This window comes from Poeciliopsis prolifica, unplaced genomic scaffold (assembly GCF_027474105.1).
Source record: "Poeciliopsis prolifica strain line A6 unplaced genomic scaffold, Auburn_PproV2 SCAFFOLD247, whole genome shotgun sequence".
In the NCBI taxonomy this organism is placed as follows: domain Eukaryota; kingdom Metazoa; phylum Chordata; class Actinopteri; order Cyprinodontiformes; family Poeciliidae; genus Poeciliopsis; species Poeciliopsis prolifica.
The window spans coordinates 1-105,386 of record NW_026562622.1 but is presented as its reverse complement, the minus strand read 5'-3'; the positions used below and the strand labels follow the sequence as shown (position 1 = coordinate 105,386).

General features: G+C 39.4%; 4 protein-coding genes and 2 non-coding genes across 9 annotated transcripts; 1 reads left to right on the top strand and 5 right to left on the bottom strand.

Moving 5' to 3' along the window:
* Nucleotides 1-13,398: 13,398 nt before the first annotated feature.
* Nucleotides 13,399-24,987, bottom strand: uimc1 (ubiquitin interaction motif containing 1). Its single transcript, XM_055026658.1, is given in 24 exon segments — nucleotides 13,399-13,855; nucleotides 14,509-14,542; nucleotides 14,753-14,801; nucleotides 14,900-14,996; nucleotides 15,162-15,243; nucleotides 15,414-15,716; nucleotides 15,827-15,926; nucleotides 16,051-16,112; nucleotides 16,207-16,382; nucleotides 16,580-16,635; nucleotides 17,629-17,733; nucleotides 17,913-18,093; nucleotides 18,825-18,949; nucleotides 19,054-19,154; nucleotides 19,239-19,296; nucleotides 19,944-20,047; nucleotides 20,050-20,518; nucleotides 20,626-20,792; nucleotides 20,871-21,009; nucleotides 21,825-21,943; nucleotides 22,170-22,254; nucleotides 22,375-22,493; nucleotides 24,534-24,620; nucleotides 24,926-24,987. Coding segments are annotated over 23 exon segments (2,934 nt in total). The 5' UTR covers nucleotides 24,574-24,620; nucleotides 24,926-24,987; the 3' UTR covers nucleotides 13,399-13,692.
* Nucleotides 24,988-28,628: 3,641 nt separating this feature from the next.
* Nucleotides 28,629-38,154, bottom strand: gjb7 (gap junction protein beta 7). The gene is made up of 3 exons (XM_055026657.1): nucleotides 35,992-38,154; nucleotides 35,713-35,896; nucleotides 28,629-33,185 (listed from the first exon to the last, which is right to left on the bottom strand). Exon 3 carries the CDS (start codon nucleotides 33,169-33,171, stop codon nucleotides 32,371-32,373), a length of 801 nt encoding a protein of 266 aa, XP_054882632.1. The 5' UTR covers nucleotides 33,172-33,185; nucleotides 35,713-35,896; nucleotides 35,992-38,154; the 3' UTR covers nucleotides 28,629-32,370.
* Nucleotides 38,155-38,279: 125 nt separating this feature from the next.
* Nucleotides 38,280-73,568, bottom strand: st6gal1 (ST6 beta-galactosamide alpha-2,6-sialyltranferase 1). 4 transcript variants are annotated; one of them, XM_055026655.1, is made up of 9 exons: nucleotides 73,305-73,568; nucleotides 68,819-68,904; nucleotides 56,682-56,888; nucleotides 56,136-56,504; nucleotides 55,786-56,053; nucleotides 54,006-54,103; nucleotides 44,272-44,373; nucleotides 43,839-44,013; nucleotides 38,280-43,419 (listed from the first exon to the last, which is right to left on the bottom strand). In XM_055026655.1, the coding sequence occupies exons 2-9, from the start codon at nucleotides 68,828-68,830 to the stop codon at nucleotides 43,172-43,174; spliced, it is 1,479 nt and encodes a 492-aa protein (XP_054882630.1). In that variant the 5' UTR covers nucleotides 68,831-68,904; nucleotides 73,305-73,568; the 3' UTR covers nucleotides 38,280-43,171. The 4 variants fall into 4 exon arrangements, with proteins under 4 accessions (XP_054882630.1, XP_054882629.1, XP_054882631.1 ...); XM_055026654.1 differs by lacking the exons at nucleotides 68,819-68,904; nucleotides 73,305-73,568 and adding exons at nucleotides 58,124-58,259; nucleotides 59,446-60,093; XM_055026656.1 differs by lacking the exons at nucleotides 68,819-68,904; nucleotides 73,305-73,568 and adding an exon at nucleotides 59,446-60,093.
* Nucleotides 73,569-75,489: 1,921 nt separating this feature from the next.
* Nucleotides 75,490-75,561, bottom strand: trnae-cuc (transfer RNA glutamic acid (anticodon CUC)). Its single transcript has one exon. It is a non-coding gene; the product is annotated as a tRNA-Glu (tRNA).
* A 478-nt stretch (nucleotides 75,562-76,039) lies between these two features.
* On the top strand, nucleotides 76,040-76,111 carry trnaw-cca (transfer RNA tryptophan (anticodon CCA)). The gene has a single exon. It is a non-coding gene; the product is annotated as a tRNA-Trp (tRNA).
* A 4,554-nt stretch (nucleotides 76,112-80,665) lies between these two features.
* Nucleotides 80,666-89,637, bottom strand: ncf1 (neutrophil cytosolic factor 1). The gene is made up of 11 exons (XM_055026659.1): nucleotides 89,562-89,637; nucleotides 89,352-89,432; nucleotides 89,187-89,262; nucleotides 85,468-85,633; nucleotides 85,313-85,371; nucleotides 84,855-84,977; nucleotides 83,210-83,317; nucleotides 83,009-83,126; nucleotides 82,523-82,630; nucleotides 81,380-81,540; nucleotides 80,666-81,295 (listed from the first exon to the last, which is right to left on the bottom strand). The coding sequence occupies exons 1-11, from the start codon at nucleotides 89,631-89,633 to the stop codon at nucleotides 81,132-81,134; spliced, it is 1,236 nt and encodes a 411-aa protein (XP_054882634.1). The 5' UTR covers nucleotides 89,634-89,637; the 3' UTR covers nucleotides 80,666-81,131.
* Between the last annotated feature and the right edge of the window lie 15,749 nt (nucleotides 89,638-105,386).

Genomic DNA, 105,386 nt, shown 5'->3' with positions numbered 1-105,386 from the left:
TTTTTTTTCTTTTTCTCGGGCAATTTCTGGCTAAATGTCCTTCCTGCCCGCAACACCAGCACCCTGAGTAGCTTTGCCTGTAGTTTACTCTCCCCCTTCTACCTTTTGAACCTCTAAGGTACTGACCTCTGCTCCTAAAGCTTTCTATTCCTCTCCTCTCCTGAAAGAACACTTGTTCCTCATTCTGTAAAAAGACTCCTTTATGATGTTTCTCCTCATATTCTTTAGGTGAGGGCAACTCAGGGTATAATCTAGCACTCTGTCCTCCTTGATTTTCCCTTTTTTTGTTGTTATTAGTAGTCCCACACTCATCAGTTCCTCCCTCACCCCCTCTCACTGCTTGCTGCTGCACTGCCTGCCTTCTCACACTCCCAGGCCCTATCTCATCATCCTCATCACCACAAAAATCATGTCCCCCTTCATTCTTTTTAGATTTTTTTTCTCCAATCTCACGTTTTTGTGCTACTTCTAACCAAAATTTTACATCATCATACCCTTCTTTGAACATTTTCTTTGAATTTGACTTTGTTTTTTGTTTTATTTTATCTTGCAGTAGAATTGATTTCTGTATGTTCAGACTGCCATCAAAATTATACTTTGTTGTCCATTTATCTAAGTGTTTTATTTTACACCGATCCTGATCTTTAATAAACTTCCAGTCATTTGATTTTAGACTGTCTATTGGCTTAGTTTTACTCATCCCTTTCCCCATTTTTTTTAAATTAAAATTTGGACCAGTTTTTGTCGACTCCTAGGGAGTCCTAGAAACTGGGAATCTGATTCAGTAGGCCAGCAATTGAAAGAACCTGTTGTGGTAACCCTCGCTTCAACTCTTTCGAGTGGAGAGTTCTTGCCTGTGCATCCACAAGAGGTTTGCTGCTCGCAATCCTACTGTTTTACATGAGATAAAATGTCATCACCCTGAACACCGGCACCCCTCAGGGCTTTGTCCTGAGTCCCCTGCTGTTCACCCTGATGACCCACGACTGCCGTCCACACTTCAGATCCAACCACATTCTGAAGTACGCGGACGACACCACAGTGGTGGACCTCATCTGGGACAACAACGAGACGGCCTATAGGGAGGAGGTGCGGCATCTGGTGGACTGGTGCAGAGGAAACAACCTGATCCTGAATGTCAACAAGACCAAGGAGATCATCGTAGACTTCAGGAAATCCAGACCCACCCACACACACTCCTCATCAACGACTCAGCAGTGGAGGTCGTCAGCAGCACCAAGTTCCTGGGGGTGCACATCAACGAAAACCTCAGCTGGTCTCCCCACATCTCCTCACTGGTGAAGAAGGACCAGCAGCGCATGCACTTCCTGCGTCGGATGAAGAGAGCATCCCTCCCGCCCCCCATCCTTCAGACCTTCTACAGAGGGACCATCGAGAGCCAACTGACCAGCTACATCTCCATCTGGTCTGGGAGCTGCAGGGCCTCTGACTGGAAGTCTCTACAGAGGGTGGTGAGGACAGGGGAGAAGATCACGGGGGCTCTGCTCCCCTGCATCAAGGACATCGCAGAGAGGCGCTGCCTATCTCGCGCTCACCAGATCCTCTCCGACCCCACCCACCCCAACCATGGACTGTTTCCCCTCCTGGCGTCTGGAAGAAGGTTCCGCAGCATCTTGTGCAGAACAACCAGACTACTGAACAGTTTCTTCCCCGGGCCATCAGACTGCTTAACGCCACATAACACCCCTCCACACACTCACAAACCAAATCACCCCCCTATGGACATGGTCAATACATGCACTTTAGTTTAGTTTTGTTCACAACACTGAACCTGTATTGTATGGCACTTCTATTGTATTTATTTATTTATTGTGTAGTATAAGGTTTTAGCTCTGCTACACTGGTAGCCAAGTAACGACATTTCATTGTCAAGATTCACCTTGTGTTTTTTTGGTACAATGACAATAAAGGAAGTCTAAGTCTAAAAAAAAAGTCTAAAACCAAGTGGTATTTATACCTCCAATCACACACACATACACACACACACTGTTTTTTGTCACGGAATTTAAGCGCCTGTTTCGCTGGACTCCGCCGTCCATTTAAACACGGGTATTAGTCGGGCCCCGTTCCCACAACAGGTGGGGTTCGTAAAATCTCAAACCACGTGAAGTTGCAATATACTGAAGCAGGTGAAGTTTGCAAGTCTTCATCCCAGTCAGGTTTTACAAGACCTCCAGCTAGGTAAGGTTCACAAACCCTTATTTTCTAGTTTTTTATTGTTATTTATTTATATATATTTTTGTCTTTTCTTTTTATTTTTATCACTCATACTATTATGGAACTTAAGCGCCTGTTTTCGCCGTCCGTTTAGCCTGCAGGTACTAGTTGAGCTACTGTTACTGCTCACAATAGTACAATTAGTAGTTGAGCTGCTGTTACTTCCTAAATACAGTGCAGGTATTTAGGTGAGCCACATTGCCCACAACAGGACAAGGCCTCCAGCCTTGCAGCACCAGGCTCCGGCAGCCTATCCACGGATTTTGTGCATTACTTTTACCTGTTACAGTCTAGAATTGACAGGGTTTTCACTTGTGCGCGCAACGACCCTCAGTCATTCGCCACTTTTAAAGAAGAATCACTCACCCTCTCTTGTCTTTCCCTAGAGTGTCGTCAACCTTCAGATCCCAGCAGGCAGGCCGAGTCCAGCCCTTTAACAGGTTCTCTTGCCGTGCGCACGGTCTTTACTGGGGTCCGCCATACCTGCCGGAATCCGTCCGGTATGTTGACATCCGGCTCGAGGAACCAAAATGTTAAGGTTAGGGTTAACACCTGTTGAACATACTTAATAAAGACAGAAAAGACAAACAGAGTCGGTATTCTTGCTACTCGCGAGGAGAACGGACAGAGATGTGCTTCAGTCACAATCTCCTACCGCTCTGAAGCACATTTGTCCGCTCCTCACTTTTATTGTTTCAGGATCCCTAATCACAAAGACGCTGCAGTTCCAAAGGGAGGGGAAACCAACTCATCACACAGCTACTGCGCCAGTTGTCATTTACTAACTAATACACAAATGATCTTGCACTAGATAATCTCGTTCCTGACACAAAGTCTAGCAGAATATGTAGTGATTCTTCACAGTGACAGTTTTATAACATTCCAGCAACTCAGCGAACCAAAGCTCTTCACCAAAAGATAACCTTTCAGGAAAACACTGTCTGCTTTCCATCAGTGAGGCTTTCTGAGAAAGGAATCAGAGCAAATCAACAATACAAGAAACATTCTTAATTCTATGATGAGATTAACTTAAAGGAAAGCATAAAATAAAGATACATTATAAAGATCAATGAGAATAGCAAACATTTGATTAATTATATCACAATTTCTCCAACACTGTTTGTGGCTTTGTCCAGCAGGGGGGCTTCATGTCCTTCTTAAGGAGATAATCAGTCATTTTCTGAATCCAAATAGGCAGATGAAACTGGAAGTTCCTTTCATCCACACCACTACATTTGAAGCAAAATTTTTATGTTTCAATCTATTAGTGGAAGGCTGAAAGAAAGGAGGGTCATATCTGATTTTCACAGGATCTGAAGGATCATCTCGTTCATGCAGATATGTTGCTGAAAGGTGCTACAAAAATAAAATTGGATTTGGTTTAAATAGCTTAAATAGGTCAATTTTTATGAATAATTTTCATTACAGTCTATAATGTGATATCAAGTTAGGCTGAAGCAGCAATACGGAAGATTGCTGGTGATAAAAATTATCACCGGCAGGTGATATTTTTTATTTTATTTCAGATCGAGAATTTATACAATTGTTAGAGATTAATTTAAAAAGAAACTTCATATTTAATGTCCAATTTTTCCTCCAGGTGAAGGGAACAGCCATGGGGAAAAAGTTTGCACCGGCCTATGCAAATATTTTCATGGCCTCGTGGGAGGTCGGGGCCCTTAATATGTGCAGAAAAGCACCTCTGCATTACTACCGGTACCTGGATGACATCTGGGGGGTCTGGACACATTCTGAAGCCGCATTTCAGGAATTCCTCCAGCACCTGAACACATACAATCCATCTATCACAGTAAAGTCCACTACCAGCGTTAAAGCGGTCAACTTCCTGGACACCACCACATATAAAGGAGAAAACTTTGACACAACTCATAAATTAGAGATTAAGAATAGAATAGCATTTATTGTCATTGAACAGGATTCAACGAAATTTTTCAACGAAAGTTTTCTTCAAACCCACAGACACACATGCTCTGCTATTTAAAACCAGCTATCATCCAAGGCACACCTATGCTGGCCTAATCAAATCACAGCTCCTCAGATTTCACAGAATTTGTTCACAGAAAACAGACTTTGAGGAGGCAACTAGGATTCTGTTTTCTGCTTTAAGTAAGAGAGGATATTCCAGATCTTTCCTGAGAGCATGCAGGAAGAACTTCCTTGAGTCCAGACCCCCGATTCATCACCTATGATTCCTCTGATCACGACATTCTCCTCCTCAGCAGGACAGTTTGTGCATAACATCAAGCAGAATTTCACCAAATTCCAATCAGACACCTCTTTGCTGCAAAATTACAGAATAATCGCGGCCTACAAAAGAAACAAAAACCTGAGGGATTTCCTCGTCCGTGCTGAGGTCCGACCTTTGAATGCACCAAAGGTCAAAGGTCAGAGTGAATTCTTTAAACAGCTGCACTGGGTACAAAACAGACTCAAAAACACAATTTTCAAATTAGACCCATCAGGAAACCCCAAATCAAAAAATTGTGTTTATTTAATAACATGTCAAATCTGTAAGATCCAGTATGTGGGTGAAACGGGCAACAGCCTCCTTACCCGTTTCACCCAGCATAGATATAATATTCAAAAAGAAAAAAGGACTCATGTATCCTTAGTGCAGCACTTTATACGCCATGGCTGGGATGCACTTTCGGCCTGCGTGCTGGAATGCAACCCAGCCTGGTCCTCAGCCCAGAGGAGAAGGGCTGAAAGACTGTGGATCCACAGGCTGGACAAACAGATCCCCAAGAGTCTGAACGAGAGGTAGGCTGGACGTGAGGGCTCCTGGCGGGATGTGCCTGTGCACACGGGGGGAGGGGAGGAGGGGGAGGGGTTGAAGGAAGGGGACCTGGAACCTTCTGGGTCTCTGACCTTTGACCCTGAACCCAAACCCCAACCCCAACCCTTTCCAGCCAGTGCCTCCAGCCTGGGATGTCCCTCGTTGTCCTGTCCTCTCGATGATGACTGCAGGAGTGTCCTGTCCATGTTGAACACCACAAAACGGCACCAGATTATTAACTGGTCCTAATGCCCCTACCCACCAATTTGCACTAAACCTAACCTCCCAGGGGCTCACGCCTAACCCCTGATTGGAGCCCTATTCCCCCCCATCTAAACACTGTGCATCACTGAGTGGCTTGTATATATATAAAAATCTGTAAATATGTAATTTTTTCAATGTCATTTTGCACAGTTTGTAAGGGCCACCTAGCCAATTTTATTAAAAAATGTCTGTAAATATTGTAAATATTATAATAATGTTGAACTTTGTAAATAATATTACCCGTTTGTCTTCGTTTTCTTGTAAATATTATTAATTGTTCAATTCTTGTAAATATATTTGTTGGATTGAAGCTGCACTTTGTGTAATATAATGATCGGCCAGCAGAGGGAGGCAGAGCATGTAAACAAAGATCAGCTGTCTTCTGTCACTCCCTCAGCTGGTCACCGATGACGTGCAGCTTCCTGCCAACGGGCCAATCAGAGCCCGCTGACTATAAATACTGTATTTTTCGTTCGAATTTTGAAAATATTGTCTATATATTGTTGTTTTGTCCTGTTGGACAGTTTGACAGCAAACAGCCTGATGAAGGTTCATCGTGACCGAAACGTTGCTGTGTTTGCTGTCAGTTTCGATTAAAAAAGTGCCTCACGGCAAACAACAGAGCTTTCGTTTTTGCTCTTTATTTTTATTTATTTTTTACAGTCAGTCTTTTAGTTTAAATAGTTTTTAATTTTTCTTAAAAAATAAAAAAACTTTTTTTCTTACCTGGATCTCCATGGCGTGGGACTTTGATCCGGAGGACGACGAAGGCTGGACCAGGGTCCAGTACAGCCGGGGCCAACGGAGAACCTGGCAACCCACCGACCGACAACGTCGGGCGCACCGTGGCGCACCGTACGGCCGGGATCCCCCCCGACAGCACTGGGGAGAAGGGCCACCGCAGCACGGCTGGGGCGCACCGCGCTACAGAGCTCCTCCACAGGAGCACCAGGGCCGGAGCTACGCCTCGGTGACCCGGAACCGCCGCCCCCGGAGCGACAACAGGGGTCCCCGTCCTCCACCGGTCCATCACCACCAGAACCGCCAACCACACCCCCGCGGCTGGAACCAGGGCGCAGCACCACGCCGAGGACGCGGCCAGCAGCTGCGGCAGCGCGGCCAGCAGCAGCTGCGCCTGGAGCGCAGCGAGGAGGACAGGAACGCAGCGGCTACCAGCAGTCTGAGGACCCGCTCTTCACCACCAAGGTCAGAGCGCTACACAGGCTGCTCAAAGCCCTACACCACCTCCACAACATCGCCCCCAACGACCGCTATCCGTCCGCGATCCAGCGTTTGGCGGACAACCTGGCTGCCGAGATCAAGCCGGCTAATCCTAGCCAGATTATGCTGGACTTGATCGACGGGAACGCGCGGCACTGGGCTTGGAGCACCATAATGATCCTCCGGGGGCACTATGAGGGGATCCTCCGGGAGGATAGGAAGCTGCTCCTGCGCCTTGGTGGGGACTTCCTGGCCCCTCCGTGGCGCTCAGATGGGCCCAGCGCAACCTGGGGAGAAGGTTCAAGCTGGAGACGGCTGAGGATGTGCAGCTGCTCCTCACCATGACGGATGAGGAGCTGACCTCCTCTAGCTCCATCATCATCGCGCCGCTCCCCCTCCCCCACCACCCCCCAGTCCCCCCACCTCTCCCCATACACTCCTCACATCCTCGCTCCCACCCTCCTTGGGGACGATCCGGTGCAGCAGGAGCAAAATGGGGACTCAGAAGAAGAGTCGGAGACAGCTGTCCCTCCCTGTCCACCCAACTCGCTCCAAAGTTCCCCACCTGAGCCGTCTCCATCTCCACGGCCGGTGATGACCACGACGGCCACCATGACCGACCCCCCTGCATGGCGGCTGGACACCACCGGACCCGAACGGCGACGAGGAGACAGCAGAGGCTCCCCCACCTCCAGCCGAGGACGTCACGCCGCTTCCTCAACGCTTGGGGAGCCAGCGCCGCCACGCTCCTCCCCCTCCTCAACCTGAGACGGCATCAACCTCTGCCGCGGAGGAGGAACTCCTCTTCAGCCTCATCCAGGAGGAGGTGGAGAGGTCGAGAGCTGCAGCTGCAGCTACCCCGGTGCCTTGTGCGTCCTCCAGCCCTGCGGAGCTGGACCAGGGAACAACCCTGCGACCCAGAACGGCGACACTGCGCAGCCGGCTGCAGGGCAGCATGCAGCGGCGGCTCTTCTTCAGGAGCCTCCTCCAGGATCCTATTCCTCCGGAAGACATCACATAGGAGTAGCTGAATGACCCGAGAGAGCTGGAACAGCATCCAGAGCCTGACAGACTGGAAAGATTCGTTCCAGCCTCTTAGTCTGGAGGTCATTTCGCGTCCAGTGGTGAAGGGGGGACGGGACATCGCCGGCACTTCCAGCTGTGTGTGGAGCCAAGCCGATGAAGCCTCGGTGTGGGTGAGGCTTTTGGGGTTCACCGTGTTGGTCCCCAGGCTCACACTCAGCTGGAAGTCCGACGTGGCCAGAGGATGTCCGTAAAACAGCTCCTCCAACACCAACTCGAGTTGAAATGACCTCCAGCTCGGGTCATATCTGGCCACTCCTATGTTGTCTTCCAGGATGCTGTGCAGCTCCTTGACAAACTGGCACAGCACCCTTTGGAGGGTTGACGACAGCCCATTGTCGAGACCCGTGTCCTTGAAAGGGGCCACCAGGGCGTTCTCAGTGAAGAGCATGTGGAGAGCATTTATATAAAATGACTCCACTGGCTCAATTTCTGATGGTATCTCCCCAGTTTCAAATCTCCTCACGTGCTCTATCCGCAGACCCAGCTGCATGTCCATCTTTTTGGTAAGATCCTCCATGTGCCCCACGTACTGCCATGCACGTGAGACAAGTACACGCTGGAACTGCGGATGAGAGAGACCGCATGTGACCAGCGCACCACTGACAGGATGTCTGTATGGCATGCGGACATGCACGTGAGGAGAGTTGACGTACAGTTGAACGAAGTTCAGCTTCCCCTCAGCGCTGAAAATGTTTAGGAGCTCTGGCTTGAGGCTCATCTCCAGATGGTCCAGGTTCGTTTGAAAATTGGTGGCCTCATGGATCCCCAAGATGGAGTAAAGAGATCCACGAGGACCTACCAATTCCTGCAGCCCGAACCTGGAGAACAGCAGGTGAGTGTCAGGATCTGTGGCGTTGACATTACAGGCCGTGTGGACTGACAGGCTGGCAACACTGTCAGGACACACAATGTCGGTCAGATCCAGAGAATCCTCCTCCTTCTGCCCGAACGCCGTGAGATGGAGAGCGGGCTTCAGGAGGTGGCTCTCTCCTATGTTCTCAATCGCCTTATCCAACACAGTAAGAATGTAAAACATGTCCCTTCTGAGGACGTGATATTTGCTTGTGTTTGTTGAAATTTGTTTCAGGAGGGTGGGCCGAATTTTGTCACTGCCTTTTGCCGCCTGAAGCAGCTTCTGGAACTCATATACTATTGTGTTGAACATCTCACAAGCGTAAATGTCAAACAAGCTCTTTTTCAGGAGCCGTGTGTCTGGGTCTGACAGGGAGACCAGGGTGAAAATGATGGATAGGTGATATCCACCATCAACATGGGCTATAGTGTACCCACAGCTGTTCCTCAAAACTTTGAGGCCAACTGGGGTACACTGTGTCAGGTCCACATGCTTTTTCAGGAAGATGTAAGAATCCTGCAGCATGTGGGCCTGAGTACGTGGGAGCAGCAGGTAGTGGAAGGGCGCTACAAGCGCTGTTCCACGTTGGAGCTCCACCACGAGAGCATCAATGTCGAACGAAAATGTTAACTCACTGTCGACATTAGTCACGTAGCTCGAATGGAAAGTGAGCCTGACATCTGCAGCTAAAAACTCACTGAGCGAAGAGCACTTAGTTACTGCTTCGCTGAGCGTGGTCGAATTCAGGAGGCCAACCTCAAGTGTTTCAAAGATGGGATTTGCCATTTTGAATGAGTGAAAAATGTGGAATGACTGTGTGTGTAAATGTAGTGAGAAAGTGTGTATTTCGTTGTTAAATGTGGAATGACTGTGTGTGTAAATGTAGTGTAAATGTGGTGAGAAATTGTGGATTTAGCAGTTTAATGCACGACTGAGGAGAGCACGATGTGCACAGCTCGGCTGCCAGCTCGTGAATGAGAGAGAGGGGAAAAGCGGTAAGTACTGGACAGAGAAAAAAAAGGCGCTGTGCGCAGCACGTGCTGTTCACGTGATTAGTGATAGAACGTGCAGACCGCGTGCAGCGCAGCACGTGCTACGATATCGATATAGTTGGCAAATGATAGTGTAAAATTTTAATTTACTTATAATTGAAAACTTTGTTACATGATTACATACACTTATGTAAATTTTCCCGATTTTACAAAGTGCACCAAGCATGACATATCATACATTTTCGGACTCGGGGCTTCGCCCTGAGCACGGAGAACCCACTCCCAGCTCGATCCGACCTTCCTAGCCAGACCTCAAAATGAATGGGAGTCTATGGCAGCTATAGGAAGGGGAGGGGCTACGGCCACCAAACTCACAGGGAAGGTGGCTGGGGCCATGGAGAGTGTACACACGAAGTTTGGTCACTTGCCCACTTATGGTTTGGGAGTTATTCAACTTGCCCCTCTTTTTGAAATGAATTCAATGGGAGTCAATGGCAGCTATGTCTTAGGAATGAGCTAGAGCCACCAAATTCACAGGGTACCTGGGCATGCTCCCTGGGACTCTGTGCCAAGTTTGGTCCACATGAGACTTTTACTTTTTGAGTTATTCAACTTGCCCCTTCGAAATTTTTGACTATCATCCTATATCCCTAACGCTAACCCTAAATATCCTAAATATCAAGATTCGAGGAGGCCAGATCGCAAACTCATTCAATTATTAGATATAAACTTAAAACGAAACAACTTCATATTTAATGTCCAATTTTTCCTCCAGGTGAAGGGAACAGCCATGGGGAAAAAGTTTGCACCGGCCTATGCAAATATTTTCATGGCCTCGTGGGAGGTCGGGGCCCTTAATATGTGCAGAAAAGCACCTCTGCATTACTACCGGTACCTGGATGACATCTGGGGGGTCTGGACACATTCTGAAGCCGCATTTCAGGAATTCCTCCAGCACCTGAACACATACAATCCATCTATCACAGTAAAGTCCACTACCAGCGTTAAAGCGGTCGACTTCCTGGACACAACCACATATAAAGGAGAAAACTTTGACACAACACATAAATTGGACATTAAAGTTTTCTTCAAACCCACAGACACACATGCTCTGCTATTCAAAACCAGCTATCATCCAAGGCACACTTATGCTGGCCTAATTAAATCACAGCTCCTCAGATTTCACAGAATTTGTTCACAGAAAACAGACTTTGAGGAGGCAACTAGGATTCTGTTTTCTGCTTTAAGTAAGAGAGGATATTCCAGATCTTTCCTGAGAGCATGCAGGAAAAACTTCCTTGAGTCCAGAGCCCCCGATTCATCACCAATGATTCCTCTGATCACTACATTCTCCTCCTCAGCAGGACAGTTTGTGCATAACATCAAGCAGAATTTTACCAAATTCCAATCTGAAACGTCTTGCTTCAAAATTACAGAATAATCGCGGCCTACAAAAGAAACAAGAACCTGAGGGATTTCCTCGTCTGTGCTGAGGTTCGACCTTTGAATGCACCAAAGGTCAAAGGTCAGGGTGGATTCTTCAAGCAGCTGCACTGGGTACAAAACAGATTTAAAAACACAATTTTCAAATTAGACCCATCAGGAAACCCCAAATCAAAAAATTGTGTTTATTTGATTACCTGTCAAATTTGTAAGATCCAGTATGTGGGTGGAACGGGTAACAGCCTCCTTACCCGCTTCAATCAACATAGATATAATATTAAAAAACAAAAAAACACACATGTACCCCTAGTGCAGCACTTTATACGCCATGGGTGGGAGGCAGTTTAAGCCTCGGTGCTGGAATGCAACCCAGCCTGGGTTGCATTCACACAGATCCCCAAGGGTCTGAACGAGAGGTAGGCTGGACGTGGGTGCTCCCGGCAGGACGTGCCCGTGCACACAAGGGAAAGGGGAGAGGGTGAGGGGGATCTTTGACCCTGAACCTTGACCCTAACCGTACCCATACCCAGCTAACCATTGATGCTTTGTATATGACCTTCCCACAAGTCTTTTCACAGCTCACAGCAGAGAGCACGTCAAACTTAAGCTTTGAGATGAGCTGAATTGAGCTTCCTCTGGTTACAGCATTACTGCTTTCTTGCCACCTTGAGGATTGTAGCTTGACTTTTGTAGCTTTTTTATTATAGACTTAGACTCGTACTTTATTGATCCCTTGGGAAAACGCCCTCAGGAAATTGAAGTTACCAGCAGCTTACAGGCAGAAAAGTGGCACACAGTGAGCAAAATACAAAAGAATACAACAAATACAAATTAAATACAAAGGTACACACTAAATGTCAGTAGCCAAAACCCTAAATTAAGCAAAAAAATAAGCAAGGAATAAGAATATAAATAGAGTATAAATAAAAAATATAAATACAACATCAAAGAAAATATAGGAATTTGGCAGATAGATTGACCAGTGATATGATATTGCACTATATGGTTTGGCCTGATAAGTATGGATATTTGCAGAAAAGTACAAGGGGTCACTACTCCTTCTCCCCTCTGTCCTGTGTCACCTCCCACCCCCCAGTGAGGAGTTGTACAGTCTGAAGGCGTGGGGGACAAAGGAGTTCTTGAATCTTGGGAAGCAGCAGTCTGTCACTGAACAGGCTCCTCTGGCTGCTGATGACGGCGTGTAGAGGGTGGCTGCTATCGTCCATGATGTCCAGCAGTTTGTTCAGTGTCCTCGCCTCTGCCACCGTCACCAGAGAGTCCAGCTTCATGCCGACCACAGAGCCGGCACGCCTGATCAGTTTGTCCAGTCTGGACATGTCCTTCTTGGATGTGCTGCCTCCCCAGCATACCACGGTGTAGAAGTTCCTTTTATTTCAATTCACAATAACTTCTTTATTTAATATCTATTTAGTTTGGCCAAGAGGCTTGCCTTAGTTTTAGTCTCATTTATAACATTGATTCATTTATTTAGTTCTGTTTTGAATAATGTTAAATGAAATGGTATTATTATGAAGTTTTATACTGTTTATTTCTCTAATTATTTTCCTGTTAGGAATAAGATTAGTAAGTTTAGACGTTTTTCGGTTTTCTTTGGGTTTTAGAGGTTTTTAAGACCGTCATGGTCACACAACATCGACAGCTTTCTCATTTCCTGGGGCGTGGCCAGAGGACGGGGGAGTGGCGGACGGCGTGTGACTGCTCGTGCATTACCTTCAACTCTCCACTTTCAACTGCCCAGTTGACGGACGAGGTGGGGGGAGTTGTCAAGAAAGATTTTACCCACCTACCCTAACCCCTAAATACTCCCATATGCCCCATATTAAATCCAACCAAAGGTCTCATATTCCGTTCTTGTGGATGTCTCCATGTGAAATCCTCCCATACATTCCGTGTTGAAATGGGATGAGTTTTCATCAGCTCTGGAGCTGCAAGAAGCTCCTTACTCTGTAGGTCACCAAATACATTAAACCATAAAATATTGCTTTGTATTTTGTTTAACTTTTTTTCTGAACACCTGTCAGAATTTATTTCCTCTGTGTCGGTAAACACCCACGGATACACTGGTGGTGCTGCAATTCCTATAGCTGGATGAGGAAGTGCTGTTTGTTCTTTTGATAAAGTGAAGACACATTTTGTAGTTTATCCGTTTGTGAGTGGGAGGCAACAGAAAAATTACGTTTGTTCTCACAATGTCACACATAATTATTAACACAGAATGTTTGCTCCTGTGGTAAATTTGGTCTATAAAATTGACTGCTCTTTTTGGCTCCACCTACTTCTGTGAGTTTACGTTCTCCAACTTATGATTATTGAAATAAAATACAAATCTACCCTGATAGACGTTTGATGACCTAAACAAACCTTTACATTTTTCAAAGTGAATACTCACTTTTTACTTCATGTAGTTGAAATAGTTGGGGTCAGATTTGTTGAATTCAGGTGTGTAATATTTGATCCTGACAGTAGAAGGCACTACAGTTCAGTTAAACTGTTATTCAGAGAAAATTAATCTTTATTTTGAAGCAGATGAGTGTGCTTGATTAAAAGACATTAAATGTAAATAAAAAGCAGAACTACAGTAACATAAAGGGAATGTTTATATGAAGGAGGAGGTAGTTTGACAATAGTGGTTTCGACAGTCAAAGATAGCTTCCTCTCGAGTGCTCTGTCTGTTTGTTTGTTTGTTTGTTTTTTTAAATAAAACAACTTGAAGAAGGCTCCATCACAACCCGGGCAGCCTGGTGACGGTTAAGAGTTCTGGCTCCTTCTTCATGACGTCATTTCCGTCTTTGAATGGGCTTCTTGGGTCGCTGCTGTTTCCTGAAGTCAACAAGGCACCCGGTGGCCTCAGAGATGGGAGTGAAGGATCTGATGGGAGAGTTACTGATTCTGTACGCTGAAACCTCCTCATCATCATCGTCCCTTAGATCAATAACTGCTCTGAAAGTCAGACACACACACAGACAAAAAGCTATTAGACTCCAGGTCAGCAGTCACAAGCAGTTATGTCAAGATTTCTTTAGTAAACTCTTGATCACTTGAAGCACAGCTTCACATATTTCTAACATCAACATGTGAAAAGTGCCTTTTTCTGCTCGACTTAATGTCAAGACTATATTGATTACTTTTTGGATTAACCCATTAATAATTGGATTGCAAAAGGAGCTTAGTTGAATTAATTTACATAATTTGAACCTAGAGAAACTAAATCTGCTACTTGCTGAGTTCTGGGTAGTACATGTTTAGAGAAAAAGAAAAGATTAATCGATTGCTAAATTAGTTGACGATTATTTCAATCACAACTGAAACGATTAATCAGATTAATATTTTAAGCCCTAAAATGTAAAAATATTTTACATTTAGACCTGTGTCAGTATTTTAATAACAAATGGAACATCTGTATGTGCTCTGCAAGAACTTCAAGACCCTGCAATGCCTTATGTTAAAACAAAAGAACTTATCTTAGCTCAGCTAAAAAGCATGAGACAAAAAAGTTCATTTCAAAAAAGATCATCAAAAATTGAGACATTCGGAACCCAAACACATGTAATATGCAGAAGAACGTTTAGTAGTTCTGTAAAAAAAAGTCTTACTCAGGTTGGAGTTTGGAACCTGATGGTCCAGCACCTGAGAAAACAGTAAAACATCAAACCTGAGTTTGTTTCTGAGGAAAAAAAATTCATCATAACAGTGAAGATTGCGAGAAGACCCAAAATCATAAATAATCAGAGATGCTTCAACTCGTCTGACAGAAAGTTCTGAATATTGTTTTTTGGTTTCCCTGCAGCTAACTTAATACCAAAACCAGAGCAAGATGTAGTTTTGTTGACCACTGACCTGAGTCCCTGCTTTCTGTTTTCTCCAGAGCCGACAAGAGATTTCCCTTCTGCTGTTTACAGATAAAGGAGCAAATTAAACAGTTTTTTTTTATCACCACAGTATTTAAATGTGTAAATAAAGCCGATTTTTCTCGGTTACTCCTACCCTGCTCACTGTCCCGCGCTGAAGGCAGAGCTCTATATGTCGGCTGTAATCTCTTAGAGGAACAGATTTCTGACAGATGTAGCATTTCTCCTGGTTCCTGTGGAGCAATGAACAAAATTTACTGAGGTTTTAAAAGGCAAACTGATACTAATGAAACCAGTGTCATTAGGCATGGAACATTCAATCACAAAATGCAGAAAAAAACGACACGATGTCAGATGATGCAGTGGTGAAAAAAACTCTGATTGTAGTTTCTACAGACCTGCAAAGATCAGAGGCTTGGCTGGTTTCCTCCGACACCACCTCTGTTCTCTTCATTCTCTTCCTACGAGGTTTCAGTAAGTCTGTCAACAAGGAAAAAACGTCAGCACAACAAACCAGGAAAACTGGAAATATGTATGCTCTGTGCTGGTCAAAGTTTATGTTGTAACTGTGATCATTTCCAACTGACATTTAATCACACAAACTAATTATAAAATGAGTTAATGTTTCCGAGGAATAATCTGTGCATTACCTTGAAAACCTTGACTTTCAGCCCTCTGGTCGATCACGGCCACCTCTCCATCACAGTACGCTGCATGCATCTCAATCTCACTCACGGGAAACGATCCCTGACAGATGGGGCAGTCGACAGAGGCTTCAGGGCTGTGAGGGACGACGGCTGCTTCCAGTTCAGGACATTCTGATCTCTCCACCTCTGGATCCTCCATCTTCTCCACCTCTGGATCTTTTCTGCTCTTGACTTTCTTAACCTTTCGTGCAGTCTCTCCTCCGGCATCTTCAGCGCAACCTGAGGCGTTTCCCTCCATTCTTGAGTCTATTGTGGATCAAACGAATCACACATAAACTCACCTATGGCAGTTAGTTTACAGGATAACAATGGAACTCAGAAGGTTTAGTGTGTTTGCTTTTCTGGATTTTTTTCACTTTTCAAATTTGGCTCTGGCTCCTGAGACTCGTCTCTGATGGGAGAATCATCTCTGAGGATCATTTTGATCTCAGGCAGCTCAGGATCTTTCTGTGGAGGCTGTGAGGAGATAAAATAAATACATCGCAGGATGTTTTTCATCATTGTGCATTAAGCCATAAAAGTATTCCAGAACAGAACTTTGAAATAGAGTAATATTATTTACTTCCAGCAGGGGGCTGACCTGTGCTTCAGCATCAGCATCCAAGCTCAGGTCTTTAGTGCCGTCATCACTCAATTGAGTTTCTGTTTGTTTCAAACAGGAGAAATTTGTTCATATCAGCAGCTCAGAAATGACTGGAGACCTGGGAGCTAAAGTCATAACAGTAAACTACTTCACCTGGACAAACGTCACAGTCGTCAGTGTCCATCTGCACTTCATCACTCTCCTTGTTCCCCTCTTCCTCTTTTTCTTGCTGCTCTTCTTCTTCATCTTTTCTTTCCTCTTCCTCTTCCTCTTCTGGAAGAAAATCAGCAATTTCGCTCCTTTTGCTGCCTCTCAGTCTTAGACCTCTCCTGATAAACGGGAATCAAGCGATCAGAGTGACAAAGATCCAGATTCTCAGATGACAGTGAACAATGAAGAAACAATAAATCTTAATTAGTTTTGTTTTTTGGAGTGTGAAATTCACATAGGTTTGGTTTGAGTACATTTCATCACTCAGAGTTCAACCACAACATTTTTCGGTAAGATTTTCAAGATTTAGTTTTACCTTCGAGAAACACAAGGCTGAGGTGATCCAGCTGATGTTTCAGGGGACATGGACTTCTGATGAGAAAAAAATAAACATCACCAACATCCCAACTACATTAATAACTGCTTTGACTTTTGTTTCTACATGGCAAATCATTCACTGAAGATGTAGAAGAGTAACAGCAAACAGTCTTAACGTGCTGATGACCCATTCTGTTTACCTGAGTTGAGGAAAATGTTTAAATAACAAAACTGAGGACTTAAGTCAGGATCATTTCTTTGATGATCTGCAGTATGTACCTTTTCTAAAAATGTATTTGTTTTTTTACACATCTGTTGAAACTTTGTCAGTGACATAGTGACATAATAGGTTCAGAAAAATACGAGCTTCAGTTAATTTCTTGTGATGACATTGGGAATTTGTTCCACATTCAAGAAATCATGGCTCAGAATGATTGGAATACTTTGAAGATTTTAGTTGCCATATGCTGAAGATGAAATACCCTTAAAATGTTTTATTTCCAACAAGATGACAACACTGAACACACCACAAAGTGAGCAGTATCACCAGAGCAACAACATGGTCAAAGGGTAAAAATGCAGTTTCTGTGGCAACACTAAGAGACTCAGAGGATTTGTGAATATAGTTTTGAGCTGGATTGGCTGTTTACAGGCATCAGAAGCTGGTCAACAGGAAATACACGGTTCACCAATTCCCAGATGCAGCCGAATAATTAATGTTCCTCAACTTCTGTGGAGTGAAAACAACTTTAATCAACTTTTGATTAGAAGTAGAGCCACAGTGTTCCTAATTTCTAAAAAAACAACAGAGTTATTTTGAACAGTGCATATGAAAATAAATAACCAACTTAGACACTGTTTGGAGGAAGAGGGCATATGGGGATGTTTGATGTATATTTTATCATGTTAGGTTGTTTTAAAACACCTGCTCAGCGACTACAGATGAGAACGAGCTTAAGCTAAATCCTGTGCAAGGCATCTTTTATTAATTTTTTTTTTACATGTTTAAATAAACAAAAAAAAATAATGAAATAAAAGTTGGCTGACCTGTGGCTCTGGCTGAATGGCCTCCCCCCACTCAGCCTTCCTCAGCAGACCCCTTTGAGCTTCTTTCAGACTCTTCTCATAAACCTCAATCTGAGCCACGATCACCTTAGGAAAACAGGAGCCGTTCAGCATCTCTGACATTAAACACTTATGCTAAAATTAGAAGTTTAAATATTATTCATTTTGATCATTAACGAGTGTATTATCTAGATATAAAAAAATCAGAAATAATCAAGTAATTCAAGTTTTCCTAAAATTTCAATACTGTTAGTGATCAGATTCACCTTGGTGTATGTATCAGGGTCCAGGCCTCTTGGACAGAAGGGAACCCCCCAGTAGTAGTGGATGGTCTGTCTGTCTGAAGGCTCCCCACGCTGAGGCGACGCCCTGCGGACCTCCTCCTGTCTGCTCACAGGATGCAGGGCAGAGGTGGGAAGCGGTGACAAACATTTCTGGGGTTTCAGGCTGGAAAAAGAAGGACCAGAGATACTTCTGTTTCAGTTATAAGCAAAACGGCTCCAGATTTTGGAGATTTACAGAGAGAATCAATCAGTTATGAAGAGAAATATGATCTAAAATGGGCATTAACCCTAAACCTAAAAGCTGCTGGTTTATTTATAGGGATATTTCAGTGAACATGCTTGTTTATTTTCTTTCAAGTGACTTGAATGTTCAGGCATTAGCATGTCAGTATAATGGATATGGATAACCAATCTCTAGAACATTGTTTTCATCTAAAAGGCTTTAGGTTTGCTGTAAATAATTTTCTCTAGATTATTAGAGAAAATAAACTTGGGACAGTAACTAAAAATGATATAGCAAAAAGCTATGTTATTTTAGAAGACTGAGGAAATGCCATAAAGAAACTAATTTAGTTGAAACATTTTCAACAGTGAATGTTATTCTGGGTGAAGGCGCCCTCTGCTGGGCAGCAGGGGAGTAATCCAGGATCATTGCGGGTTTAAAACCGAATCGCAATCTGTACATTGCATATTTTTACACACAGTATGCTGTCACAGATTATGATTCAAGTTTATTAGTCATAAATTATCTATGCAAAACGATTTAATGTTTAATATTAAAACCACGGAGAACTATACATTTTTTATTTATTTTCTGATCACCTGCATGCACAAAAATAAAAATGCTTCTTACAGTTATTAGAAAACTTAAATTTACATGTAAGGTTGATGTACCTGCAGTATGACCCGGATGGTTCTTGGGAAGCCGCTAATACATGATTCGGGGATGATCCCAACTGATTGTCTGCTGGAACAGCAGTTTTCTCCACAGGGAAGACTGGACTGGGAGAACCAACAGGCTGCAGCAAACACACACATGCACAAACACACGAATGAGGAGAAAGGTTCAACGCTAAAAACACAACATAACTCGAAAACAGCATTAATCTGAATGTTTCCACACCGTAATGTCATCCTCCTCCTGTTCTGACCAGATCAGCGTCATGTCGCTTGTGAGGTCTGTCTCTGCAGAGGTCCAGCCTTCACAGTTTTCAGTCACCTCTTCTAATGGTTAATAGTTAGAGAAACACTGCCAGTCAATTGCTGATCGCACATTTAAAAAATGAAATGTGTGATCTTACGTCGTACCTGACTTTGGCAAATGTCTGTTGCACTCGGCAGTTGGAGAGCCGCCAGACTTTATGTCCTTTAGATGAAAAAGGAAGGAAACCAGAAGCACTTTAAGTGGGGTAGGTGGAAGTGAAGTAATAAGAACAAACAATAAGCAGGTGCTTTCTGAAGTCTAGTTGAAAAGAGCAGCTGCTCTAAACTTACAGAAACTAATCACATGGGGCATTGTGTTGGCCTCTTTACCCCACACCTCAGATTCATCTGATTTAACTCCTGCAGCTGTTCCATTAACAAACATGTTACATTTTCTAGAGTGATCCTAGTAATAATCGCAATTTCTTTAAAAAAAAAAAGAAAAAGGACACAGGAGAGAGTAATCAGACTATCAGGAATCTGACCAATGGCCCTTCCAGAAAAGGTTCACCCCACACAGGAAGATGAGGATTCAAATTCAATTCAAAATTACTTTATTGATCCCAAAGAGAAATGAAATGTTGCTGTAACTCAAATATCTTCCAGTAGCAATCAGATTGCAATGACTCTGAAGAGGCCTCTGACTAAAGACTTAACAGGAAACAGATTAACATCTCTTGTGTCATAATGTCATGACATGATGGTAGTTTCAATTAACAATGTTAAAAACATCGTTTTGTAAAAGCTACATACATCAAGCAACTTTTAGCAGTTTTTCTTTAACCTGGAATCATTGTAAAACCATCTGACCTTCCTGTAGTCAAAAGGTCTCTGGTCATGGTCAGAAGCTCGGAGCTGCTGGTCAGTCCTCTGCAGTTCAGCGGGGCTCGTTGACCGCTCCACCTGTCCTCGGCGGGGTCTTTACGAAATGAAGACTGTCCTGAGGGGCTTTTATGGAACACAGGGCTCTGGGGGGAGCGAGACCTCACAGTGGGATTTGAACTTTCCTGAGAGGAGCAGCTGAGCTCTGTATTTTCACAGGCAGGATGATTAGAGCAGTCAGCAGTTCTGCCAAAAACTGGACTCTTAACAAACGTGGGGCTCTGCTCCAGGTGACTTTCACGGCACATGTCATCTCCTGGGAAAACAGGACTTTTGGGACAGAATATGGGGTTACTCTGGGGAAAAACAGGGCTTCTGGGCTGAGCAGATTTTTGAGTGGAAATCAAACTGTCCTGAGAACACAAGACAAACCCCGAGCTCTTGCAGGTTTCCACTAGATCCAGGTTAAGGCGATTGACATGAACATCCGCTCTACAGCTGGTCAGCGGGAAGACTGGAGACATCTGGAGCTGGGAGTCTTCAATATCCGTTGAGTCGGAACTCTGCTTCCCGAACAGGAGAAAGTATGTAAATTGTCACTTTTCTTTGGACTCTTTACTGATTGTAAAGTATGAATGGAAAGAAAAAAGATGGTGAAATTGTAATGGACCTGTGGAGAATCCAGATGAGCGGAGAACGATTCTGTGATACTGGGAGAATTCTGAGAGGAAACTTTTGGAATCTGTGAAAAAGCTGGCATTTCCATAAGAGGACTGCCAGCTTGTTTTCTCCGCTTTTTTCTCCTGGTGATAATTTCATCTCCTGGTCCAACAGCTCCTGGAACACAATCGACCAATCAGCAGGTTTCTTCACATAGAAAAATTTACTACGGGAGGAAGAAATCCTCATACTAACCTGAGTTCATGCCACCCTCCTCTGGCATCCTCTCCCCGTTAGAGAATGAGAGTTTTTGTCGAGAGCCGGTGCCCTGGGGGACACCATCAAGCAGATGTTCATTTGGGGACTTCAGACCAGGTTGTGTCTGGTTGACCATCTATGAGGGAGACAAGCTTCTTTGATGAAAAGTGCAAATGTTAGGGTCTACTCTCCTGGTGATTCCTCTCATTGGGATCATTTTTGGTTTTCTGTGCAGGTTTTGGTCTAAGTTCATGACTTTTCCAGCTTCACCTCTTAACAGGGAGATATGTAAATGTGAGCTGGAACATGTGAGATCCAAAGTGATGGAACTATTTCGACAAGAGAGAACAAATGTCTCCCTGTATTTAAATATAAAAACACTGTCATTTACACAAAGAAAAGGTGGGTTTGTAAAAATCATGGATTATTTCCACTATTTGTTCAGGTATCAGAGTTTCACCAACTCAAACTTAAGACTTTCAAATACAATTATGAATGCTTTACAGCAATTTATGAACTTTGCCCATATACATGATGATAAATTTGTACTTACCCATGATATATGCAAAAACACTAGCTAGCAGGCAACAGTATATCAACCCACCTGTCTCAAGTCACAGAACTTAATCTAAGTCTAATTACACTTAGACTTAGATGTCTAATTGTAATTCACTTTCCTTCAATAGAAACATTTCAGGAGAAAAAAATAAATACATTGAATACACAACATGAAATACACAAAATTAAAGGCCAACTTATTTTTTTAAATGAAGTTAAGACATTTCAAAACCTTATTTTAGATCAATTAATTTAAGGCTTTTTAAGGAAGTGTGGATACCCTGGATGTGCTAACTTTATTCTTATCTTGTCTTACCTGAATTACAGCATAGATTACCCAGAATTATGTTTCAACAGGATTTCTGCAGAAGGTAATGTCAAATCTGAACTCACGCTCTCCTGAATGGCCTTCATCACATTCTCATCCTCCTGCTGCTGTCTCAGTGCTGTGTTGCTGGCTTCCTGTTTGCTGAGTTGGAGCGCCAGGTCCATCTCCTCCTCCTCAGTCATCTCTGAGCAGCAAACAGAGAAAACCAACAGAATTTGCCTCAACAAATCTGAAGCACTGGGCCAGAGTGTTTGAGTACCAAGAGTACACAAAAATGTTCTGTATTTTCCTGCTAGAAAATACAGAAGCAGGAATGCATTTGAAAGAGCAACCTTTTGAAAGAACAAGTTCCAACGTTTTAAAACTTTCTCCAGTGATTAACAGGAAACAATGATTATTCGTTTATCCACCTTTTCTTCTGGAGTGGTTCTTCCTCTCCCTTTGGCGTTTCTCTCGTGCTAATGATGTTGATCGAAGCAAAGACGAGAGCTCATCCTGAAAAACAGATTCCAAACCACAGATGGAATTTACTTTTCTGCAGCTTAATCAGAGAACATGATTAAGCTGCAGAATACATACATTAAAACTAGAAGTTTTGATTTGAAACATCTCTACCTTGCTTTCTGTGTCGGTAGAAGCTTTGTCCTCCTGGGTGTTTTCATCCTGTTGGCTTTCAGAGGAAACGTTCTGGGCCAGCTTCTTCCTCAGAGCCATCCTGCTCTGCTGCTGAGTCGCTGTGACAGGAAGAAAATGATACTTGAGAATTTCTACAAACTGAATATAAAAAGTATTCACCATCTTGAAAGTTGCTTTTACAAATCAATCAGAAGCAAAAAACCCCAATGAAAATAGATAAAAACAACTCTTAAATGTCAAACTGAAAACTGATTTCAACTAAATAATATTAAATATATTTAACATGGGTGTTGTGGTGACACAGGGGTTAGGCACAACCCACAAATGAAGGCTTTAGTCTCCAGCCTGATGACCTTTACTACCTGCCCCCCTCTCTCATGACCCACTTTTCTTTGTTTAACCACCAAATAAAGGCCACTGAAACTAATAAAAACTTTCAAAAATAAATTACATAAAACAAGTGATAATAAAATATAAATAAAAAATGAAACTCCTTTTCTAGTCAAAATTAAGAAAACAAGACTTTTGTTTAAGCAATTAATCAGATGATTCATTAAAATTAACTCAATAGTTTCCATTCTGATGAATAATATTTTAGAGTGCATATAAAATCTCTAAAAAGAGGCAAATGTAGCATGATTGCTGACTCCTTACAATCTACAGGAGCAACATCTCTACTGGATAAATGCTCCAAATTTTCCTTCAGGCAAGAGACAACCACAATATAGAGCAGCAACCTCTTCAATTCAAAAAGCCCTTTTGTTTTTGCCTGAAATTAAAGATGTTTTTAGCTTTCCCTTCTTCTGCATTGCTGTGAAAATAACTAGTTTGATTTTTTTCAGGACATAGAAAACACATGAAGTCTTTATAAGTTTAAAAATATACATCTCTCAGTAGAAATAGGCCAACTGAAGCTCTTCTCTCTTTAGACAACGTGACAAATCACATATTGTAGCAGGCTATTGAAATCAAAGTACTAAAAAGCAAACATCTATTATGTACCATCAGTGATACTTTGTTGTTGAACTTCGAAGCAGATGTTTAGAGATGCTAAAAAAATATATTTCCTACTGACTTAATATATAAAATCTTTGCTCATTTTTTTTGATCAAAGGTACTAAAAACTACTTGATCACAAAAGAGCCTTATGTATCCATTATCTCTGTATTTGGGTCATGATCCATTACTATGTGTAAGGATATACAGGTCAGTTAAACTGCAATCAAATGAAATCAGGAGATACTTGCAGGGTGATGTTAAATTTATTTTCATACTTGGAAAATCATTGAAAATTAATTAATTCAAGCAATTTGCTTCAACAACTGCAACTCATTTTATGTAAATTCATCACACTCACACATATCATGATATCTTTTAAGTGTTTTGATTTGTCATACATTTTTATGATTAAGACTTTCAGCCAATTCAAACTCAAAATGTTGATTCTCAGTATTAAATGAGACAAGTAAAAATCATTGTAATTCAGAAATACTTTCATTATTGACTCATAAGAAGGGAACCCATTTTTCAGGTGTCCCCATTGTTCTAAAACAGCTGATTTAAATGAGTGGCTGATTTAAAAAGCATCTGCAACACTTGAAATAGAGCCACTGCTGAAATGGTCCTTTAAATCAGTTGTGCTTGGTTGGGACCAGGAATGAAACACTGGGCAAAAGGAAGATGACAGACTTCACAAAAGCAAAAGCACATGATGTGGATTACCAATGCTTGCATTATCCAAAACATGTTCCTGTGAAGTTTCATCTCTATTGTCCAGAAAGTGAGCTGTTAGTATGTCATGAAAGTCATGAGATTGTCATGCAGTCTTCAGTCAGAAGCCTGTTTAGATTTCCTACAAGACTGACTGCTACTGGATAACTTTCTTTCTCACAGCAGGACCATCTCTCAATGCACTTGGATGATATGAGTTGCATTTTCTTCCCCTTATTAAAGTATTTTGAATTGAATTGAATCACTTTCTCCACAACAAATCTGCATATCAGTTTTCATATTTTCAACTGAAATTTAACTTTTCCCTAATGTTCAGATGTGTTGCAATGCGCAGATTGAAAGAGTGAGTGAATCCAGACCAACCGCTTCTTTCCCTCGATTTTCACGGAAGTGACAGCAGCGGTTACCTGACGACGGTGATGAAGAGTGTCTTCCTCTTCCTCTCATCTGCGTGTGGGATCATCCAACCATGGGCGCCGATTGACAGGAAAGGCCTAAAGTAACCAAACAAAGTGAATAAATGAATGTTTGAAAAGCACAGTCCCGTTAGACAGAAATAAATAAGGAAGCTGAATGTTAAATGACAGCGCGCGAGGACGGCGGTTGGTATGGAAACAAACTGAACACACCAAAAAGCCTCAAATAAAGTTCGTTGGCTCAGTTTCCTGATCAGTTTCCTGAACTATCAAGTTACAGCAACAATTAACCTTCAGTTTGTGCTGGTGTGTGTTTTTATTTTAATCTAAAATCTACCAAAGACAACAGCAAAGTACGACAATTTCAGTTTTAAAACACTCACAGGAGGGTTTTTTCCTCACTTTCGCGGCGCCATGTTTGTTTCTGTTCACGCGACCACGTGATGTCTACGTCAGACGTATGTCACGCTCCAATCCAAAGTCCAATTTCGTCAAATCACTGCTGCACACAGCGAAAGACACAGTTCTTTAATGAACTTCTTTTGAATTGCATTAAGTTATTTTATGTATGAATACCTTTCTGACGACTTTTTCCTTTTAAGTTTTTAGTCATCTTTTAAACTCATCTTTGGCCAAAAAAGTATTTTTTAAAATCCTCTCCTAAAAGAGTGTTTATGATTTTACCCTAAAAGGGAATTCCCTTTTACAGTAAAGTAATAAGATTTATAAATAACTCGAATTCGAGTCCTACATTACCTCAGTGATTTATAAATCTAATTACAATCAAGTTACAGTACTAAAGAACACTATCACATTTAAACACTGAATGGTATTGTTTTTGAACTTCAGATATTAGAAAATGTTTTTTGCTTGTTTGGTTAATTTTGTTGCTTGGCCACTGGTGGTTTTTGATGCAAACTGTGTGGCTCAAGGCCCAGAGCACAATTTTATTTCGGGTAGCACAAATACAAACTTTGAAAATATAAAAATAAATGCATGGATGTACGTTGTGCCCCTTTTGAGTTTTATTTTGCTTACTGTAATGTATTAACACTTAGATTGACCAGGGCTGAAGATGATCATTCTGAACACAGATTCTCAAAAAGTTTGGGAATTATTTCGAGAACAAAAAACGGATCCACATTCAGAATGAGAGGCTCACCCTCAAGAACCACCAATGATGGTAACTTTGTATGATGGCAAATTTTCAGCTTGCTCAGCATTTTAGCTGGAGTAGCTTCAGAGCAGATAAGCAATTTCTCCCGATTGATTACACATATTCTATTCTACTCTACTCTATTCTATTCTATCTTCAGCTATTTCCACTCCACTCTCACTAAATCTTGAATCCAGTTCTTCTTTTTTATCACTAGCTTCATACCCATTTGGCATGGATAATAGCTATGCTTCCATCTTTATCTACCTTATGTTTGGCGTGTTCAACTTTTCAGACAAAAAACTACATACTGTTCAAGAATGGTGTCAGTATGGTTGAAACTGTCTGTTAAAAGTCAAGCATGATGCCCACTTTAATAAGGAGATGATTAATTACGAAATCCTCCTAGCATCTAATCAATGGAACAAAGCTATAATAGTCCTTAGATGTTATCTGATGTTGCCAATATTTCCTTATTTCCAAGGGCTCTGCATTTATGGCTGACTATTGGTCAAGCCAATTTCAGCATATTTTTCTGTATTTACATTGGACGGGCAGCAGGTGGCAGTATATGACGTGACGCCATTGATTCCATTTCTCAAATCATTTATCACCCTTTTTAAAATCATTGTTTCTCTGCAGGCACGTGCAGAGGGGGGTTAGGGAGGTGAAGGGAGCTTGAGCCTCTTTTATCCTTGATGCCTTTTTTATATGTTTTTTACATTTCTTTTTCAATTATTTATTTATTTTTGTATGTGTGTATCAGGAGGCCTGCTTTTGCCCCTTATCAATAATATTTAGCTAAATATGATAATTTAGCGAAATAAACTAATAATCTAATAATGTCTAATAGTCTAATAATGACTCTCAGTTTCTGCCTCCAATTTCTGCCCCCATGTTGTTCAGACACCGGGTCCACGGTGAGGAGGGGGGGGAGGGGGCTGATCTGTGTTTCTAAATACAATCTCCAAATACAATCTGAATGTCCAATATCCCAAATTATGGGCAAGGATATTTTTTTCATACACTGGTTTGTAAATAAAAACGTAGGCCTGATGTTGACGTTACAAAAACTGTTTCTATTTATATTTTAATAATTGTCCTCACAATAGTGGAAAAAACCCTCCTTGACCCTACACATATAAATGCTTCGATTGCAGAGAAACTTCTGACTTTAACTTAATCATTCTGGTAAAGGCCTGGTTCTACAGGCAGACTGAGTTGGTCTCACCGACAGATAGAAAGAATGTCTGTCTTTATATCAGATCATTAAGAGGTCACATCCTGATATAAGACACAGTGCTGCGACTGTCACCGTATGGCAAGCTATTTTTTTTTCCAACAATATCTTTATTGGTTTTTTTCAACATTTTTCCATAATATACAGGACATAAATGTGCTCTTACATCAAAGAAAAAGCCCAGGGTAATTAAATTATTGTCCAACATTCAACTTGTCAAGCCAGGTCATTATGGAGCATTTAAGAGCAGTTCTTATTACATACAGAGGATAGGAACAAAAAACATAAAATTCAAACAAACAAACAAACAAAAAAAAACAAAAAAAGAGAAGAAACAGTGTCCCCAACCCCAAACCCCCAAGAAGAAACAACAATTACAATAAAAACAGTTTCTCTATTTTCCAGGAATTAGCCCATATTATTTAGTATTGTAAGTGATTCAGAAAATACCAACTCGAATATATAATTCCAAGTAGTCCAGTATACAAATGAAGATTATCTTAGGACACTGCAGGGGACCAACTACAACTGTAACTCACCCCTGACACCCCCCATATCCATTTTTCCTATATATTCCAAAAAAGGATCCCAAATATTTTGAAATAGTGATAGTTTCTCTTTTATAATAAAAGTAATCTTTTCCATTGGTAATGTTGAGGATATTTCATTAATCCAATTAATGAATTTTGGTTTACTAATATTCTTCCATGAGAGTACTATGACTCTTTTTGCAAGTATTAAACATAGGTCCATGGCAGTAATAATCTTTCTGGACATATGATGTCTGTCAGGATATAGACCTAAAATAAACAATTTGGGGTCAAAGGCTAGTTTTATACCTAGTATAATCTCTAGAGCTTGTTTAATCTCCCTCCAGAATTGTTGAACTTTCTTGCATTTCCAGATACAATGGAAGAATGTCCCCTTCTCCTTACCACATCTAATACAGGTCTGGGATGGCGCCGTTGTACTTATGAAGCTTTTCTGGCGTCACATATATTCTCATTAACCAATTATATTGCAGTATTTTGAGGCGTGTATTGGTAGTTCGTGTTTGTGCTAAAGCACATGCTTTCTCCCAGTCCTCTGAAGGCAAGTTCTCCTGTAGATCCTCCTTCCAGGCATCGAGCTTCCATAAAGAAGATTCAGAGGATCCCTCCATTAACATGCTATATAATTTGGAGATAATTCCTTTTCTAGAGCAATCGTTCTTCATTTCGATTTCCAAGGTGGACAGCGGAGGAATGGATACACGTTGGGTTTGAAATGATCTAATGAAATTTCTCACCTGCAAATATTTAAAATGATGTTTACTTGGTATATCATACATGGCTTTCAGCTCTTCAAATGACACCATAACTCCATCCTCTGATTTCATCAGATCTCCTATTGTCTTTAGACATTTTTCAGCCAATTTTCTAAAACCAGAATCTACCCTGCCTGGGGGAAAAAACTGATTACCCCATATCGGACTAAGGCGTGACAAGGAGGAGGAGTCACCTAAATACTTCTTAACCTGATACCAAACCAAGATCATATTTCTGACTATAGGGTTTTTGTCTTCTTTTTCAGCATTCTGATTTTTGCTGAGTAAATATACTGGGGTAGAGGGAGAGGTACAGAACGAACAATTTGAATATTTAAAGCCAAGGGACATTCATCATTAAAATAATACATCATAGTCCTCAACTGAGCTGCCCAATAGTACCAAAGTGGATTGGGGCACCTGAGGCCTCCTCTATCATACGGTATATACAAGAGTGTTAGGCGAAGCCTTGGTCGTCTATTATTCCACAGAAAATATATGAAAACGTTTTTTAGGGACGAAAATAAATTGGCAGGAGGCGGCAATGGAATGTTCTGAAACAAATACAGAAGTTTGGGCATTATATTGGATTTAAGGACATTGATTCATGCTATAAGTGACAAGGGTAGACAGTTCCATCTGTCCACAGAGGCAGCAATTGAGTCTATCATGGGGTTATAGTTAACCGCAACAATGTCATTTATATGTGGTACATGGCAAGCCATTTTAACATAAATTCTGTTTCGTCTGGATATTCGTCTGGAACTTCTGATATCTGGAATTACATTCCAGATATCTCAAAATGCATTTTGACTCGACAAAACTACATTTTGACTATCCAGAATGGTAATTTAAGATATCTGCATTTCCATTCTGATTAGTGAGAATAATAATTCTAAATGTCTCCAATTACATTTTGACTAGTCAAAATTCCTTTAAAGATATCTCAAATGACGTTACTGGATCTGCAATTTGATGAAATACGTATTTGGAGTTACGAGTTAAGACATCTTGAACTTAATTATCACTAGTCAAAATTACAATTTTAGATATCTGAATTAAGCATGACATTGAAGCCCCTTTGTGCTGTCCAAACAGTTGCCTGCAGATTTTTGTTTCTTGCACAAAACTGTCAGTAAATGCCACAAAATAGAAAGAACTTGGCAATGTTGGAAATGCGGAGAAAGCAAAATTTCATAAACTATAAGACTGCTAATGATATCTGAAAAAAATCCTGTTTATTCATTTCCAACGAACCGAATGCACTTAAAAACAACTTTGAAAAGCTGAAACTGCTGTTGTCAATCCATTTTCAACATGAAAGTTGTGCATTTTCAAACATCTTTTTCATTTTTTTCTATTTTTCATTGTTTTATTAAACTTTCAAATTGCCACGTAAATCAGTGACGCTTTGACTAGACAGAATGCTAATTCAAGATATCTTAAATAGAAAAGTTGAATAATTCTAGATATCTCTAATTTAGTTTTGTTTCGTCATTATTTGCTTTTAAGATATCTATAATTTAATTTCCACTAGTCAAAACTTCATTTCTCCTATCCAAAAATACATTTAAGACATTTTGAATTATGGACTAACTAGAGATATCCTTAATATCTCTAATCAAAACTACAGTCAAGATATCTTGAATTGACTTTTTGACTAGTCATAATTTAATTGTAGATATCTGAAATGAGTATTTCAGATAGTCAGTAATTCATTGTAGATGTCTTGAATTGAAGCCTCCATTCAACTCAATGGTAAATCTGACGTCATTTTGACGAGTCAGAATGTAATTAGAGATATCTTAAATTGCTAAAACGTCTAGTCATAAAACAATTTGAGATATCTGGAACGTAAGGGCGGCAAAACCGAATTTATGTTAAAACGGCTTGCCACAGTCACCGCGAGTCGCGACGCAGCTCAAAGCCCCAGAACCACCCGGCTTCTCCTTAACGTTACTAAAGCAGCTGCTGACGGGTTCTGGGCTGGAGGTGAACGGCTTCAGCCCAGATTGCTGCCACATTTAAAACCCAGCATTTCCCCCTGAACAGTGACTTAATCTCTGGATCTCTCGCTCCGATGGATTAGGAGAAGAGCAGCTCCAGGTTTAACGATGTAGAGAGAAGATGAGACTAAAGCAGCAACTACACCAGATTTGATGTTGAACCAAACCTGCAGCGTTTCTTATTCTCGATGCCTTTTTCTCTGTGTCGCTTTGGAGACACAAAGTTTATTTATTCACAAAATAAACATCAGAGAAAATACTGGAGCAATAATTAGAACCACAGCATAAAAGCAAAACATGCCACAATTAAATGAATGTCCCCAAAGCATCGTTGGACTGACATGGGGGATTCCAGGTAGAATGCAGAAATGCGCATCACAGCGGCTCTTCTTGCAGGGCCGGCCAAAGGTAATATGGGGCCTTAGACAGATCCAACTCCCATTCATGCCCCACCAAAACCTTTCCTACTAAGAACCTCAGCATCACTAACATGTTTAAATATCAATAAGGTGAATCTGTGAAAGGGAGACCAGGTTTATTGGCCGACTTTAAATGAATCACTGATTATTGGGTACTTGCTGTGATGTATTTGTGAACAAACCCAACTCAAACACAAAGATTACACCATATTGTAGCCATGGTAACACAACAATCAAGATGATTCTTTAAACTTTTACAAAGTAAACTTCCTAATTAAATCCTAAATGTATTTTTTTTCCCTCAGCTGAATGCATTAAATACAATTTTATGACATTCTCTATAAATTAATGCAACAGATTTAGATCTATGATCTGTCTTACAATTAAACCATTTCTAGGGGCCCCTGAATCTCTAGAGGGCCCTACCAGCAGCTACTGAGTTTTCTTTACTTTGATATCCCAGGCTTTCAATTGTAAATCTCAGAGATGCTAACATCAAACAATTTTATAGAGTTAACCCCTTCTTGTTTTTTTTTTGATCTACAAATCAGTCTGCAGCTAAGTTGTTCTAGAGTTTAAGTAGATATTATTAGGGCTTAATTAGTAAAATGGCTGCAAATTTGCTTATTTCATAACTTCATAACCTTTGACCTTCTCTCCTCTGGTCTGTTTAACACCTACAGTCTCAGTTAAACTCAGTCCTCCAGAAACAGCAACTTCATACTTTGGGGAAAATATACATTTGCTTTGCATTGTCCCCACATGATGGCAACGATATAGTAGGATCCAATTAAATTCTTGATTAATATGTGTAGTTGCTATGTTGTTGTAAAGTGTTTTAAGATCTTACTCAATGTGCCCTTTTTTAACTTTGAGCCCCTGCCCCTCCAAAGGTCTCTGCACGGCCCTGGCTCTCTGTTTCTAGAATCTCACAGCTTTACGCCTCAATGTCAGAGACACACTCTAATTGGAACATGCTGCTGACCCTTTGGCCTCTAAATGTAGCAGAAAGTCAGAGAAAAATAAATTGGTTTCTGTAATATTTTTGTTTGGGGGGGTTTCATGCACTGAGCCATATCAGCTCTCATGTTCTGCTTTCTCTCTGCCAGAGAACAATTTAAAGTGGTACATAAAATTGATTTCTGAGATTGCATCATGTATCATAATTTTAGGTGTGATGGAATTGGGATAATAACTTTGAGATTGAGATATTTAAACAGCTTTAAATAAACGTTATATTTTCTCATTGTATTCATGTAGAGCTATTCAAACCTCATGCTAAATCTAAATAATACAAAGTCACTGAAAAAGGAATAAACAGTCAATGATACAAAAAGCTGCCCTGAGGTCCTGAGCAATGAAAACGTTAAGCTCTGATGTTCCCTGTTTCTGGGCTGTTTGTTTGGTGGTGCTGGAAGAACTAAGAGTTTTAAAACAAATTCTCTTGACACAATACATATTACTGAAATAGAGACAAAGAAATCTGAAAGTACAAAAGAACAAAGTTACTGAGCAGTATACCATCATACAACCAAGCTGAAACAACTGTGTAACATACTTCCATTCAGTGATTCTCTGAAGACTTTTTTCTAGAAATTTATATAGATCCAATGATATTTAAAAGTAAACGTTTATTGTCAATTATATTTCAGGCCAAAAAGAAGCTGCATTTGTCTTTGTGACCAGGGGGCCTGGTTGCTCTCAGCTCTGCAGAACTGGACTGGCGGGTTTTTCAACTGCATCAGCTGTGGGTTCTGGTGTGCAGACCTTTGAGTTTTCAAGCTGCTCAGACGATGTGAATCTTTTGTCAGCTGAAGCATGAAGCTGGCTGTTTCTCAAAATCTGCTTCTCCACAGGAACATATCGCCTGCTGAAGTGTCTCCACAGCTGCTTCCACACAATGTAAATGAGCTCTGAGAAGTTGAGGGCTATACACAGAATGGAGGTGCAGCACATGATGTAGAGGAAGATCTTCTTCTCTGTGGCTCGGGCTATGTAGCAGTCCACAGTGTTGGGGCAGGGTTCTTGTGTGCACTGCATCAGGATGGGCACCCCAAAACCACCGTCCAAGTAGTGAAAAGCCAGCAAGAACCCCACTTCAAAGCCCGTCTTAAAGATCAAGCTGATGACATAGGTGCAGAAAAGACCACCATCAATGCTCCCTTTGTCCTTGTAGAACTTTTTCTTGTGCTTGGCCTCCCGGTGCTCCCTGTAGCCCACATGAAGGGCCACCATTAGGGATGGTGTGGACACCATGATGAGCTGCAGAGCCCAAAGACGAATCTGAGATATGGGGAAGAAGTGGTCGAAGCAGGCATTCTTGCAGCCGGGCTGCAGTGTGTTGCACACAAAGTCTTTTTGCTCGTCCTTCCAGACCTGCTCAGCCGCAGCTACATATACCAGGATCCTGAACAGGAAGACCACAGAGAGCCAGATCCGGCCAATCGAAGTGGAGTACTTGTTCACTCCGCTCAGAATCTTCTCCAAAAATCCCCAGTTCATTGTTCACTTGTCTCCTGTGAGGACATAACAACCAGTTAGACTCTAAATAACACAAAGCAGCCATAAAGTATTAATATTGTTGAATCACAAATGCAATCATGATGAAAAAAAAGTACACCCTTTTCAATTTTTGGGTTTTATGAATTAGAAGATTAACCTAAAAATGAACCTGTACTGCTGGTCACATTCAATGATCAATTAATTACATATTCCGGAATAGTGGCAGCATCTTGGGGTAGATTGCAATAAGATTTTTTGGCCAAGGCATTGGATACTTCATCTGTTATTCCCTCTGGTTTGGGATGATGTCCAGTCCAAAATATGTTTTCATCTCACTTTGTTACTTTTGCACAGTTGTTATGATGCACAACCATGACAAGTGGAGGCAGCTGATTAGTAACTCAAAAATTCAAATAATAATAGCATGATGCCTTTGAAAAGGAGCCATCAGGGATTAGACCAGGACCAAAGAGTAAAGGATCAAATCCCATACTCTAACATCTCTCTAAGCATACAACCAGACAGAAATTCAAAGTGGAGCAGCAAAAGCAAACCGGGTGGATTAGCAGTGTTTGCTAACAACTGATGTTGTCATACAGGACATGTTACTGTAAAATATCGTCTCCACTGCTTGACACTGAGCTGTTAGCATCCCATGACTGTCATAAGACTGTAAGGCAGGAACAGTCTTCACTTAGATGCTTTTTCAGAATTGTTGCCAAAGTAGTATGTTTAGACAAGCTAGAAGTAAGCCAATGCCAGGCTCTCCAAACCTGAAAGAGCTTACGTTTATGAAATAAGCAGTATTTCTAAATTACTTTTTGACTGTAAACCAGTTTGTTTTGATGAAACATAGCACTAAGACCCAATTTTAGTGCTATATTTTTATATAGCACTATATTTTAGTCCTTCAACTTTTTGAGAAAAAAAATATTGTTCTATATTGTTTGGATGTTGCCTAAAATGTAACGACAGTTTAAATTCTTAAATTGCCTCAGAAAAATGATGTATAAAACCCTAACCTCCAAAAAGGTTTAGGTTCATGACATAAAATAACAAAACACCTGAACAAGTTTGGCTGTTTTGGAAGTTTATGACTTCCAACCTCCTCTGGTCTCATCTAAACTGCTGTTTAGTTGAGACCAAAGTAGAGACGTTTGACCATATCCCACAGTTCCATGTCTGAAGAATGGCTAACATAGCACATCAGTAAACCCACATCATACCAACTGCCAAACATGGTAGAGGACGAGATATGATTTAATCTCATTTTGCAGCCGAAGGAATTACATTAATTAGTCACCTTCACAAAAAACTTAATGCCAGGATTTTAGAGTTCAGATTAAAGTTCAGGTTATTTATCTGAGCTCCCATGTGAGTCTCATTTTCGACTTGTGTAGGAGGGAGCCAGCTGCTCAACACAAATTTGTGATGTAAAATATGAAAATATGGCAGGACTGGTGAAGAATAGCAAACATCATTTCATGACTTTTACCAATATGAGATGTGTTTGATTTGTAATTCACAAATGGGCAGAAGAAGAAGAAAAACTCGTCTTTCTGGTTGCAAATGTCTGCAGATCTTTAGAAATTGAAGCAGATTAGAGAGATGATACATTACTAGTAAAGAGTTTTATCTTGCTGGATGAAGGCATACATTGTTTTTACCTCATCAAAAAAAGATAAAAAAGATGCTTATCAACCATAAGCTTTAGGTGAATAAAATACCTAGACATGCCTCTTGCTATTCTCTTGGTCTTCTGTACCACACAGAAAATTATGAATGTATCTTTTAACTAACAATTTGGCGTGGACCACCTGCTGAGACTTTGAGTCCCGAAACATCCAAAGTCTGAGTCCTTGAAAAAAATCTTCAGGAATTAATAAGCAAACTGATGGCTTCCAAAATTATAGCCACCAGTGGAATCACCTGTTATTGCCATGTGTGCAGCACTGCTTTAAAGGAAATGATGTAGGTTTCCAGGATTCAAATCATTTCAAAGAACAATCAACCATTTATTTTAGCTCCCAAACACTGTCCAATGAATACAGCGCTTTCAATGTCTTTTTTGTGTTGTTGCCTTTTCAAGGGGTAAACGGCAATTTTGTGAAGGACTTTAAAAAATAAAAGGGAAATGAAAGCAACCTGACATTAGAAGAAGCAAAACACAGCATGCTGTTTAGAACTTTGCTTCCAGTCTCAAAGTGTTGGTTTTGCACATAAATATAAGTGAATTGGGGCCCTCCCTTACCTCCATTGAAAACATTAAAAACTACCTGATCTCATTGAACAGAGTAAAATCTGTGTTTATGTTATTTGGTTTTCACTCCAACTTAGTGACTACATCATACATAAGTTATGTGAGTTTGGGGAAACTGATCTCTGTGGAATGAAATTTGCAAATAATCAAATGACTTGCTGATCTGGTTATTCAGCCTGAGGCCAGATTTCCAGGTCACACAGATACAAACAGAAAACCAGCTTGCATCAATCTAAAAGTCTAAATCCATGTTCTAAAGCAGACAAGAGACTAGAACTCACCAGTCACGTAAAAAAGGGAGACCCAGATGGTTTGGTTTTCTTCTGTTAGTCACACCTGATCCAAGCAGACTCACATCAGTCTGCTTTCTGTTCTGTTTTCTTTACAGCGCTCTGCCTTTCCTGTAAAATGTGGCCAGCAGTCACCTCGAAGCGCGTCGCCTGAGTGCTTCACCTGCTGGAAACTCTGTGGGAGAGAACAAAGACTGCATCAGTAATGCAAATAAAATTCATTCATGGCCACACCAGTCCAGGTGGGTTGTGCTTTCATTCCTCCTTCACCTGCCTGCTGCTTCCTGATGACCCAGGAATCATGTTACTGTGCTGATGAGTAAATAATACATGTCACCTCCTCGGGTCAGTCGTCCTGTTGCTCATCTGTTGGACTTTGGCTGGAAGTCAATAAAAAATACAGACATCATATCTGAGGCAATAATGCACTGTCCATGGGTCCTCTATGGGCCTGCACACCTGTTTTTGGTTTTGTTTTTTGCTTCTTTTAACGGAAGTGTACTGGGTTCTGTCCTGTGAATTGTTGCGTTTTTTGTGCTTACTTGTCCTGGAACAAAGGATGACATTGAATTATTGTGCTAAGTCCTGCATATCTCCACTGCCACAAATTGTGGTTATGGTGATTAATGGGCACTGTCCTAATCAAATAAATTCATTTCAACACATATAAATAAATAATCTATCAGCAATGAAAAACCAGTCAGCGCCTAAAGAATCAAATTTCTGACTTGGTTCAGTGTTGGTTTATTTGTGACTGAATGTTGTTTTATGTCCAATTTTGTCATGGATTGATTCCTGCCACTAATGTCCTCTCTAGGTTTTGCGACATCCCACCATTTCCTCCCTCAACAAATACAGACACTGACGCCCTCCACAGCAAAAGGCCATTGCTAAAGAAGTTGGCTGTAAAAGGGGAATATAAAATTGACCTTTTTGAGCTTTACATCATCCTATAAGGTTATTCCATCTTCAAAAGATTCCACCTCAGAAAACTCTTGCCCCTGTAACTCCCTCACTCAGTTCCTTCAAACTAGCCAGCTACAATTGGAAAACAATTGGCATACTTCTTGGTGCAATGCTGGTAAAAACTTTGTTAAAGGGTTAATAGAGCAGCTATGCTGTAATGACTTCATTAGGGGTGAGTTCCAGAAAGAGCAGGAGATCTTCAACAGATAGAGGCCCAATTTCAAAGCATTCATTTACAAAGTCAAATTTTCTAAAAGTCATTTCTGATATGTATTTTTATAACAATTGGTACTGACCCTATTGTTACAATTGAATTACACTTCCTTTATTTTGCTATTCAAGTCTTTTATTTGGCAGCAGATATTGCTCCCTATCCTGAAAAAAGAAAATGTGAAATATTTTTTCTTGTTAAATGTTCAGTTTTTCAACTTTAAAACTAAATCTGATTTCTCTGTGCACCTGTATCTTTTCTAGATTCTGGTTGTATGCTTCATGAATATTTAGGACACTTTTCTATTTCAGCTAAATTTATCTTTTGCTTGCTTCCCTCTTTTTCCAGCACCTTTAGTTTGGCTTTTGTTGGCAGAAGTATACTAAATCTCCAGATGTTGGCGGAAAACCCCTATTTAGACCTAAAATATCTACATATTTCAGTTTGCTTTTAAACTCGAGAGTGTTCTCGAGATTAAAAGCAAACCTGTTCTGGCAGGTGTAAGTTCTGTTACTAACACTGTTTATACAAAAAATGGCTTCATGCTAAAAATAAATAAATTAATTAAAATAAAAAAAACAGCTCCAAGAAACGGTACTATTTGGTCTTGATGTGAACCAGTGAAGGAATCATTTACACCCTCTTGTGGCAAGTCCATATAAAATGGCCAATATGAAAATCTATTGAAAAAACACCCAAAAAGCACCAAAATATTCTTTTTAGTTTGTCATTAAGAGACTCAGACAGCATAGATTGTTCAAAAATATCTGCTGGACCATTACAGAAGTGAAAATGAACTTTGCTGAAGACGCTGCTAACACCTTCAATAATCATTGATGACCTTGTTGCCTCTTTCCCTTCCAGCTTCAGTTTTGTTGAACATCCATGTCCATGTGTCTAAGGAATTGGACAGTGGTCAGCATTTGGCTTCTTGTTTGCACACAAAGGCTTGAAGCAGCAAGAATCTCATAGAAATTCTTGATCTATGTCCGTCAGCAGGTGAGTTGAATTTATTCCTCGACTGGTTTAATAATATTCTGGCCTGCTGACCAAGAACTACGCAAATGCATTGAAGATTACCAGCTAGTAAAAATGTACACAACTGAACTCAGGCTTTGATTTCAAGCAGTCTATATTTACACTTCAGGAAAAAAAAGAACAGAATCAAGTGAAGGAGACTATTTTTGCAAATCTGTCATCAAAAACAGCAAAATGAGGTTAAAAAATGTTTGTGACAATGTTCTTCAATGCTAAACAAATCAATCGTATTTTACATTTTACCTTGCAACTGGGTAATAAGAGAACAGAGGAGGAAAAACACATAAAAACATTTAAATATGTCCAACCAAGCATCTCAGAAACTCAAAGTATGAAGTCAGAGTAGAACTGAATGTACATTGTTTATTTGAAACAACAAAATCTTCTGACACGTTAATTAGAGACATTAGTACAACTGCATAGGAAATGTTTTTAATTTTAAACAACAAACATGATCAATGTATTGGGAAAAAACAAAAATAAAACAAAAAGATAAGCCAGAATTCTCTGAGCTTACAAATGCTCTGATGGTCCATGAAAGAAAAAAAAACTACAGTTTTTTTAAAACTACGTAGCATTTATTGCTACGTAGTTTGACATTTTGTTGCAGAAATCAGTAGTTTTGTAAACCAATGCAGCATGTCAATCAAACTGCAGTAGCAGCTACATAGCTAGGCAGAGTTCACTGGGGAGGCAGCCTCTGCTACCATTAACAGTGCATTCTTTAATCATAGTTTTTTTCCACATTCCAAGTTAAAAATACAGAAAAACGATCAACTGGAGTGCTCTCTATAGTCGTACTACTAACTTGGACAGTTGGAAACTAATCACCAGTCAAGTTGACATAGTAGCATTTGCACTTTGATGATCTGCAGGTAAACATGTTTCTACATAGGTTAAATGGGAAAAACACAAGAAAATATATTGTTTAATACTTAGCAAAATCTCCCAGATCTTTCATTTGTAACTGGAGGTGACAGTTATAATTCCCAGGTCCAATTATAAATGCAAATAGAGTGCATACTGTTCTGAGGTTAACAGTATGCACTCTATTTGCATGCTGTTCTTTTGCATTTGGGAAACCATTTATAGACCAAACATTTCAGTCGTCATTTATTAAACTTATACATGCTGCAGTATAAGTTTAATAAATAGAAGAGACCCAGACTGTGGATTCAATCAACACAAGGAAGGTAAAATAAACAAGGAACCACAATCCAAATGTGATCAATAGAATTTCTGTCTAATTTAACTTTTTTTTTTTTTCATTTTAACAGATGTAGCATTAAATGAAATTAAAGCAGATTCTTAACCTAACCTGTTAGGTCCTACTGTGTGTACAGGGTCTGAATATAAAAGATGACACATCAGCAATGAGGGTCCACCCTTCATGTTTGCACAATAGCATGAAAAGTTCTAAATAAGGAGGTTAGGGCCAACTATGTAGTCTGCTACGATACTGTGAATTAGTAGCACAAAGTTAATCTGCTTAATATTATACAGGAAAGAAATGAAATATCAGCCAGACTTAACAGATCTTTACCACTACTACTTTTAATTGCCTTAGTCCAATAATAATGGACTCTTTATTAAAGGAAGACAATTTACAAAAAACAAAAACAAAAACAAAACAAAAAACAACAGCAAAAGAATCATCAATGGTGCACACTATGAGATGCTTCAAAAAATGTACCAGTCAGATATTGTTGAAAATTCTGGGGAGGTTTCCAGCACTCCAGTGAAAAACTCAGTCATTTTGTATTTCAGCATAAAACTAATCTGTACCAGAGACATGGAAAGATGTATTTTTAGGATAAAATGGTAGTTGCACAAGAAAATGGCTTCTTTCTCAGAGCAATTGTGTGCTTGCCTTGAGTTTGAGCCTCACTTTGCAGTCCCGGTAAGTAGACATGCTGTTTAAAGTTTAAGGAGCTCCGCGCAGGTTCTTACTGTCAGTTTGCATGGCAGCAAGAAAACAATGAGCTGCATTAGCTGCCATGCTGTTACATAAAGGTTTTCTTTTTTCTTTCTCTTGTAAAAAAAACAACCTCCAAGAAAAGTTTCACACGTTCCACATGCAGACACAGTAGGTGAAAGTAGAACTGGGTGGCTCTTCACAGTAAAAAAATATCCAGGCTAACAGAAGTTTTAGTTCCCAGAGAAAAGCTGCAACAGTTATTGTGATTTCTACAAACAAAAGCAGAGGTATGCTGTGGATGCTCACACATGCAGAAAAAAGTGTAAACAGCAGATTTGCTAAATGCTTAGGAATGCATCTCAGAGACAGAAAGGTAAGAATATAATGTGACCAGTTTAAACTGGTCTGAAGTTAAGGTTCAGACATTTTTAGGCCTTAGTTCCTGTGCTGTAAATGTGACACTTCACTGTTCTTTTCATGACAGGAGTGGAAACTTTCACACTTACACACATTTATCTTCACTGCAGCTTCATCTCTAGGCAGACTGATAAGCTTACAAATTAGGAAACTGTGACCTTAAAAACACAATTTGTTGAGCTTATTGGCTAAAATTATCTTGAAGAATGTATAAAATACGAATCCAATTTTTATGAAAAGTTAAACTTGCTATGGTTGTAGTAAGCTTAAAGAAAGTAAGCAGGAAGCCTGAACATCTGCAGATCCAAAAGTCTATTCATCATTAAACAAAATGTTGTGTTATTTAGAGCCATTGTTTGGCTTTTAACTTAATCTTTTATATCATCAATGTAATACACTTTGTGCATACTGAAAGTGAATCATGTATAAATGAAATTTGGGGATTTTCTATAAAACAACACTCTTTGAAACTTTGCATAGCCAAGAACCAGACATTTCCTTCCAGGTGTTCTAGCTCCATACGCTGCAAGATTACTTAATAAGAATAACGGCAAGCAGTTTGTTACAGGACTGTAAAACTGGAACATTTTAACTGTATATAAACATGCATGGTGCTGAAGTCTTCCTTCCTAACCGGTCTCACAATCTCATACTCCATGTTTAGACAACAAATGAATCCCAAGAAACAAAGAGATGGACGCCACAAGAGATTTGCGTAGTAAGGAATTTTTGGGTGTAGCTGCTATATGTTCTGGATGCTACCATGATGCAGATAAAGATGCTATTTTAGTATAACTTAAATTTGGTCTTTTACCAATCATTAGATGGTTGCACTGGAGAGAGCAGTGTGAACACTGTGCATTTACTGGAGAAAGCAGAGATCTATATGCTCTGCACTTCCCCCTGGATTAGTCCTCTAAGCTAGGCAGGAACACACACACACACACATCTGAGTTTTGCACCAAGTCCATTATGCTGGTTGAAAGTCAGAAATGAGTTTTTTTTAGCATTTGTTTTAATGCAAAACAGAAATGTCTAATTGTCCGATATAAAGTGGGTGTAATGCAGGTTGTACCATTGACAGAAGAAGAACAGAAGCCTCTTGCTGAGTCCACAGGTATTTTCCAAATGAATTTTTTTGCATGCCAACATCACTTAGGTGTGAAAACAACTTCAAGACCAGAAACATTAAGAATCCAAGAAGACTCAAACTTAGCTTTTGTTAAATTAGTTTAAATTGTTTACCAATTTTTTAAAATTAAGTATTTTTAATACTTAGTTATTTTATGTTTTCCAATTAAACAATGATTCACCACATCCCCTAAAATATGTATTTTACATTGGTTATTCAGATTTTTGTTGCTGAATGTATCTGCAAAACGGCATGTGGCAATTTTTCTACATGCTCTTAAAGGGGCAGTACAGTGTTTCCTAGCCACATGATTATTTTGTAGCACATTTGAGTAATTGTTGACTTTAGTTCAGTCATTATACCAATGTGGTATACATCAAATATGATTTAAAATGAACTTGACTTTGTATTAAAAGCCTTGATATTGGCCCTCTGTCTGTCTCTTCAAACTCCTGTTCAGACACGCTGCCTTCAGGAAGAAGGAGCCCTGCTCCTCTGTCAAGCCTTTAACAGCATTTTTACAGGCATTGCACTAAGAATTAGTTTGTATTATGAGCTCAGCTGATATGCAGTTCCACCAGGTGCTTTAAAAAACTGCAGCTCCGAAGAGGAACCTCTTCCTCAGTCCACCCCTGCATTTTGCACAGCTGAATAGTTGCCAAGGGAGATTCAAGGATTTCTCAAACATGCATGGAAAAAAATGAATCAATCAAAACAACACTAACCTCTATTCTGAGGGCAATAGAATTTTTCAGTGTCAGAACTTCAGAGATAAACTTTTATTTACAGTCAGTTAACAGCCGCATTCTACATCTTTACTCTGTCACTTTGACAGTGGGGCTTCCAGAGCCTTGGCAAGAAGGGCAGCTAAACTCCCCAAACAACAATGCCCAAGAGATAAATGAGCAAGAAAGCTCAAGAAAGTTACATAGACATGTGTAAAATTAGCTGTAAACTGAGCCGTGTGATGGCACCCAGTCAGATGTTGGCAGTGAAGAACTTTGCCTTTTTTAACTTCAGAAGTGCTCAAATTATCCAGAAAACAAAAATGAGTCCTTTTAAACAAAAGCAGCTGAAACAGAAGCAATCTGACAGGTCAGATAAAACTAATGTCATTTTAAAGATATGAACAGAACCTGGAAGTTTATATTTACATGTAGTATTTTGTTTAGGAGACAAGTCATAATTCAATTTTATCCTAAATTGATCTAGTTTCCATTTAGGTTCAAGTTTGGTGGAAAATAAGCAACTTCAGAGAAAAGAGGGTCAGGTAACTACAGGAAATAAACATCTGGCTTAAAACGACAAATAGTCAAGTGAAGACTATCCTGCTAATTTCTGAGAATGTTTTAACCCAGGTTAGTCAAAAATTGGATCAAATTTAGTATCCATTTAAAAAGTAGAAACTAAACCAAGTGGAGCTTACAGGATCAAGTTTGATTTTTGTTATACATGTCCCTTTGCTTTGGAGTTAGGTTTTATGTTCTCCATAAAAATGGAGTTTCTAAGTACTATAAAGGATTCTCAAATTTTGTAAAACAGCATTAAGGAATGTGCAGAGGTTTAGATTTGGATGAAATATAATGCTTCGTTTGGAACAGCTTACTACATACAAGTGCCAGTTTTTGTAATTTCATGCCAGTGTTTCTGTGTGATCGTCATTTAATATTAACACAGGGTAGTCTTTAAAAGAGAAGCAGCAAATATGAGTTTGACATGCGTCCATCCTCACTCGTTATACACATTTCACTGAGTGCTTCTGCACCGCTTACACTGTGCAATTCATGGCACTGAAGCCAGGCAGCGTGACGCGCCCGTGGTTGTAGATGTCCCGATCGGAGCCCTGGTTCATGCGCTTGACCAGGTTCTTCTCGTACAGCAGCGGGTGGTAAGCCCCGAATGTGCAGGCGGCGTCATAGAAACGCTGATAGTAGTGGCAGAGTGCCGTCTTCCGGCGAGACGGCAGAAACTCGTAGACGTGCACCACCTCACACAGTGACATCATCAGGATGGTGCCTGCACAGACAAAAGGAGATTTCTCTTAGAACTTGAGAAAATGTACTTCAAAAGTGGCCTAAGGAAGGGTCACAGGTGACCAAGGTGTTTGTGAGGGATGAAATGCTGGTCACTGCGGTGCCGATTTGACTTCCAACTTTCCCAGATCTCAAGCCAATAGAAGTTGACCGCAAGAAATGAAACTAAATAGACTCCAGTATTCTTTGGGTGATTTAATAGTGATACAAATATCCATACGGTCATTAGCCCAGACTTGGACCATCAAAAATTATCACTTTTAGAGCTGGAGATTCTGCTCCCATGTTGAGATTTCTTACCACATTAATTTGTGGTGAGGAGGTCATTTTTATCTAACATGTCAGAATCAAAGTGGTCAGAAGATAAGCAGGAAGTGGTGAGACAGCTGGTGGTTCCCATACCAAGCAGACCAGAGGAGGGCGGGTTCTTCTGTATGGGTTCAGCCATGTTGTCCTGGATCCGCTGCCACAGCTGCCACTCAAAGCGAGGATGCAGGATGTAGAAGGGCTGCTGTGGGTGAAGCCTCCTATATCTCTGATACTGATTGAAGATGGGATAATCTGTGTGGTTGTACCACTGCAGGAGGGAGGAACAGGACATGGAGAAAGGTTTCAGATAGATTATGCCAGATTTTCTTATTCAAACCGCTCCTTCTTATTCAAAACTTTTGTTTATGTCAGCATGTGACATGTTTAATTTAAACTGTTAATCATGAAATAAACAAATAATAAAAACTTAAACTATTAGAGGGAACTTCTACAGGCAGGTTGTCAATAAGGATTAAATGAAAAGGAGAATGAAGAGGAAACTGATAAAAAAAAATAAATAAATCACCTGACTGAGGTTGGAGGAAAAGGGGGCGGGGTCCCAGGCCACCAGAACACCTGAGCTGTACAGAGAACTGGACAGGAAGCGATGGTCATCAGACGCCATCACCTGGAAGACAAAAACTTTGTTAAAATCCTCTTCACTTCCTGCTGGGGGCAGAGGATTTTTCTACCACAAAATAAGTAAACTTGACTGCACTTTGCAGAACAAACACCACCTAAATGAGTAATATCAGCAAGTTACAATACAGTATGACACTACAAACTACACTGAGACCTCCAATAGAAGAAAAGATTCATCTCTTTCCAGTTACAAAAAAAACCTATATAAAGATGTCTACATGTCTATTGTGAAATCAAATAGACATTAAAAAGTGAGGGATGAATCAGGAATTAAATGTTTGTAATAAACTGGCTTATTTATAGTGTTTTAAGATTTCATAACGTTCACCTCAACGCTTACATTGGTTATTGTTGCTACTATATAGGTAAATTACTTCATTGGCATATATTTCATAGACCAACAGAAAGAAATTAAGTATTTTTTCTCCAATTTTTCAAGGTTTATTGAATCCTTCAACAACCAAACATACAGTGAAACCAATATTGACAATATCAGTACTGTAAAGTATACAACATTAAGTAATCATACTTAGAAGGACTTGATTTTTAACATTTTCTCCCGTGAACCCCTTCCAATCCTCCCGCACTCCCCTCCTCTCAACCAGCAGAAGAAAATAAATACAAATAAAATTAAATAATATCAATAAATGGCTCACACACTGTGCCTTTCTATTTTTGGCGAATGGTATTTGGCCTTTCCTCTCTGTTTGTCAGAACGGTTCCCACATACTCTGATATGCCTCAATCTGGCCATTTATTTTGGGGATGAGTCTTTCGTAAGAGGCGGTCTCTAAGAGTGCTGCATACCGTTCTGTATAGGTATGGGTATTTTGACCTTTCCAGTGTCTTAAAATAAGTCACCTTGCTGTGATGAAGGCTATTTTTAACTATTGTTTTTTTTTTGTTTCAATTTTGACCTTGTAGTCTAAGAAATGAAGAGGGCCAAATGTAGGTGTCAAGATTAAGTTTGAATTAAGGGTGCTTTGAATTTTTCTCATAACCTCCTACCAGTAAGAAGCTAGGTTCGGGCCTATGAGGAATGTTCCTCATATGCAAGTTTCCCAGACTTTGTTTACATCACCAGCAAATATCGGAGTTACTTATCCTAGCTCTAAATAATTTAACTGGGCTCCAATATAAATGATTCAGAATTTTGAACTGTATCAATTTGGAGCGTGCGTCCCTCATGGGCTTCAACATTTGTTTGACTATTACACCCCATTGTTCCTCTTTGAACTTTTTATTTAATTCTGATTCCCATACCTTTTTAAGTCCTGTATTAATATTGCAAGTGTTCTCAATCAGGTAGTTATAAATATGACTTACTCGTCTTGGGGAGTCTTTCAATTTATTAAAAATATTGTATACTGGTGATTCCGTGGGTATGGTTACCTCAGGTTTCTTTAATTTTGTGAGGCAGTCCCTTATTTGTAGCAACTTTCAAAAATCTTTGTGGTTTAGACTGAATAGTTCTTGAAATTGTTGAAATGACAGTAAGTCACCATTTTCGAAGAGGCAGTTTATAATGTCAATCCCTTTTGTTTGCCAGCTCCTCCAAAAGATCATTTTCCCCTCTATTTTTATTTTTGGGTTATTCCACACTGAGGCTTTTCCTTGAGTGAATGGACAAGTTTTTGTTTTTTTAATGTAAATGCTGTCAAATATTTTCGGTGTGAGTCATAATTGGATTGGATTGGATTTAACTCCATCTTTTGGATATTGGGATAGATCGTCAAAAGCTTTGAATGAAGCATTTACTTCACCTTCCAACTTTTCCCAGATAGGACTACTGTGGTTTTTTAACAAAAGTGATGTTACTTGTGCACTTATAAAAGCTTCCTGATAAAGTTGTATATTGGGAAATCGTAATCCTCCGTATTTTAGTTTGGAGTGTTAGGGCAGACACTTCAGGCTTTTCCCCCTCCCAAATAAAATTGTTTATGATTTTGTCCAGGATTGTGGTATAGGTTGTGGTAGTTTGAGGGGTAATAAATTGAATAGGTAATTTAATTTTGGTGTAATAATCATTTTAATGGCCTGGACTCTACCCCACAGTGATATTTGTAGTTTGTCCAACTCCTTGAAAAGTACGCTTATCTTATTTTTCACAGGTTCAAAGTTGTCCAGAATAATGTCTTCCAGACCCGGGTTCAGCAGTATGCCTAAGTATTTAAGTTTTTTTGGTACCCACTGAAATTTCCACTTTTGCATGTGACTTTTTTAACAAAACTTTGATAGGGGCATTACATTTAGACCAGTTGATCTTGTATCCGGATAATTCAGAGAAATTGTTGATCAAATCGAGTAAAGGAGGTAATGATTCCTCAGGGTTCGACAGTAGAAGCAGTACATCATCTGCAAAAATCAGCATTTTGTTGTCTAGTCCGCCCATTGTTATACTTTTTATTGTTTCATTTTGTGTGATGCTTGGGCCAAGGGTTCGATTGCGATAATGTCGAGCAGGAGTGACAATGGGTCTCCCTGTTTGGTCCCGCGTTCGATTAAGAATTCAGATGATCTCAATCCATTGGTTGTTACTGTCGCTTTTGAATCTGAGTGTATCATTTTTTATTATTTCTAGAAGAGATTGTTGAAATCCAAATTTTGCCAGTGTGTAGTACAGATAACTCCAGCTGACCCTGTCGAACGTCTTTTCTGCGCCCAATGACAGGGCCGCTACCGGAAAGTTTTACTATTAGGCCTTCCAAATCAGATGTAGTAATCGTCTTAGACTATCCGAAGAGATTCTGCCCTTGACAAAGCCTACTTGGACTGGGTGTATAATTAATGTTATGACCTTGTTAATCCGCAATGCTAATATTTTTGTGAATAATTATGCATCACAGCATAATAGGCCTTTTGGCCTGTAGCTTGATCGATTTCAAATCGTGCTTTCCTTTTTTCGAGATGACAGTGATTAGTGATTCTTTCATTGATGTGGGGAGTCAATGTGAGTCGATAGCTGAATTAAAAGTTTTCAATATTTCTGTGCTCAGTTCGGATATAAATTTTTATAAAAATCGTTAGGAATACCATCTAGGCTTGGAGTTTTTCCATTGGGTGAGACTTTAATAGTTTTAATGAGCTGTTCCATGGTTATAGGCCTTTCTAGTTGTGTAGCATTCTCTTTGGACAGTTTCTAAAGGTTTAGTCTTCAAAAAAACTCTTCTGGTGAACTTGGATCAAATTGTCCTTGAGAATACAGGTGTTTATAGAAATCTTTGAAGGCCTTATCGATTTCTTTCTGACTGGTCATTATGTACCCAGCCTTGTTCCTTATTGCACTAATTTGACGCGCTGCTTGTTTGGCCTTTAATTGACTGGCTGACAATTTATCAGCTTTTTCGCCTAATTCATACCATTTCTGTTTAATCCTGAAAAGAGAGTACTCTACTTTTTTTTATAAAAATATTGTGTTTAGCTCATATTTACCTCTAACCAGTTTGTCAAAAGTTAATGGGTTAAGAGAGTGTGAGATAGAATAGAATTCAACTTTATTGTCATTGCACTGTCACAAGAACAAGGCAATGAAATGTAGTTTGCATCTGTCCAGAGGTGCTATACAGGATATAAATATTTATTACAAAGATAAGGTGTATAAACAGAGAGTAATTGTAACGTGCTATAAAATAAAATGTTTTGTGTAAATATAAATATGAGAGCTATGTACATATTATACAAATTACACAAATTATACAGAATATACAGGAATATTAGTAGTGGATTGTATATGTATTAGTTGTTTTATAATACAGGATAAATAATGGCAAATTAGATCTACAGATTATATAACGATTGTATACAGATCATGTATGTGTGTGAGGGAACAGTCCGGGGACGGGGCGTACAGTCATTATAGTTTGTGTCAGAAGCAGTTCAGGAGCGTGACAGCTGTGGGAAAGAAGCTGTTCCGGTGCCTGGTGGTTCTGGTCCATAGGCTTCGGTAACGCCTCCCAGAGGGCAGGCGAGAGAAGAGTGTGTGTGCAGGCTGAGTCAAGTCCTTGGTGATTTTTCCGGCCCTTTGCAGACACCGCTTTCTGTAGATGTCGTTGATGGCAGGGAGCGGTGCCCCGGCGATGTGCTGGGCAGTTTTCACCACTCTCTGCAGAGCCTTCCGGTCGGAGACAGAGCAGTTCCCGTACCAAACTGTGATGCAGTTGGTGAGGATGCTCTCAATGGTGCAGCGGTAAAAGTTAGTGAGGATCTCTGAGGACAGGTGGTTCTTCCTCAAGGTCCTCATGAAGAAGAGGCGCTGGTGCGCCTTCTTGATGAGTTTGGAGCAGTTGGTTGTCCAGGTCAGGTCCTCGGAGATGTGGACTCCCAGGAACTTAAAGCTGTTCACACGCTCCACCGCTATTCCCTTGATGTGGATGGGTGGGTGCAGGTCAGCGTTCCTCCTGAAGTCCACGATGAGCTCCTTGGTCTTCTCGGTGTTCAGCTGCAGGTAGTTCACCGTGATGTCATCTGCAAACTTGATGATGGCGTTAGAGCCATGGACAGGTCTGCAGTTGTGGGTGAAGAGGGAGTAGAGGAAGGGACTCATCACACAGCCTTGTGGCACTCCAGTGATGATGATGATGGTGGATGAGAAGCGGTTGTCCTGCGGGACGTGTTGGGGTCGACTGGTCAGGAAGTCTAGCAACCAGTTGCACATGAGTTAACTGATGTCGAGGTCTGTGAGTTTGGCAAAGAATTGTGATGGAATGACAGTGTTAAATGCTGAACTAAAGACTAAGAACAGCATTCTGGCATAAGTGTTCTTGCTGTCCAGGTGAGAAAGGACAGAGTGCAGCGCTATGGAGACCCCATCCTCTGTGCTCCTATTCTGCCTGTATGCAAATTGGTGGGGATCCAGTGTGGGGGGGAGACAGGATCTAAAGTGTGCTAGGACCAGCCGCTCCAAGCACTTGGTGATGATGGGGGTGAGGTTTACCAGACGATAGTCATTTAGTCTGGTTGGACAGGTTAAAAATGTCCATCAGCACCCCTGCCAGCTCCCCAGAGCACGCTCTGAGGACATGTCCAGGTATGCCATCAGGACCCACAGCCTTGTTGGAAATAATCCTGCTCAGAGCCGCTCCTACATCAGTGGAGAGGAGAGTTAGTGGCTGTTGATCTGGGGTGGTGGCTGTCTTAATTGCAGTTGTAGTATTCCTTCTCTCAAAACGAGCATAGAAGTTGTTAAGCTCGTTGAGGGAAGGAGACATCAGCGGAGGCAGTGGAGTTCTTGTAATCTGTGAGAATCTGAAGGCCTTACCACATGCGTTGGGGGTTGGAGTTGGATAAGTGATCCTCCAACTTCCTTTTGTAGTGGTGTTTGGCCTTCTTGATTCCCCTCTTCAGCTCAGCCCTGGCTGCGCTGTAGGTCTGTGCATCCCCTGACCTGAAGGCGATGTTACGGGCCTTCAGCAGGAGACGAACATCTCGGTTCATCCAGGGTTTCTGGTTGGGGTACATGGTGATGCGTTTGTGGATGGTGACACAGTCTATGGTGGTGGAGATGTGGTCCAGTACAGATTAGGCGTCTGTGTGGTGGAAAGTATTCCAATCTGTATTCCTGAACTGGTCTGGAGCACAGCGTCTGAGCCCTCTGGCCACACCTTTACTGTCCTCACAGTGGGTTTCACAAGGATGAGTGGTGAGTACCGAGGTGTGAGGAACAGGGAGAGATGGTCTGATTGTCCGATGTGTGGGAGGAGTGTCGCCTTGTAAGCTCCAGCCAGATTGGAGTAGACATGGTCCAGGGTCTTGTCTCCTCTGGTGTGGCAGGAGACGTGCTGGTGGAATCTGGGAAGGACTGTCTTCAAGTTGGAGTGGTTGAAGTCACCCGCAACAATAAAAGCAGCCTTGGGGTATTTAGTTTGGTGTTTGCTAATGGCCGCATAGAGTTCTTTCATGGCTAGCTTGGCATTAGCATCCAGGGGGGCGGGGGTGTACACAGCAGTGAGGATAATTGAAGTGAATTCTCTTGGGAGGTAATGAGGTCTGCATTTGATCATTAAAAACTCCACATTCTGTGAGCAGTGACTCTCAGTAATAGCAGAGTCTGTGCACCAAGCTTTGTTAATATAAATGCACAAACCTCCACCTCTGGTCTTACCGGAGTCATCTGCTTTCCTGTTGGCTCGGTGTGTATGGCATCCAGTTAACTGGATAGCATTGTCCGGGCAGCTGTTGTTTAGCCATGTTTCAGTGAAAACCATGACATTTGAGTCCATAGTCCGTCTGTCACTAGTGATAGACGTAACTCGTCCATTTTATTGGCCAGAGAATGGACATTGGCGAGGAAAATGCTGGGTAAAGGGAGCCGTTGTGGTGTTAGCTTTAGCCTAGCTCGCACCCCTCCACGCTTACCCCGCCTTTGTTTGCGTTCTCGTCTCCGCCCGGTCGGGAGAAGTGGGCGGCCTCCGGTGTTCTGGAGATCTCTGGGCTAAGTCTGAGATTGGCGATAAAAGTGTTAGGATTGTAGCTCCAAAGGTCCAAAAGTTCTTGTCTGCTATAGCAAAGCAACGCGTTGCAGTTCTTGAAAAAAAGTCCGGTGAGAAGTAGGTAAAAAACCACTAAATAGCAGGATCTGGAGAGACACTGAGCCTCGCGTTGTTCATGCGCCGCCATCTTATCTTCATACCACATTAATAAGTTAATTAGAAATAGTCCATCCTACTGTAAACCGAGTGCCTGTTTGAGAAGAAGGTATATTCTCGCGCTGAAGGGTTTAGAAGACTCCATACATCTGATAAACCAGCATGTTTGCTCAGATCTTTGATCGCTTCCTGGGTTTTGCTGGTTTTAGGACTTAATTTCCCAGATCTATCCAAAACAATGTCCAAGACTTGGTTAAAATCTCCTTCTAAAATGATTGGGAAGTTTCCAAAATCCATAAAAAATTTCTTTAGCTGTAAGAAAAAGTCTGTATCCTCTATATTAAGAACATATATATTAGCTATAATGATGTTTATTATGCAATATTGACTAGCAGAACCATTGCTCAGCCTTCTTTGTCTATATTCTGTCTCTACTTGAATTGAGAGATGTTTAGAAAACAGAATGGATACACCCCATTTTTTCTCTTGGAAAGTATTGTAGTACACTTGGCCCACCCACTTATCTTTAATTCTAACGCCTTTCTCTAACAAATCTTTCTTGTAGCATCATCACATCTACTTTTTTCTGTTTTTGATATTTAAGTACTTTGCGTCGTTTAGTATACGAGCCCAGACCATTAACATTCCAGGAGGATATTTTTACTATGGTCCCCATATTTTATGTCCATTTATAGTTATAAGGCCATCATTATATTTTGTGGTGTAACCGTTGTGTTCATACCTACAACAAAAGAAAAAAACAGAAAGTGGCTGGCTGAGATGGAGGAGCCCAAAAATAGAAATGAAAGTTAAACGCAAACAAACGTGTCCTTTGTAAAATAACTGCGCCTTATTCCTTATGACGAGCATGGAGGTCTTCAGAGTGAGCCACCTCGACCAATAATATACAATAATAAGAATCAAAAACTTCCGGCAGAAGTTTTCTTCTGGCAGAAACAAAAACCAAAAAAAACTACAGTCTGGAAAAAATTCCATCTTATTTTCCCTCCAGTGAAAGGTTCCAACCTCTCGAGCTCTTTGTTGTATTTTCTCCCTGTCCGCGAAGAGAAGGAATCTCACCAGGATGTGACCGGCTGTCGTGTTTCGTCCATCTTCTTTTAGTGTAGCAGGTATTCTGTGAGCCTCTCTACGACGATTTGATCGGTATCCTGGGCTTGTGGGAGTAAGGAGCGTAGTACATCCATTATACACTATTCCCCTTCTCCAAAAGCTCTGGGACACCCTTGATCCTCAGATTGTTTCTTCTGCTACAGTTTTCTTGATATTGAATCCGACCTTCCTCCTGTGTAACTTTGGACTTCACTTCAGCCGCTCACAGTGAGCATCGCGTTCTCATCTTCGAGTTGTGATACTCTGTTTGGGGGCCTACCCAATCCTGCCGTTGAGGCCAGCAACATCGGATTTCAGAGAGGACAGACAGTCTTTGATTGTAATCACGTCTGTCCCAACCTGCTGTATTTTATCTTGAAGATCTCGGTTCATGATGCGAATCTCGTTTATAATCGAGGAGTCTGTCTCTGTATCAACCCTTGAGGACTGGAGTTTGACACCCCTGTTTTAGAGCTTGTGGTTATTTTTGTTGTGCAATTACCATTTCTGTCCTTTCACAAATAAAAACTTGGCGAAAAACAAAAACTGCACAAATTGTGGGTCATGACTGTCAAACATTGTGCCATATAAATTCCTCAAAAAACACCTTTACGTTTGGTTGTAACTTCACAAAATGTTTACGCTGTGTGTCAAAAATAAATTGAATTTCATTTTGAGTTCCTCTTTCTTTAAATTATCAGATGGAAAATAAATCTGTTTTGGTTTACTATATTCTCTTTGTATGAAAAATTTTGATTTCCTTTGATGAAAAAATCAATATTAAAGACTTGGGGAAAATAAAATGTGTTTTGTGCTTTAGTGAACAAAACAGGAGATGCAATATTTACATGCATGCACAAGCCCATAAACCATATGTGATTATATGTGAAGTAAAACTTGCAGCTGTTTCAATGAAACCATAAACTTTTACTGGTTGAGAGGATTCATCCACCAAAGGTTGCATGAATCAGCTAAAAATGTCAGCTAAAAATACTCAAGGCAGTTAACGCCCACAACGCAAAACCTACACAAATCTCTTCAAACCCAAAAGTCCAAACTTTTGATAAAAACAACGGCAGCTCATTTCTGCACATTTTGTGCTCTTATGTTCTAAATGTTGGATCTTTTTTTTGATCAAGTAAACTGAGAAAATATCTGTATGCTCCTATAGGAACCAGTCAGATTTGTGAGTTGTGATAATACCTGAAGTCTTCTGTGACCAACATACAGAAAGACAAACAATGGGGAAATACTTTTGTTTTGCAGATAAAATTTTAGAAAAATAGGGATTTTATTACTTCTTTTTTCAGGTGTTTGTGTGGCCGTGACTTTATGTCAGAGCATTATACAAACAAATACTGCTCTTGAGAAACAACCATTCGTAATACAATTTTTAGGGCACCAGTCCTATAAAGAAATGTAATCTTTATAGGACACATTCTAACCCTAACCCTCTTAGGTCCACGCTTATACATTTGATTTTGCTTGTACATTGAAAATTGCACACATATTTTCAAATGTATTGATACTCATTGAACAAGAAGTCAATAAAATAGTAAAATTAACAATCCAGACAGTTTTAGGGTATTTTAAACGTCAATTGGAATTTATCGTGACAATGACAACTCTAAATTCTTTTAACAAATTTATCCCATTAAATTAACCAATGGATGTGTGGAGACTTTTACAGCTTCACCTTGCCTCATCACTCAATGTGGGCAACAAAAATTCTTTGCATTCAATTTGCATCTAATCTGAAATTGAAGATACAAAGGTTGAAACATGTCTGGACAAATATTTTGGCTATGACCAGTTTTTGCACTGAGTGTGGATATGTTCAGCTGCAAATGTACTATAATTAAAAGTGATGAAGTGGTAAACATGGACACATCTTCCATGTACCGGCTACCATTTGGAGGCTTACCTGTGAATTAATGAGACGCACGGTTGTTTTGGAGCCAACATCTTTCTCAAAGCCGCTGGTGGGAGCGGCGTTAAACCGGAGCACCGCGTCATGAGTGTCTGGGGTTTAATCAAAACAGACAGTTTCAGAGGAAGCAAACTTCAGGAGTTACTGATGCAACACATTCATTTTGTGTTCAGAAATAGCAAAAACAGGAACCACAATATGGTTTCATGTTACACAATGTCTTGTGATTCTTCAGAAAGAGTCAACATTTTTTGGAGCAAACATATTCATGCAGCTAGTTTGGATTTCACAGCTGCAGGTTCACGATTTCATACACTAACAATTTTTTAAATTAAATATATGCAACCTGTTAATTTTGGAGGCAGATAACATTTAGAATTCTGTTAATATTTTACCAGAATTATAAAGGCAGCTTTTAGCTTGGACCAAAATGTTTTCCCATCCACATTTACTGGAGTGAAGGTAATTAAATTAGAAGTTTTAATGATAAATTTGAATTGTTTTTCATAGGTGGAAAATTCTATATAGCTGCTTTGGGTTGGGTACACAACATAATGTATTGTGGATTAGATCTCAACACAAGGTCCAAATGTTAAAATGCAGCCAAATGTATAATATCCAATTTATATATTGAAGCAAGTTGCCCATACAAATGACCTAATAAAGTTTTCAGAATCATGTGAATCAACTAATTTAAGTCAATCTTGAACATGTCTGCTCTGGAACAGGGATTTTTTTTTTCTCTGGCAAAGTTGATTTTAATTGCCAGTATTTTCCAAACAGAGTGATGTTTTATAGCACAATCAAATATGTTACCTGCAGTTATGAAAATGATGTATACATCAAAAACAACTTCAAAGACATTTGACTTTGCATCAAAGCTGTATCTGGCCTCCTACCCTTTCAGACACTTTCAATTCAATAATAATAGAATTTAAATGTTGTTATAACTCATTAAAGATTCTTCAGAGTTATTGCAGATGAAATTCAAGGATTCCTAAAACATGCATGAAAGAATCAAAGCAACACTCCCGGTATGTTTTTGATGAGAGAATAACATATCAAAATATAAACCTTAAAGTAGATTTAGCATAACTGTCCCGTTGTAAATTCACTTAAATGAAAACTGCATCAATGGTGATCAGAATTCAGAATCAACCCTTGGTGGTATCTGAGTTGCTGGGCAACACATACTCTGTTCATCTGAGCGGAACTGTTTGGGCAGGATGATTTTAACTTTGACACAACGGTTCATCAGACAAGACAAAAACTGAAAACATGCTTCAAAAAGCCCAACAGAGACCAATTGTAAACCAATTGTCAATACATTTACTGGACTTAATGTAGACATTTTTTTCAATAGGCTTTATAGGTCTGAATATTCAAGACTTAGAAAATGCACTAGAACTCTACTGTGTAATTTTTCATATTCCTGTATATTCTGTACAATCCTGGTAATTTGTATAAAATGTACATAGCTCTCATATTTATGTTTATATTGTACAAAACATTTATAGCACGTCATTATTCTCTGTTTATATCTTGTACAAATGTTTATAAATATTTATATCCAATGTAGCACTTCTGGACAGATGCAAACTACATTTCGTTGCTTGTACATGTGACAGTGCAATAACAATAAAGTTGAATTCTATTCTATTGTAATTTTTTGATTTAATAGTTTTAAATGCACTGGGTGCTGCCTGGAAGACATGTCGATAATCCTGATTTCAGGTTAGAATTTTCATTTTGTTGTTACAATGAGACAGCTCACCAATCTCCTTGCCTAGTCCGGAGTTGCGGAGCGACCCTGCAGACGACACCACTGCACAGCTTTTGTATGGCCCAAGGTCAGAGGTCAGCTGCTGTGGGGGTAGCAGCAGGGGAGCCCAGGCCAACCCAGAGAAAGGCTGATGATCAGAAGTCAAAGTGGTGACCTCTACCTTCTCCTTGAGCTGGCAGAGCAGCTCCCTGCCGCTCAGTTTGGGCCGGTTGGAGGTGCCACCAGGTCCAGACACCTGTACACCGTATTTATTCATCGCCTGGTAGAACGTCCATGAATTATTGCAGGTAATCGCAAAGAAATAAGTTCAGCTGATAAGTGTAGAGGCAGCATTAACTCACCTGATAGTTCTGCACAACCCTCTTCAGCCTGTTTCCCAGCATGCTGCTGGACATCTCATCATTCCACACATCTCCTAAAATCCCTTTAGACCCAAAGAATTCAGAGTCGCCCGATTTGCCGCTCAGCTCTCCTTTACGGCGGCCAACAAATAGAGTCTCCAGTGCCCGTGTGAAAGGTCCTGGCAGCAGGTGAGAAAAAAAACCTGAGGACTCTTTCATTTTTGCTGCTCGTTTTGGTGGAGACTCCCAGTCCTCGTTGGTGTGGTTGGGTGAAGACAAGACAGGGATTGGGCGGTGAGGGTCACCTGCAATTATACCCGGGTGTTTCTGAGGGTCTGCGTAGATTGATTTTGCTCCGCCTCGCAGCACCTGAGCAGGTCACAGTGATGAAGACATACTTTAAGCATGTCTGTTTTGTTATTCAGAGGAAATAAAGGTATTTTAGCCAATAATATCCCATTATTTGTAAGTTTTTTCTCTCAGAGTTTTTATGCTGTACTAACATGGGGACATGGAGCTTTAATATCAGCAAGAACGGCAACAAACCTTGACGACTGAGTGTGTACGAGGCTGAGCCCTGGTATGTGCCCTCACACCAAAGATGGCGTCTGTGACAGGCACACTGTTTTCAGCACACAGGGCATAAAAAAGAGCCATGGAGATGCAGAAAAAGGTCATGCAGATGGCTCCACGGCGAGCGCGACGCCTCAGACGCCACAGTAGGCTCACCCTGTCCATCGCTGCTCCGGGAATCTAAACAACAAATATTATTTAACAGAAAGTATGCTGCATGAAGAGAAACTACTTTTTTTTAAATAGAAATTTTCATTAAAGATATGTCCATAAAAACAACAAAGAAATCTCTTTTAATCACATTTGAATAACATCAGCACCAACTGACAACATCTCTTGTTTCACAGTTTTTTTTTTCACAATTGCATTTGCTCTAGAAATTGGTATAAAGACTTTAGAGACTTAAAGAAAACAAAATTGAACCATTACAAAAATAAAATGAATCTTGCCATTTTTAATAACCATTAAAAATTTCAAACTGTGGCACAGGAGCTAGCTCAGAGGCGGGGAGAAGGCTACACAGGGAAGCAAAGAAAATATCCTGGGGAATGCAAAGTGAAGGAAACACCAAGGAGCTGAAAATACTTCTAATACTAAAGAAACACTAAGACTAAAGAAAACTTGATAAACTGCAAGAGAAAAAGAACTGAGGGAAAAAATAAATAACCCAAAACAGAAACAAGGCTGATCTAACAATAAGAGCTGAGGAATGTAGAGTTAGAGTAACTAGAAGGACTAAAAAAAAAACCTAACTAGAATCACTAAAGAAAGATGGACTTATATTCAGTCAAAGGACTAACTAAACCTAAAGTGACTAAATAAAAAAAACTAGAAACGCTAGTCCTTCTAGCTTACTTGTTAAGCCAGAGGGACTTAAGAAATAACCCAACTAGGATCCTGAAGGAAGATGGGCATGGAAACAGACATAATAGAACTCAACCTAAAGTAAGCAGATAAGAAATACTAGAACCACTATGGGAGAAGCTAGAAAGACTGACTAAGAAATAACTTAACTGGAACCATGAAAGGAAGGTATACATATATGGATAACAGAACCTAGAGTAACTTAAAAATTAAACCTAACTAGAAACATTAGTTTCTAGGAAAATGAGGAAAGACAAGACCATAATAAATCAATAACCTCAAATAATATAACTAAAATGATCAGAAAGGGCTCACCTAAAGTGAACTAAAACATAGTGCTAAAAAAGATGAAAAGCAAAACCAAACCCAAAAACAGTTCCAAATAATTTTTCGTTTTGTTTTGCTTGATGAGAAAATCCTTAACACTGAAGAAATGTCCAACAGCACATTTAACTGGGTCATTGGGGGCTAGTTTTACCCACCTTGCTGTCATCAATGGTAGAATGATCATTGGACAGTAAATATAGATAAACTGCCTTCTTTCTGCTCACTTTCAATTCAGAGGCCATCCTGATGTAATCTTTGTGGTTTTATTCACACTTGAGTAATCTTCAGCCGCTGTTGTATTGTAGTGACAAAACCCTAACCCACCGTTTCAATAGGGCTGACCACAGCAACATTTCAATGCTCCAAGGTACAAAGAAAACAGACAAAAATACACTCAACAACTTACTGACAAACAGTATGAATAGCTTAACATATAAACTCTGGTGTCTGAAATTCAAGAAAGGAATATTTTGCCAAAATAATTAACAGTAACAAAAATAATAAAGTTTTGTTTTCCACCATTGGAAATCTGATTAATCCTAACTTTACTGACTATTCACAGACTTCAACTGACTCTCTTTGTGAACAGTTTGCAAATCATTTCAGAGGAAAGACTGAGTCAATTAGAGCTAGCATTTTATCTGAGCAAAATACTGGTTTTAAATCCACTGAATAATTGTTTTTTTTTAACTCTGGAAACACTGGACAATTTAGCTGTGATTGATGCAAGAGATGCTCAGTAAAGTTTTCTCTCAAATAAAACTAACTACCTGCGCCTGGGACCCAATTCCCTCATTACTTAGTAATTCACTGTATAGATGTTTTCAGTATGAAATTTTTAAGTATTGCAAATTGCTCTCTTCAGAGGGTTGTCTTCCCAACTGTTGGAGAAAATGTGATATTATTAGTCAAATATTTGTTATTCTCATATAATCTTATAGTATTATCTTCTTTTATTGTTTAAGCTCCTTATAGGATTAAGAATGTTTCTATTTTGTTGATTTGCTCTGATTCCTTTCTTAGAAGGCCTCACTGATGGAAAGCAGAGACAATGTTTTCCTGAAGGGTTATCTCTTGACCAGGAGCTCTGCTTCGTTGAGTTGCTGGATTGCAATAAAACTGTCACTGTGAAGATTCACTACATATTCTGCTAGACTTTGTGTCTGGAACGAGATTATCTAGTGCAAGATCATTTGTGTATTAGTTAGTAAATGACAACTCGCGCTGTAGCTATGTGATGAGTTGGTTTCCGCTCCCTTTAGAGCTACATGGTCCTTGTGATTAGGGATCCTGAAAACAATAAAAGGAGAGGAGCCGACAAATATGCTTCAGAGCAGTAGGAGATTGTAACTGAAGCACATCTCTGTCCGTTCTCCTCGCGAATAAAATAGAATCTAACTCTTTTGTCTTTTCTGTCTTTGTTAATGTATGTTCAACAAGTGTTAACCCTAACACCAACACTCTTGAAAATGTCAGTGGAAAAGCCCTTTCTGAAGAAGAGTAATCTGGACTGTTTTTAATAATTACAAACCTGTATGCAACTTACCATTTTTAAGTAAAATTTTAGAAAAGCTTGTTTTTATTCAATTAAAATTTGAATTCTGACTCTATTCACACTGCAGCTCAAAGTGACCCAATTCCGATTTTTTTGCTATGGCTGTTCACACTTCCAAATATATGTGACGTGTATGTGTTCCTCAGTGTAAAGTGCAAATGACCTGAAAGTGCCCTGCATGCACAGTAGTGGGCACAATAACGTCATATAGAAAATGCCAACTGCCATAAAAAAGAAGAAGTGCTTAGTGTTTGCAGAAGTAAACGTGGATGCTAACGGTGGAGCATATATTACAATTTTGAAGTTGTTGTCCGTCCGAAGCCAGCATATTAACAACTTAATCTATAGTCCGCCATGGTTGTTTTTCTTCCCACTTGCGTGTATCAGTGTACAGAATAGGGACATTTGTTGACTATCAATGATGTTCAGGTCTGATGAATGCAACCTGGACGCAAGTCGCATTTAAATCAAATACTTGTCGGATATCCAAGGGGCCTGGGTAACATTTGAAAAAAATCTGACCAATGCTGTTCATTGGTCTGCCATGACTGTTGTGAAAAACATTCGATACAAGTCGGATTAAGGCAAAAAATTGTGGAATTTGGTCACTTCAAGCTGCAGTGTGAACACAGCCTGACACAAAACTGTCAGTTAGAATTTGTTTTGATTTGAATTTGGCTAGTTTTTCGCTAGTTATGTCACCATGGTTACTCGAAATACCACCAAAAGTAATAGCACCCCTCCCAGGATGAACCCTCACATTTGGATATATGTAAATTATGGGGGTGCACACTGCAGTTTGGGCCTCATTAACGGTGAAAGGAAGGAGCACTTATTTTGAGGTGAAGAATAACAGGTCTCTTTCATGAGTTCCAATGCAATGCTATGGCCCCAATACGTAAAGAGACACTCTATTGATGGTAGAATAATGTGCCTTCCATGCATTGTATAGGAGGCTCCAATTAGGATCTTTTAGAGCCTAAAGAGTGTATGGTTGTCTCAGTCTTAGTAAGCTATCTGAAGCATTTAAAGCTTGTATCAAAAAAGTTTGTGACTCAAAGTTTCTCAACTCAATACCCTTTAGTGACATCTGGTGGTCAAAAATATGAAACCAACTTGCTGGACAATAAAACATTATGCATATTTTTAATAAATAATGTTCATGATCATGTTTTGCAAATATAGTATAAACATAAAAATTAAAGTATCAATTTCATTATAGCTTGGAACTTTGCATCTGCCTCTATAACTGACAAACTGACAGGGATGGAATAGCTCTATGTTACATTCTAATTTGCTGCAAATGTCGCATTCTGTTATTATTTTACTTTAACATGGAAAAGAAGTTCTTATGAATGAGTATCACAAACCTATTTAAATAGTAAGTATGGACTGATAGGAACATTTTGGGTTGATATCGATAGCTGATTTTTATATTGGTCTTATTTCAAATAAGCAATTTTTGCCGATATTGTTTACATACATTTTCCTATCCTTTCCACTGTGTTTCACTGCTGACATTGCTGCTTCAGCTCAATGCTTCTCTGTCCTGTTTTGCATTACCATCACTGTCACTGGGCCTGTCACAATATCATGTTTTGCTGAGCAATTAATTATCTCATAAATTATTGTGATAAATGATAATATTGTTTGAAGACCATTTTAAATGTAATGGTGTAACGGATCTCTTCAAGAAAGCTTCAATCAGATTTCAATCAAGTTTTTCTTTATTCTGGGAGAGAAGAACAAAACAAATTAGCTTCCTCTCCAAATCCTCTCCTTACACTCCAGCCCTAAATGTGAAAAAAAAATTGAAGTTCATCCGAACTGTGCTAGTCTAACTAGCACCGGTTGTTCGCGCCAAAATAAAAAAGAAAGAAATTATAATAAAACTGTTTAGCAAAATCGGCAACGACTGTCAAAACTGCAAAATAACGCACTAACAGCAATAATAAACAACACATGGTAAACAACAATATTCATAAAGAAAACATACATCACTGCAGCGAACTTTCCTCTGACTTTCCCTCAGCAGCGCGAAACAACGCCGTGAGGGAAAGGGGTAAGCGGATGAGTTAGGGCTGGGGCAACTACGGAAGCCTAGGAGACATAATCGAGGCAAAGCGCAGAAAAGCGACCCCCGCAGGCAAAAGCAACAAATCAAAATAACTCAATAAGATAAAATTCACAAATTCTCGATATAAATGAATTAGAAATAAAAATTTTATAAACACATTTGTAACTCTGTTACACTGGCATAATAATGCAGGCACATCCAGCCAAAAAATAAATGTGCTTTATTTTCAAAAGAACACTTAACACTGGAACTGGTAAACAAAATAAACAAAACAACCGAGAGCAAAAAATAAAATGGACTCTCACTCTCTGTTAACAAAAAAATGTACTTGAACATAAACTAAACCACATAAAGCTAAAGTGGAAATTAAAAGCTACATTCAATCAAAAGAGTACAGATAATGAAGTCTGAATACTATATTGCCTTGCAATAATCATTAGATTTAGTTTGAGAAGATGGGCAGTCTAGGCCTGTCGCGATAAACGATAAGTCAATTAATCGCAGGATAAGTTAAAACTATCGACCTCATTTTAATTATCGTCTATATCGTTTCTTACTGTTGATGACACTGAATGAAAAAAGGCTCCACTCCGGTGCTCTCCACTGACCCACCCTTCCTTATTTCCTTAGTGTAATGCCCAGCAAGCGCTGCACCATCTTGTGGCCGATTGTCGATTCATTATTAAAACCTGAGACACATTAGCCGACAGAAAGCCTAGCTATAACGGTTCGATCGAAACCGTGTTGTGTCCAACAATGGACACAAAAATAATAAGTCCAGTTCACTAATATTGAAACCAGGCATTAATCAATTCCTTACTACAATCTACCTGCAATGCATGTAGCTAGTGTCAGTCTGACTGAATGACAATCATTAGAACCTATTTATGTCACGTTAACGAAGAACAGCTGAAAAGTTTTTTCTGGTAGAAATTTCGCTCCAACTCCTCCCCTAGTTATTTATATTTTCTTTGCATGAAATGTTGAATAAACATTCATGTTGTTTCCGATGTCTGCTGGACTTCGGGTTGCATCGTGTCAGCTGTTCGGGATTCCCTCCGTGTTTCCCCTCAGAAAGCAGGAGGAGAATCTGCGCTTTCTGATTGGCTACCGGTCACATTCAACAGGCTGCGTCACTCTCTCTTTTACTGCCAAAGTTTTAATTTACAGGTTTTATTTTGTATTATTTATACTTTTTGTTAAGACTCTTATTTTGAAGGATTAAGGTAGGAAGTAGATGTAGAAGCGTCTGGTTACCAGGTTACCAGAGACGCTTGCGATATAACAGCATCGCGTTGGCAAGCAAATGAAGAAACATGATTTAAGTTTAAGAATTTACTGAATGACCTCATTTTTACCTCAAAAGGAAGGGTCAGCCAGCGAGGTATGTTTATATGTTATTTTTATGTCGATATTGTATTCTTGACACCATCTCACTAAGTTTACGTTGTGTTTTAGTTCGTGGTGTCAGGGAAACTGAAGCTGTAATAAGAACAACTTTAAAGAGTTTCATTAAAGCTGACTTCACACCAGCAGTGCCACGAACTCTTAATTGCCAGAACAAGAAGAAGAGGTGGAAGTGATACTCTCAGTCTGGATAAATCCTTGATTTAGATCGGAGCGGCCACAACGATCTACCGTAACACACAAGGGACAATCTCAGAACGGATAATGTTCTAAGATTGTCGTTCAGGGTAAAATAAATCCTGTAGTTTGAACTATTGCATCAGGCAGTCGGATTCTTCTCTATTTAAATCTAATTATTACTGAAGGGGAATATACTATACAGACTTCATAATCTGAAGTCTTTTGGTTGAATGCAGTGTGTTGGTTGTTCTTCAGCGGATGTCCCATTATTCCCCCTGGAATCACTGGGTTCTTCTGTACCGCGTGAATACATCTTTGCAGATGTATTAACTTACTTATGTAACACAGGAGACATTATTAATATCAACCAGCAACCACACTGCCCTGCTCTGCCCGAACACTCAGAGAAAGAAGGGAGGAGGCTCCGCCTTTATTTACCTTTTATAAGTGCGTAACCTTCCGCTTCACAAAGTAGTGCCAACATAAATACAATAGTGGCAAACGTCATATTCAACACAGTGTTTATTTCCACTTTGGCTTTATGTTGTTTAGTTTTTATTCAAGTACATTTATTGTTAATGGAGACTGAGAATCTATTTAATTTTTGGTTTTGGTTGTTTTATTTATTTTGTGTATCAGTGTAACTGGGTGTATATTAATAGTTATATATTTACACAAAAATGTTTTCTTTAATGTATTTGTCAGTTTTCATCTGGCTGTTCTTGTGTTCTTCTGTCTCTGTTATGGGGGTTTGGTCCTCCAGCCCCGCCTTACTTTCTTCTTCTCTTGTTCAGGGTCCTCCAGGACTGTTATAAATGTTTAAATTATTCATTTCCTCTTCCCTTTTGTCATTCGTTCCACTGGGGAGAGGCAAGTTTTGTGGTCCATTGGAACCCTTTCATTCATATTCTTCAAATGTTTATTTTTCCATCTGTGTTGATTATATGCATTTGAATATTTTCATTTGAGTTATTACTCCTTTATAACATTTTGTTGTATAGATTGGGCTGGAGAACTGGAGCACATGCTATGTGCTAATGCTAATATCTCCCGATTGACAGATCAATAAACGGAGACTGCCTCCAAACCCAGACTTGATGCTTTGTGGTTTGTCTGATCACCACACACACAACGCAGAAGTCCACCGGTCACATCAGTCCCAGTGTTAAGTGTTCTTTTTAAAGTAAAGTGTATCTATCTTTGGCAGGAAATTACATGTATTATTACGTAATTTCCATTAAATCAATGTAAAAAGGTCTTCAAACAATATTATCGTTTATCGCAATAATTTTTGAGACAATTTATCACCCAGCAAAATCTGTTATCGTGACAGACCTAATGGGCACATCCGACTACCTGATGCAGTAGTTCACTCCTCCCTTATGCTAAGGAATTGAGGAAGGGAGGGTCAGCACTGGAGTTGAGCCTTTTTTCATCCAGTGTCATCAATAAAAAGAGAAAAAGGCAGAAAGAAATGATGAATTAAAATGAGGTCGATAATTTTCATTTATCATGCGATGAATTGATTCATTGTTTATTGCGACAGGCCTAACTGTCACATGCACAAACAAATACAACAAAGCCAACCTCGTCTCCCCCAAAAAACACCAGCACAGGCAGCACAACATACAAATAAACCTGAATATTAATATCGGGTCAGTTTTACTTCAGGGCCGAAAACATAGGGATTCACCGATCCGCTTTTTCTCACTTCCAACACCGATATCTGAGGTTCAGTATCGGCTGATACTAATCTGATAAGTAAAACAGTGCTGAATTGACTGAAAATGTTTTGTTATTTAAATGCATATAAAAATGTAGTGAATTACAAATGTATTTGATAACTCTGCACCACTACAGCACACTTATGCACCAATCTTGGTCAAAAATGTAAAACAACTTTAATTTGTTCAGATAGTGGAAACAGGAGTACAACAGCCGATGTAAAAATAAATAATAAAGAAACTGAAACTGGCAAAAGCAGTAGGATGACTATCTTGGTCAAACATTTAAAAAAGAAACCATAACAAACTTTTTTTTTAAAATAGTTCAGAAAGTGCAATTCAGAATTTGAAATAAGATGTGAAATAAATAATGAAGCATGATGTCACTCAGAGCACAAAACATACAATTTTCCTCTATTAAAAATGATGATTAAAATCATATGAATGTTGATATATTCTCCATAAATATATTGAGAATATATAGTATATATATTATAAACATGTAAAAACTCTCATTATTTGTCTGCTTGTTTGATTTAAAAAGAGGTCACTTTGCCAACCTAACCAGAAGTTTCTTGTTCCAGTGAAGGGTATGTTTGAAAGTGGAAAATATGGTGATATGCTGTGCACTCTTTAAAGGAATCTCATAGGGAATCTTGCTGGGTTGTGGACAGCATTTAAAAACAAGAAAGACTCTGCTTGTTCCTCTTGGCTGTTCAATTCTATTCTGCTCTGTTTCTGTGGTTACACTGTTGGTTCTTGGCTGTACTACATAGATCTGGTTAGCCACTCTCAGTCTTTGACTGAACCAACTGTTTTCTATTCAGAACTGAAAACACAATCATTTATAGCGACAGCTCCCCATAGACTCTCCAGTTGTTGCTGTATCCATGGGAACAGCATGCTGAAGGTTAGGGTTCAGCATGTGGAGCCCCCCACAGCCCCCCCTCCCCTATCCACGATGTAATGCTGATCACATTTAGAACAGGACCAAGGCATGAATTAGCTCAGAGAATATCAATGCTGATTTGAAGGATCTGGTAAGCTTACTTTACTCAATGAACAATCTTCATAGTTAGATTATTTTGTTACCAGAGCTACAATTGGATGCTCTCAGTTTGTTTAATCTTTGACTTTTAGCTGTTTATCAATGCATCTTAGAAACCTAAAATGATATTTCGGTCAATTCGGTCAATTCTATTTGGCCCCCCTCTCGTGGTGCTGATGTTTGTTTTATTCTTGAAACAATTGGAATATAGCAATATACTCACTGAGACCTCTTTATTAATCCTTCTGGGATTGTCTTTCAGGGAAATTGTAAGTAATGCATTCTTTATTTGGTTGTAATACATCTAAGCTAGGAAATTAAGTTGTAATTTAAGTAACTTCCTAAGTAGCACTGAAGAGAGGAAACTGACTGTATATTGTCACAGCTTTTAGCCTACATTTCATATTGGACTCACTATAGGTGTAAATCACCATCAAACAAACAGCTGCTGTGAAACAAAAGACTGTGTCTAAGATTTGGAACAATGTCAGAGACAGATGGTGACTTTTAACTGGTATCTGCAAACAGATCTCACCTCAAGTCCCTTACTTCACTAACTTCACTAAGTATTGTTCTCTCTGCAGAGGACATTCACATTCATCTCCCAGAGGTTATTTTAAGTCTTTGATGTGACTGAATGGATTATCTGTTTATATTCTGAGAGAAAATGCAGAAGCTCCCCACAAAGGACACATTTATGTAGGGCTGCAACTACTGATTACTTTATCAACTAATTTAGTCTATTGATTATTCTGACAATTAATTGTTGGAATTGGATATTTAAAATGGCACATTCTCATTTAACCAAATAAGTAGTAAATCTGAAGCTAAAACTATGCCACTTGAGGAGTTTTGCCTCAAAACAATGTACAGACAAAGGTGTACTTATCTTAAATGCAAAACTTAATTACTGCTCTGAGTTAAGGGTTTTTCTGCAAATTGTCAAATTGAAAGATAAGGCCTTAAACAATCCTGCAGATATCTGTGGATGATCTATGAGTAAAAGCTATGGCTTACAACAGTCTGAGTGTGTTTGTTACAGCAGTGTGCAATTTAATCTTGACAAGCAGACTGACACAGCGTCAGACTGCTGTGTCTGTCTGTATCAACGAAGCATCAAATCACACAGAACCTGATTGGTCGCCAGCAACATGACATGTCTACCTAATCCTGATGATGAACTCAATCCAGCTGCAGGGGAGAAACTTAAGCAATAATTCAAAGCACATTAATATAAGATGTGCAACTGGAGTTCAGCAGAATACAGGAAGATGATTTGAATGAGCCTGGTTAATAACATGTGAACATTTCCAACACAGGATTTCATAAAGTTAAACTGTTACTTGAAATGGTGTGTTTAACTATGATCTTCACAAAATTGCTCTGGAAATATAATGTTATTCTCCTGGATGTACTCCAACAGTAAACTGTAGTATTCAGATAGTGTGATTTTTGCTTCAGTAAATAAAGAAGTAAGACAAATATTCATGTCTAACTACAAACAGTGATATGTTTCAATTAACTACAAACAGTGATATGTTTCAATTGTCTAAGAGTTTTTTGGCCAATTTTTAAAATTCTGATTAATTTGTTAAAAATCATTTCTGAGTTTTAACAATACCAATTTTTTGGTCTGAAAAGTCACTAAATATCACATTCAGGATACTTATGTTGCAGCTGCAGCCATAATAAAACCATGAAAATAATAGAATATAAAAACAATGAGAAGACAACCATGACATAAATTATAAAGATATACATACAAGTAAAAAATAATAATTCAAATATGTGACTTTTCTCCACATTATGGAGAAAATTTAAAAACACATATAAGTGCTGTCAAAGAGTAAGGGAGGAGCTGTACGATTCAACCGGCACAGATAGAAATTGCTTTCTGTGGTACATTTTAGTAGAATCAGTCTTTGACTGAATCAACATGATATTTATTTGTTAAGTTAGCAACAGTGGGGTGACTGTTAACCATAGAGGTGCAGATGAGGCCTGGGAGGTGGGTCTGCTAATCTTCTCACAATAGAGCAGAAGGAGACTGTGGCTGACTTTCAAACCTTTGCAGAGGTAGATAAGATTGGTGGATAAGATCGAGTTCTCAATGTCAAGGAAGCTGAGGCTGATTTATCAGTACACCTACTCTTAAAATGTTGATTGTGGCTTACAGCAAGAGAAAAGTTAGAAATCAGATTCTTGGAAAATTACAATATTGCTTAAGACCAATAAAATGTATGAAATGGCTGAATCATTGCATTAGATTTAAGTCAGGCCCATTTGCTGGTCATTCAGTCACATTGACCCCATTGTCACGACAGTATGGCCAGGTACCAAGTCCTGCTGGAAAATATCATTTTAATTTTCATAAACTTATCAACAGGTGGAAGCATCAAGTGTTCGGATGCTCCCAAATTATCTATGTGTAAGGAAAGTTCCCAATAGAGTTCTAGCAAAATAGATTCTGTGCATCTCCACTCTTCCTCCAGACTCTGGAACTTTTGATTTCCAAATGAAATTTAAACTTTACTTTACTCAGAAACAAAAGCCTGAAAACTTTACCCTGAGAGAGAAACATAAAAAGCCTTGTTGATCCAGATAATACATGATCATAAAGTAAGCAAACAAAATAAAGAGTCTATTCTTTAGCACCTGTAATATACTGTAATATACTGTACATAAAATGAGGTAATTCCTCTATGTTCTGCACTCTTCCAGATCATTCTGGTTAAATGTGAGCGATTCATACAATGAAGAGACAAAGAAACAAGCGTGACATCTGTAGCATCTGCTACTGCAGTAAATCAGCCAGATCTTCATCCACATTGAGTCAGTGAAGCTTTCACACAATCCATGAATGAAAACCGTCTTCATCTTAAACACAAGTGTGATTATTTTAAATATTCAAAGAGGCAAAGCTTTTACCTTGTAGCCCATGGTGTGTTTGAGTGAACGTTGTATTGTTGTTGCTTAGAAACACACTGCAGCCTTCAGGTCTCGCCTCATCTTCTCTGCAGATGGAGAAAAGCACAAAACATCACTTTTGTTCTCCAAATGTTTTGGAGGGAAGAGGTTGTAAGTAACAAGGCTATTTATGCAGAGAAAATGGGATTGGTGAATCTCTATCACTAGACCTCCTAAAGGTAAATTAAAGTTTCAATTTCAAGAAAATCTTGAGACGGTGATATCCGGTTCGATGAATCCCTATTTACGTTTTTCTTCTCTTCCATGTTTCCGTCACTCTGTGACCTTTATCATTTTGGGCAAAAACATTTGTGTCCAGTGTGAGCATCTGCTGTTGTGAGACTCTGTCTAAATAGTACACTAGCAAATAAAATACAAGTTTATAACATATTAGCCAACAGTATTAGCCAACAATTACTGCACAACAAAACAGTCATTTGAGACACAAATGTTGCACATGTATTGCGATGGTGATACATTTGGAGTCTATTGTTTCACAGCTTTTAAAGATGATGTATTACGCTCAATTGAACATGTTAGGATGGGTCTGTGGTTTGTACAAAACATACAAAATTGTTCTCACAGAATAAAATTTAGTCTGCTCAGTTTGATCTCCTTTGATCTGTTTTAGGACGTCTTGTCACTTTAAAACCAAACAAGCTGCAGTTGGACAACCTCACCCCCACTCAACGTTTACACTCACACATGAAATGGCTGCAAACAGATGTGCAATTATACAACCCTATCTCTTCAAAAAGCAGCATTAGAGACTCCTGCACAACCAACAAAAATGCAGTAAGTAGTTAGTGGATGGCAGTAGTTTCAGCATACAGTGGTAAAACCAGCCTAAATGAGCTGGAGCTCCGAGTTGCTAGGTGATGAATTAAAGGTTTGCTAGGTCAGGGGCATTGAAGACTGATTTGTGACGTTACATTTGGGCGACTTTTGAAACTGCTCATTATCTGGACCTCAAAAAAACTAAATGTATTGCCAAAAACAGACTGCATGTTATTTTGAGGGGTTTATTGTAAGAACTTTGGTTGTTTTCAGTAGAAACCCACACGGAAGAGCAAAAACTTGAAAAATGTGAATCTTGCATAACAGGTTCCCTTTAAGCAAGTTACTAAAGTAATTTCTGTGACATGATGCCACTCTCTTCATTCAAAATTCCAGATTCCCTCTCACTAATCAATACTTTCTCTCTGACCTCTGCTCCAAACCATACACCAAAACTCTGTTGGGGTGTGCTTGTGCCTATCTGTCAACAGGTGAGAGACAGACAGGACAAGCAACAATGGACACACACTCACACCTAACAGTTGTGTTTTTGAACTGTACCCAGAGAGAACCCATGCATGCAAAGGGAGAGCAAACTCCATGCAGAAAGACCCCGGGCTGGGAATGGAACTCAGGACCTTCTTGCTGCAAGGCAAAAGTACTACACACAGTGCAGCCTACAATTCAGCCTATTATCTGAACATTAGGATTATGGGTACCAACTGGTATAAAGCATGACAATGGCCCTAAACCTTTCTCTTGCATAATGGTTTAATGCCATTTTTTCTTTCATGCTCTTGGTGAAGGCGGACGCTTTTTTCCTCTGTTCCCTCCCGGCCCCTGCCTGCCCTGCTTGCTCTGTTTTTGTCTTTTTCTCAGTAGACTCCTCTGTTTTGCTTTTTGGAGCTTGAGGATACCTGGCTTATCGACAAATTTGTAATGAACTGGGCTGAACTAGTGGATGTGAGTCTTGCTGAGACTCACATCCCAGCTGAGGACTCTAAAATTCACTAACAGAATCGACTCAATCTGGGAGAAGTTGCTAGATTCTCCCAGATCGAGCAAGTGGAACAACCACTTTCAGCTCTGTTCACTCAGCTGAAAGTGGAACAGCCACACTAATTTGGATAATTGGGAACTGAGATGTACTGGAGAGACTTTAGGAAGATTGAAATTTATAATCTACCTGACCTAGGACATTTTGTATCTGAAGTGGCTTTCCCATGTTGCCTTGAAGGGCTGCATTTTCCAATCTCCTTGAAGATCTCAAAACATAACGCTTCTTCTCACCTCACCTCACCTCACCTCACCTCACCTCACCTCACCTCACCTCACCTCACCTCACCTCACCTCACCTCACCTCACCCATTGTCCATGCAACTGTGGAGCCGAGCACTTCCAAGGACATGCTTGATAACAACATCTTATTGGACTTCTGCTGGGAGGCTGAGGAATCTGGTTTCATGGCCCCATGATGTCACTGCCTTCACTCACGTCTTTGTTTTCTCCAAATGTTACCATGTGCACTAATGTGCCTTTTCCTCTTTTTATTTAATTCCCCTTTTAATATTTAGAGTCTGTGGAGTACTCACTTTTAACCCCCAACAAAAGAACTTAGTCATTCTAGCTTTTTTATTTTATTTATATTTTTAGAAAATGTAGAGTACTCACTATTTAGACCAATATTATTCTTCTTAGATTCATTTTTAGATTATTATGCAGAGACACTCCTATTACTGCAAACCAGAAAAATAATCAGAACAAACTTAAATCCCCCCAAAAATCTTCCAGAACAGAAACACTTAGTACTCATTACTTTTACAAATTAAGAGCATACCTAGGAAGTCCAGACAATACTTACTTTTACTTATTTAACAACCCAGAACCGGGATTAGAACTTGCAACTCAGAAAAAATACCTTAGCAACTACTTTTTAGACTCCTATTCTTCCAAACCAGAAAAGGAATCAGACCAGAGGATACTTACTTCTACTCATCTGTCAACCCTGAACAAGAACACCTGGTTTACATCCTTTAGATCAACATTAGATTATTTTTCTTCTTTTGCTCTCTCCTTTGGTTTGTGATGTTGTTTGTATTTCCTTTCAATTCCTGTAAAGCATTTGGTATGGCTCTGTTGCTGGAAATGTGCTATATAAATAAAATTACCTTTACATTTAAACATCCAGCCACAACTGCAATGGAAGGATTTAGATGAAAGACCATTCATTTGTTAGAATAGTCCAGGACTTAGTTTAAATCTAAGTCTAATCGAGGGTCTGTAGTTAAACTTGAAAGTTGATAATGGTCAATAGTATTTATTGTATGGTTCATCATTTATGGTGAAAAATGTTCAGCTATGATGAGAATTTTGATCTATTGTTGTCTAGATGAATTTTGAGACAATATTTAATGATGTTAAATACAAAATAAAACTCACTATATTTTCAGAAATTTAATTTTTATTGTTTTCTCTGCTATTTTTTCCCCCCACAAGCTATTTTTTCCCCCCACAAGAGCGTCAATAAATTTCAATAAATCCAAAAACATATTTAAATGTAGCATATCTTTAAGTAAGTAGCATCCTGACAAAGCCTGAATGATACATGTATTCAGGTCTGTGGTTGAAACAAAAGCAAAAAAGGTTCAAAACAACAATATAATAAATACTTATGCAAACCACTGCAGGAGACATAAATCTCTGACAACCAGGACTTCTCTATGATGCAATAAAGATTACTCGAAAATATTTCAGTTTAATATGTGAACTATGATTACTGAAGTATCTCCAAGAATGCATGTAAAGTCTCAATGCCCAGTTTCTCCAGAGAGTGAAAACTGGGCATCAATGTGTAATTATAAGTTGTCAACAATACTGCTGATGCAGCTCATGCATAAAAAAGGAAGGTTCAGAATAGTCAGAATAAATTAGAAAAGGGAGCAAATCAGATAACTGCTCACTGTTCAGTTTATGTTTCACAAACTTGTAGGGAAAGGAAAATATAATATTATTATTGGGATTCATAATCATACATTCACAGTAGGTAATTTCCTTTAATCTATTTTTCTATGCAAAATATGGCATACTTCAAGGTTAAAGGGTTCTTGCGTGCAATTTCATCCACAAACATGTGAATTAAATTGCAGATGAGGAAACAGTAAAGGATTTACTGAGGCAGTAGGACGGATAAGGGATAAGAAATGTTATATATTTTATATATATATATACTCTCCTTGCTTGAAGAACAAGAAGCTCTTTTACAACAGAGTACTTCATTGATTCTGATGATGTTATTCAGATGCTTGAATCACTGTTAAAGAAGGTTCCAGTGAATTGTTGGAACTGCCTCTCTGCCGCCATGTGTGCCACAGAGTTTCCAACAATACCTTCTCTGAAGGAACACTTGAAATCTCACTTTCCCCGATAATTATGACCTTAGCACAGAAGTAAACACGTTTAATGGTGGTTAGCATAAAAATATGGTGGTTATGCTATTTATAAAAATGGTGTATATATAAATATATAACAGTAACAGTGATACGGTAATAATTAGGGCAATTTTTACATGCAGTAAAATAAGCTTTAGATATTAAATCTAATGCACAGGAAGACAGACAAATAATGAGTAGCAAATCTATCATTCTATTAGAGGTTGTCATTTTTCACTGACCCGGGTTAAGAGATGCTCATCCGTTATGTCACGCAGTCCCTTTGATTTATTGACGCCGCGGGACGGAGCAGGTCGTTGTTGTTGCCGCCGCCATGTTCCCGCTCAATGTCCCGACCTGCCGCCCCGCTGTCTGGGTTGAGCTATCCGAGGTCTCCCTCAGTGTCCAGTGTTGGCATTTGGAGGAAGGAGGCCGAGGGAACTTCGGGTCCTTATCCTCCAAGCTTTCTGCATTACCGCATTGCCTGCTGCTACTGCAGGACAGAGTGACAAGCAGGAGCAAGAACTGAATCTGTTTCCCAGGGGATTTTCAGAATAAAATTATTTTGCGCAATTACTCTCAGTTCGCACCCCTAAAGAGTCAGGCTAATGAAAATAATTTTAATAAAAAGCAAAATCTAAACTGTTTATTAATTTTAAGAAAGAACAGTAAAACACTTACCATTCAACATCTTTGTGTAACAGCAGGAACAGTTATCACAGAGCGCCTGCTCCATCTGACTCCATCGTTGTGTCTTTGGCCAAGAAACTTCCCTCACCTCTCTTGCTGTGGTGGCCAGAGGGCCCAGTGCTGCAGGTCCATGGCATTGATCCGTCAGACCACCCTAAAGCAACTGCACCTCGCTCTCCAGTATCTCCAATATCTCCAGTGGCTCTCCAGTAGCTCTCCAGTAGCTCCAGTAGCTGTCCAGTTCTCCAATAGCTCTCCAGTAGCTCTCCAGTAGCTCCAGTAGCTCCAGTATCTCCAGTATCTCCAATATCTCCAGTATCTCCAGTAGCTCCAGTATCTCCAGTATCTCCAGTAGCTCTCCAGTAGCTCCAGTAGCTCTCCAGTATCTCCAGTATCTCCAGTAGCTCTCCAGTGGCTCTCCAATATCTCCAGTAGCTCTCCAGTATCTCCAGTATCTTTCCAGTATCTCCAGTGGCTCTCCAATATCTCCAGTGGCTCTCCAGTATCTCCAATAGCTCTCCAGTATCTCTCCAGTATCTCCAGTATCTCCAATAGCTCTCCAGTATCTCTCCAGTATCTCCAGTATCTCCAGTATCTCCAATAGCTCTCCAGTATCTCCAGTATCTCCAGTAGCTCTCCAGTGGCTCTCCAATATCTCCAGTAGCTCTCCAGTAGATCTCCAGTGGCTCTCCAATATCTCCAGTAGCTTGCCACAAACAGCATGTAAATGTTTGCATGAATGGGTGAATGTCTGAATGGACTGTGAAGCCTTCCGTCACTGTGCATGTTTTCTTATTTTATTGTAAATAAACTCCTTTAAATCTTTCTTTCTGTGTCCTGCATTGATTCTGTATGTGATTCAGGAAATCCATGATAACATGACAGAAGTCCCCAAAAGACTTCCAATAAGTGCTGACATCCAGATTAAAGGATTTCTAAAATTGAGTCCAGCAACTCTATAAATCAAACTCAGGTAACTTAATCTTGACCTTGGCTGTGGAGTGATGCAGATGTTTGCTGCAGGAAGCACCTGGTTTTTAATATCTGCTGGAGTCCTTGTGAAGTTTGCCTCTCCCACTATCCACGTCAACATTTTCTTTAAAAGAAAAATGCTAAGGATTCTGATTCTGAACACCACACTGTGAGGGGATATGCATTTAATTAAGGATAAATTCCAGTCATGTATCGGCTATGTAGCTTAGCTTAGGTTCAGCCAATTAAATTTCAATTACAAAATATTTATGCTTCTGCACATGAATGCAAAAACTGAATTGAAATTAGAGGTGACAGTCTTGCAAATTTATACCAATATGTCCGATTTATTTTATTTTGAAGGCATGCAGCAATCACTTTACATCCGGCTTATTCTAAATCCCCCAGCTTGTCGATCTTCCATGGCGTAAATCAAGACAAGCAATCTGCAGAACAGGGAAGAGGATGCACACATTTGGCATGTCTGTTACCGGTGCACAGGTGCTATTGCTTGAATACATTCCCTCAAAATTGTCAATATTTTGGGATTCGTAAAACGAGATTAAAATAGCAGATTCTGATGCAGCTGTGGACCATTCATCAGCAGTTACATAACTTTTGTTACACAGTCAGTGAAATTAAGCATACAATGCAGTTATATAAAAAGTAGTTGATGCAAATACAAAGACATTGAGTTCTAAACGTCATAATTGTAGATTACATTCTAATCAACATTTTTCAGGTCAATCGAGTTGTGAAAAAGAGTTCCCTGACCGGGAATCGAACCCGGGCCGCGGCGGTGAGAGCGCCGAATCCTAACCACTAGACCACCAGGGATTTTGATACGCAATGTTTATGGAGGTATAATATGAATATGAATGGCCTCCGTCGAGGCATTGGACAGCTGTGGCCGTCTGTTCTGCTGAATATGTTTTCCTCAGACCAGAGGATCTCCTACGATGTACAATATAGGACGGTTACGTGTTGAGCTAACCATTCATTGGCAGCGCATGTATTCACGACAAAAAGTACCTGGTAAATTTTTCAGTTTAGTAGGCATTTGTTGTCACTTGTCTGAAAACCTTTATTCACTAATACTCGGACAGTTAGATTTCAGCTTTCTTTAAAATAACTAGTTTCTTTGACTTGCCAATGCTGACAGTTTTAAGCTGCCTGAACTGGCACACGGTTAAGTCGAATGTTATGTACCAGTGTTTCAAATAGAAACGTAGCAATATTCACAATCAGAGTGACATCGCAGATATCACAGAATCTGCTTTCCTTCATATATTGTTGTACGGAATTGGTTGGCCAGGACCTCGTGGCGCAACGGTAGCGCGTCTGACTCCAGATCAGAAGGTTGCGTGTTCAAATCACGTCGGGGTCATTGTTTTACTTCTGCTTGGGATCTGTTTACCAGAGAGACTAATGGTTGAAGCAAGAAATTAAATTGCCCAAAAATAGAAAAAACAAAACAAAACTAACATAACAGCGCCATTCCAACATGGGAATTCTTGAACAGCTGCAATTCTACAATTATTGGGGCCTGCCCAGCACAAAGGGAGAGCTTCGCAAGTCAGTCACTACCTCCATGCATTGCATGGCAGGCACCTATTATTCTACACCCAATAGAGTATCTCTTTATATATTATATATATTAGTATTTATTATTCTCCCGTTACCGTTAGTGTGGCTCGTACCACTGCATGCTCACCCACAAAAGTGGTATCAAAACGTGCAGCTCGGCATTGGAGCTATTACTTTTAGTGGGATTAGGAGTTACCATGGCGAGGTAAAAAGCGAAAAAATGTGCAAAAAATTTCGTCAGTTACAAACTGCCGAAACTAGAGTGTAATTAATGTTTGATGATTAGGACTACAAAAAATGGCAAAAATTGGCAGAATTCTGAGGAATGAGCTGGACTTGTCAGGAACGGTCAGGAGAGCAGCGGCGAGGAGACAATGAGGCAGAGGCAGGAGACCCAGGATAAAGTTTTAGCCAGGATTTATTGTGCAGATTCCAGCAAAACACAAGCTTGAAACACAGGAGAATTGACTACTGAGATAGCTTGACGTACATAGACGAGGACCCGACAAGAAACACAGGACACAGCAGGGCTTAAATACACTGATGACAATCACGGAAAACAAGAAACAGCTGGGAGTGATCAAGGGGAGGACAGGACAACGGAGAGACGAAGACACAGAAAACTCTAAAGTAAACACAGAACATGACAGGACTTTAGAACTCCTTGTGCTTGGGCATTTTATAACTGATTTTAATCAACCATTGTTAGGATTAGTGTGGCAATTTTAAATTAAGTTAAATGAAAATTTCAAAATAAAAGCTTTGACATTTTTATATCATTTCTTCGCTCTTTTGGGCATCATGTAACTGACTTAACTTGTGTTGCACATGGGATTAGATTGGCCATTTAATATGAAACTTACTTAAAATGTCAAAATAAAGACCTTTTGTATCATAATGTCAAGGTTTTTAACAGGTTTTTTTTTTTTAACAAAACCACTGTTACACTTTGGATTAGTTTGGCAATTTAAAATGAAGTTGACTGAAAATTTTAAAATAAAAGTCTTGGCAATTTTTACATAAGATTATTGCTGTTTTGGGCATTTTATAACTGATTTGACCCAATCACTCTTAATCATGGGATTAGCTTGGACATTTAAAATTAAGCTTATTGAAAATTTCTAAATAAAAGCCTTAAGATTTGTCTCTGGCAAGTGCAGCGCCATAGGCGGTGCAATGATATTAGCTTGCATTGTCTCTTTCTCTGAGCTTAAGGTTAGGCTAAGCAAGATAGTGTATTAACATCAGCACAAACATTAGTATTTCACCCACTAGTGCACCGGCGTAGGCTGTGCAATAAGATTAGCCAGCATTATCTCTTTCTCTCAGATTAGGACTCTGTCTTGCCCAGAGCAAGGCAGAGCATTAGCATTAGCCTTTTACCTAAAGTAAGCTTTTAGCTATTTTTCATACTTGTTACCAAGTTTTAGTATACTGAATGGAATAAGTCAATTACAGACAACATGCTAGTGATGCCCCACATGCTACTGACAGTATTCACACTAACATTTGCATTTTGGCTAATTTTAGCTTATACACTCATTTTAACATACTGAATGGTCCAACATGACATGAAATAATATAAGTATATATAATATAAATATATGTCCAACTGACATGGATGTCAGTGAACATTCTTGTGATTCTCGACATAATACTGTGTAATTTTGTAGCCAAGCTTATCAATCAATCAATCAATCAAATGTTATTTGTATAAAACATTTCAAAGTGCTTTACATCATGACCACAAAAACACAAAGTCATGCATCATAGAGTCCAATGTAACAATACATTGTTACATATTACATTTCAAATACAATTCTAATCAGGCGTGTTTTTAGTTGTGATTTAAAAGAAGTCAGGGTTTCTGCTGTTTTACAGTTTTCTGGAAGTTTGTTCCAAATTTTTGGTGCATAGTTGCTGAAAGCTGCTTCTTGGTTCTGGTTCTGAGGATGCAGAGCAGAACCAGAACCAGAACCAGAACCTGAGAGTCTGGAAGGTTGATACAACAACAGCAGATCTTTGATGTATTGTGGTGCTAAACCGTTCAGTGATTTAAACTAACAACAGTATTTTAAAATCTATTGTTTGAGCTACAGGGAGCCAGTGGAGGGACTTTAAAACTGCTGTTATGTCTCTATCTTCCTGGTTTTAGTGAGAACAGGAGCAGCAGCTTCTGGATCGGCTGCAGCTGGAGGATTGATTTGTTGGACAGGCCTGTGAAGACGCTGTTGCAATAATCAATGTGACTAAAGATAAACGCATGAATGAGTTTCTCTAGATCTGGCTGAGTCATGAGTCCTCTAATCCTGGAGATGTTCTTCAGGTGATAGAAGGCTGACTTTGTAACTGTCTTTATGTGGCTCGCAGGGTTCAAGTCTGAGTCCATCACTACTCCCAGGTTTCGGGCTGATCGTTAGGTTTTAGTTGTAATAACTGAAGCTGTGCATTGACTCTAGATCTATAGCTCTAGATCTATAGCTCTAGATCTATAGCTCTAGATCTATAGCTCTAGATCTATAGCTCTAGATCTATAGCTCTAGATCTATAGCTCTAGATCGTTCCTCTTTATCTGTTCTAAGCATTTATTCAGTGATTGGATGGGGTCAAAGGTCACCTGGTGACATCGTAATGTAGAGCTGAGTATCATCTGCATAGTTATGGTAGCTTATATTATTTCCTGTTATAAACCTGAGCTAGAGGGAGAATATAAATATTGAATAAGAGAGGTCCTAGGATTGAACCTTGGGGTACCCCACATGTGACCTTTGACCTCTTTGATGAGAAGTTTCCCATTGAAACAAAGAAATCCCTGTTCTTTATGTAAGATTCAAGCCAGTCGAGCACCGAACCGGAGAGTCCAACCCAACTCTCCAGATTCAGTAATATGTCAAAAGCTGCACTGAGGTCCAACAGAACCAGCACTGTGGTTCTCCCACAGTCCATATTTATATGGATGTCATTGAATACTTTGACTAGGCCAGTCTCCATGCTGTGGTGAGCACAAAAACCAGACTGGAAAGAGTCAAAGCAGTTGGTCAACATGAGGAAACTATTTAATTGTTGACACAGTTTTTTTTGCTGATGAATGGGAGGTCAGAGGTCAGAGGTCGGCCTGTAATTCTGCAGTAGTGATTTGTCCAGATTGTTCTTTTTAGCAGTGGTTTGATGACTGCTGTTTTCAAAGCCTGGGGGAAAACGCCTGATGTGAGTGATGAGTTACTATTTGGATCAGATCAGTAGCAATAACAGGCAGGACTTTCTTAAAGAAATGTTCTAGAGTTATAGATCTAGAACATCCAGACAGCAGGAGCTTGAACTTAATTGACTTATAATTTCTTCTAGGTTTTATAATTAAGTAGTTGAAATTGGGTCATTTTTTCTGTGTTTGTTCTGTTTGGGTACAGCAGTGGTTCTGGCTTTAGAGTTGATGTGCAGATTAATCCTCTGATTTTTTGAATTTTCTCTGAAAAGAAGTTGGAAAACTTGTTACATCAGCATTAGATTGAGTTCAGGTGGTAAAGTCATAAGAGGATTTGTGAGCCTGTCAACTGTTGCAAATAAAGCTCCAGCATTGTTCATGTTTTTGTTTATGACATCTGGAAAGAAAGCCTCCTTTGCATGTTTAGTGTTGAGTGATAGTTACGTAGTCTTTCTTTATAGATGTCATTATGAACTTGAAGTTGAGTTTCACACCATTTTGGTTCTGCTCTGTGACAGAATTCTCTTGCAGATCGAACTGTTTGTGCTTTTCTCCATGGAGATTTCTTCCTACCAGACGCAATAGAATCAATGATATATAAAACTATAGACTGAAAATCATCTACCAACTTATCTACATCATTACAGCTTAAGGGTGAGGAGGAAGAGTAGATTTGATTAAATGTTTCTGCTGTTTTCTGTGAAAGAACGTTTTGTGACAGCAGCTGTTTGTCCAAGTTGGTCAAAGAATAAACAACTTTCAGAGATAACAGCAAAGTGATCCGACAGGGCGACATCAGTTACAGACATTGGAAATATTAGCATTGACGCAAATTTTTAGCATCAGAATACTAGGTCCAAACCGACGGGCACACTTTAGCAGGCCCCAGAGAAATTTCTTCAGGAATTTTCTAGTTTTCCCTATCCTTTTGCCAATTTCAGTTATAAACAACAAAAAAGAAACAACCAAAACCATGACAAGCTCTTTGAGTTTTTAAGCAAAAGTTAAAATGCCTTTGTTCTGTTTATTATAAAGTTTCCGCAATAAATTATCTCATTCTTAATGCCAACGTTCATTTGGCATTTGGAAAAAAAGAAAACTGAAGAAGCTGCACACAAAATGTTCCCTGTGTTTTACACTCCACACTGTTCATTTGTTTCATTGCTTCAGAAATTTATTGAACAAATAAATAAAAGCAGAGCTTAAAAAAACACAAGATGAAGTAACATTTACTGGCCCATGTATTTTCTTAGCATATGTTTTTAGCCTTGAATAAAAGCAAATGAAGAAAAATGGAGTTAAACACTGAGTTTGTTTCTGTGTCAAAATGAGAGTAGGCCTCATGAACTCATGCAATCTAAAAATATATTTAGGTCACTTAAAATTAGAATGAGGTCTGTGGGATGCAGAACTAAATATACAAGTTTTGAGAGAGAACAAAAAAATAAAATAGCACAGTGCAGTCAGTGTGAAGCTATAGTTTCTCTCATAGTTTGCCTCTGAAAATGTGTTTGCCTGAAGCTAAAAAATGAATAGTGCTGTGATGAGAAGCAAGCAGATCACCACATCTTGACTTTAAGCACTGAAAAGAAACATCTCTTCCCTGATAATCCTAGTGCTAGCTGGAAGAGCCGGAGCGCGACTTATGAATGCTCATTTTCTTGCGAGTGTTGTCGGTGCAGCGCTCCAGGATGAGCTCTGGGCTGGGCCGTGGTGGGATGACTGGAGCTTCCTTCTTCAGCTCATTCTCTGAACTGGATTCCTCCACTTCGTGAATGTTGTCTGTTGAATAAATACAGAACACGAAGATTATGTGTTGCCATTCAGATTGAACCTGCTGCAAATGCAAAGCTTGTTCTTCATTACCCTCATTCTTCCTCTCCTTCAGTGGCACCTTCCCAGAGTTCTGTTTTGGAGGGGTGACACCTTTTTGCTGCAGGTAACGCCGACTGTTCCTGCGATAGGCATCCTGACTTAGCTTCTGCCGAGATTTGCTGTGGATGCTTTTGGCATTTCTGATGGTGGACCTAAGATATACACAGAAGATAGAAGGTAAGTCTCGATCAGGGGTGGCGAAGCTGCGACTCTTAAGCTCCTTGATATCAAAATTTCCCACAGTCAATGACTGTGAGAGCTGACAAACGCAGTGTAACATGCTGCACAGGATGTCAAATTTTAAATTAACCCTACAAGAGGCAGAGAGATTTTAGGTAAGGGGTGTCAAACTGCAGTCCTCAAGGGCCACTGTCCTGCAGTTTCTAGATGTGCCACAGGTACAAAACACTGGACTGAAATGGCTTCATTACCTCCTTGTGTAGATCACTTCTCCAGAGCCTTAATGACCTAATTCTTCTATTCAGGTGTGGTGCAGCAGAGGGGCATCTAAAAGTTGCAGGGCAGTGGCCCTCCAGGACTGGAGTTTGACACCTGTGCTTTATGTGATTGATGGATTTGAGTCTTTTAGGAATAAAATCTGTTTATAGTAGCAGCTTTTCTCAACAGGTCTCTATTTCTGTCAGCTGCATTATTTCACGTTGATGCACTTTACGCCATTTCCAAGCTCAGAGAATTGTGGCGCAGAGGTGGGAGTGAAGCAGAACAAGTTGCTGCGCAAGTATTAAAGTAGAAGCAAACATATCAGAGTTTGTGGAGCAGGTTCTGGTGCCGCTGAGGGGAAAAGCTAATTCTGATCACATGAACACAATCAATGCTGTGCATCGCAGTGACGCTCAGAGTGGCAGATTTGTGGATTTGATATATGTCTTTTTATAAGATCAATGGATGAAAACGTTGTGTGTGGAGAAGTGAAAAAGGAAAGCCATTTCCCCTTAGTCAGAAATGGCACAAGAAAAGCCACAGATGACAAAAGACGAATTATGAACAAACCTTCCTCTTCCTGTTTTAATGAGATGCAGTTGGATAAATTTATTTCTCCGAAAGGATTTGAAAGAAATTCTTCTAATCTTACACCATGAAGTTCAGCTTAAACACACATGTCCATCTGCATACCTGCGAGGTGGAGGTCTCTGTCCTCGCAGGTTTCTCCTGTCTGTTTCATTTTTCTTGTCAGACTTTTGCAGGAACATGGAAGGGTAATGACCAGTCTCTTCTCCTTTTCTGGCATATAAACAACAAAAAATATTTTAAAATGGGTAAACAAACTAAAACCATTTTATGAAAGAATCTCTCTCCACACTGCAAATGGTATACATTAACTAATGAGTGGAAGCATAGTTTTAATCAGTTGTAAAATAAATTCTGCATCTGCAGCTGATTACATGAAGCTGAAATATGTTTGATATACAAATCAGCAACATCCTGACTGGTTTATTGCAGAAACAATGCCTAATGTTGAAAGGAAAACTTCAGAACTATATGAAAATGTTTCTTAGCACACCATTAGAGAGAAAATGGTGAGGTCTGGGCTAAAACTGAATGGAAAAACTAAAAGAGACAACTAGAACAGTTTACAACAAATGCTTGCTCAGATTTTACCTGATGACCCACCACCCATCCAGCAGTTTGTGAATGACCTCCACTGTGACTCCCACCTCCAGAGAAATCTCATCCTCCTGCTCCGCCTGGAATGCTTGGATGACGACATGCAGTTCTCCTGCAGAGACAAACATCTGTCAGCAAACAGGCACTCTGAATGTCCCCCATGGTGTTCGTGACAGTAAGTAACACATCTCTCACCTTCATAGTCCGGTTCTGGTTCCTCTGCCTCCTCGGGTCCGTCGAGGGGTTCCAGGTAGGAAGCAGGAACCCAGCCTCGTTTGGATTCACACTGACAGAACCACCAACCTGAAAGCAACAGCAGCAACTGCATAACAACCCCAAAACACATTGAAACTACTTTACAAGTAAGACCTCATTGAAATGAAGTTGCAAATATATTCTTTGCAACTTGTAAATGTGGTAAAATAACATAAACGTCATATTAATTTAAACACATTTACTACTGTTGATATTATGAACAACTTGCTTGGGTTAGTTTTTAATGGTGGAGGTTAAAGAGTTAAAAAAGTCTATTTTAGTAGACTTGGCCACCATGGCAACGTCCTTGTTTGTAGAAGTATTTATAATAATAATAATCCTATATTTTCTGTAAAATGTGCTGTCAGGGCACAAGGTCACCTCACAAAAACAAAAATAATCAATAAAAAAAAAAATTATAAATAAAGAAATAAATAAACCGATCGTGCAAATGCCTGTCAGAACATCCAGCAGGGATTTAAAGACAGACATCTAGTCCTTTAAGTGACACTGTGGACGTTTTATTCTATATAGAATCATGCGCAGAAGTTGGACATTTACAGAATCGAGATGATTTCTGTCCATAAAGGTGCATGACTGCAGCTGGACTGGAACCGGTACCACACTGCTCCTTCTTTAAGTTCTGCTCGGAGCTCCAGGATGATCACAATCTAAACACTAATAAACCATCATCAACATTTCCCAGCAGATCAATATGCTCTCTGATTAATCCCTCCTTCCACTGGCGATGTTCTCGGTTAGAGCCAAAGAGCTGCGCCACAATTACGTTGTGCCGCTTAATTGTGGCGCAGCTACTGATGTACGTGTGATTGTATCTTGATCACCTTCAGATAATCAAACCTGTTTGGAGTTAATCTGCTGATCCAACCCTGTTTTCTGTTTTTACTATCATTGAGAATGAAATGACCCAGACAGGCATTTCATGCGCTTCAGCATACAGACGAATGCGTTACATCTTTAAGATACAAAAACCGAGGAAAAGTACTATTTACATTCGAGTGAAGTTTTCAGGTCTTTTTATTTAATTCTTTATTTTGTTACGTTACTGTCTGAGGATAAATGTTGCATCGTTTATATTTAAAAAATAAAATATTAAAATTATGTATGTAAAAAAAAACAAACATTGGGTTTGATGCTTCTTGGTCTAATTAACTTAATGTCATCAGATTTCAGTGTATTTCGGTGAATTTTTGACGCGTTGTAGTTTGATATTGTCCACAGAAAACGTTTGCGTGGCTGCCGCACATTTTCACGCCAGCGGGAAAGTGTCCGTACATTTATGCAAACTTTGACGCAAAGTTAATTTTTATACATGCCGACTTAAGACATGGTGCTGCACATTTTTTTGTGCGCACGCACGCTTTATGCATGAGGCCCCAGGTCTTTTCTTGTGATATTTCACAGAGCGAGAGCAAACAGACAGGAGAATATTTGACCATTCCCCTTTTCACATTTTCTATGTCAGGAATGTCATACTCCAGTCCTCAATGGACAATTTTCTGTAACTTGTAGGCGAGTTCCTCGCCTAAAAGCATCATCATCAGAACGGCGATGCTTCTCTCACCATTCTGATTTTTCTCCACAATTTCCACAAAGTCTCCGGTGTAGAGGTTGAGCTCATGTTTGGACGTCTTTTCAAAGTCTGCAATGACTCTGTACGTGTCCAGGATGATGGGTCCTGAAATTTCTGCAGGGTGAAAAATTATGGTTCCCCTTATTAGTTAGCACTCACAAAATCTGACTGACTTGAGAGACCTAAAAACATCCAGTTCCATGTGTTTTTTTATTGTCTTTCAAACTAAAATGGCCTGTATCATTAAACCAAACTACTGTTGTCATCAAGAGATTGGTCATAAATCATCCAGTTTGTTTTCATGTGGTTTGACTTCATAAGTGCAACAATGCTCAGATTCAGCCTTTAACAATAACTGAGACTCCTTTGTCAGTAATAAAAGTGAATCAAAGTTGTAGTTCAGAAACTTTTGAAAGATTTTCTGTTCAAACAGTTGAATCCAAACGTACCTGAAGCAGTGGCTCTGGCGAGCTCCCTGGACTCCACAAACGTGTCATTTCTTTTCATTCTGTAGGAAGAATACTCGGTTTTTATGGGGGCCGGGTTCCCCACAATTCAAAAACAACAGCAACATGATGTGTGTCTGTGAGTGGTATATACTGACGTGTTTGGTGCGGGTGGATTTTCGTCCTCAGGTCTGACCTTGAAGAAGGAGGACAGATGTTTGCAGCGGGAAATGTGAGCCGGCAAGTTGACTAGAGACTCACAATACTCAGCCAGGGTTATCTTCCTGATTTCTCTGGACTTCTGGCTTTCCACCCACCGTGGGGCTGAGGAGACAAACAGACCACTCTCTGGTGAGGTTCATCGATGATCGGAGTTGTCCAGATGTAATTGAACATATTTACAATATTCCTCAAAGAAATATTGGAATGGACAAGGAATCTGGAGGAATTTTGGGCAAGCTGGATTCATAAAACAGCCCTGCATTAAGATTTGTCATATTTGCCTCCTTATTGTAAGCTTTGCAAGAAGCTCAGGGGCATCTGAGTTAGAGCGCTATAGAGTTAGAATGTGGAATGTTTTCAGATGAATCAATGTTGCAAATATTTCTTGGAAAATTTGAAGCAAAGAGTCTCAAAGCGATTTGGGTTGTGATAGGAGGGTACATAGCTTTTTCAGTGACATAGAACCTTTCCACTTTTGAGATGACCGCTTTAATGAGGAAACAACAGAGATTGTTTAAGTGAACACGTTTGCTGAAAAAATTTGACTAAATAACACCTGAAACTTTGCTTTTCACGACCAGAACCTTGCAAAAGACTGAACATGTCCTATTAGCAAAAATATCCTATTTAATTCTAAAAAAATATGGGATGTTGCAACGAAAGAAACAAAGAGCCATTTGAAACATTGCTCTCCAGCTGCTTTAGGTTCTGAGTGATGAAAAGTTAGCAGCAAGCCGCAGTTTACAGACGGACTGAATTTTCTTTCTGCTTCTTCTTTTCCATTCTGCAACCACAAGTTTAGTAATATTTCACAAGGGGAATGTGTAAAGCTTTAGTTCTGTTTTTGAAATCAGAAAACGTCCTGAATGTTTAAACAGGAACTCAAAACCAAGACAACAAGGATAACGTTCCAAAAACTGAACCTACAAAACCTGAAAAATGGGCAAAATTCACAAGTTGTTTCTATTCATAGAAATAACTGTTATAGAAATAATATAGTTATTTTTGTTACATATGTAACAGAAATAATAGATGTAAATATTCTGCAAATTTTCTGTTATGTTCAGCAGTTAATTTCACTTCTCTTATTTATTTATTTATATTCTGTCTGCAGTAAAAAAGACAGGAGATGGGGGAAGGTTACAATTTAACTGCAACAGCATAATATCTCTTTTCTATCAAATTTGGTATCATCTCTGCATTTAATTATTTCTCACTTCTTTTATGTCTTTAAGTTAAAATGTATCAAAGAAAAAATATGTTTTCAAAAGAGCAGAAACACAGAAGCAGTTTTCTCCAAGACTCACTATACTCGGCTTTTCCTTATTTTAACAGTGCAATATATATTTTGTGCATATGACATTTAACTTCTAATTTTCTTTCTAATATATACAAATGTTCATTATCAATCTAATTGTGGCTCTTTGGTCTTAAGCCTTTGCAATAGACTCAGAATGACGTTAAACCTCTTCAATCAAATGCATTAAAAGTGAGATTGAAACATGTTGACAAGACATTTTGACCTTCTCCAAATGTTAATAGCTCAAACAACTGAGTGACCTATTTGCTTTTCTTGTCATTTAAGAAGATTAAATGCAGAAATCATACATTTTAGCTCTGAAAGCCAAATATGGTCAGAGCTCTTGATAATTATGGAATACACAAACTTTGATATTTTGAGGAAATTGACAGCTTTGCTCTCTTTATTGGAAAGAAATACAATGAAATGGAGGAAGAAAGGAGCCAAAGATGTGCATTTCTGAGTTCAGATGCAGATGGAAAGCAGAAGCACTATTAATGCTGCCTGCAGCCATAAAGAGCTTCCTGTATGATATAGATCAATTCACCAAACATCAGAGGCATCAATATTCAGTCTGATTCAAAAATAAGAAATATTTCCAAAAAACACATCCAGATGTTCATTTAGCTTGTATCCTGTTTGGAAATCATAAGAAAGAGGTCTGGTTTCACAAGACTTGGTGGGTGATTGTCTAGTTTCTAATTCTATAGTTCTATAGAGAAGTTCAATCTGAAACCATTCTATCTGTAAGGATTTGAGTTTTTGTGTGTGCTTCTTTAGGTTTCTGTGTCAGTTAAGTTTCGGTGTTGTCCTGTTGGGGTCAGACACAGCTGACTGACCCCAGCTGTGACTAGTTCCCTTGATTACTCCCTGTGTATTTACAGCCGCCTGTGTTTCTTGTTCTGTCAGGTCCTCGTCTAATCTGTCTTGCTGTCTAATTGTCAAGTGAAGTCGGTCGTCTTGTCTGCCGTCAGATGTCTAGTGTGACCAGCTGCTACCTGTTTTTGAGCCTTAGTCTTCTTGCTCAGTCTGGATTTTCAATGTTTGTATTTCATATGTCATTAAATCATCATTTTTCTCACACCAACCTGGGTCCTCTGCCTCACCACCTCATACCGCATCACTTGACAGACACTATTCTAGTTTAGTTCTAATGCTGAATGCATTTTGAACAACACATTTGAAACTCTTTTAGTTCAGCATTTTCATCAGAGGTGAGGATTATTAATGACGACAACTGCAGCAAAGCAGAGGGATGGCCATTTATCATAATTATCATTATTGTGAAAAATTTATCTCCAGCAATGGTAAATTCCAATTCATGTTTGAAAAACCCAAAATGAAAAATATTGTCAGATATGTTTAGATATTTTCACAGTATTTTTATATGCTGTCCATTTGCCATCTTTATGGATTATGTTTTATGTTTATATTGTTTAGGGTAAATGTACATGCTTTATCTCGTTTATGTCACTTTGTTCTTGCTCGTATGCAAGAATTTTCCCACAGAGGGTATGAAGGTTTATTCTATTCTATATTATATTATTTTCAAAGTAGACATGTTTAATACAAATGGTCTTGTCCTGAGAAGATCATGGGTCTCTATGAGTCATGTTAAACAGAAGAACAACTGTTGATTAGAGCGACAGAGAAACTCATGAAGGACTGATCTGTAGGAGGTTCACAAAAATGATTATTGTAGCAAAAACAAACAAAAAAGTGAAAAAAATCTCTAAAATGTCAGTTGTCTGAATAAAATAAAAATCAGCTGCTGATCATTTCTAAGAAACAAGCCCTTTAAATGATACTAAATATTCCTTTTTATTTGTTTGGTGACTTTGCTCAGGTGTTAGATATAACCAGCTGCAGATGGTGAAACTAAAATATCTCACATTCCTTCAGAAGAAAAAGTTTCACATCTACTGGCCCCTAAAACAAAATCAAGACTGAAACCAAACCGTCCAGAACATATTGAAGATATATGAAGTATTCAATTTATCTTAACACCCTGACCTGAGAAAAGTTCAGGTTTATTCATGAACAACTCATGTCGGAACTAAAACTCCCTTGAGCTAAATTCTGCATTATTTTCTGGGTGAATTTAAACATTAGTTGTAGCTCATCTAGTTCATCTTAGTTGTACGTGAAAGAAAAAGGGAAGTAAATTCAGCCACATGTTTGTTCGTTGCAGGTGCTTCCTGGAGGAGGATTGCAGAATACGAAGGGGTTTTACATACAGTGAACTTATTTTGATATTCTCTAATAGTGGCTACACCAGAAGATGTATTAATTATAACAAGGGTACAAATAATATTCAACTTTAAGTGCTGAAACTATTTTTTGCTTGTTTTTTACCTGGAAGCGATGGGATTACTCTGTCCCTCTTTTCTATTTGTCCAGCTTCAATTGGAAACATTTCCTTCAGAGATTTCTGCAAGGGAAAACCAAAGGGAACATTTCAGAAGCTGTGCATGTTTTAAATTTGGCAGGTCTTTAGCAACAAACTTCAGGGGAACTGACATGAAAAGTGTGGATCTCAGGATATGTCCTGTAGATCAGCTTCTCTGACTCGTCGCTCCATTTCACCATCAGCCTGTATACCTGCACAGCATTTTAAACACAGAATACCTTCAAAAAATATATGACCAACAAATATTTTTTTTCTTAAACCCTGACTTCAAGATTTAAAAAAGTCTTTTATGGCACAATTTGTGTTTTAGATTGACTCACATAGTGCTGACTTGGAAAGAAGCGTTTCTCGAAGCCGAGCAGCTCCACATGCCTGACGTAGATCTCCTCCATGCTGAAGGGCTGAAAACTGAAGTCAAAAGAGTTGCAGGAACTTTGCTTAAATAGTCTGTGTGTTGTCAACACACCACAGGAGATCATTTCCTCTTTGTCTGTGTTTGGGCGTGGCAAAACCAAATGTCCCTCAGACAACAACAAAAAAAATCCATCTACTGGCTAGTTAGAGAGCAACCAGGCATGCACATAGCCACTCCTAGGGAGAATTACGCATCGGAACTCAATCTCGTAGTTGTTTTGGACTGTAAAAGGCAGCCAGAGAATGTACCCAAAAAAAATAAAAGAAGAAGAAAAGAAAAAACTCTGTCCATATCACAGATCACAGGGAGAAGATCCAAACCAAATACAATGACTCCAGGCTGGGATTTAAATGTAGGACCTTCTTGTTGTAAGGTAACCATGTTACCAACTACATTCATTTTGCTTTTTCAAATAAAAAAAAAAGCTGATGAAAATGCTAATGTTATCATGATGACTTAACCCAGCATGATGACTGGCATGAAGTCCATTCAGTAAGTTAACTCCTACGGGCATGGATGATTATAAGCCTGGCTAATCATTGCTGCCTAGACTTTGTGTCTCTTTTTCTCGTTTTTTCCAATCACTGGCCATTTCTGTTCTTCAGGACTCACCTAAATATGTCAGAATAAGGCCACAGCTGCAGCCTATCAAAATTTAAAGGGAGATTTGTAAGGCATGGACTGGAGTTTAAGCGATATTACAAGGTTCAACAAACAGATGTTTACAGAAAATGGGCTACAGCTGTCACATTTTCATCATTAATCCACTCCTGAACCGAATGCAATCATTTCAAATTAAAGTCAATTTTTAGGTAACTGGTACTTCTCAGCACTCCTTTCAGATTAAACATCTTCAAACAAAAAGAAAAAGCTCAAAAACAATGAGAAGTGCCTCACATTACATTTTTTCTCAATAAACATTAAGGACACCCATTTGGTGTTGGAGTAGCTTTTGTTTTCTGGTTTTATTGTTTTTAGCAATAACTCAAAGAATGCTGCAAGTGGGGGATTTTCCAACAACAGTTGTCATTTGTCAGGAACCCTTTAGCACATTTCTTTCACAGCATCCTCTGGTTATGTGTACCACTTGTGTGGGCTTTGAACTAAACTTGTGTTTTCCACAATTTCTGCAACAGAAAGAGGAACAAAACATTGCAAAAACAAAAACAAACCCACAAGTTCAGTCTTGCTTTCATTTTAGTTTTTCTGCACCATAATACATATGTAAGATTAAACATAACACACACACACACACACACACACCCCCCACACACACACCACACACACACACACACCCACACACCACACACACACACACACACACACACACACACACACGCACACACACACACACACACACACATATATATAAATAGCCGAGCAGCTATATAATATATATATATGTTTATATACATAAATATATACATTATATATATTTATATATGTATGTGTATATATACACACACATATAATATCTACATAGATATATATACGCTACACCCTTAATTGCACTCTAGATAGGTGGATGTGAAAATTAAGAGGTGTCATAAATCAAAAATAGATGCCGTCACTTCCAGTTGAGTTTCCCTGGCAGTTTCCCTCTAAGGTTTGTGACACATCACTATCACGGAAAGATTTGATGATAAACAGTAGATATATGACTCAAGATATCAGGAAAGCCAAACCCTGATGATCTGATCAAAGACTGACCGAAAATGGGGAAATGAATCATTTGTGTGACATTATTTTGGCCTTATTAGCTTTTTTCTTAAAGTTCAAATGAATGTGTTTTATGTCCATGTTTCACATATGAGTAGTACAATACTGCAAACTCTAGTTTTGGAGAACTGGTCAGCTGACAACCTTTAGAAACAATCTATTTCTTGTCCCATAATGCTAGAAATAGTTTTGGGTATTTTTGATACTCTATTCTGACTAACATTTCTGACTTCTCATCTAAGAGGTCAATTCAACAACATCACAAGTAAAAAAAGTGAATTTTATATATCAAAAGCAGTTGGGATCATGTTAATGTACCAATGTATATGTAACCTCATATTAAGCTCATTTATACAATGAATTTGTACTTTTAGGAATAATATGCAGTAGACTGGAAACATTAAAATCTGGACTGGATTTTCTGAAATTTATACAGACCCATTATTTTTTTTCTTTTTCTTGTTATAGCCACAAATTTGGTAACACTTTATTTGAAGGATGTATATAAGACTTACACAGAACACTCATAAACATGACATAGCACCTGTCATGAACATGAAGAGGACTGTTGTCATTAAATGTCATTCTGTAAATAATTACACCATTCATATAGTAACAAATCCCCATACCAAACTGTACATTGTTGATTTAAATGAGTATTTACAATATTTACACCGAACACTAGGACTTGCAAAATTATCTGCAATTATTTGCCCTTTTCAGAAGCCCACCTCTCCTAACCCCAGCTCCCGGGTGAAAAATGGTGTGTCCGCAAAGTCAGAAAATGACATTGTAGGGTCAGACGGGCCCTCTGCCATGTAGGTCTGGTAAACCTTTTATGAGCAGTAAAAGTACTTTACCTCTGCAGACTGATAGAAGTTTGCAGAGGAGCCATCACCCTGAAAATGGGACTTTAGCTGGCCACATGCTAGACAGTTCCTTGTCCTCTGATTATCTTTCTGCTGCTCCTGCTGTTGCACAATCTCCTGCTAAAATTTCTTCCCTATTGTAATCACAGAGAAAACGTGGAAACAGCGCCCCCAAAATCCCGCTGGTGGTCAATCAGTGCATTACAGTGTGGTTGTTAAGAACAACCACAGAGAATGAAGAGGAAAAGTTAAGAGTGAAGCTTCAATATTTTTCGCCGCATGCGCGGGCGCGATGTCCCCGACTCGAAACTGAGCAAACAGATGTTAACTTTCTTTCTTCATATATAAAATACTTTTTCCTTCAGAAAATACACAACCAGATCTATTTCTTTTCTCGTGGCAACTCTTTATGTTATAGGGACAGTTGTCATAGGTTTAACTGTCATATTTAAACTGTCATTGTGATATTTGTGGCAAAATTTAAGATTTTTATATACCAAAATTAGCCTGTATGATCCAGGTTGAAGTTGAAGTGTTTGAAGGATTCGTTTTAGGATGATTTAAAAAGCAGTTCTCTGTTGCAGCCTCATTACATTTGTTCTGGATATCAATAGATGCGGAGTGTCCACTAGATGGCGCCAAATTCCCATCTTTTACACCATTGACAAGACAGCAAAGATCCAAATGACTTAAAATTTAGCCAGATATGGCAAGATTTTCTATGGTTAATCTTGTGTCCTCTTTGTAAGAGTCATCCTAAAAAACTATTTTTATTTGCAGAGACAGTTGGTAAAACTAGAACTTGTGAAACTTTTGCGATAAAATGTTTACAGCTGGAAAAGCCAGTAAAAAATAAAATTTTCTATTTTTTAAAATGATGCCATTTACTTGCACATTCCTTTGGATTGCTGTATACTACTTATGATACCTACATGTGTTGTATTTTTTCCCTGGCTCTTCAGTATGTTTATTCTTGATTGATTGATTGATTGATTTGCATATTTCCATCCTTTTATTGTTAGGTTAATCTACACACTTGCTTGCCTGTCACTTTGTTGTAGTTGCACCAGCATTTCCTCACAGTAGGATGTTACAGCATTGTTCTATTTTTTCCACTCTATCATTTAGCAGTTGCCTAAGTCCATCCATTTATTCCCAAAAAGAACATCAAAATCCCTCTTCTTTGGAGGCAGGAAAATCTGTTTTTCTGTTTTTATCAGGTGTGTTTTTAGTTGAGATTTAAAGGAAGTCAGGGTTTCTACTGATTTACAGTTTTCTGGAAGTTTGTTCAAATTTTTGGTGCATAGATGCTGAAAGCTGCTTCTTGGTTCTGGTTCTGGGGATGCAGAGCAGAACCAGAACCAGAACCAGAGAGTCTGGAAGGTTGATACAACAACAGCAGATCTTTGATGTATTGTGGTGCTAAACCGTTCAGTGATTTATAAACTAACAACAGTATTTTAAAGTCTATTCTTTGAGCTACAGGGAGCCAGTGGAGGGACTTTAAAACTGCTGTTATGTCTCTATCTTCCTGGTTTTAGTGAGAACAGGAGCAGCAGCTTCTGGATCAGCTGCAGCTGGAGGATTGATTTGTTGGACAGGCCTGTGAAGACGCTGTTACAATAATCAATGCGACTAAAGATAACACATGAATGAGTTTCTCTAGATCTGGCTGAGACATTAGTCCTCTAATCCTGGAGATGTTCTTCAGGTGATAAAAGGCCTACTTTGTAATCGTCTTTATGTGGCTCGCAAGGTTCAAGTCTGAGTCCATCACTACTCCCAGGTTTCAGGCTGATCGTTATGTTTTAGTTGTAATAACTGAAGCTGTGCATTGACTCTAGATCTATAGCTCTAGATCGTTCCTCTTTATCTGTTCTAAGCATTTATTCAGTGATTGGATGGGGTCAAAGGTCACCTGGTGACATCTTAATGTAGAGCTGAGTATCATCTGCATAGTTATGGTAGCTTATATTATTTCCTGTTATAACCTGAGCTAGAGGGAGAATATAAATATTGAATAAGAGGGGTCCTAGGATTGAACCTTGGGGTACCCCACATGTGACCTTTGACCTCTTTGATGAGAAGTTTCCAATTGAAACAAAGAAATCCCTGTTCTTTATGTAAGATTCAAGCCAGTCGAGCACCGAACCGGAGAGTCCAACCCAACTCTCCAGTCGATTCAGTAATGTGTCAAAAGCTGCACTGAGGTCCAACAGAACCAGCACTGTGGTTCTCCCACAGTCCATATTTATATGGATGTTATTGAATACTTTGACTAGGCCAGTCTCCATGCTGTGGTGAGCACAAAAACCAGACTGGAAAGAGTCAAAGCAGTTGGTCAACATGAGGAAACTATTTAATTGTTGACACACAGTTTTTTCAATAACTTTGCTGATGAATGGGAGGTCAGAGGTCAGAGGTCGGCCTGTAATTCTGCAGTAGTGATTTGTCCAGATTGTTCTTTTTTAGCAGTGGTTTGATGACTGCTGTTTTCAAAGCCTGGGGAAAACGCCTGATGTGAGTGATGAGTTACTATTTGGATCAGATCAGTAGCAATAACAGGCAGGACTTTCTTAAAGAAATGTTCTAGAGTTATAGATCTAGAACATCCAGACAGCAGGAGCTTGAACTTAATTGACTTATAATTTCTTCTAGGGTTTTATAATTAAGTAGTTGAAATTGGGTCATTTTTTCTGTGTTTGTTCTGTTTGGGTTCAGCAATGGTTCTGGCTTTAGAGTTGATGTGCAGATTAATCCTCTGATTTTTGAATTTTCTATGAAAAGAATCTGGAAAACTTGTTCCATCAGCATTAGATTGAGTTCAGGCATTGTTAATGTTTTTATTTATGACATCTGCAAAGAAAGCCTCCCTTGCATGTTTTAGTGTTGAGTGATAGTTACGTAGTCTTTCTTTATAGATGTCATTATGAACGTGAAGTTGAGTTTTACACCATTTTGGTTCTGCTCTGTGACAGAATTCTCTTGCAGATCGAACTGTTTGTGCTTTTCTCCATGGAGATTTCTTCCTACCAGACGCAATAGAATCAATGATATATAAAACTATAGACTGAAAATCATCTACCAACTTATCTACATCATTACAGCTTAAGGGTGAGGAGGAAGAGTAGATTTGATTAAATGTTTCTGCTGTTTTCTGTGAAAGAACGTTTGTGACAGCAGCTGTTTGTCCAAGTTGGTCAAAGAATAAACAACTTTCAGAGATAACAGCAAAGTGATCCGACAGGGCGACATCAGTTACAGACATTGGAAATATTCACACCCTTACTGATAACCAGGTCCAGTGTGTGTCCTTGAGTGTGTGTTGCTTGTTTGACATGTTGTGTTAAACCAAAATTTTCTAAAATATTAAAAGCTTTTTTGCTCCTGTCTTGGGGTTTGTCCACATGAATGTTGAAATCACCAACAATTATTAAACAATCATAATCAATGCATATGAGAGATAGGAGATCATTCAAGTCAGTAAAGAAATTTTCCACATATGTTGGAGTTTTGTATAAAGTTAGTCTCAGAGTTCGTTTGTAGCCTTTAACCTGAATTCCAAGATACTCAAAAGAGGTGAAATGACCCAAAGACATTTTACTACAATTTATGGTTTTCTTAAATATAGAAGCCACGCCTCCTCCTTTTTTATGTTTTCTATTCTCACTTAAAAAATTGTAGTTAGGAGTCACTGATTCAATTAGTACAATTTGGTCATTATTGTCATTCAATCATGTTTCTGTCAGAAACATAACATCAGGTTATCATGAAGGTCACTGAGCTGGTAGAGCAGCTTTTAATCAGCCATTTGTTTATCGTGAGCAGCCTGGAGTGTTTTTTGTCTTTCAACAACATGAATGGACTGCAGTGACAGACATTGGTCCCACCGGATTATATCACAGTCGTGATGGGTCCGTCAACACTGACGCGTCGGCGCATGCTTTTTTGACTCAGAGAGCCGTGACAGCAAAATATTTGTAAATTTATTTAAATGAGAGCCATATAATATATATTAAGACTGAATTTAACTAAATGTGAGTATAATAAGCATTTGAATTTATTCTTTTAAATAATGTTGTTATAATTCTCACCATTAAAGCGACTTCTGGTGCTGCATGGATTTGCTGATGGCTTTGGAGTCTGGTTGGTACTTGGTAAGGTTAAGCTTCATGCAAGCATTGAGGCTTTCATTCGTTAAACGTGATCGTATGTTGGACTTGATGTTTAGATATGAGAATGACTGCTCACATTCATACGTAGATCCAAACCCAGTCAATACAGCAATACTCACACGCTGCAGTGTGTGGTATGTGACAGGAAGTACGTTCCAAGTTTTGATAATCAGCTGGTCTTCGGGTTGAAGTTTTTTCATTTCTGCCCACATGTACTTGCTCGCAAACTCCGCTTTCTGTTGTGCAATTCTTTCCAAATCTTCATTCAGTGACTTGAACTTATTCACCCACATGTCTGAGGCCTTCAAGTCAGCCACTTCTGTTTCAAAATCTCTAACGGAGACACCAGGAATGTAACTCAGGTCGGCTGTGTTCAGTGAACGCTCGTTTGGATGGGTGATGAACTTGAAAAGATGAGTGTGCTCACAAAATTCTCCAAAGCGTGCTTTGAATGACTGTAGGAGACTGGATGTGAAGCCAGCTAGCTGGCGGAGAGCAAAGTTTTGAGTGGGCTCACTTGCTGTGCATGCATCTTTAAATTGTCTCAATTTTTCAAAATGTCCTAAACGACCTGTTTCAAGATCCATGATAAAGAGCTCCAGCTTGTTTTGAAAAGCAAACCCGGCTTGTTAAGGGATAAGACTGTATTTCCAGTGCCTTGCATTTTCACATTGAGCTGGTTCAGATGTTCAGTCATATCCATGAGATAGTAAAACTTGAGAAGCCACTCAGTTTTGGCAAGCTCAGGATGCTCGATGCCTTTCATTGCAAGGAAAGTCCGGATTTTGGTCAAAGCACCTTCCCTCTTGACAACCAACGTACATTGCTGTGCAAAAGCAGACCGTGATAGTTATTTCCAACTTCATCCAGCAGTGTTTTAAACTGCCGATCATTTAAGGCTCGGGCAATAATAAAGTTGATCACACCAATGACTAGCGACATCACTTCGCCAAGCTGCTCGACACACATCTGAGCACAAAGTGCCTCCTGGTGTAGAATGCAATGGAAACTTAGGATGGGTCTATTTTCATGCTCACGGAGAAGCGACACAAATCCTTTGTTTTTCCCCACCATACACGGAGCACCATCAGTTCACACTGAGAGAAGTTTATCCATAGGTAGATTTCTTTCTTGAGCGAACTCCATGAAAGACTTGAATAAATCTCACCTCTTGTGGACCCTTTTATTGGCAGAACAGCAAGACTTTCTTCGCGCAGTGTGTCACCAGCAGTATATCTTACAATCACACTGAACTGTGACAAATGGCTTGTGGTCGTTGACTCATCCAAAGCCAGGGAAAAGAACGGCGCTGCATTTATGTCCTTCACCTGCGTTTCCTCCACTTGGTTTGCCATCATGATGGTGCGATCATGAAAGGTTCTTACCGACAGAGGCGTGTCTTTTATCCATTTGATTATCTTGTCTTTGTTCAGAAGATCATCAAAAAGTTCATTGGCCACATCCAGCATGAACGTTTTAGCATACTCGCCATCTGTGAATGGTTTTCTGTTCCTCACTATTGCTAAAGATCCAGCAAAGCTCAGGGAATTATCGTCCCCTTGTCGGGTCCATACACGGAGTTGCTGCTGGCTAACTTGCATGCTGCTCAGTAGCCCTTGGCACGCTTTCTTTCTGCTGTCTCCCACGGGGTATTTTGACGCAAAGGTAGCATGACGTGTGTCAAAGTGCGGCTTTACATTTGACCGTTTCATCGACGCAATTTTGTCATTGCAAATTAAACACACCGCAGAACCTGCTCTCTCCACAAAGGCAAATTCTTCGGTCCTGAAATGTACGATACTCCTCGTCTTTTTTTCTTTTCACCATCTTCTTCATTGAAGGGTAAGCTTTGACCTAATGCCTGAGCAGACTGATTGAAAAGGGGGCATTTACCTGTTTACCCAGCAACAGCCAACATAGGCTATTATCATCCAATTAAAATAATGGACTGCTCCTGCAGCCAATAGCAACCTTGACAATTTTTAATCCATCCAAATGTAATATTTTATGCTTTATCTGCGAGCCGGATGCATTCATCAAAAGAGCCACACCTGGCTCGCGAGCCATACGTTCCCGACCCCTGCCATAGGTGAAACCCCGTGTCTATGCACGTATTGCTTTCAGCAAACCTGGTGACCGATACAAGAACTGTTTGGAAATAAAACTGGCGCCCCAAACTGTGTCTATAAGGAAGCAAATCTGTCAACGTAATGCATTTCCCAAAAGAATTTATGGTCTTTTACGGTACAGCGTCAATTATGGAGCCTCAAGGCAAATGAAAGGTTTTGCAGTTTGGGATCATTTTGATCTTACATCAGAAAATAAGGTGTTGGTTATCACTTCATTGTTGTTTCATCTGGTTCTTTTCAATTTCTACTTGATCTATCTGAATCCAAATTCAGCTGAAATTCACTCTGAGTTTACATTCATATTATGTTCTGCATGTTAAGTGTTGCATAGAACCATCTTATTTAAATAAATCCAGCTCCTCAATGCTGAGGCATCATAGGGCATCAGAATCAATCCCAGATACACCTATGATAAACTCAGCCATTCTACAAATTTTTACATTTAAATTTTTATAAATAATTTCATATAAATGTATTGTTTTCTTAATTTTTTTCTACAGCAGGAGAAGTTGTGTCAAAAAGTATAAGAGACTAAATTTCAAAATTTGGGAAAAAAAAAATTCTTAATGAAAAATTTGTGAGAAAAAAAAAACAGTCCACAAGCGTCCTAATTCCAAACACGTTCACTTAAATTTTCATCACTTGGTACATGTTCACATTATTTATTGACTGTATCTAATAACATTAAATATATTTTGAATTTAACCGAAGATATGACATAATACAATATATAATATACAATAAAATACAATAACTTAAATCTTATTGTATAGACCAGAGGTGTCAAACTCCAGTCCTCAAGGGTCGGTGTCCTGCAACTTTTAGTCGGGCCTCTGCTGCACCACACCTGAATAGAATAATTAGGTCATTAACAAGGTTCTGCAGAACTGATCTACACAAGGAGGAGGTAATTAACCCATTTTATTCCAGCGTTTTTGTACTTGTGGCACATCTAAAAACTGCAGGACAGTGGCCCTTGAGGACTGGAGTTTGACACCTCTGGTATAGACTATAATCAAATCAGTCTGACAACTACGTTTCCTGTAGGGATTTCTAATGTCCAGCAGGTGTCAGTATTCAGTGACACAGTATCAATACAGTTTTGCAAAAGGTCGCCTCATTTACCATCACTATGTCACAGCACTGCTGTGAGTCTGAACAGATTATGATTCAGGGGTAAAATCAGTGGGAATTATGGATCTATATCAGCATGCTTGTGTAACCTTTTTAATTATTGTGGCTTTTCGTCAGTACTCTGTGTTGTGTGAATATGGGACCAGGAGACAGGATGAGACAAAATGTAGTTTATCTGTATAAAACAGGATATAAAATAATTAGGGACCAGGTTCATCACCGGCAGTACAGCATCTCGTTGCCAGTTCATCTCTCATGAACTGGCAACGAGATATCTATGTTCACTATATTTAACGTTGCCAACTACCAGGAGGGGGTGCTGTTTCACCCATTACACCTGAACCCAAACTTGGAAGTAATGACAAGTGGAATTCTGTACAATATTAACTATGTTACACTCGTGTGTGTAGGAGAGCAGCTGAAGAGGTGATGAGTGTGTGTGTCCATATGTCAATGCAGATGAGACAGACACTTGGAGGGGGCCAAGGGGTTGAAGTGTGATACTTGGCTGTGGCAGTTTGTGCTGTAACTGACACACATGTAGCAGTGTGTTGTCACAAAGGTGAGGCCATGTCATGTCAGGTTAAATCTGTGTCAATCATACCTCTGTTTTTTCTACTAGAGAATGCACTCACCTGCTTATCACTGCAATGGCTCAAACAACCATGTTGCAGCAGTGTGGCACTGAGTCCTGTTTGTCCCTTTGGAAAAAACATACATGTGAGACTTAGATGGTACAACATCTAAGTCTCACATGTATGTTTTAGATGTTGTCTGTAAGTCATCTAAGTCCTTGAGCTTTTTATTTGACTACTTTATGTGGAGTTAAATGCAGTTAAGTTCTGCTTAGGGGTGGTTTATTAGTTTAAATTTTGGCATCACATAACAATAAAGCCAAACAATACCTGCACCTGCAATTTCTATGAAAATGTTCTGTTAATAGAAGAAGAAGTAACTAATCCAAATAATTACTTCAGATAGAAGTAAATCCAGTAAATCTGTTTGCATAAGAACAAAAGAGCTTTCTACCTCTGTGAAGTTAAAGATGATCAATATTGTCATAGGGTTATTCAGTATTACTTTGGTAATTAAATATTTTCTTTATATTGTACATCTCCAATGAAGAATGTAGATGAAATGTATCTCTACGACAAAGTTGTTTGTTTTAGTCATAAATGCTTCATGTTTGCTTTTTGAAGTCCAGTTAAATTTTCTGGTAGAAACTCTCACTGTGGCAAAATACAATCTGCTGACATCCAGGCAGGTGAGCGTACAGCAAGTGATTTCACTATATTTGAATAACTGATGTCTGATTTAATTATTTATTACCTCAATTTTAATCAATATTTTTTCTCTCATATGAAATATATTTCAACCATTTTTCAAAACAAAACAAAAATATTTTAGGCAATACAGAATTACAGGGGTTGGACAATGAAACTGAAACACCTCTCATTTTAGTGTGGGAGGTTTCATGGCTAAATTGGACCAGCCTGGTGGCCAATTTTCATTAATTGCACATTGCAACAGTAAGAGCAGAGTGTGAAGGTCCAATTAACAGGGTAAGAGTACAGTTTTGCTCAAAATATTGCAATGCACACAACATTATGGGTGACATACCAGAGTTCAAAAGAGGACAAATTGTTGGTGCACGTCTTGCTGGTGCATCTGTGACCAAGACAGCAAGTCTTTGTGATGTGTCAAGAGCCACAGTATCCAGGGTAATGTCAGCAAGAAGGACAAACCACATCCAACAGGATTAACTGTGGACGCAAGAGGAAGCTGTCTGAAAGGGAAGTTTGGGTGTTAACCCGGATTGTATCCAAAAAACATAAAACCACAGTGCCGAAAATACGGCAGAATTAAATGTGCACCTCAACTCTCCTGTTTCCACCAAAACTGTCCGTCGGGAGCTCCACAGGGTCAATATCCACGGCCGGGCTGCTATAGCCAAACCTTTGGTCAGTCGTGCCAATGCCAAACGTCGGTTTCAATGGTGCAAGGAGCGAAAATCCTGGGCTGTGGACAATGTGAAACATGTATTGATCTCTGATGAGTCCGCCTTTACTGTTTTCCCCACATCCGGGAGAGTTATGGTGTGGAGAAGCCCCAAAGATGCGTACCACCCAGACTGTTGTATGCCCAAAGTGAAGCATGGGGGTGGATGAGTGATGGTTTGGGCTGCCATATCATGGCATTCCCTTGGCCCCACACTTGTCCAAGATGAATTGATGCTGCATTGGCCGCAAAAGGAGGCCCTACACCATACTAATAAGTTACTGTGGTCTAAAACTAGGTGTTTCAGTTTCATTGTCCAACACCTGTACATACATATGCACTAGATAAACACTGAATGATCTGTTGATTTTTCTAAAGATTTTTTTGTGTTTTCATTGAAAATTATTTGGATGTTTTGGTGTTCAATTCTCAAATTATGTAGATCAACTCAATGATAAAACTGTTTAGGTGGAAAAATGAGAAAATACTGCATTTAGAAAGATAAAAACTAAAAAAATGTTAGACAGACAAAACCAAGTTCAGAAAGAATTAAGAAACTACAATGAAGAATGAATGAACTTATTATAATAAACAAAACAAATTGGGTGGGAACCTGTTAACTATAATACATGTGAAAAGTAAAAGAAATAAACTAATAAATTTGGTATTTCTCACAATATATCTCATTTAAAAGTTACTTGTAAGTTATTTTTGTCTTATTTGAAGAGTTCTAATGTATTTGCACAAGAAACTAGACAAAATGTGCGACAGACTGGCGACCCTTCCAAGGTGACCGCCCAGAAACGTAGCTGGAGATACACACAGGCTCCCCTCCTGAAACCACTGGGTACAACGGTGTCAGAAAATGGATGAATGGATGTAGACAAAATGTTTAGTAAGATGTTTCTGCAGTCCAACATTTGAAAACCTTATTAGAAGCAGTTCATGTGCTCTGTTTAGCAGAACACAAATCTGGAATAAACTTCAAGAAAATTGCAAAAGAGCCGAAACACAGTTTCTTAAATCTATACTAAACACCCAGTTGTTTAGAGTTGCTTTTGGAACTTAATCAATGAAACAATAATTTGATATGTAACAATTTAAAAATTTGATGTTGTTGACTATGTGTTGTGTGGCTTTGTATTTTTGTGCTTTTATGATGTAAAGCACTTTGAAATGCCTTGTAGCTGAAATGTGCAAATCAAATAATATTTGATTTGATGTAAGGTAACTGGTATACAAAATAAATCTGTCACACTGTGAAAGTCTTATGCCAATCTGAACTGATGTCATTTAAAATATTTTATTTCATTTTTCCTTTTTTGACAAAGTCCAGCAATGCAGCATTCAGACAAAGCAGATGAGTTTTTGTAGCTAGACCATCAGAGATTCCTCAGACAAACCTTCACAGGCTGCAGCTCTGTTATTGACAATAATATGGCAGGAATTTCTTGATCAGCAGTGTGTGTCTAGCAGTGGCTTGTCAGGAGGTCGGTATCAGCAATCAGAAGATTTCAGAGGAAAAATACATGCAAAAACAACATGTTCTCCATCTGAAGGTACAGCTCATTAAATGTTCTTCTCTGTCCCTGGGCTACTAGTTACTGTGGTTATGGGTAGATGGATAATGTTTTTTATGCTGTGATCTTAGCTCATTGGCCTTTTTGTGATCACTGAGCTGCAGGCAAAACAAAACTAAAGAAACAAGATCTTTCATCTGGGATGTTCAAGCCAACCAGATTTTGTATCTTATGAGACAGACTTTGAGTTCTGAAGAAGACCCTAGGTTAAAAAAAATGGAAAGAGCTCATTTTCTCCTCATCATATCAGCCGTTTGTTTTGACTCTATAGCATTAAACTCCAATGAAACATTTTGTTTAAAAGTTTGCATTGAACACTGAAAAAGGTGTCATATATACAACAGTAACTTTAATTTACTCCTTTTCTCTGAACCAAAAAAAATATATAAGGAGTTAAGAATGACTGATAAAGTATCTGTCATAATGGGGAGTTGAGATTCAAGCCCATATGCAGAACACATGCAGAACACAGGGAGCAATGAATAAAGATATAATGAATTTATTAGAAAACACAGGAACTGGGAATGGTGACTCGGGCCTGGTCCACGGGAGGGGAAAGGATTCAGAAAGCAACCGGTTCACTATGGGAACAGAGCAGGCTGGTGAGTTCAGGGGTCGTCGGAAAGTAGAGAGTTGAAAATAACACCGGACAGATTTTACTTGTGTTGCACCAGGACGAGGCTTTGGGAAGGGTAACTGCAAGGTCCGGGTCCGGTCTCACTGTGGATCTGGGTGGGTCGTGTGCGTGTCGGCGGAGGTCCAGGAAAACACAGAGGAGTGCGATGGAGGGCGGACAGGGCTCAAGATCAGCGAGGAACGAGGAGCAGGGAATTCAAGAGGGGCTGGTAGTCGCACGGAGAGGGGGAGTCTGGGAACTCGGGCTACACGTGGCGTGGGTATCTTCCACGGCGTCAACGAGGAAATGGCTGGTCGAAGAGCCCGGAGGGATCGGCACTGCGAGGATCCAAGGCGTCACTAGGGATCACCTGAGGAGAGACGAGCTAACAGGGAGAATCACTGACAGGTAAGTCAACGAGGAAAAACACAGAGTTAAACTCAAGGAGGCTCAGAGGAACCATTACAGGGCAACACTCAGGCACCGAAGGACTGGCAGACCGCTCCTCAAGAACCTGTCGCTGATGAGCTCAATTCGAAACCGGTGTGCTCAGTGACGTCATCCACGCCCTCCGACAGAATGGTGGCGCCATCTAGTGGAGGAAAGGAAGTGGTGCCACCCACAAAACCCCACGGCGAGAACCTAAGAACACCAGACCTGACAGTATCAACTTTATGGGAAAGAGTCCTATTTCATATGGAAATATTTCAGCCATTAGCCCGTGGGATTATGTCACACCTCATAGTCTTTCAACTCAAATCTGAGGAAGATTTATCACGTTGCTCTCCTACACTTAGACTTTTTCTATCCCTTGTCTCTTTATTTTCCTTCCACCACAGCTTCAACTTTAGATCCCTCACCCATCAACTTTGGAACCCAAAAGTCATTATTTTTGTCAAACATCTTTTTTGACTGAAGATGAATAACATAAAACAAGTTATACACACTGTAGATAGGTGGCAACTTGCTTTTTTGTTTCTGAATTTTCACAATTTTGCCTTTTTCATAATTTCTTTCTTCTAATGTTCTCATGCCTTATCTACTCTATAATTATAAATTTTGGCCTAGGTTGCCTCTCATAGTAAACTGTACTCTCACAAAAACACAACCAAACCCTCTCACACACAAATATAACTATTAAAAAATAGTTGTTTCAAATATAAAATCAATTAAAATATTTTATTATTAAATTTCTTATTTGAATTTTCTCAACGTACCTTTTTAGGTAGTTTTTTCTTTCCCTGAGGAAAAAGTGTTTCCATAAAACAGTTGTGAAATGATGAGATGTGCTTCAAAATGGAAGCTGAAGAAACTTTTCTAACACTTTAGAAAAGTTTTGCCTCTTTATTTTTAAAACCTTTCTTGATGTATTTTGGAGTTTGATTGCAGAATCACCTTGTGCCAGATCCTACTGAAGTTTTTTTTATCAAACACAATGCAAATAGTAGAAACATGTTTGTAAAGAAAAGAACATCAATAATATTGATGATATTTTATAGCCATATAATAG

Coding starts and splice junctions, on each gene's coding strand:
- st6gal1 (XM_055026653.1), bottom strand. CDS start 58,141: ATGGCCTCTGAATTGAAAGTGAGCAGAAAGAAGGCAGTTTATCTATAT. Junction 44,014..44,271: donor TTTCCTCCAACCTCAGTCAG/GTGATTTATTTA, acceptor TCCCTCCTGCAG/TGGTACAACCACACAGATTA. Junction 43,420..43,838: donor GCCCTCCTCTGGTCTGCTTG/GTATGGGAACCA, acceptor TTGTCTGTGCAG/GCACCATCCTGATGATGTCA.
- ncf1 (XM_055026659.1), bottom strand. CDS start 89,633: ATGGAGGAGATCTACGTCAGGCATGTGGAGCTGCTCGGCTTCGAGAAA. Junction 89,263..89,351: donor CTGAGATCCACACTTTTCAT/GTCAGTTCCCCT, acceptor TTTCCCTTGCAG/AAATCTCTGAAGGAAATGTT. Junction 81,296..81,379: donor GAAGGAGAGGAAGAATGAGG/GTAATGAAGAAC, acceptor TTTATTCAACAG/ACAACATTCACGAAGTGGAG.
- gjb7 (XM_055026657.1), bottom strand. CDS start 33,171: ATGAACTGGGGATTTTTGGAGAAGATTCTGAGCGGAGTGAACAAGTAC.